At 35.7% G+C, this 144179-nt stretch overlaps 2 protein-coding genes and 1 pseudogene across 9 annotated transcripts; 1 reads left to right on the top strand and 2 right to left on the bottom strand.

The window, feature by feature from the left end:
- Window positions 1-6913: 6913 nt before the first annotated feature.
- On the top strand, window positions 6914-73909 carry LOC120082424 (putative 3,4-dihydroxy-2-butanone kinase). 8 transcript variants are annotated; one of them, XM_039037587.2, is made up of 21 exons: window positions 6959-7541; window positions 10225-10298; window positions 10388-10451; window positions 12115-12227; window positions 12309-12356; window positions 26822-26893; window positions 27107-27196; window positions 30952-31125; window positions 31318-31401; window positions 42007-42062; window positions 50081-50211; window positions 50343-50435; window positions 50566-50633; window positions 50723-50866; window positions 50942-50982; window positions 58356-58442; window positions 58790-58873; window positions 58955-59028; window positions 59120-59232; window positions 59402-59497; window positions 73455-73909. In XM_039037587.2, the coding sequence occupies exons 4-21, from the start codon at window positions 12165-12167 to the stop codon at window positions 73581-73583; spliced, it is 1647 nt and encodes a 548-aa protein (XP_038893515.1). In that variant the 5' UTR covers window positions 6959-7541; window positions 10225-10298; window positions 10388-10451; window positions 12115-12164; the 3' UTR covers window positions 73584-73909. The 8 variants fall into 8 exon arrangements, with proteins under 8 accessions (XP_090172645.1, XP_038893514.1, XP_038893515.1 ...); XM_090316520.1 differs by having other exon boundaries at window positions 7107-7253; XM_039037581.2 differs by lacking the exon at window positions 6959-7541 and adding an exon at window positions 7605-7985.
- Window positions 28428-29148, bottom strand: LOC150034742 (uncharacterized; annotated as a pseudogene).
- Window positions 73910-92208: 18299 nt separating the features above from the next.
- On the bottom strand, window positions 92209-95108 carry LOC120082426 (protein indeterminate-domain 14-like). Its single transcript, XM_039037589.2, has 3 exons — window positions 94380-95108; window positions 93894-94293; window positions 92209-93285 (listed from the first exon to the last, which is right to left on the bottom strand). The coding sequence occupies exons 1-3, from the start codon at window positions 94495-94497 to the stop codon at window positions 92448-92450; spliced, it is 1356 nt and encodes a 451-aa protein (XP_038893517.1). The 5' UTR covers window positions 94498-95108; the 3' UTR covers window positions 92209-92447.
- Window positions 95109-144179: the final 49071 nt, after the last annotated feature.

The following is a 144179-nucleotide window of genomic DNA, read 5'->3' on the forward strand; positions in this document are numbered from 1 at the left end:
GCCACTCGCACCCATGCAAATCAAAGAACGCTCTCAAAGGCAGGAGTTCCCAACTCACTCGGGATTGAGGTCATGTTACCTATAATCATCCTAGTGAAGTGAAGTCTCTGTCATGAACGACATTATATAACGAGACGTTAACACTTCGTGGTCAGGTATTATACAAACTCTTTGTATAGGACGCCCTTGCTTGCACGTCCCCACATGAATGATCAGGATCAAACCATTTGTAGCAAGTCACAACACTTGTAACTATTCTACAAAGCGGGTTGCATCCGTAGCGTTACCAGGATAAGTTTTCCCTCCTATATCCATACTACAGACCATTTTGGTTATCACTTAAGACATGATCCACTATGTCTCCACATACATGCTTAAGTTACATAATGACAACCAGGGATTTTAGTTTATTGGTTTGTGGTAAAACAAATAAAATATCCAATATTCAAAGACAATAAGTGAAGAAAATATCATATATTATACCTCACAAGCATTTGTTCAAAACTGTGTTTACAAACTACAGGACACGAAAGTTTAGGGCATCATCCCCAACAGTATAACAATAGTAATTCAAAATGAATTATAAATAGACTACTAGTGTATCAATAATATATCATGTGAGCTAAAAATGTATTTGGTGTATTAGTAGTTTATTAACAATCATTCAAGTTTTTATTTAAATTGTAACATAGATGTATCGATAGTATATTGATAGTCATTAAAAATTCAATTTATGTACATTTTAGTGTATCAATAGTATATCATTCATGATTTAAATATATTTCAAGTATTGTATTGGTATATTAGTAGTATATCAAAATTCAGTTAAAATTTAATTTGAAGTATATATATTATTAGTGCATCAATAGTTATAGTTAGACACTCATTCAAAATTCATTAAGTATAAATAAGTTTATCATTATTATATCAATGCTCATAAAAAACTAATTTCAAGTATATCATTAAACTTGGATTATTTCGTAGCAAAGTTGGTTTCCTAAATAAAATTAGAATGAACTTTTGATGGCTAAAAGATGATCAAACTGATTCTCTGAGGACGATACTCGACCAAGACCATTTTAACTATATTGTAATTTGATGCATGCAATTGTGTCACATCAATTGTTGCATTTTAAAAAATCAAATAGCAAAGTAAAACTTACCCTATTTGATGCATCTTAATTAGAGGACACGTGTGATGTACATGGTCAAAAATCTTTAAAACATAAATCTTTAAATAAATATACCTTTAATGAAATATAAATAATAAATATATTTTCTAAAAAAAATAGTAAATATCTAACACGATATTTAAATATAACAAAAGAGATGATAACTAAAACTATATACATGTATTATTTAATTAATTTATAATGAATGTGAAATGTGTTGGATGTAATTAAAAATGTTTAAAACATAGTGTCATAGAATAAAATATAGAATATGACCCTAATTGAAATACATACATTTGTCTCATACAATGGTTGAACGAATATAATTTTTGTGAATATTAGCCACGATGCTTAAAAATAATTAAAGAGATAAACAGAAGTAAGAAATTTTCATTTATCACTTTGAATGGTATTCAGTATAAATAAACTATCAATGACTTCATATTTTTTAAAAAAAAAAATTAAACAATATCATGTATTCTAAAAGATGGTGGAATTTTATATTTGGCAACCATTATTTTTTTGTTTTGATTAATAGAAATTTAAAAAAATAAACAAAAAACAAAGGGCTCCATAAAGGAAAAACAAAGGTACAAAAAGTATGAATGAATATGAAGATAAAATAGGAATAGTTGAAAGATCTAATGGCAAAAGGAAAATATAAAATTAAATAAAAAAGAAAAAGAAAAAGAAAAAGCATGAAAGTTACATATAAAAGCAATACCATGGAAGGTGTGAGTGGAAGGACAAAATAGTCATAATTGAAAAAGTTAAGGACAAATAGGGGAGTTAAAAATTAACTCCTCAACCATCCTATCTATTTTTGTTGTGTCTTCAAGAAGTTGAAGACTAGGATAAGGAACTTTATTTTTTTTCTAGACTTCCATTATCCTCTTTTTCATTCTATTTTTGTTCTCTCTATGGAAGTTTTTCATTGATGGCTTGTGGAGAGGAAGAGGGAAAGAGAAAGACTTACTCTTGGAGATATTTTCTTCACGTATGCCCTCTACAGAGATCACAAACACTACTCTGCACGAACTTCTTCCACAAACTCAAATGAACAGCAACAGGAAATTTCTCTAGATACAACCACTAAATTGCCTTGTTATTCTCTAGAATAAGAGTTAAGGAAGTGGAGTTTCCTTGTTTTGGTAAGGAAGGATATTTATTGTGAGAGAGGATTTCTATAGAGGATATATATATATATCGAAGATCTTTTCTTCACGTATTTCCTCTACAGATTCTCAAACGCTGCTCTATACAAACTTCGTCCACAAACTCAAATGAATAACAACAGGAAATTCCTCTAGACGCAACCACCAAATTGTCTTGCTATTTTGAAGTGTGGTCTCCTTGTTTTGGTAGGGAAGGATATTTAGTGTGAGAGAGGATGAGTAAGGGGAGTTATAACTGTTGGGGTTGATGCTCTAAATCTCGTAGGGTCCCGTAGTTTGTAAACACTTGTATGAACAAACACTTTGTAATTCATAATATATAATATTTTATTCACTTCAGTCTATGAAGTATGAGATATTTTAGTTGCATTAACCCCAAACCAATAAACTAAGATCCATGGTTATCATTGTAACTTAAGCATGTATGTGGAGACATACAAGTGGATCGTGCTTTAAGTGATAACCTAAATGGTCCTGTAGTATATGGATAAAGGAGGGATACCTTATCCTATTGATACTACGAGTGTGGCCCGCTTTGTAGGTGTTACAAATGTTGTAAAGTGCTACAAATGATCTGATCCCTAATCATTCATGTATTAGACATGTGTGTGGAGATATTCTATACATTATAAAACCAGACTACGAAATGTTTAGTCTCGTTATATAACATTGTTCATAATTGAGACTTTCATTTCACTAGGATGACCACAGGTAACATGACCTTAATCCTGAGTGAGTTGTGAACTCCTACCTATGGGGGCGGTCATTTGATTTGCATGGGTGAGAGTGGCCAAATCGCCGACTCGACAAGCCTACCATTTTGGGGATTCGTCTGATTGGGGAACTGGAAACTCAATTGCACAATATGGAATTCACTCATTCCCCGAAGCAGGAATAAGTAGATAAATTTCTCCCTTAAGGGTTGATTCTGAGGCTTGAATAATGTGGCGCCACACCTTCTCTTGGCCAGAGAAGGGTTTAGTCATAATAGGATTATGATCAATTGTTCATTAGAGGAACCAGTGATACTTAATGAGTTAGATGTAACTTCCGGGGCAAAATGGTAATTTGGTCCAGCTGTACTTACGAGTGATTTGTGAAGGGTCACTGTACTGTTGATTGGTTATATCCAATTGACACATAAATATATCTGTAGTGTGAAGAGTACAGCCGTCGGTCTTTAGTGGAGTACCCGACAGTTAACAGATGGTGGATAATATGATTAAAGAGTTTAGTTAGTTATTCACGTACCGTTGAAGCTTAAAGCTACAGGTCCATAACGTCCCTTTGGTAGCTCAATGAATTCAAGTTGAGAATCAGTTTTTGGTTAGTTTGAAATGTTCAAATTAACAATAGGGAATTTGATTATATATGATATAATTAAATTAATTAAATTATAGATGATAATTGATATGATGTATTTGATATATTATTATTTGATTGGATTAAATTATAGATGATATAATTGATATGATGTATTTGATACATTATTATTTGATTGGAAGAATTAATATAAATATGATTTATATTAAATGCCATAAAAAGAGAAAAAGAACTATGGTTTATGTATTGTATATGGTGCAATATTAAAACTATAGGTTATAAATAAAATATGATAAGTTAGTTATTGTATTTATTTATAGTTTATTGATTATGAGATAATTGATTTTCTTTTTCTTCAATAACCGACCTTAGTGGGTGGTTATACACGGTTTTATGGCAAATTGAGATAAAAGGAAATTCAATTTCAAAATCTCAGAGAACAACACGATTAATCAGATTACTAACAAGTGACTACACGATTAACTATCGAGTTTACTATACGATAGTATTCTTTACTGAACGATCAAGCGTCGAGTCTATGTGATAAACCTTCATCTTTTACATGATTGCATCATCGTTTACTCGATCGTTTCCTCTGTCACTCTTCTCCTTCCATCTATCCAAAATCAACTAGAGCTCACAACTCTTAGCTTCTCACACCAAGAATACCAAGGTAATCTTGTGGTGGTGTCTAGTTCTGTTCGAGGATCGAGGATCGTGTTTTACTTGTTGCTGGTGTTCGAGGGAGTTCCAGTTCTTGTTCATTGCGTTCGAGTTTGATTGAGGAAAATATGTGAAGAAAGAGTTCTTCAAAGGTATTGTCTTTCTTATTCTTTGTTTTTCATAAGAAGCATGTCGTAAGTTATCTATAATGCATAATCGTTTCTGTATGATTTTGAGTTATTTTACAATGGAGTTTGGAACGATCCATTTCCGCTCAAAGGTCCTCTAGTTTTAGAGTTCCTTCAATAACTCCCTCCACCATTACACAAAATAATTCCCTTGTGAGTTATTTTGATTTTATGTATTGATTTAAATCATATATTAAACAAAATAATATATAATCAATTTAATAAAGTTAATAATTAACATTTAATTAATTAATTGTTAAATATTATATATTTAATATCCTTTGAATCATATTCAAACACATAATCTTATATAACCTATAGTTTTAATATAAATCTCATTCATATAAATTTTAACCTATAGTTTTATACAAATCTCATTCACATAAATAATATTTGAATATTATTCAAGTATTTATCTCTTGTATTATAAAGTATAATTTTTTAGTCTCATTAAAAAAGTTAACTTTATATTATACTGTATCTATATGCATTATATTAACTGTATCTTATACAATTAATCCCGTTATTTAATTTGAACAATTCAAATTAATCTAAAACTAATTAATTCTTATTTTTACCCTTAGTGAGTTAAAAAGGGAACGTTATGGACCTACCGATCAAAAGCTCTAATGATACAAGATTAATTAATTAAAATTTTTAATTAAATTAACCAACATTCATTAACTGTAGATCACTCTATTAAAGACCTAAAATTGTACTACTCGCACTGTAGATGTGAATTTCATATTGTGTAGTTGTGTCCCCAACTTCTTGACAAATTCCCAAAATGGTAGGCTTATTGAGTTGATGAAGCTGACCACTTTCATCCATACAAATCAAAGGATCACCCTCATGGATGGGAGTTCACAACTCACTCATGATTAACGTCGAGTCACCTATGGTCATCCTATTGAAATGTTAATCTCTTCAAGTAACGGCGTCATAAAGAGACATTAATCATTTCGCGGTCCGGTCTTATATAAACTCTTTATATATGATACCTCAACTCACATATCTCCACATGAACTATTATGATGAAGTTTTTTTTTGTAATACTTTACAACTATTATTAAAATTACAAAGTGGGTCATATTCTAATCACCAGGATAAGGTATCCTACCTTATCTATGTACTACAAACCATCAGGTTATTATTTAGACATGATCCACCTGTTCGTCAATCACATACATGTTTAAGTTACATAAAATAATCTTAAATCTTTATTTATTGGATCGAGTTAACGCAAACTAAATATCGAATAAAATAGCTTCTTATTTTATCAAATCAATAATTCATGTAAAAAATTTTACAAACTACGAGACCCACAAGATTTAGGACATCAATCTCATCACAATAATCTAGTAATTTCTTGTTGTCCTTGCTCCAACCTCTTCTGTCATTCATTTAATCTTGTCGTTTTTCAAGTGTTCTATCTCTTATAGTATCATTTCTCCTGCTGACAATCTCTGCCCTTCATCTTCTTGTTCAACATCTTCAAGTAGTTCTTCCGACAAACTTCGTTTTTTTGCTCCTACTTCTCTCTTTCTCCTTTGTCCCCTTCTCTCTCTCTTCATGTCCCTTCTCGCCCAATTCCATAAAATACTTGAATATTGTTGATTCTAATTCTTGTTTTGTTGGAACAAGTTGAACAGCATAAAACTTTATGTAAACACATAAACTATTAACGATACACATAAAGAAAACTATTGAATGTTGAAGTCTATATATAATTTATAACATGTGATAATATTTATCATTATCTACTTTCAAATTTTAATAGTCCAAAATTAAACTGAAAATTTATTGAAAAACTAAATATAAATTTTTTAATCTTATAAACTAATCAAAATTGACATAACTCAATTTGTATATAGTATTTATTTGTCATCAAGGGAGCATTTGGAGCATGAATTGGTTATTATAGTTAGTGGTTACTATAGTTGGATTGCAATAGTTCGTGTTTGAGGTATAAATTTTTTAGTTTGAGTTATAATAACATGTATTTGAAATGTAAACTATTTTAGTTTGAGGAAGAAATAGTAAATAATGTAGTGAATAAAAAAAACGATGAATGTAAAATAGTAAAAACTATAACCAATAGTAAATATTGTAGTAAGAGAAGTTTTGAAATAATGTTGTCGGTAGTTAATTAGAGATTACAAAATAATATTTACTATAGTAATGAGTGATTTTAATAGTTGAAGCTTAATTGAAAGTCTAAACAGTCCCTAAGAGATCCGAATTTCAATCTTTGAGATAGTATGTGTTAGCAATTTAAAGATGGGTGTTTGAATCTCCAATTTCTTATTTTATTATTATTTATTTACTTTTTCTTTTTTGAAAAGGAATCTCGAACTCTCTTTATTGTACCGAAAAAATCATAGAAACAAAAAAGGAAAAGAAAAAGGCGGTTAATCGACTGGATGCGATTCGGGTGAAAAATCAACCCGAGAAATAAGAGCCTCGAGGTCTTTAGCTCCTAAGTTAAAAAGGTCGATAGAGCCAAGGAAACATCTGTGACTTGCTGGCATGGCCCTTCAAGGAAAGAAGCTCATCAACAAGCCCGACGGTCAGTTCTCCTGCTCGGCATTGTTCATTTACCTGATCCCTTTCTCTTTCCATCCCATCTATCGCCGATTTCGTTTGTTCGACTTTTTGATCGTCTGCTGATTCAGTATCGAGAAAGGACAATTGAAGAAGCTTCTACTTGTCTACATTTGCAGATATACTCTGTATTCCGTATTTCTGATTCATCTTTAATTATAATTGCATATCAAATACTCGCAATGAAGCAGAGAGAAAACAAAATGTGTTAACTGACCTCTAATCTACTTTACTCGTTCGTACTATTAGTTCGTAAAAACCTAAAATTCCTGATTTCCAGTCATTTTTTCTGGTTTTTTACCCCATCAACCAAGAAGGATATAACGTACCCTTCTTTTATTACCTCCACATCTGTATTCGATAAAAGCGTCAGAACGATGTTGTGGTCCTATATATGCACGCAAACGAATGAAAAAGTAAGAATGTTTGACAAATAGGTTAAAGTTCTTTTTTATTTTCCTTTCCTATTTTTTTGATTCACCTGCTTGTGAAGAGAAATATCTTTTGCTTGTAGTCTCTAGATTCAGTGTCAAACCTCTGGACGTTTTTAGATTCTCGATTTGATTAAATCAAATATTTCCCTTCTTAGAGTTGAGTTCTAGAGAGCTCTTTTGATACTCATGGCATAGATAAATAAACAGACAACATGCACTGTGTTGGAATAACTTGAATTTGCTGTCTAGTGCCTTGAAACCTAATTTGTACTCGTTAACGTGTTATTTATGATTTAGAGCCTTGTTATTTATGATTTTGGGTCTAGGGCTCAAAGAGATGCCACACACACACACAAATGTATGTAGGTATGTATGTATCCTCTCCCCTTGCTAGTGGACGTAGCAAGCACATTGTCAGGGAATCATGTAAGTCTCTGTCACGATTTTTTTTTACTGTTTGCACGTTCTTACTTCCTTTGATTGTCGAGTTCATAACACACGCCAATAGTTGGGATTTTAGCACGGTTGCCTGTGTTGATCCTATATCACCATGGAACCAAATTTTCATGAGTACCTTTTTTTCCCTATTTCCCCCCCTTCAAGATCGTTTCTTTATTTGGATTGCTTTAGTTTTCTTTCCATAGATCTTTAGCTTTACTGTAGAATCTTTTGTCGTCTTATTTTTATATCTTTGAATCTTTGTATCTTGAACATTAGTCTCTTTTCATCATTTCAATTGTCGGGTGTCGAATTTTTTGGTTTGGTCGGGGAATTTGGTCTCTTTCTCTTTTGGTTCCCATAGGCCTTTGTCCGCTAGGAAAACGAAACGAGAGTGGTGATATTTCTTCTTTCCTTGATCGAGGGTTTCAACTTTAGGCTTCGGAGAAAGGATGTTTGTGTCTAGAGTCCCACCCCCATGGAGGGCTTCTCTTGTAAGTCTTTCTTTAGGATTTTATCGGATCCCTCTCTTGTTGTTGAGTCGGTCTTTAATGTTTTATGGAGAAGATTCCAAAGAAAGTCAAGTTCTTTTCATGGCAAGTTTGGCTTGGTCGGGTGGACATGATGGAGAGGCTTTTGAGAAAGATGCTTTCCTTAAACCACCTTTTTGTTGCATCCTTTGTCGGAGGGTGGATGGATCACCTTCTTTGGGAGTGTCAGCTGCAAGATCATTTTGTAATGATTTCTTTCAGGAGTTTGATTTTGCACTTGCTCGTCGAAGATGTTCATTCAATGATTGGAGAGTTCCTCTTCCATTCGTCTTTCAAAGAGAAAGTTTGTTTTCTTTGGTTTGCGGGGGTGTGTGCTTTATTAGGTATGATCATCGGTCGGTTGACGTCGGTTTTAGGCTTAAATCGGCGTTGATCACCGACTAGTCAGTTTCTGGTGGTTCGGTTTCTATCAGTCTTGCATGAAGATGGTATGCCAAACGTCCGATCACTCTACCAGTTGGTCAATTTTGATCGGTTTTCATGATTATGGTAAGAGAATGAAAAGTATGTGAAAAAAGAGAGGAAATAGATAGGAAAATGGGAGAAGAAGAGCAAAAGATTAGAAGAGAGGAAGAAGAGAAAAGAACATGGGAGAAGAAGAAAGAAAAGCAATAGCAGACTAGGAGGGATAGAGAAAATAAAAGAAGCTAAGAAATAAGGAAGAAGAAAGAAAAAGAAGAAAAAAACGCATCTAACTTGAAAGCTTAAAAAAAGCAATAAAAGAAAGATATAGTTTTAAGATTCAATTAAAATAATATAAATATAAAACAAAGTGAAGATAATAATGACTAAAAATTATTGGAACTCACCATCATTCTCTTCCAAAAGACGTTGTAGCAGCCTTGGGAAGGCCAACAGCCAGGCAACAAGAATGCTGCAACATGTTTTGTTTTTTATTTTAAATAAAATCCATTTGGTCATATGAGGCTCTAAACTGAGATGAGGATAATGGAGTTGGTCGAAAATGGTCGAAAACTTTTACTTTCCTTGAATGGGTGGCCTACTGGTCGATTTATTGGATAACAAAACCGATTGGCGACCGACTCTCTATTAAAACTGATTGTGCTGTTGATTCAACTGGTTTTGGCCGTTCGGCTTGCTTTGCTCACCCCTAAGCTTTATTGTGGGATCTTTGGGGGGAGAGGAACAACAAAGTGTTTCGTGGTGTGTAGAAAGACCCTAATGAGGTTTGATCTCTGGTGAGGTTTCATGTTTCTCTTTGGGCTTCGGTTTCGAAGACTTCTTGTGGAAACCCTTTATCCAGGTTTTTTTTTTTTTTTTTTTTTTTTACCCTCTTCTTCTTCTTCCTTGTGGGCTTCATTTATTGTATGCCCTTGTATACATTTTTTCTCAACGAAAATAATTGTTTCTATAAAGAAAATCATTTCAATGAAAACTTCCATTACCTTTTCCAAAAGATATAAAATTTATTTTGGAGAATTATTGGATTAGTTGATGGCAGGAGAGTGGCTACATTAGATTTTGATTGGTAGTTGCAAAGGGTGTGATCCCTTAGTTTTTACTCTTTAGAGTTCATGATATGACAAGAATTGGACCAAGCCTTTTCTTTTTCTCCTTTCTCATTGTTTCTTTCTTAACCTGAATAGATGTGCTACATCTAAAAGAGCGAGGACTCATTTAACTTTTTTCTTTCTTCTTATATGGATGCATTTCAGATGTGGTGACAGAATTTATTGAGGGTTTGGTGGAAACATATCCTGGATTACAGTACTTGGATGGTTTTCCTAAGGTTAGTATGTTTGTCTACCCTATTTGATTTGGAAATAGTCTTTTGTAATACCAAGACTAATTTTGACCAATCCTTTTATGGCAATACAGGTGAAGGTTGTTTTACGAGCCGATGTTTCAAGTGCAACATATAACAAAGTCGCCATAATATCAGGTCTATAATTCTAAGAAATATTCTAATATTATGAAGTGTTCGTCGACTTTAATGTATATTGTCCTATCATGTTGCACTGGATTATGGGCTATAAAGATGACAACCTTATTGTTATGGTAAACTTGTATGGGTGTTTTCCGAATAACTTTTGATTATTCAAGTGGCCTTTTAATTCATATATCTTCATAGATACCATAGATTTGAAGCCTTACATTCTTCTGCTTCAATGTTGCTTTTGGTCACCACACTTCGTTTTTAGCTTTGTGAAGTGACTAAGTTACCACCAATAAAGGATAAATAGGGGGTTTTTGTATGGAAGACCCATTTTTAGGGGCCGAAATGAAATTTAGCCCAAGATTCAAATTTGCTAAAAAAATGGCATTCTACCTATGTCAGTTGCGTGTGAAATTACCATCTCATCCCCAGATTGTGCTCAAGGGCCTGGCGCTCAAACGAATTCTCATTTTTTCCTCTCGCTTCTCACTCTTTCCTTTTGTTCCTCATTAGACACAACTGCAACTTTTTTCTTTGACTTTTTTTCCTTTGTTCAAATTCTTCATCTCGCTTCTTGCTTCTTACTCTTTCCTTTTATTCCTCATCAGACACAGTTGCAACTTTTTTCTTCGATTTTTTTCCTTTGTTTAGATTCTTCCTCTCGCTTCTCGCTCGTTCTTTCCTCTCGCTTTTTTTTTTCTTGTTCCTCATTAGGCACAACTGTCATTTTTTTCTTCAATTTCCCCCCTTTGTTCAGATTCTTCCTCTAGCTTCTCGCTTTATCTTCTGGAATACGATAGAACGGGATGGAATTCAATTCGATTCAAAACACATAAATACTGATAACTCCATCATCGTCGGCCAAAAATGGTCCACAAGGGAAACGACGGCGGTGCCACCTTGGGACTGTGATTTCAAGCAGGAGCGAGCGAGTGGAGGCTCCCGCGGTGGGTGTTGGAGTGGAGTTTCAGGCGAGAGAGGTGGAAGATTTTGGAGATGAGGTTACGACGGAGGAGATTCTAATCGGGGCCGTGGAAGGAGGTAAATGAGAGGAAGAAGAAAAATAGAAAAAATGGGAAAAAAGGCTGCAAAAGAAAGAAGGAAGAAGGGTTGGAGAGGTAATTTCATAGGGTGTTCTTCATTCCAGCTCTGTTGCTATTTTTGCACTAATTCTATAGAAGTGTACTGGCTATTCATTTAGGTCTATGAGAAGTTCTTGTTCATAGTTGTGCTCTTTATGGGTGTAGTTATTGTTTTTAATTTTTTTTCCCACTCCCTTTGGGAGTTTGTATCATTTGAACTTGTAGTCATTTACATTATATCAATGAGATGTTTCTTGTCAAAAAAAAAAAAAAATACAACTATACTATTTTAAGCACTATGACGGAAGAAAGGAGAAAGCGAGTGCAAGAGCATGTCAGAGGAGCTTTTTGGTTCTTGCTATGCTACATTATGTTTCTTAGTATGTTGTTTTATGATTTCGTTATTGGTTTCTTCTTGTATCATTGAGCATTACTCTCTTTTCATTTTCTTAACGAAGAGCTTTGTTTCCTTTTGTAAAACAAAATTGAAACATTTGTTTAGAAGCATGGAAGTACATTTGCTTTCTCGGAATAGATCTATTTATTTTTATGATGCTAATTTCTCTATTCTGTAATTCATGATACAGGCGGTGGAAGTGGACATGAGCCTGCACATGCTGGATTTGTTGGGGAAGGAATGCTGACAGCAGCTATTTGTGGGGATGTTTTTGCCTCTCCGCCAGTTGATTCGATTTTGGCTGTATGTTTTCTTGGTTGTTTAACTGTGCGATCTAGCTTTCTGACATGTTATCATTTTGCATTTAAACTAGTTAAATTTCAGGGAATTCGAGCTGTAACTGGACCTATGGGATGTCTTCTCATCGTGAAGGTCTGAAATTTCTTATCCTTCATTAGTCTTGTAGTGTTTTTAAATTTCTCATGTTGTTGAACCCTTCTTTTTGCAAGTCCATACAGCAATGGGCCATCTCTTCTCATCTTTAGATTGTTTTGAGTAAGAATTATTGGGCTTTCTATTCCAGAAAGTATCAGCCCTTTTGCAGCAAGTGGATTCTTTAATTACTTTCAGCTGGGAAACGAGATCCGAATAGTATTTTTTATCATGATCATTGGATCACATATTTCCTTCCTTCCATTTGTTGCCTTTATTTATCAGATGAGTGGGCTGTTTCCAACATTTTCAAGGAAAACATTCTCCAGTTGCTAGTTGGTCTTTTGTTGGCATCAAACATTTTGTGGCCTATTGCTATTGTTGGGAAATGCATTTTATTAGATATTTGGTTTGAAAGGATACTGAAGAGCTTTTTAAATACTTTGTTTCCATGGGATGACTGTTTTGGTTTGCTCGTGTTAAAGCTTCGTCTTGTAAACTCCTCCAATCGAATGGCATGGAGGCTTGCTCCCTCCTCCCTAATCCATTCTTCCTATTAGTCCTATCTCGGTGAAAATTTCTTCTTTCCGGCGTATTTCTTCAGTCACCAGCGTTTCTCAGTCGTGGAAGTAGAAAGTTGTAAGATTCTTTGTTCATATTTTTGCATATGGTATGACTCTGGCCTGATGATCATATTATCCAAATCTCATCTTAGTTGGTTCGCGGAAAATTTACCAGAGCTACTTCAAGGTCCAAGTAATCTATTTTTCTCAAGAAATAGTCGCGACGGTTTAGGAGCAACAAGGTTGTCGAAATTTAGAGGTTCATCCGGTTGGACTTTAAGATGTGTTGTTTGGCCAGCATCAAGTGGTCGATTCTTCATTCACATTCCATTGGGGACTTTGCTGCAGGGTGGACACTCTTTCTTGGGAATGCTAGAAGGATTTAAGAAGAAAAGAGATTCATTTGTTCGACAGATTCCACAGACAGTTGAACAAGGCAATCACAAAATGTTTCATCTTCAAAGAACAGATACTAGTTATGCAGATATAGTGAAGGTAGAGAGTAACTTACAGTCCTCTGTTTTGCCTTCAATAAAGTATGATTATTGAGAAGAAGAAAAGCCAGCCACAGACCTCTTTTTTATTAATGGAGAAACAGAGCCAGGAATCTTTTTGGGTACAAAAAAATGCAGATTTTAAGGAAGATTTCAATAATCTTTGGATTATTTCAAGGCTGTTTGTGTTCAATGACTGGAGGGAGATTGCAAAATTACTGGAAGAGTACTTCCAAACCAAATTTATTATCACTCCGCCATTTGTTGAAAATGCTCTGATTGAAATCGATCAAGAAAATTTGGAGGAGTTGATTGAATTCCAAGGTAAATGGCAGGAATATGGTCCATTTCATTTGTTGTTCAAAAAAGGGTTGAGTTTCGGCATAGTCGGCCATTGTTAATGAAAGGATATGGAAGTTGGATCTCCATATAAAAATTTCCCTTGGATTATGTAAGAGACCTAGTTAGAGATATAATAGAGTTATTAGTAGAATATCAGTATGGTTAATAGAAGGGCAAATTAGTAAATAGTTAATAGGTTGGTTAGGTCTTTTGGTTATAAATAGAGGAAGTGGGGTGGGAGTAAGAGTATGGAGAATCTTATGTGAGGATTTCCTAATTGGGAATTTGGGAGAGTCTAGCCCTCTCGAAAGGCTAGGGTTTATCTTGTTATTTTGCTTGTGAGTTTATAGCATATTTCAATACATTTTCCTATTTTTTATAATTGAATTGTCCTTGAGTTTATTCTATATTTTTGAGTACTGTTCTTGTTAGGAGGGTTCCTAACAGATTACTGGAGTAGAAGTACTTTTGAAGCCATTGGAACTTACTTTGGAGTTTGGAAAATATTGCATCTGAAACGCTTAACTTCTTAATTGTTCTGAAGCGGAAATTCAAGTCAAGAAGAATTTATGTGGATTTATGCCTTCGACTATATAGATTAAAGACGAAAAGTGGGGTAATGTATTCTTAAATTTTGGTGATATTGAGATTATTGACCCACCTAGTTATATTTATGGAGAAGTGTTTGTTAAATATTTTATGAATCCTATTGATTTAGTTTGTTTGAATCATGTTAGGCAAGATGAAGGTCTTGACTTCAGTTCATTAAGTTCTGAAATGGATTTCCTTGCATCATCCCAGAATATTTAGACTTTTTCAAGGGATCCTTTTCATTCCCTTGTAAGGAGGACTCTCAGAAGTTGAAGTTCTCGTCGAAATCAAAACAATTGTATTCCCCTGTTTCAGAGAATTTTCTAGAGCAAAAAAAGGTTGAAGACATTGTTGGTGTTAACGTAAATCCATCTTGTGAAGCAAATAATTCAATGAGGAAAGAGAAAGAAGCTGGTGTTTTGCATTCTATAACCAATGAACTAAATCCCCAAATGATGATTAGGATGTTGAGACAGAAAAGGAGACTCATTGTATTCCTCTAAAGGAAGATCAACAGATCACTAACCCTTGTACAAATGACGATAATTGCAATGACGTTATCTCTCCAAAGAATATGGTTGGCGGCTGATTTATTAACAATGGGGGTCCTCGTACTAATTTCAACTTAACAGAAGACAATATATTAGTTGTTTCCACTTCCCGGGCCTATCTCAGTCGTTCTCTACTCCCAAGAACTACTTGAGATTATTGAAGACATTCTGTAAACATTTTTCAAGAAAGAAGAGTTCTATTTTTAAATCAGTAGCCGAAAGTGTCAACCTAGATTTATTAGAAGTATGTTGTGTTCGCGCCCAAGTTAGCAACTAAAAGATCAGTTAAACTCCCCCCTCCCCCACAAAAGTTTCAACATGCTGTGTTCAAAATTGTAGATTTAAAGGTCCAATTTTCGAGAAGCATTCCGAGCAGCTCTACAATTACTTAGAAAAATAGGCACTTGAATCAGATCAAGAGTCAACAGTGAGTGTCAGCAGTTTTGGGGCAGAGGCTCTTCAAGAAGAGTTAGAGTATGTTGATAACTTTGGGAATGGGTCTAATGCTTTGTTTTGATAGAAAGAACCACTTTCATTAAGAAAAAAAATGAAAGAATACAAGCATGAGTATAGAAAAAACAAAAGAATGCCTATGGAGTAATTACAAAAGATCTTTGTAATCGATGACCAAAAAGAAACATGATAGCGAACAAAAGACCAAATCTCACTGGGTCCCTTTCCTTCCCTCTAAAAGTCCTACCATTCCGCTCTCCCCACAAGGTCCATAAAATCGCACACACCCTTGCAAGCCAAAAAAAATGACCCTTTTCCCTCGCGGCAGATTGAGGAGGAACTCCTCGATCATACTCTTGATAGTCCTTTGTCGAGCTATAGAAAGGCAACGTCTGTAAAAATAGCTCCCAATAAAACTAGCATACTCACATTGCCAAAGGATACGATTCAGATCTTCCTCTGCCTTTCGATAAAGAAGACAAAAAAATGATCCAATAAGTGAGCGCAACTTCCTCATCAGCCAGTCCATCGTATTAGCACGACCGTGAAGAACATGCCAGGTAAAAAACCTCACTTTTCTAGGAATCTTAATCCTCCAAAGAACCGAGAAGACTGAGACACTAACCAAAAAGACCGAGACACCACCACCCTTAAATCTTCTAGAAGAAGAAGATTTAAGGGTAGATGAGGCTAGAGTTTCTAGTATTACTCCTCTGCAAACCATTGAAATCCCTTCCCATCTTGTCTCTATTGTTGAAGCTTTTGTTGATGCTCAGGTTCTTCTTGTTCAGTTTGGTTGATGCTTAGATTCTTTTAGTATTTTAATTTGTTTAGTCTATGCAACGAGTATAAAGATTATTTCATGGAATACTAGAGGTCTAGGGGATACTTCTAAAAGGTTATGCTTAAGAGCTTCCTTAAAAAATTTAATCCAGAGCTAGTTCTAATCCAAGAATCAAAGAGGGAAGGCTTTGATATGGCATTCATAAAATCTTTATGAAGTTCCAAAGAAGTTGGATGGGCTTTTGTGGAATCTTTTGGCAATTCAGGTGGAATTTCGACAATGTGGTATGGAAGTAAGATAACGGCTACTGAAATTCTCATGGGAGGATACTCTTTGTCTGTTAAATGCACGACTATTTGCAGAAAGTTTTGTTGGGTTACAAATGTCTATGGTTCAATTGATTATAAAAGAAGATTTATATGGCCAAAATTGTCCTCCCTCTTGGATTATTACTCAAAGCCATGGTGTATTGGTGGGGATTTCAATATTACTTGTTGGGCTTGTAGAAATTGGAGGAATAGAAATATTAATCTCCTTTTTCTCTTATTCAATATATGCAGATTGGGTCTTCTTATATAGAAGAAAGACCTTTTACAAATATGGAAAGAATAAAGACAATAAAGGAAAAAATAAACATAAAGACAATAAAGGAAAAAAATATTCATATACAAATATAGAAATTCCAACACTCCCCCTCAAGCTAGTTTGAAGATGTCTTCCATAGCCAGCTTGTCAATCAATCTGTCAAATTGTTTCATTGGAAGGCCTTTAGTTAGCACATCAACAATTTGCTTTGATGTAGGAAGATAAGGAATACATATTGTTCTAGCTTCGATTTTTTCTTTAATAAAATACTTATCAACCTTAATATGTTTGGTTCTATCGTGTAGAACTGGATTATGGACAATAGAAATTGCAGCTTTATTGTCACAATAAATCTGTATAGGCATAGTCAAATAAATCTTCAACTTTTCAAGTATCCTTTTGATTCATATGCTTTCATAAGTTCCATGAGCGAAGGCTCTAAACTCTACATTAGCACTACTTCTGGCCGCCACATTTTGTTTTTTTACTCCTCCAAGTAACCAAATTTCCTCCAATGAAGGAACAATAACCTGAGGTAGATCAGGCCTATCCTCTCTCCTCTCCCCTCCCCTCCCCCCCCGTCCCATCCTTCCCCTTCCGATATTCCTTGGGCAACCTTCCCTTCTTCCAACCAACATTCCTTCCACTAGAGTATACTATTCAAGTTACTCTCAATGGAAATCGAAAGCTGTAAGATAAATGGCTATCACTACTGTATTTGGACTGAGCAGAATCGTTTTTTCATTGAGGATATGGCAGCTTGTAGGGTTCTGTCCCTATCAAAAACACAACTGCTATGGATGGTAGAGGAGGCTTCTAAGCTAGCAGCAAACTTGAACAACAATTATTTCCTCAGTAAAGATAGAGGCTGCGATGGAGTCACAAGTTATCCAAGTTCAAGGATACATCAGGCTGGGTTTTGAGGTTTGTTATTTGGCCGTCAACCGGAGGTCGAAGCTTTCTTCACGTACCTGAAGGTCCAAAGCATCAAGGTTGGTTCTCTTCTTAAGAATGATTAAAAGTTTTTTTAAAAAAATTGAGGATCCTAGTCTGCTTTCAAAGAAAACTAAAGGTACAGTGTCAAGCCCTCAAGTCAAATTTGGTTCAATTTTTGCGGATGTGGTAAAAGGAAAAGAAGAGCTCAAGGGGATTATCTTAGAAACTTCTTCTAAATTGAACAGCAAACAGAGGAAGACCCCAAATACAAACCTCTCGAAACAGAGCAAGAAGGTCATCTGGGTTCAAAAGAATTCTGAAGTGCTTAAGGAAGATTTCAACAACCTATGGATTATCTCGAGATTATTTGTATTCAATGACTGGAAGGAAATATCAAAAGTTTTGAATCAGACCTTTCAATCGGAAGTCATTATTAACCCTTTATTTGCAGACAAAGCTCTCATCAAGTTAAGCCAAGGTTCTCTTGAAAAGCTGATTGATGAACCAGGCAAATGGCAATCAATCGGCCCCTTCCATTTACTCTCTGAAAAATGGAACAAACTCAAGCATGACAGACCTATGGTTATGGAAGGTTTTGGGGGATGGATTTCAATAAAAAATCTACCTTTGGATTATTGGAACAGAAACGTGTTTGAAGCCATTGGAGCCTACTTTGGAGGAATGGAAAAAATCGCTTTAGATACACTAAACCTCATCAACTGTGCTGAAGCAAGAATCAAGGTTGCTAGGAATCTATGTGGATTCATGCCAGTTACGATCGAAGTTAAAGATGAATCAAGAGGGAGTATATTCTTGAATTTGGGAGATATACAATGTTTAGATCCTCCCTCATTAGTTAAAGATGATTTATTTATACACAATTTCTCAAATCCGATTGATCTAGTCCGATTGAAGCAAGTGATGAAGGATGAAGGAGTCATGGTTAATGAGCTGGAAAATGAATGGTCATTCCTTGAAGATGAAGAGTCCAAACCAGAGTTTTCAAGAAACCCCTCTGTTTTTTTGAATAAGCAACAGATGCCTAGGAAGTTGAAAGGTCAGCCTGCATTATCAGACTTACATCTATCCAAAGAAACCGAAAAGTCCTCTTTTAAATTATTACAGAATGCAGACCAACCACCTCACAAGGATTTAATGCCTGGTTTGGTAGTGGAGAAGACACCCCTTGAAAAACCACGGAATTCGAAACATCACCCCCAAGTAGAAGCCACAATTTATTCAAAAGAAGCCGAAGAGTCACCTGTCTTAAAGTCAAAAGAAAAAGCGGCCGGTTCAAGTGCCTTTAGGCCCCTCTCTCCTAATTTGGGCAACGAAAAGTCCAGTGTAATTATGAACACTCCAACACATGTTTTTAATAAGGCAACAATTAATTTGAAGACTTTAGTCAGCCAACCTTTTGGATTTCAGCCTCCCACTATTCAGTTTATCTCTCCGGAAGTTGAAAAGACCCTGAAGAACTTGGTAGTTGATTCAGACGCATACACTGGTCGAAGCTCACACCTCCTCAAACCATTCCCCAAATACTTTGCAAGAAGAAGAAGATCCTCTGTTAAATCATGGTCTTTAATTGCAAACTCAGACCTTTTGGAAGATTGTTGCGCCAGGGTACAAATTCCATTTGCCAAGACAGAAAGGTCAGCAATTTCTTTTCCTAATTGTTCTTCTTCACTCACTCCTCAGTTGGTCAAAAATTTAGAACCTTCTTTCCCTTCCGTGCAAGGATCTCATTTTTCTGAGTCAAGAAGGCTTTCACAAGGCTTTGATGAAGTCTCAATAGTCAGTGTTAGCAGTGAAGAGTTGGATTTTGAGGAGCATGATCTCAAAATCAAGGATAATGAAGACCAAGACGAAGCTGTTATGAACTTGAGCCTTTTTTTCCAAAATGAAGAGGTACACGAGCCAGAGAATATAGCCCCCCCAACCTTTGATAACTTGCCTCAGGAGCTCAATTCCTTTTTGGAAATTTGTGATATTGTCCTCTCCTAATCAGGATTGGATTACTACCTCCTTTTCTTAGTTTCTGAACCAGAAATCTTAAATGAAGATCATCTCTTGGAACATTAGAGGCCTCGGCGATAAAACAAAAAGACTGGTTATAAAGAAACTCCTGAGAAAGATAAATCCGGATGTAGTTCTACTCCAAGAATAAAAAAAGGACAGCTTCGATCTTCCTTTCATAAAAAGTATATGGAGTTCCAAGGAGGTAGGCTGGGCATTTGTGGAATCACAAGGCAGATCAGGGGGCATCCTATCTTTGTGGGATGAAAGTAAGATTTCAGTTTTGGAGGTTATCAAGGCAGAATTCTCACTAACTCTAAAATGCAGCACCATCTGTAAGAAAGTTTGTTGGATCTCCAATGTATACGGACCAAACAGTCATAGGGAAATGAGAAATTTGTGGGCTGAATTAACATCATTAGTAGAAAATTGTGAAAGTGCTTGGTGCCTTGGCGGGGATTTTAGTTGTATCCGAAGAAGGCAAGAAAGATTTCCAATGGGAAGAGCAACTAGAGAAATCAGACAATTTAACAATTTCGTTAAAATGCAAATCTACTTGAAATTCCCATGTCAAAGGGAAGATTCTCTTGGTCACGAGAAGGAGAGACAACTTCAAGATCGCTCATCGACAGGTTCTTCATCACAAGTAATTGGGATGATCTTTTTGAAAACTCAAGAGTATCAAGGCAAGCAAGACCAATTTCTGACCACTTTCCTCTTTTATTTGAAGCTGGAGCTGTCGAATAGGGCCCCTTCCCTTTTAGATTTTGTAATAGTTGGCTACTTAATAAGGAGTGCTGCAAAATTATTGAACGATCTTTAAGTCTAGAAAATCAGCAATGGTGGGCTGGTTTTGTGTTCTTAAACAGATTAAGAAGATTGAAACAAGCCCTTAAAAGATGGCATTCGGAGAAAACCAAACAGCAAAAAGCTAATGAAGAGGCATTATTAGAAGAAATTTGAAGAAGAGATATGATAATAGAGTATCAAGAGGAACCTTCTCTTGAGGAAGATATAAGAATCTTCCTAAAAGCAGACTTAATTTCCCTTTACCAAACAGAGGAGAGAGATCTTATTCAAAAGAGAAAACTGAATTGGTTACAATTGGGATATGAAAATACAGCCTTTTTTCACCGTTTCCTTGCAGCCAAGAAAAGGAAAAACCTAATAACAGAATTAATCAATGATCAAGGGGAAGCTACAAAGACTTTCATAGAAATGGAAACCCTAATTATAGACTTTTATAGTAATCTCTACTCAAAAAGTCAAGGCTCACGATATATACCTCAGAATTTGAGCTGGCCAAGGGTCTCTTTAGATCAGAATATGGGGTTGGTTTCCAGATTTAATTTGGCAGAAATTAAGGAAGCAGTGAAGCTGTTGGGAAGAAACAAAGCTCCAGGACCGGATGGATTCACCATTGAATTTATCCTTAAATTCTGGGATCTATTAAAGGACAATCTAAAGAATATATTTGATGATTTTTACCACAATGGAAAGCTCAATTCTTGCATCAAAGAAAATTTTATTTGCCTAATCCAAAAGAAATCAGAGGCAGTTTTAGTAAAGGACTTCAGACCTATTAGCCTTTCTACTATAATCTATAAGATTATAGCCGAAGTCCTTGGAAAAAGACTCAAGAAAGTAATGCCTAGCCTTATAAGTCCAACTCAAAGTGCATTCATTGAAGGAAGACAAATCCTTGATCCGGTTCTAACAGCTAATGAGGCAGTGGAACACTATAGAAGTAAGAAGAAAAAGGGGTGAATTTTAAAGCTTGACCTTGAAAAAGCTTTTGATAGAATGGATTGGGATTTCATTGAAAAAGCCCTTAAAGAAAGGAACTTCCACCCCAAGTGGACTTCTTGGATTTTGGGTTGTATCTCCAAACCAATATTCTCCATCTTCATTAATGGAAGGCCAAAAGGAAGAATTAAAGCTACAAGGGGAATTAGACAAGGTGACCCCCTCTCTCCCTTCCTTTTTCTTTTGGTTAGTGACTTGCTTAGTGCATTGGTTGCCAGAATACAAAAAAAAGGTCTATTTGAAGGCTCTGTGGTTGGGAAATATAAGATTCAACTTTCCATTCTTTAGTTTGCTTATGATACTTTACTATTTTGTAAGTATGACGATGACATGTTAGATAATCTTAAAAGATCTATTACTTTATTTGAGTGGTGCTCAGGGCAGAAAGTTAATTGGGAAAAATCTGCCATTTGTGGGATAAATATTGAAGATTCACAGCTGAGGGCAGTAGCTTCAAGGCTGAATTGTCAACTAGCACACCTTCCTTTTTTATATTTGGGTCTCCCTCTTGGGGGGCATCCAAAGAAATTGATGTTTTGGCAGTCGGTCATTGATAAAGTTCACAAAAAACTCGACAAATGGAGAAGATACAACTTATCAAGAGGTGGAAGAGCTACCTTGTGCAATTCAGTCCTTTACAACCTCCCAACCTACTACATGTCCTCTTTTTTGATGCCTAAAAAAGTGATTTCAGCCATTGAAAGGATTATCAAAATTTTTTTTGGGAAGGCTTTAAAGGGGGTAAGCTAAATCATCTAGCTAAGTGGGAGCTTGTCTCAAAGAAACAAGTAGTTGGGGGCCTCCAAGTCCGAGCTTAAAAGCTAAAAACGTGGCTTTACTAGCCAAATGGGGCTGGAGGTTTATAAAAGAGCAACCCTCCTTGTGGAGTCAAGTTATTACAAGTATCCATGGTAGCAACCAATTTGGTTGGCACACTTTTGGCAAGGTTCATTGCAGTCTTCGAAGCTCGTGGATTAGTATTTCAAGATCTTGGTTGAATTTGAGAATTTGGCAGCTTTTAAGTTGGGAAATGGAACCAGAATTGCATTTTGGCAAGACCCTTGGATGGATTCTGTTCATCTAAAAGACAGTTTCCCTTCCCTTTTTGGCTTAACAACACTTCCCAATGGCTCTGTTTCACAATTTTGGGATTATCATACTTCCTCTTGGATACTCAATTTCTGAAGAGCCCTAAAAGATAATGAGATTCTAGAGTTCCAATCCTTACTAGCATTCTTGGTTAAGCAAAAATTATTCAATAGGGAAGACACTCGTATTTGGTCCCTTGAGAATAATGACTCTCAGTTAAATCACTAGTTAATCACCTTTTTGTGACCACCCCATTTTCAGCCAGTCTTCAAAAGTGCCTTTGGAAGTCCAACAGCCCTAGGTGAGTTAATATAACAGTTTGGATAATGCTTTTTGGAACATTAAATTGTTCCTCAGTGCTGCAAAAAAAGCTGCCTTTCTACTCTATCTCCCCCAATTGGTGTGTCCTTTGTAAATCAGCTGAAGAAGACCTTCAACACCTATTCTTTGACTGCTGTTTTGCCATCAATTGCTGGAAAAATTTCCTTAATTGTTTCAACACCTCTTGGGTCTTCGATATTTCATTTAGCAGCAATGTGCAACAATTACTTTTTGGTCCCATTCTAAAGAAATACTCCAATTTACTATGGATTAATGGGGGGTGAAAGCAGTGCCGGTTGAAATCGGGTTTGAAAGAAACCAAAGAGTGTTCAATGGGAAAGAAACTCCTTGGTTTGCTCGTTTTGAGGCGGCAAAACTCAACGCCTCTCTTTGGTGCTCCCTTTCTAAATGCTTTGAAGCCTATTCTTTGCAAGACATAAGCTTAAATTGGCAGACGTTCTTTCATATGGAAGATTAACTGAAGCTCCGATGATAGTGACAACTTTTCTTTTCTTAATGTTCTTAACTGTCCTAATTTCCTTGATGTACTATAGGTCTTGGTAGTTTAGTTCTTTGCAACTTCAATTTGGGAAGTTTTCCTTGTATTGTCTCATTAGAATACTCTTTTGTTAGCCTTTGTCGGCTTTTCTTCTTTGATGGATATGATGAGGGTGCTAAGGGGGTGTCAACCTAGTTGAGATGCCTGGGTGCGCCTACTGATACTTTGGTTTCTTGTTCGGTTCTTTGTGTAGCCTTTATTCTCAAAGTACTCATCTCTTGTACTAAATTTTACTGATTAATAAAGGTTGTTTCCTATTAAAAAAAATAACCTAAGGTAGATCTTCTATCTGTAGTACTTCCAACCCAATCTGCGTCAATATAGACTTCTATTTGGAAGTGATTATTCATTTTGAATAGAATACCTTTTCCAGGAGACCCTTTCAAATATCTCAAAATTCTGTAGGCCGCTTCAAAATGAGTCGGTCCAGGAGCATGCATAAACTGACTAACCATGCTCACAGCCAATGCAATATCATGACGTGTATGAGACAGATAGATTAGTCTACTAACAAGCCTCTGATATCGTTCCTTGTCTTTTATTTCTTCTGCTTTTGCTGCCATAAGCTTTATATTAGGTTCAATAGGAGTTTCTACAACCTTGCATCCAAGCAAGTCCGTTTCTTTAAGTAAGTCAAGGACATACTTTCTTTGGTTAACAAAGATCCCCTTTTTGATCTTGCAAATTCTATTCCTAGGAAATATTTCAACGTTTCCAAGTCCTTAATTTGAAATTCACAAGCCAACTTTTTCTTGAGATCAGCTAAGCCTGCTTCATCATCACCCGTGAGAATAATATCATCTACATAAACAATCAAAATTGAGATTTTATTATTCTCTGAATGTTTATAAAATAATGTATGATCTGCTTGACTTTGAAGAAATCCATAACTGGACATAATTTTTCCAAAATGCTCAAACCAAGCTTTTGGAAACTGTTTAAGAACATAGAGAGGTTTTTTTAATTTGCAAATTTTACTACAGCCAATCTCCTTCTCAGAACCTGGTGGTAAGCTCATAAAGTCCTCTTTCTTAAGTTCACCATTCAGAAAAGTATTTTTTACATCAAGTTGGTAAAGTGACCAATATAAATTGACTTCAAGAGACCGAAGCGCTGTAGTAGCGCTGAAGCCCTATGAAAGAACTCTAATAGAGTTAATTTTTGCAACATGGGCAAATGTTTCCTTGTAATAGAGTGAATCCTTTAGCTACTAGTCTGGCCTTGTATGTTTCAACACTACCATCAGCATGACACTTTATGGTAAACACCTATTTACACTCCACCAGTTTCTTATTCTTAGGTAATTCTACTATTTCCCAAGTTCCATTTTGTTTTAAGAGCATTCATCTCCATAACTGCTAATTTCCAATTTGGATCATCTAAAGCTTCATGTCTATTCTTTGGGACAAACAAGTCATCAATCCTGGATGTGAATGATCTATGACTATTTGACAATTTTTGATATGACATAAAGTTTGCAATAGGATGTTTGGTACAATTGCGAATACCTTTTCTAAGGGCAATGGGAACATCGAGATCAGACACTATTGAAAAGTACTTTGAGTAGTTGAAGGAGTAGGGACAGAAGAAGAATTAACATCGAGATCAGACACTATTGGAAAAGTACTTTTAGTAGTTGAAGGAGTAGGAATAGGAGTAGGGATAGAACGTAGTCTTTATGCGAACAGGGTTGGCAGTTGGGGGTTCTCACGAAAAAGATGAAAAGTTTCTTTCTTCTTTTCTTTGATACCATGTAGAAATTGGAGGAATAGAAATATTAATCTCCTTTTTCTCTTATTCAATATGTGCAGATTAGGTCTTCTTATATAGGAGAAAGACCTTTTACAAATATGGAAAGAATAAAGACAATAAACGAAAAAAAACATAAAGACAGTAGAGGAAAAAATATTCATATACAAATATAGAAATTCCAATAGAGCTCATGAACATTTTCCTATGGGAAGAGTAACTAAAGGTAGGAGGAAATTCAACAAATTTATTGAAGCATCGAATTTAATGGAAGTGCCCCTAGCTAATGGTCGCTATACTTGATCCCGTGAAGGCATCACGATCTCTCGATCACTAATTGATAGATTCTTTGTCTCTAAAGAGTGGGATGAAGTGTTTGATAATTCGAGAGTATCTAGGCGGCAAGTATGCACCTTCTTAGATCATTTTCCATTACCACTTGAGGTCAAAACAATGTTTTGGGAACCCTCGCTATTTCGTTTTTGTAATAGTTAGGCTGCTAAACAAGGAGTGTTACCGAGTTTGGATAATGATTTTTGGGTTTTTGAATTGTTCCTTGGTCATGCAATGGAAGCTTCCCTCGCATTGTTTATCTCCCACTATTTGTCCGCTTTGTTTGGCAGAAAATGAAGACATGCAACACCTATATTTTGAATTTGACTATGTTCAACAGTGTTGGTGGTGGTGGTTCTCTATTTTCAACCTTGTTTGAGTATTTGAAAGAAACCTGATTGGTCCTGAAAGAAACATGTTAAATGAATCCTGATTGGTCTGACTATGAAGTATGGCCCCAGTTGATTTGGGATAATGCGGTTATAGCTTTGCTTGCTGAAGTTTGGTTTGAAAGAAACCAAAGGGTCTTTCTCGATAAATCTTTTGCTTGGTTGGGTTGTTACGAGATTGCTCGGATGAAGCCTTCTTCTTGGTGCACTCTCTTCAAGCCTTTTGAAGATTTTTCCATTCAAGATCTATGTCTAAATTGGAGAGCTTTCATTTTTCCAGCATAATGTTGTTTTTTGTTGAGTTGTATTGTCTCTTTTTGGATTGCCTCATCTACTACATTGATAGTTTGTTTGTATTAGGATTTGATGAGGGTGCTATGAGGTGTCAACATAGTTGAGATGTCTGGGTGTACCTATTGATCCAAGTAGGGCCTTTTTGTTTCCTTGGTTCTCTACTTTATACTTTGAGCATTGGTTCTAGAGCCTTTTTGTTTCCTTGGTTCTTTATCTTTTACTTCGAGAATTAGTCTCATTTATTATATCAATGAAGAGGCTTGTTTCCGTTTAAAAGAAAAAACTTCTTCTTGTGCTCCAATCCGAGCACTTTGCTGATTATTCAGTTCAGGATTTTATCTTAATTAGAATGCTCTAATGTTTTCGTTGTAATTCAATATTGTTTGTCTATTTTTTTGCTTATTGTTCACGGATTATCGTAACTTTAAGTATTAGTCTCATTTCATTATATCAATGAAAATTTCGTTTCCTTTAGAAAAAAAAAAAAAAAAGAATGATAAAAATTATTTTTTCATCTCGTGCTCTAACTCAGTAACCTTGTTGCATAATTGTTGTTAACATTTTCTTTGCAGTTTAATGAGAAGTGCTTTGATATAAATGTTCACAGAATTATACTGGTGATCGTTTAAATTTTGGGTTGGCTGCTGAGCAAGCAAAATCGGAAGGATTTAAAGTAGAGGTAACTTTTCTTATTTTTCTTCTTGTCAATTAAGAGTGTAAAAGTAGTAATAGAATTAAAATTTACCATTTATTTTAGAAAACTTAGTAATGTAACTTTTAGTAACCATTTAAAATTTTTAGAAAACTTAGTGATGTAACTTTTAGTAACCATTTAAAATTTTTATCTTGTTCCAAAAAGAAACAAGTAACTATTTTTTGTTTAACTTGGAAGACTGTTATTGTTGGGGATGATTGTGCTTTGCCTCCACCTCGGGGTATAGCTGGTCGAAGAGGATTGGCTGGGACTGTACTTGTTCACAAGGTTGGTGCTCTCTCTCTCTCTTTGTTCATGCATGCATATTTGTGTGTGAGTGTATGTGTGACTTTTCATTTCCCATCCCTAAAAAATCACTTTGTTGCTGACTTCTTGTGTGGGTTGGGAGCTTTTGTTCCTTTTCATTTGGGTTTCGTTGTCCTTTTACTAATAGGGAAATGAGTGAGGTGGCCTCTTTTTTTTCTTTGCTTGAGGGTCACTCTTTTAGGCGTGGGAGAAAGGATGTGAGGGTGTGGAAACTAGTGTTTTTAAATGACCAAGGCGCACTAAGGCGCAATGGTCCCCTGGAGCCTAGGTGTAAGGCGCACAAAAAAACGCGGATTTTTTTCCCCATGAGGCGCACTATATATATATATATATATACATACGCAATCAAAACATAGATGGATAAAAATGGGACTTAAAGAAGAATATACAAAAAATAAAAGATAGATAAAATTTAAATGTTAGTCATTCAACACTAACTTACCTTACACAAAAAAAAAAAAAAAGAAACAACACAAAACAATCGATTAAACTCATCTTCACTAAATAGTTCCTCATCTTCATTCTCTCCATCATTCGACTTAACCCATCTGTATCTTCTTTGTCGGTCTCAGAGTCATCCAAATTAACTTGCGTGGAGGTGGGTGTGTGGAAGATGAAGATGAACATGAAGCATTAGTCTTAGACTTAGATCTTGAGGTTGTACCAACTCTAGAATAATAGGCAAGTTCTTTTGCTCTAGCAGCTCTTCAAACGTCGCCCCATGTTAAAGAATCATCGTCGAAAACAAGATCATCCTCCTCTGAATCGTCATCCATTCGTCCAATCAACCACTCATTACTATCATCAATCTCTTTTAAAAAAATGGGGTAAATGATGTCTTGAATGTTATTTCTATGCTTTAGTGCTCTATTATATTTTATGAATACTAAATCATTCAAACGACTTTGAACAAGTCTATTTCGTTTCTTGTATGAAGCTGCAAGTATACATAGCAAAAGTTTCATTGTTAACTTCAATTACGTTCACGTCCAGATGCACTACAAATAACAGTAGATAATTAGTCTGTTAAAAAACACTTTAATTACGTTCACATCCAGAGGCACTACAAGTGAGACCTACGTTTGCAATTTTGGAGTTGATTGTTCAAAATCATCCCCCATTGCACTATAGGTACAAAACTATATTAAGAACTTTCAATTCAAAATGATAATTCGATGTGTTAATCAAAGACTTAAAATTTACTTGGAGACATTTTGCCCCTCTGTCAAATTGCTAAAGACTATTCAAATAGTCTTTTAGCTTTCTTGTATTTGGTTAGCTCTCCAAATATCTTGTCTTGGATGTCCAAAGAAGCAACCAATGTACAACCCATTAAGAATTCCATCATCAGCTTGAATATTAGGATTCGAATAATAGAATTCTAGGTTTAAATAATATCCTGCTACATGCAAAGGACAATGCAATTGAAGCTCCCATCTTCGATCAATGATTGTAAAAATATCCTTGTACTTCTCTTCCTTACCATTGAAGGATTTGTTGCTTGCCTCTATCCATAGCCTCATAAATATATCCGACTTCTTCTCGCCATCCACCAACCTAAGTACTCGCACTAAAGGGCTTGATACTTTAAGGGAAAACACGATTGTATTCCAAAAAGTTGTCAACAAAATTGTTTGAACAACTTGTTTCCCTTGTTGCTCCTTGCTCCATTTGCTGCTTTTCCATTCATTTGAAGTAAAGATCTTTCTCAAATTGTTTTTTTTTTGATTATGTATACTTGATAACGTGATGCAAGCTATAGCCAAGCGAGTCTTAGCTGGTCTAACCAACTCCTTTTGGTTAGTAAACCGTCTCATCATGTCTAACAATTTAGGACGAACATAAATGAAATTGCAAATCTCCATGCTTCTCTCACTACTCCACTCCAAATCCGCACCTTCGTCTTCTCCCATTCACGTGTGGTGGTGTGGATTTCGTCTTCTCCTTAGCTGCGGTTTGCCTTCTCCAATGAGGATCTGGGAAGGACAACCCCTGGGCAATAGCCCAAAATATCATCTTGTTTGACTTGAGATCGTCCATCCTCACGTTAGAAAATCTTTATCCATAGCCTGGAGCTTCGTGTCATAAGCAAATCAAGGAAGCACCTTTGGGTATTTTGTTCTTAAGTTTGGGCATTTGTCTCCGAATATCTCCAATCGAGTCAATTTGCTTGGGTATTCTTCCAATTTGGTCAGTAGCATCTGCACTCTAGCAGTAGGGTTCATCACCAAACCAAATCCATTACTATCGCTTGGTAGCATTATCCAATTGCTAATCTCCATGCTTCTTTTCAGTGTTTTGCGAATATGTGGGATCTTGTATATATTCTCCAACATCAAGTCCAAGCAATGAGCGGCACATGGAGACCAAATTAATTGTGGTTGTTTTGCTTCTAACAACCTCCCTATTGACATAGTAAAATAAGAACATATTTAGGCTTCTTCAATATGCTAACTGGAAGCATAACTGTAAGACTGACAAATTTAAAAAAGAGTTAGTACTTTGCATTCTTACCTGCCATAACATTTGCTGAGGCATTATGAGTAACAACTTGAACAACATTGGCTTCTCCAATGCGCTCTACAAAATTGTTGAGTAAATCAAACATTTTATTTCCATCCTTCACATTAGATGAAGCATCTATAGATTCAATAAACATGGTGCCTTCAGGATTTATATAAAAAGTTAATTAATGTCCTATTTCTTCTATCTGTCCATCCATCAATTATAATCGTGCATCCAACCTTGGCCCACTCTTCTTTATAGTTCATCAACTCATTTGTAGCTTCCTCTTTCTCTCTCTCCTCCCTTTTCAACCTTCCCACCAATCCATACCCTTCGTTGCTCTGGTGACATCTTAGACCCATCTTCCATCCTCTCGACGTAGCCTCCATATTAATCAAAAGTTCTCTCATACAAGAGGGGGACTCTCTATTTATAGAGAATTAGAAGAATCCTAAAAGGATAACTAAAAAGAAACTAAAAACTAATTGGGTAACTAAAATGTAATTAATCAAGGATTAACCAAGATTAATTTGAATTTATCAAACTATCCCTCAATCATATTACATCACTTTCTTAATGAAAGCCATTGTTTTTATTAAAAAAAAAAAAAGTGCGTTATGTGTATATTTATAGATATTTCAAGTGATTTAGATTTTTGTTTGGAATGATTTCCATGCAGGTTAATGCTAGCAAGATTTAGAGTTAGTTTTCAATTCAGTTTAAATATTTCATATTTATAGATATTTCAAGTGATTTAGATTTTTGTTTGGAATGATTTCCATGCAGGTTAATGCTAGCAAGATTTAGAGTTAGTTTTCAATTCAGTTTAAATATCTTGGTTAAACAGCCTAAGCAGAGATATGAAATTTTCTACCTTTCGGCGTCTATTGTCTAAACTCACTTCCCAAGAGCAGTACCATCTACCGATGAGGAAAATACAAGCATCACTCTTAGTTTTGGGGATATTATGGCCATGGATTTCCTTGTGTATCAAGTCTGCCTAGTTGGAGGCTAACCCTCTGCCCAGTCTTCAGGAGATACTTTGCACTTTTTTGTTCCATAATTCCATTATTAATGGTGTTAGATTGTGTTAGAATCTCAATAATTATATTAAGGACTGAACATATTATTTCACTGCTTCATGAGCATACAGACAGGAACAACTACATCTTTTGCTTACGTTATTTTTCCATGGATTGTTTTGAGGAAAGGTTGCTGGAGCGGCTGCTGCTGCGGGGCTTTCTCTTTTAGATGTTGCCACAGAAGCAAAACATGCGGCTGAAATGATAGGAACGATGGGAGTTGCATTGTCCGTTTGCACACTGCCTGGCCAGGTCACATCAGATCGTCTGGGCCCAGGGAAAATGGAACTCGGTCTTGGAATTGTAGGTTATTATTTGAGTTATCACATCTTTACAACTAAAGCACTTCTTGGAGTCCTTTTTATAATCCTAAGCCTTGTGGGGATCTCTCATCTCCCCTTCTTTTGTATGAGCCACCCCGTTTACTCAATATAACAGAACTATGATTCCTTGTCTGGTGATTATTCCATTTACTTGAGTTCGCTCTTGTTTCAGCATGGTGAACCTGGTGCTGCTGTGGCTGACCTTCAGCCAGTTGACGTGATAGTATCTCATGTTCTCAAACAAATATTATCACCGGTATGCTGGTAGTTTGGTCCCAATTTTCTGAACCTTTGCACATGTTGCTTGTTAAATGCCAAGATTTTTCTTGGTGCTCGATTGTGTCTGGCTATCAAAATCTGAAGCAATCATTTGATGGTGTACACGTGTTTAAATAGGAATGAATCATGGTGTATCAAGTTGGGAGAGTTTTTGAATTTTGAATAATATATCAATTAATCCGTTAAGGAGCTAATGGTTTAGCTTGAATACTAAACCATTATAACATTCTAAACAAGCAAAAGTTACCACACAGTAACTAAATAAAAGAACTTAAAGAACCGTTGAGTTCTAAACCAATACTTAAAGAAAGGACAACAAACTGATTCTAACTAACAAGTTACATCAAATTCCCTCCATGCAAGAGAATAAAACTTGTCCTTGAGTTGAGTAGCAATGAAAAATAAGCCAGGTGCAAAACATTCGGAGATATTGGCTACGTTGAACACTGGACTAATGTGTAAATCAGAGGCAACTCTATCTTATAAGCATTATCGCCATAACTCTTCAAGTCTGAAAAAGGACCAAGCTTCTGGCACTTTAGCCTGTTGTACGTTCCAACTGGAAAACGAGCTTTCTTGAGATGAACCATGATTAAATCTCCTTCTTTCAATTCCTTGAAACATTGGCACTCATCAACTTTGGTTTTTAACATGGCAGTCATTCTCCAAATGCTCCGAAACTTCCTTGTAATACTTAGCCACACATTCGGTCATTGTCTCTGCTTCAGTACTAAGATCAACCGAAAAAGGAAGATTAGCAAGATCAATATGTGTAAAACCGACATGCAGTAATATTAATTGTTGTAGATGTTTCTATTAAGCATGAAGTTTGTCTTGTGGTACATTAGAAGTCTTGGAGATAAATCAAAATGATTGGCTCTCAAAAAGTTTCTTCAGAATCTTCATCCGGATTTGGTCTTATTTCAGACAACTAAGGAGGAGTTTGATATAATGTTTATAAAATCTTTGCGGAGCTCAAAGGAAATTGTTTGGTCCTTTGTTGAATCCCTTGGAAATTTAGGAGGAATGACGAAAGTCGGGTGATGAAAAATTCTATATTTTTTCAAGGGTTTTTGGTAGGAAAGAAAAGAAAGATTTTGATCACTGAGTCGATGACTAATCAAGGGATTTCTATCAATTCGTTTTGGGGGCATTAAAGCTGAAGTTTTGGTGTTTTTTCCTCTCTATATTTGCAACGTCTGAGATTTCAATCCATTCCTTTAACTGTTAGATGGTCTCAAGTTTCTAATACTCAAAATGATACGCTCACAACGCAGTTTTCTTCTATTTTTTTTAAACAAGAAACAATCCTCTTCATTAAGATAATGAAATGAGACTAATGCTCAAAATACAATATGACTGGTAAACTGAGGATCGGCAGACGCACCCAGACATCTCGACTAGGTTGATACCTCCTTAGAGCCATAAGAAACTAGTACAAATCCATTAGGCTCGAGGAACATGTCAGCCAAAAGTGACACAAGCAAATACAAGGGAAAGTAAAACTTACAAGAGTTCTTGAAAGATCAATACAATAATAGACCTGAATCCTTTCCAAAACAACACAATACTTTAACAACCCATAACCAAAAACAAAACAAAATAAAAAAATAGTAGATCTCGAGAATTAATGCATTTGTCTTCAAACTCCTAGCTATCCATGTGGATGAAAGCACGCCAATTCAAGCTTATATCTTGTATGGAGTATGCTGCAAAGGACTTTGAGAGAGAGCACCACAATGAAGCATTAAGCCGCGCTGACTCAGAATGAACAAACGAGTTTCCTTGTCATGCAACACTCTTTGGTTTCTTTCAAACCATAATTCAACAAGTACCGCTTGCACTGAATTATTCGACAAAAGATTTTGAATTTTCTTTAAATTTGGCCTTACTAGAATTTGCCGCACATTCTCTCCGAAGTCATCACCAAAAACCTAGCAAATATGAAAACACTCGAAGAGGGATCTCCAACAGTTACTGGCATAGATGCAATCAAAGAATAAATGTTGAAGAACCTCTCCCTCAGCTTTATAAAGCACACCAATTAAGAGATAAACTGTGAGGCAGTTTCTTTTGTAAAACAGAAGAGCAATTGAGCAGCCCAAACAGCATGATCCAAATAGTAATATTCACTCTCCGAGGACTCTTGGATTTCCATAAAGCTTTATTTAAACTATTTTCAAGAGGGGAATCCAAAGAAAGGTGCCTAACTATTGATTCAAATGAAAAAGAACCATTAGCTCAAGAGACCACGAACGAATATCTTGGCAATCCCTTACCTTCTTCTTAGAGATTGCTCAACAAATTTTGGAACTCGATAATCTCTTCTTTTAAAAGTCTTCTGAAAGTGATGAACCAAGAGGAAGTGGAATGGTTCCAATTATACTCAATAGTTTTAGAGTGAATAATGATCTTATTCAATTAATCAGGCTGAAGATACATATATATACAGACAACTAAGAAACCCTAATCTAGGAGATATAAAATTACAATAAAGGACAACTAATTATAATTACAATATAAATATATATTATCACACTTCCCCTCAAGCTGGAGCAAATATGTCAATCATGCCTAGCTTGTTGCACATATAGCTTATTCTTGTTCCGTTTACTGGTTTAGTAAGGATATCTCCCAATTATTCTCCAGTCTTCACATATCTTGTAGATATCAACCCTTGTATTTTCTCGTGAATAAAATTACAGTCAATTCAATATATTTAGTTTGTTCATGAAATACTGGGTTGGATGCAATATGGAGAGCAACTTGATTATCACACCATAGTTTAGCTGGCACAGTAACATTGAAGCCCATCTCAGACAAAAGTTGATGTATCCACACTATTTCACACACAGATTGTGCCATAGTTCTATATTCTGACTCAACACTCAAACGAGAAACTACATTCTATTTCTTACTTTTCCATGATACCAAGTTTCTTTCTACAAAAGCACGATATCCAGAGGTCGATCTTCTATCTTCTCGAGATCCAACCCAATTAGCATCTGAAAAACATACAACCCTTGTATGACCATGATCTTTATATAAGATCCCACATCCAGGTGCAACTTTTAGATAACATAGGATTTGTTCAACGGCAGCTTAATGATCCACAGTCGGGGAAAGACATAAACTGACTCACAATACTCACAAAATAACCAATGTCAAGTCGTGTCATTGTTAAATAGTTCAACTTTCCAACTAATCTTCTATATCTTTCAGGATCTTTAAACAATTCTCCTTTCTTAGCAAGTTGCAAATTTGGTATCATTGGAGTACTATATGGTTTGCCTTCTAGTTTACCTGTTTCAGACAACAAATCAAGTACGCATTTTCGTTGGGATAGTACCTTTCTTGCTTCGCATTACTTCAATACCCAAGAAATACTTCAATGGCGCCAAATCTTTGGTATGAAATTGACCCTGGAGAAAAGTCTTGAGAGAAGATATACTTGATACATCATTTCCCGTGATAACGATATCATCAGCATATACAACAAGCAAAGTAATACCATTGTCATATCGTCGATAGAAAACAGAATGATCAAACGTACTTTTCTTCATACCTAAACATTTGAGTGCTTGACCAAACTTACCAAATCATGCACACAGACTTTGTTTTAGTCCATACAAAGATTTTCGAAGGTGAGACACACCTTATCATTCTCCCCCTAAGCAACAAACCCAGATAGTTGCTCCATATAGACTTCCTCTTGAAGATCACCATGTAGAAAAACATTCTTAATGTCAAGTTGATGCAAAGGCCAATTGTGAGTAGCAACCATGGATATAAATAATCGAATGGAAGTTAATTTAGCAACAAGAGAAAATGTATCAGAATAATCAGTTCCATAGATTTGGACATAACCTTTGGCAACAAGACGAGCATTCAACCAAGCCACTATTTCATTGGGATTGACCTTTATAGCGAACACCCATTTACACCCAATAGACTTCTTTCCAGCCGGACGCGAAACGAGGTTCCAAGTACAATTATCATCCAAAGCAGTCATCTCCTCAATCGTTACACTATGCCACCCGGGATGAAATAAAGCTTCATTAACAGAGTTAGGGATAGAGGTGGAATCAAGAGATATAATAAATGAATAAGTGGGAGAAGACAACTGGTTATATGTAACAAACGGAGAAATAGGATAAGTACAAGTGCGTTTACCTTTTCGAAGGGCAATGGGAAGATCATCACTCGGTCTCGGATCAGATGTCGAAGAAGCCAGTGGTGGAGGACATGGGTCTGAAGGTGGCTGTGGAGGATGTCTGGAGTAGACTCGAGTAACCGAAGGGTTAGAAGGAAGAGACACAGAGGAAGGTGGAGGAGAGGATGATGTAGAAGATGTAATCTCATAGATAAAAAGATCTTCATCCTCCCTCTGACACGGACTCGACGGTGATGGACTAAAGGGTATATCTTTGAAAAATGTAACATTAGGAGATACGAGAAACCTGTTTAGAGTAGGACAAGAACAACGATAGCCCTTTTGAACATGTGAATAGCCTAAGAAAATGCATTTCAAAGATTTCGAATCTAATTTGATTCAATTTGGATGAATATCCCGAACAAAACGAACACAACCAAAGATCTTAGGAGCAACAGGAAACAAAGATTTAAGAGTACGATAAGGAATCTCTCCATTGAGGTTAGAGGAAGACATTTCATTAATCAAGAAGCAAGTAGTAGACAGAACATCAGCCAAAATTGCTTTGGAACATGCATTTGAAAGGATAAGACGCGGGCTGTTTAAGGAGGTGTCTGTTCTTTCTTTTCAGCAACTCCATTTTGAGATGGAGTATCTGCGCAAGAGGATTGATGAATGATGCCATGACCACATAAGTAAGATCCAAGTACATGAGAGAAATATTCACTAGCATTATCAGTTTGCAAGGTTTTGATGGAGACATTAAATTGATTTCGAATTTCGGCATGAAAAGCACAAAAATAAGACAATAACTCAGAACGATTTTTCATTAAGTATAACCAAGTCACATGAGAATAATCATCAACAAAAGTAATAAAGTAACGAAAACCTGTTTGGGACATGACTGGACAAGGACCCCAAATATCATAATGGACTAACTCAAAAGGAGCACTAGCTCGCTTATGAACTTTAGGACTAGAACTAAGACGATGAAATGTAGAAAACTGACACGAATCACAATGCAAAGACAATAAGGAACGGAATTTTGGATAAAGTTTCTTCAACACGAACAACAATGGATGACCCAAACGACAGTGGACTTCAAACAGGGATGTAACTCTAGAACATGCCACAACTTTCGGTATTTGATGGTAAAAAATGTAAAGACCCTTCGACTCATGGCTTCTACCAATAATCTTCCTCGTCATACGATCCTGAAACAAGCAATAACTAGAAAAAAATGGGACAAAACAATTAAGGTCACGAGTAAGCTGGCTAATAAAAATTAAATTAAAAGACAATTGAGACAAATGTAATATAGAGGACGAAGAAAGTGATGAAGTGAGAGAAATGGTGTCGGATCCAAGAACAGAGGAGGTTGATCCATCTACCAAAGTGACAGACGGGGATGAGACAGGAGACAAAAGCATAGAAAATAAGTTAGAATTACCTGTTATATGAACAGTGGCATCGGAGCTATAACCCATTTGATAGATGATGTAAGAAGACATTTCGTATTGCCTGTCTTGGCAATGGTGGAATAAGATTTGATGAAGAAGATGCCTGCAAGGATTTTTGGGATACTTGAAATTTAGCAAAGTCGTCGGCAGAGATGGCAACTAACTTCTCAGCCATATCATTGGTGGAAGCTATCTGAGCATGTTGAGATCGTTAAGACTTATACAACAACTTTCGACAATCACGTTTCATATGTCCTAGCTTACGACAATAGTGACGAACGATCTCCTGAGAATCTGATCTTCGATTATCATATTTAGGCTTCTGAAAATTGTTAGTCATCTCTAAAGTACCGCGAGAGTTATTATTGTTCTTACTTGTAAGAGTACTGTTAGGTTGAGAAACAGACGAATTGGATTGAGAACTCTTAATACGAAGAACACGATTGACGGCTTCGTCTAATGACGAAATTCCAGAATCAGAAAGAATCTTTGTTTTAGCCATTCCAAACTCAGGTAAAAGTCCATTAAAAAATATCATAACAATAATCTTTTCTCGCTGAGCTTGTTGAACTTTGGTATTAGAACTAAACGACAATAGTAAAGCAAGTTCAGTAGTTGTCTTCTTAAGTATCATAAAGTAACTTGTAAAAGATTCTGCTTTCTGTTCAGTTCAAAATAATCGACATTCAGACATCAAATATTCTATGAACGTGTTCTTTTCCCGAGTAGAAATTCTAAGAATTCTAAGAGTTCTTTCACAGAATCACAATGATCTATGAAACCAACAACCTCATTTTCAATAGAATTCTTAATCTGAAGATAAAGTTGAGCGTCATCACGAAGGAAAGTCTTTTTCTTTTCATCTTTTGGTGGCTCTTCAGTCACATGATCATCCATATCTGTACTAAGGAAATAAAATTGAATCGTCCGACGTCAATCATAGTAATTCGATCCATTTAACTTATGTTCAATTATCTTTGATGCTAGGAGAATTACATTAGATACTACCATATGCTTCACTTCATCCATTCTGAGCTAATAAACAGTTTGTAGATCTCACGAGCAGAAAGAACAAACTAGAATCGAAATCAAAGGTGAACCAAAAGAACAAAACAACTCCAAATTGAACAAAACAGCAAACCCTAAGCACAAAAGGGTATTTTTTTTCAAATAACTCACAACCGAGTAGATTTTAGTGGAACCAAATGCACAAAACAATCTAAAAAGATGAGTCGAGAAGAACCCAACTGACGGAACGTGGAGAAGTTGTCCCATGCGTTCCCACGCGCCAGCGCATGGCAACGGAGTATAATTAGAGTGGTGGCGCGTGAGCTTCACGCGCAGACGTTTCCGGCGATCGACAACGGTAGACTTGATCGAACGGTGATGACGCTTCTTCTGGGATAGGTGGTGTAGACAAACGGTCACTCAAACTTGATGAATCAACTCAAACCCTAACCTTGTGAGAAGCGTAAACCCTAATGTAGCCGTCGAACGAAAATTCTAAACCCTAGTCTACTCTGATACCATGTACTCAATAGTTTTAGAGAGAATAATGATCTTATTCAATTAATCAGGTTGAAGATACTCATATATATGGATAACTAAGAAACCTTAATCTAGGAGATATAAAATTACAATAAAGGACAATTAATTACAATTACAATGTAAATACATATTATAACACCAATGATCCAATACTGATCCATTTGGATTGAGGGCTTATTCTAAACAAATTCGGGAAGCTGATCGTGAAGGGGATATAGTCTATCCATTGGTCTAGCCAAAAGGCTATTCGACTTCCATTCCCTAGCTTGTAAACCGCTTGTGCTTTCACTTTCAACCATGATCTTGAAATATTTATCCAAGGACTATGGAAGCTACAACTTACCTTACCCGACGTGTGCCATTCAAATAGTCGTTTCCCATGAATGCTCTTGACAACTCGGCTCCACAAAGAAGTATTTTCACTCATAAATCGCCATCCCCATTTGGCTAATAGAGCCAAATTTCTAGTGTTTAAACCTTTTAAACCAAGACCTCCATCCTCTTGTGCTTTAGGAACGGTCTCCCATTTTGCCAAGTGACTTATCTTATCTCCTTTGTGGCCTTCCCAAAAGAAATTCTTTATAATTCTTTCTATGATCGAGAGCACTCTATCTGGCATAAAAAAAGAAGGCATGTAGTAAGTTGGTAAATTAGAAAGAACTGACTTACGAAGAGTTCTCTCGTCTTGAGAGGTTATATCTTCTACATTTGTCCAGTTTGCTATGCAATTTATCAATTATCAGCTGCCCAAACGACACTTTTTTTAGGGTAACCATTCCTATGGTAGACCAAGGTATAAAATAGGGAGGTGTTCTACTTTGCAATTTAGCCTTGAAGCTATTGTATGCAACTTATGATCTTCAACGTTGATTCCACATAGAGCAGATTTTTCCCAATTAATTTTCTGACCAGAGCACCACTAAAAAATTTCAAGAGTTTTCCTAAGATTATCAATCATTTCATCTTCATATTTTCAAAACAACAAAGTATCATTTGCAAGTTGAAGAAAGGAAACATGGACTTTATCCTTCCCCACCAAAAATCCTTCATATTTTCCTTTTTCATGAATTCTAGCAATTAAAGCACTTAGAACTTCACTAACTAAGAGGAATAGGAAAGGAGAAAGGGTGTCCCCTTGTCTAATTCCCCTAGTAGCAGGTATTCTCTCTCTTGGTCTATTGTTAATGATAATGGAGAACCTTGGGTTAGAGTTACAACCCATAATCCATGAAATCCATCAGGCATGGAAATTTTTACCATTCATGAACTCCGAATCCACTCTATCGTAAACTTTTTCTAGATCTCAAGCTTTAAAATCCAATATTTTCTCTTCTTGGATCTATAATCCTCCACAACCTCATTTGCAATTAAGATAGGGTCAAGGATTTGTCTCCCTTCTATGAATGCACTTTATAGGAGCTATTATGCTTGGCATAATCTTATTGAGTCTTTCAGCGAGTACTTCGGTTATTATCTTATATACAAGAGTGGTTAAACTAATTGGTCTAAAATACTTTACAAACACTGTATCCTCCTTTTGTAAGCAAATAAAGTTTTCCTTAACAGAGTTTAGCTTCTCATTGATGTAAAACTCCTCGAGCAAGTCCATGAAATTGTCCTTTAGTAAATTCCAGAACTTAAGAACAAATACTGAGGTATGGCCATCTGGTTCAGGGGCTTTATTCTTCCCCAGTTCTTTCATTGCCCTTTTGATCTCCGATGGACTAAAATTAACCACCAACTGATTATTTTCCTCACTTGATACTCTTGGCCAATCCAGATTGAAGGGGATAGAGTGAGCCCCCACTCTTTTTGAGTAAAGAGTGGAATAAAATCCCAAAATAATATGTTCAATTTCCTTGAAAGATTTTGTCGGAATTCCTTGGTCATTAATCAACTCTGAAATTAAGCTTCTCCTCTTTTTAGCAGCTAGGAAGCGATGGAAAAATACCATGTTTTCATCTCCCAAATTTAGACAATTTAACTTGCTTTTTTGCATGAGATTTCTTTCATCTATCCGATAGAGGTCCAATAAGTCTACTTTCAAAGATACTCTTAAAGCTTCTTCCATGGAGAAATTTTCTAGGCTTTCAGTTAGCTGATCTCTTCTTTCAATTTCTTTCGGTAGTGATTCTTCCATGATTTTCTTGTTCTTCTCATAATTTGCAAACCACTTTTTTAAGGCCAGTTTTAGCCTTCGTAATCTGGAAGAGATAATGAACCCCACCCACCCTGGTTGCCCACCTACTTCCAAGGATCTTTCAATCAGCCACCAACACCTTATTTTTTAACCAATCGTTACAAAATCTAAATGGGGTTGGACACTATTCAAAAGCCCCGACTTCGAACAAAAGAGGGAAATGATTTGATATAATTTGTGCTTGCCTAATCACTCTTGAGTTTTCAAAGATCTCTTCCAATTATTAGAAATAAAGAATCTATCAATGCGAGATCTTGAAACCACTTATTCTTCTCTAGACCACCTGAACCGACGGTTGGATAGAGGGATGTCAAGCAAATTAGATTCTTTTATGAAATTATTGAACTGTCTCATTTCTCTTGTTGCTCCTCCCATAGGAAATCTCTCCTGTCCTCAATAGATACCGTTAAAATCCCCTCCAAAACTCAGGGATCTTTACAATAGACAACTAAATATCTTTGAACAACTGGTACCAATACCATCCACATTTCACCTTATTAATAAAGAGGCTCATTTCTTTTTTTAAAAAATAAACCACATTTCATGAACCCAATTAATAGATGGAATATTCATCTTTGGGCAAATCCCTTGTAAGATCTCTAACAATATTCTTTCGATGGTATGACCCTCAATTGGTGGAAATAAATCCTTTGAAAATGTGAACCCTTATCGAAAATCTGAAAATGGAATCACCCAAATAATACTGATTGCAAACATGTACAACTGAGTAGTATCAGTAGCAAGATCAGGTTGATCCTCAGGGAAGCACCAAGATTAGTTTCACCAAGTGAATTCTCTAGTAAAAGCGAGGGGGAGGGGGGGTGATTCGAAAGAAGTGAGATTAAATAAAAGTAACTAGATGTTTTTTAGTTAAGGAAAATGGAATCACCCAAATAGTAACATTTATCCTTGAATTATGCCCATGCTTAGCCAACGCATTTAGTAATGCTAAATCAAAGTCTTAGAGCAATAAATCAATGGAAACATCTAGCTGTAATGCATATTAAACATGCAAATTAACTGCATTAAGATCTAGGGATAAAACTAAGATGCCTGACAAGCAATAAGGCCTCACAAGTCAAAACGTATGATATTCAACTAAGTCAAATAAACACTTGTATTCTTACATTTTTATCTCAAAGTTCTTTTTCCCCTAAAAAGAACGATACGACTCTATTTTACCCACATTCTTGTTCTAAAATAATTTTGTAATATTTGCAGGAAACTAACTATGTTCCAATAACACGAGGTAATAGAGTGGTGCTCATGGTTAACGGGTAGGTGGACAGATATACACATTGTTTTTAGTTTTTGTGCCTCTTACTTTTGATAAGCACTATCATGTTATTGAGAATTACCATATTGTTTGTACTTAGTATTGGAAAAATACTCTATATTATTCAGACTAGTGTTACATATATATATAGGTGGACAAAGAAACCCTAATTTAGGAGTGTACAATTACCATAGATTTGTGTATAAACAATTATATCTTTTAATTATTTTTAGATGTGTTTTCCTTTTATAATTAATTCATTAGTTAGAATGTCTCTTGTATTATATTTACCTATCATTGGATCTTTTCTAGAAATAAAAGAAAATACAATGTTTCTCCAAAAATAACATGGTACTAGAGGATCCTTGGCCAAGAGGAGGTGTGAGAAACTATCTCCCAAGTATTTTGGGTTGTATGTGACAGTGGAATGGATTGGTTCGGTAGCATGCCATTTGGCTCTTCTAGCTACGACAACCATCCATGATCTTTTTCATGGGATAATCGATTACAAGACCCATTTTCAAGGCCCTAAATGATTTTTGCCCCACATTTTAAAATTTAAGAATTTTGACCTCTTATTTGTTTTCTCTTCTTCTTCTTCTCTCTCTCTATTTAGTTTGTGTTACAGAGCAAGACTGCTTGACGGCGAGCAAGAATGCGAGGATGCGTGGTGTAATACCAAAAGTGAAATAAATTTTAAAAATGAATCTCCATTCACAATGAGAGAGGAGAATCTTATTTATAGAGGGAATTAGTTACAAGATGTTTAACTAACTACCATAACAGCTAACAATTAACTAAACTAATTGTCATAACAGCTAACAATGAACTAACTCCTATTCTTTTAGTTAGTTTTTACAAAAGGGCCCTTTTGGCCTTACACCAATCCACCCCTTCCAAAATCAAACTCGTCCTCGAGTGAGCTGAGAAGCTAAATGAAAGTGCATAATATGGCTTCAAATCAGCAATATTGAAGATGAGGTTGACATGTAGATCTTTTGGTAGCTCAATTCGATAAGCATTGGTACCATATTTTGCTAATACTTTACATGGTCCAAGCTGTATGTACTTCAATTTATTATAAGTTCTAGTAGGAATTTGGCTTTTGTGTCAATGAACCATTACAAGATCTCCTTCAAATTTTACTTCTCTTCTTGATTTATCCTTGGCTTCTTTGTATGATAAGGTTGTCTTTTCTAAGTTATCATGGACTTCCTTGTGTAGTTCTTGTACTCTCTCCACCATATTTTCAGCTTCAATACTTACATCCACAAAGGATGGTAAGTTGGCAAGTTTTGACCCTTCGAACTCGAATATATACTACTTCAAATGGGCATCATTTGGTTGATCTGTTTTTCATATTGTTGAAGGTAAACATGGCTTGTGCGAGGGCTAAGTCTCATTGTTTAAGTCTTGAGCCACTTAAACAACGTATAACATTTCCCAATGTTCTGTCGGTGACCTCCATTTGACCGTTTGTTTGTGGATGAGATGTGGTACTAAATTTCAATGCAGTGTCAAACTTCTTCCATAGAACACGCAAAAAATGGCTAAGGAACTTGACATCTCTATCCGATACAATGGATTTAGGTACTCCATGAAGTCTAACTACTTCTCTAAAAATGAGGTTACCAATGTAGACTGCATCATTCGTTTTCTTGTAAGCTAGAAAGTGAGATATCTTGTTGAAACGATCTACAACCATCATAGCTGCATCATATCTCCATTGTGTTTTAGGAAGTCGGAGTACAAAATCAACTGATAAGTCTTCCCAAATGGTTGTGGGTATAGCTAAAGGTGTGTATAAGCCTGTATTTGAGGAAGTCCCTTTGGCTTTTTGGCATATGGCACATCTTCTAACAAAATTATTAGTCTCTTCGAATTTGTGGCCAATCGAATCTCATAGAGACTAAGTTAAAAGTCTTATCCTGGCCAAAATGTCTCGTCAATCTTCCTAAGTGAGCTTCCTTTATTAGAGCTTCTTGAAGAGAGGTGTGTGGGATACATAATTGTTCACCTTTGAATAGGAAGCCATCTACAATGGGAAAATCTTTTGAATTTATGTGATTAGTGCAATTGTACCATACCTTTCCAAAGTTTACATCTTCTTCATATAATTTTGGAAGGTGGTTGAATGCAATCACTTTGGTAGATAAAATGGTTAGCAAAGAACTCTTTCGATTCAAGGCATTGACAACCTTGTTTTCTTTGTCGGTTTGATGCTTGATAACAAAATCAAATCGTTGGATCTATGAAATCCACCTTGCGTGCATTCAGCTTATGTTCTTTTGAGATTGCAAGTTTTTAATGAGAAGTGATCGGTCAACAAAAGGAACTTTTGTATAATAAGTAATGTTTTCACTGTTTTAATGCTCAGACAAGAGCATGTAGCTCTTGTTCATGGGTACTCCAAGCTTGCCTCGATGGACTGAGCTTCTCACTAAAGTATTCAACTGGGTGCCCTTGTTGAGATAAGACAGCCCCAATTCCCAAGCCACATGCGTCCATTGCTACTTCGAAAGGGTTTGAGAAATCTGGAAGTTTCAAGACAGGATTGGTACTGAGCCTTTCTTTCAGCTTTTTCCAATCTTCTTAATCCGATTGCTCAGGAGAAGCCGTTCGTGTAAGGTATTGAGTGAAGTCCCATTTTGACTAGGGAGGATGAGGAGTTGGTGCTCCCTTTTACGTTGGAGGAAATTGGGAAGGTGGTTTTTGGGAGTGATAGGGACAAGTCCCTGGGTCCGAACGGTTTTTCCGTGGACTTTTTCCAATATAATTGGGAGCTTATTAAGGGTGATCTAGATGGGGCTTTTAAAGAGTTCTTTGAGAGGCATTTTGAATCATCCTATGGTGGAGAACTTTTATGTGTCTTATACCTAAACCGGAGAATGCTTGTAGAGTTAAGGAGTTTAGGCTCATTAGTCTCATAACCAACGTCTATAAGATCCTAGCTAAGGTTCTTGTTAACCGCTTAAGAAAAGTTTTGCCCTCAATTATTTTTTAGGCACAGTTTCGTTCATGGTAGGAAGGCAGATTATTGACTTGGCTCTTATTGCTAATGAATCTAGAGCGAACAATAAAGGAGTTGTTTTTAAACTTGACTATGAAAAGGCTTATGATCATGTCGATCTGTGCTTAGGCGCATTCCCGTATATTACCTTTCCATGTTTCGTGCTCCTAGTTCGGTTTGTAAGAGCCTTGAGAAGCTTATGAAAGATTTTCTTTGGGAAGGGGTGGATGAAGGGAAGGGCTCTCATTTGGTAAGTTGGGAAATTGTTGGGCTCCCTATTAACCAGGAAGGGTTGGAGATTGGTAACTTAATGAAATAAAGCTCTTTTGGCCAAGTTGCTTTTGCCCTCGAGTCTAAATCCTTGTGGCATGGGATCATTACGAGTAAGCATGACATCCTATCCTTTTGGTTGGGCGGCGAAAGGGGCTAAAGACACACAAAAATCCGTGACAAGATATTTCGTTTGAGGTTCCCTCTTTTTCTCATTTGGTTTGCTGTATTGTGGGAGATGACAAGGACATGTATTTCTGGGAAGATCAATGGGTGGGGGATAGTCTTCTATGCTCTGATTTTCCTTACCTTTATCATTTGTCTTCTTTTAAAAATCAACTGATCTTTGATTTCTTTCTTGGTCTGGTTTGGGAACTCTTGTCTTTTTATTTTGGTTACATCGTCATTTGGTCAATAGGGAAACAATGAAGGTGCCTCTCTTCTTTCTTTATTGAAGGAGTGTACCTGCATTCAAGTGGAAAGAAATATGTGTGGCTTCATTGCATGCACTCATTGAAATTAAGGATACTGTTAGAGGAAACATCTCTCTGCAATTTTGGTTGTTAGTGATATATAATCAAATTTTCCTTTACCCACTTGCTTAAACTTTTGGGTCAATCGGTGATTTAAGATGGTATCAGAACAGATTGGTTTAGGAGATCCTGTGTTCAAGCCCCTACATTATTGTTTCTTCCCCAATCAATATTCAATTCCACTTGTTGGGTCTTTTTCTTATTCAAGTCCACAAGAGAGGGGGAACATTAGATGATATATAATTAAATTTACCTTCACCTATTAGCTTAAGCTTTTGGGTCAATTGGTGATTTAAGATGGTGTTAGAGTAGGTTGCTTCAGGATGTCCTGGGTTCAAGCCCTGCAATGTTGTTTCCTCCCAATTTAATATTGATTTCCACTTATTGGGCCTTCTACATAATTCAAGCCCACAAGTGAGGGAGAGTGTTAGTGATATATAATTAAATTTTCCATTACCCACTAACTTAAGCTTTTGGGTCAATTGGTGATTTAAGATTGGTGATATTGAAGTTTTAGATCCTCCTATTATTGTTAAAGGTGATGTATTTATCAAAGATTTTTCAAATCCACTCAATTTATTTTGTAGAATTTGTGTTTCCAAAATCCATCCAGGTTATGGCAAATGATTTCCCTTGAGAAGTATTTTTTCCTAGTAGTTGCAAGCTTGGAAGCAACACTTGAGAAGTTGGTTTGCTTTGTGGTTTGATCCTTTCACTTTTGGTTTTAAAGTGTACTTCTTTCCTTGTCTACTTAATTGTCTTCAGTTGGCTATGGCTTTAAAGTTTGTGTTCTCTAGCTTTGGGTTTCTTTCCAGGAGTTGGTTTGTTAGGTTTTAAGTTTTTGCTTTTTGGTGTTTTCTCTTCATTGTATATGAATAGTATTGTATGTTAGAGGTTAAAATTAATAAGAGAAAATGCTAAATTTTGGGTGTGAATTGTGATCAGAAAAAGCTTAGGAGGTGGATGGGTGTGATCAATTGTGAGGTTGGCTCTTTTTCTTCCTCCTACCTTGGGCTACCGCTGGGAGGTAATGAGAGATTTTCTTTGGGAAGGGGTGAATGAAGGGAAAGGCTCATTTGGTTAGTTGGGAGACTATTGGGTGCTCTGTTAACTAGGGGGTAGGAGATAGGTAATTTAAGGCTTCGAAACAAAGTTCTGTTGGCCAAGTGGCTTTGGCATTTTGCCCTTGTGTCCGAATCATTGTGGTGTATAGGATCATCATGAGTAAGCATGAAAATATCCCTTTTGATTGGGTGGCTAAAGGGGTTAAAGGCACACACCAAAATCTTTGCAAAGATATTTTGCTTGAGCTTCCCTTGTTTTCTCATTTGGTCCAATGTAATGTGGAGGATGGTAAGGGTACGTACTTTTGGGAAGATCAAAGGGTAAGGGACAGTCCTCTTTGCTCTGCTTTTCCTCACCTTTATCATTTGTCTTCCTTTTCTGTTTTCTTGTTTTGGTCCGAAGACTATTTCTTTTTCTTTCAGGTCCAGCCGTCATTTGTCCAATAGGGAAAAGATGGAGATGTCTCTCTTCTTTCTTTATTGAATGAATGCACTTTTAGGGTTGAGAGGAGGGGTGTTTGCGTTTGGAGTCCCAATCCTAATGAAGACTTCTCTTGTAAGTCTTTCTTTAGGTTTTTGTTGGATCCCTCCCCTGTTAGGGAGTCGGTTTTTGAAATGGGTTGGAGGTAAGGAAATCAGATTCTTACTTGTGATATGGTAGGATTAGAGTAAATTAGGATATCTTAATTGATTAGGATTAGGATTAGGATTAATTTCTTTTGTTTTTTAGGATGAGGATTAGTTTCTTTTATTAATTAGGATTAGGATTAGTTTGCTTTCCAATTCCTTTACAAATAGATAAATTGTCTTATTGTATTGGGAACTTTTCATTATAATAAAGACTTTGATTGGATTCTTGGAGACAATTCTTCTTTTATCTTTTAGGCTACATCAATTTGGTATCAGAGTAGCCGTCTGAGCCAACGTTGATTGTCATTGGTGGAAGACCTGGAAACTCTTGGCGACATCGATCGCTAGAGGGAGCTTCGTGAGCTGTGCTCGTTGTCGAACAGTCCCCATCTATGTAGGGGGAATCCTTTAAATTCTAAAAAGGGAAGAAGATAACAATTTTTTTCAAGATTTTGCAAGAATGGACTATTACCATCAAGGAAGATGCCGAGGAAAAAATATAGTAGTTGGTATAGGCAAGAAAGTCAAATTTACTCCCAAAAGTAGTGTTAGAATTCTGACTCAAGTGATTCAGAAGAAGAATCCTAACATAATAATTTCGCCCGTGCTCGATTTTCTCAAAGCCTATCATTATCCACATTGGAAATTTGATTATAGTGATTCTAGCGATTTCAATAAAGATCATAATGTAGTTTGGAACGGAATAGCAAGGCGACATTATCAACAAAGAGCTCGACAATCCAATCAAACCGGTTTCTCAAGAAATCGACGTAAGAATTGGGAGTTCGATGATTCAGAGTATGAATGAAATTATTATGACCAACATCAAAGAACACCCATAAATCATCCTAACACCAATAAGGAGTTCGAAACATTTTCAAGAAAAAAAAAACATCTATCAGGAAGACTTTAGAAAGGGAATGGATGAATTTTGCAGTGGTAAATTCATGAAAGGCAGAATCACAATTTTCACGATTTTTCAAGAAACCTTTAAGAACTACATTTAGTTGCTCAAGAAGATCAAGAACTTAACCAAGATTGTGAAATTGAGCAAGCAACACACAAGGTAACAGACTCAAAAGGAACATGGAACCTAGAAGAAAACCATTTGAGCAAAGAAGGAAAAATGTACGCAGTAGAAGAAAATAAAAATCATTTGAAGATGAGTCGAATAAGGATGGTACAAAAGTTGAGAATGAGCATGTGTTGGAAGAAGAAAAAATTGATATGATCGACACAGAGGTTACTCAATTCAAACTAGATGACGAGAAACAATTAATTGATGAAATCAAAGATGGAGGTGTTGAAGAAGATGAAGCCACGGTAGAAAATGTGTCCATTCAGTTAGATCAATTAACCGGGGCATACAACCAATTGTATCTACTTCCACCGCAAGAGAATGGAGCGGAAATTAACCTTGGCCACCAAGAAAGACAACGAGGGACTCAACAATACCAATGGTATGCAAGAAATGTCCAAGATTTATCAAGAATCGTTTAAGAACAACCAATATTAAGGTTAGTTGAAATTAAGAAGAGAATAGTGTAGTATTATTCTTCTTACTTATGAATCAAATACAAGGTCTCTTTATATAGGAGAAAGACCAACTACCAAAAAAGGAAAAAATATTACAAACATAAAGAATAAATGTTAATGAATCTTTCTCAACCCTATTCATTTATTCGTGTTTCGTCCGTTTTCGTCGCACATTGCTTAACATTGCGTTGCAATTTTCAACGCATCCATTTCATCCATCCCATTGCTTAGAATTTTTTTAAGAATAGTTAGATATACACATTTTCATCGCTTACTTTATAACCCAAACTCTGCATCAAGATCAAGCAAAACTCTACTGCACATTTTTAATTCCATGTCCCTGAGTTCGACACTCGGATCACACTGAGGCTTACTCTAGCTGGATTTATACTTGATTTAACTAGTGAAAACATTGCGTCTAGATTAAGAGAAATTCATATTAAAGAAGTATGGCATAAGGTATTTAATCGCATCAATCTAGAGATGCAATAGGGGGAGAGGAACAATAGAGTGTTCAGAGGTAGGAATAGGGGCTCCTATGGGCTGTGAGGTTTGGTCCCTAGTGAGATTTCATGTGTCGTTTTGTGCTTTAGTTTCAAAACTTTTTTGTAATTATTCTTTAGGTAACATCTTACTTAGTTGGAATTCCTTCCTTTAGAAGGGGTGTTTTGGTGCGCTTATCTTTTTATATGCCCTTGTATTCATTCATTTTTTCTCAATGAAAGTCATCAATTCTATAAAATGGGGGAAATAGTATTGTCTTCGATTGTTTCTCTCAGTTTCTCTCATCTCTTGATGGTTAATATATTTTTTAGCACCCGTCTCTTTTCATTTTTTCAATGGAAAGTTCTATTTCCATTTCAAAAAATAATATCTGCATATGAGTTAAAGTATTCTGTTGTGAATCCTGTGATGATGCACTTTCAAGGATTTAAGAATTTTGGTGACTTCATTTGCTCTTTTCCTTTCAATTCAGGTTAGGTGCTACCCCATTGATGGAATTAATGATTGCATCTGGGAAAGCAGTTCCCAAGTTGCAGTTGGAGCATGGGTTGGCTGTTGACAGAGTGTACAGTGGTTCATTTATGACTTCTCTTGATATGGCCGGTTTGCTACTTCCTGCATGAAAGAATGTTCTTTTTTTTCTTTTTTTTTTTTTCCCCTGGAGCAAGAAGTAAACTTTTCATTCATAGATGAAAAGGAAGAAGGTAGGTTCTCTGAAACTGTATGCCTGTCAGGTTTTTCAATAACCATCATGAAGTCCGATCAAACAGTTTTGCAACGGTTGGATGCTGCAACCAAGGCTCCCTGTTGGCCCATTGGTGCTGATGGTCCGTGTCAAATGTGGAATATATTTTGCTTCTATACTTAGATGTTTTTCTGTTCTAATGTTTCTCTGGTTAGATATTTTTTTTCTAGAATGGGATAAATATTTGAATGAGATATTGTCTTTTACTGTAGGCAGCCACCCACCTTCCAAAATACCTGTTCCAATACCACCACCTGCTCTTGCTACAAAGAACGGTGAGGTATGGCTATAAAACCACTAATTAAACTGAGATATATAAATGTTTTAGAAAGTTGCCACACTTCATATCTATTTGTACTATTTAATTAGACATTAGGTGGACCCCTGCAACTAAATCAACAAGGCATTATTCTAGAGGCTGCAATTGAGGCAGCTGCCAAAGCAGTGATCAATCTCAAGGACGCATTAAATGAATGGGATAGCAAAGTGGGTGATGGTGATTGTGGGTCAACGGTTGGTACTACTGTAATCTATATCTTATTCATTTATGAATAATACTCGTGTTCATTCTTTCAATTTTTCCAACAGATGTTCAAGGGTGCAGCAACTATTCTTGAGGATATGAAATGGTAAGTATGCTTGCAGTTAAATGGTCAAATGTGTCTTATGCTTCTTCTCTGCAAGGGAAGCTCCTTAGGTTATGAGATTTTCCAGACTTACCTCACCTGTTTCCTTGTCGTTTTCTTCATTTTCGCACTTAGGATCATGAGTTTGATCTGTTATGCCTCCTTTGCAATGCTGATGATTTTGCATGAGTACTTGCAAATTTTTGATTTCAAACACGACGTCTTCCTCAATACCTTGCAATTGACTGCAATTAGACCTTCAAACTTGTTCCAATCAGGTTGTCCATGGGTATCGTTTTCTCATGCCTCTGCAACACCTTCATCTTCAACATCTCTATCTTTGTTGATCTATTGTTCCTCATCCAATGCAAACTTCTTCCTCGCACGTCCTGCCATCTATATTTGACTCGTTTTCTTCATAATGTTGCATTTTTTCGTTGCCTCCAAATGTTGGCTGCAACTCTTTGAATATTTCTTGCACCATACATGGGAAATAGTATTCTCCAAAACCTCTGCTTTGGATTGATATAGGTTCACATCTGTTACACTTCCAGCGCCTTAATCCATCGCCAATTGAATATCCATAAGGTGTTTTCAACCTTTGATAAAATCTAGATGAGTGACGTTGTGACGTTGAAATTCTTCTTCTTAATCACTTGGATCAGAATTCCAACACTATTTTTTTATGTTTTGGCTTTCTTGCCTATACCAACCACCGTATTTTTTTTTTTTTTTTTTTAAAAAGGAAACGAGTGCCTTTATTAATAAATTAGTGAGACAAAAGCTTAAGGTACTAGAGGATTATACAATAAGCATTAAGACTAAGGATCAGCGGACACACTGGACATCTCAATCAGGTTGACACCCCCATAGCGCCCTCATCATATCCAACAAACAAACACAAAAAGGACAAATTTGCGGCTAATATTCAACCCTTACATCAGAAGCGTCTTAACTAGGAAGCATAGATACTTCTAATTGTGCAGAGAATCAGTATCAGATACGGATACGTCCAGATATGGTATAGATACGTGTCTGATACGCGATTTCAAGTATCTGATTAATTTTGTTTTTATTTTTAATTTTCAGATATGCGTATCTGCTTCCAGATATATGTAGGGGATATGTGGGTTAATTTTTTTTTTTTTTTTCCAAATTTAAGGCCAACTATTTAAAAAACCCAACCCTCAACCCATTTTATTTTAGTGCATGTTTAGGAGTGATTTTAAAATCACCAAAAATCACTCGAAAACACACTTTTAATTACACAAAATTAATTTAGTTTTCAAATTTACACTTTTAAATGCAATTTTCATATCAGCAAAATTAGTTTTGAAGGATTAAACATGTTTCAAGGTGATTTTGAAAATGACAAAAGTGATTTCAACCATTTTAAAATCACTTCCAAACATGAAAATCCACTTAAATTGAGCAATCTAAAACAAAATAAATTAAAAATGATAAAAACATAAAAAATAAAAAAAAATTCGAAACGTAATTAAATCTTCATTCTTCCCTTCTCTCTCACTATTTAAATCATGATTCACACCCCTTCATCCTTAACTCATTCTTCAATCTTCATCTTCTACTTCTTTCCTATCGTCTACTCTAGACACTCAACAATCACTCAACGTTATCGAATTTTTTTCAAGTTTTCACTCTCTTCTTGAATTTAATCTAACTTAAAATAAGTATTATAGCAATTAATTAGACATTATATATGTATACATATATATATATATATATATGTATGTATGTATGTATGTATGTATATGTATATAATGTATCTTCAACGTATCCGTATTTTAGTTTTTTAGAAATTAACGTATCGCCGTATCGTATTGTATCCGTTTCATGTATCTGTGTCTGTGCTTCTTAGCGTCTTAACAAGTCCAAACCATTCAAGAACTAGAACAAAGGAAAACAAAGAAGTAAAAAGAAAACCAAAAAGGAGAAGCTGAAACAAAGGACACAGAGTCCGCGATTAAGCTGAAAAGATAAATGCTCGCCAATTCAGATTGAACTCTTGGATGCTGTAACTTTCAAAACGCTTAGAAAGGGTGCACCAAGATGAAGTGTTGCGCCAGGCGATTTCAAAACGATCCAACCATCCAAGGAATTTTTCATTGAACACCCTTTGATTCCTCTCAAACCATAATTCAGCCAGAATCGCCTTTACCGCATTAAACCAAAGTAAACGGAAGGATTTATTGAAGCACGTCCCACCTAAGAGTTGCTGCACATTTCCTTGAAAATCTTCGCTAAACATACAAGATAGATCGAAGATGGAAAACAAATTCCTCAAACACCTAACTGAATAAGGGCACGAAAAGAAAAGATGATGGGGATCTTCACCGTGTTGATGGCACAACAGGGAAAGACAGCTTGAAGGCAATTTGTGCTGAATAATTGATGCGGCATTCAAGTGACCAATCAACATAATCCAAATGAGAATGTTCACTCTTCATGGACTATTTGTCTTCCAAAGGGTTGTATACAACAATTTGTCCATAGGGGAAGATGGAGAGAGATGAGTTGTTAGAGACTTAACTGAAAATTTTCCATTGTCTACTAAAGACCATGACCTTTTTACAAAGGCATTAGATACTCTCCTTGTGGCAAGTTTGCCGACCAATTCCTCAAAGTCAAGCACTTCTTCTTCCTTTAACATGCAACGAAAAATAATTGACCAAGAGGTCAAGGAAGCATCCCAATGATCAGCTACGGATCCTTTTGGAAGTAAGGCAATTCTGAAGTGTCTTGGAAACATAATATGAAAAGGACCTCCGCTTCCCATAGATCTAACCAAAATGCAATTGAAAACCATTTCCCAACTTGAATTTAGCCAGAGCCTCCACTTTTAGCCAAGTTTTGGAAATACTTACCCAAGGGCTTCTCAGACTCCTACCATCTTTACTGGCCGTGTGCCAATTGAAAGAGTCTTTGCTATGAATGCTTCTAACCACCTTACACTAAAGCGAATCTTCTTCTTCGATATATCTCCACCCTCATTTAGCTAGAAGAGCTAAAATTTTTTCCTTGAATCCACCCAAGCTGAGATCTCCATCTACCAAGGATCTTTGAGTTGTTTCCCATTTCACCAAATGATTTATCTTGCTACCATTATGGCCCTCCCAAAAGAAGTTTCTTAGAATCCTTTCCAAGGTTGAAATGACACCTTTGGGCATTAGAAAAGTTGACATATAATGGGTGGGAAAATTATATAGAATTGATTTGCATAAGGTAGCTCTTCCTCCCCTTGAAAGATTAAACCTTTTCCATTTATCTAATTTTGCATGAACTTTATCTACCACCGGTTGCCAAAAAGAGGTTTGCTTTGGATACCCTATCAACGGTAAGCCAAGATAAATTAAGGGGAGATGTTTAGCCTGACAATTCTGGCTTGCAGCAGTGGTTAACAACTTGATCTCATCCACATTAATACCACATAAGGCCGATTTATCCCAATTTACTTTCTGACCAGAACACCATTCAAATAACTCAACTATTTACTTTAGCTTGGCAAGCATAATGCTGTCATACTTGCAAAATAATAAAGTATCATCCGCGAACTGGAGTATGGACGTGTATCTATTCTTTTCCCACCATAAAGCCTTCAATTAAACTGGAATGATAGAGTCTGTCCACTAAAGCGCTCAACACTTCACTAACAAGGAGGAATAGAAAAGGTGATAGGGGGTCACCCTGCCGTATTCCCCTTGTAGCTACCACTCTCCCCCTTGGTCTTCCATGAATGAATATTGAATATCTAGGGTTCTTGATGCAACCCATTATCCACACAATCCATCTTTGTTCAAACTTCTTATTTCTCATAACTTTTTCTATGAAATCCCAATCAACGCGGTCAAAAGCTTTCTCTAGATCTAACTTGAGAATCCACCCCTTCTTCTTTTTGGCCTGATAATCCTCCACCACTTCATTTGCTATAAGAATTGGGTCCAATATTTGTCTTCCTTCAATAAGAGCACTTTGGGACGGAGTAATGATAGTAGACATCATGTTTTTTAGCTCTCGGCAAGCATCTTGGCAATGACCTTATAAGTCAAAGTAGTTAAATTGATTGGCCCGAAGTCCTTCATAGCAACAACAATTTCCCTTTTTTTGTATTAAGCAAATGAAGTTTTCTTGTACACATGCATTTATTCTTCCATTTTTGTAGAATTCCTCAAATATGGATTGGAACCTCAACTTTACTAAGTCCCAATATTTCAATAGAAATTCAACCCTGAATCCATAGGGCCCAGGAGCTTTGCATTCTCCAAGATTCTTGATGGCTGCCTTGATTTGTGACTTTGAAAATTTGGCTGTAAGCAACAAATTCTGGTTAGAGGTGATACAAGGCCAATCAAAATTCAAAGGAATGTGTCTTCGACCTGAGCTTCTAAGGTATAAATTTTCATGAAAATCCAGACTTAATCTTTCAATTTCTCTAAATGTTTTAGTTGGCACACCATGATCGTTTACCAACTCAGTAATTAAATTTCTTCTTCTCCTTGTTGGAAGGAATCTGTGAAAGAAGCTCGTGTTTTCATCTCATGATCTTAACCAATTCAACTTACTTTTCTGAATTAAGTTAATTTCCTTTCACCTATAAAATGGCATTAGTTCAGCCTTCAAAGAGGATCTAATTCCATTTTCTGTGTTTGAAAGAAGAACCGATTCAGCAAGACATCCCATTTTTCAATTTCTTTTAACAATCCCTCTTCTTTTCTTTTTTGTTTCTTCTCAAAGTCAGCATACCATGCCTTAGTTGTTGTTTTCACCCTTCTCAATTTAACACTAAGAACAAAACCAGCCCACCCATCAGAATCGCAACTCATCCATGCTCTTTCAATGATTTTACCACATTCCTCGTTAAGCAGCCAACTACTACAAAATCTAAAAGGGGAGGGGCCTAAACTGAAAGAACCAGCTTCAATTAATAGAGGAAAATGATCGGAAAATATTCGGGCTTTCCTATTAACTCTCAAGCTGTCGAACTCCTCATCCCAAACTTTATTAATGAAAAACCGGTCAATTAAAGATCTTGCAATAAAATTTCCTTCTTCGGACCAAGTGAACCTGCCATTGCAAAGAGGGACTTCCAAGAGCTTAGCTTGATCTATAAAATCATTAAACCTCCTCATATTTTCAGTGTTTTTGCCAATTGGGAATCGCTCGTGAGCCCATCTTGTGACATTGAAGTCTCCACCGATGCACCAAGCTTCAATACAATAATCTGAAAGGGAAAGGAGCTCGGGCCAAACAAATTCCCTCTCCTTATAATCATTAGGTCCATACACATTTGTGATCCAACATGTCCTTTTACACAAAGTAATACACTTAACTGATAATGAATACCCACCTTTCAATGTTTCAACTACTGTTATCTTACTCATATCTCACATTGTCAATATACAACCTGACGTGCCAAAAGATTCCACAAATTCCCAGCCTATATCCTTGGACCTCCATATGGATTTGATAGAACTTACATCAAAATCTTCTTTCTTTGACTCTTGAATTAACACAAAAGCAGGATTATGCTTTTTCAAGAATCTTTTGAGAGCCAATCTCTTATTTGCATCTTTTAATCCTCCCGTGTTCCATGATACAATTTTCATTATTATTCGGTCAAGTTATAGAACTTTGCATCCGCTGTCAACAATCCAAGACAAGTCTACAATCGGGGACAAATGATTTCAAATGAGCTGGAATTTCGATGGACTGAACTAATGAGGGGCTAACATAAGCTTTTTTATCATCTATCTTTTCTTCCTCTGTCTGAAACAAGGCATTGAGGTCTGTTTCTAATGGCTCCATTTGTCTCGGCTCCTCAAAACCATCGTTTTTATCAAGACGATCAGCTTCTTCACTGCTTATGCTAAAAGGAGGTTCAAATATTGCCTCACCCTTACTTTTTGAAGTAAAGACTGGAGATTCGAGTTGGGCAAAGAAAAAACAGAGTGGTTAAATTGTGGAAGATGAGAGATCCGGATTTTGCTCTAATATTAGCTTAGCTCTGGATGTTTTCTTCTTAAAAAACTCCTTCGAACGCTTTCTTCTAATGAAATGCTTAGGGAATGACTTGAAAAGGTATGAGGAGCGTCTTACGTTTGAATGACATTTAGCCCTTACACGGGTCGCTCCAGTCACTGACTTGATGAAGGAGGAGATAACTGAGGAAGAAGTCGATTGGGAAGAAAAGGAGCTGCTTGAACTCTTTCCAGAGGACGTTTTGCTAGGTATTGAAATGGCAATTGAAAGAGGTGCCAACGACTCTGATGAAACAGGGGATAATGGTTTGCTATGGGAGGAGCTTGGATCGGCTGGAGTGGGGCCAAGTGCCGATTGGACTCCCTTGTTGGGTATGTCATCCGATTTGGGCTGCAAGAGGCCTAAATTTTCATTTACCATGTCATTAAATCTTGAATTCTGATTGGACATCAAATATGACTCGGCCATTATCTTCTCTTTTCTCTTACCAACCACCATATCTTTTAGATGATATAATCAAATTCCCCTTCATCCACAAGCTTAAGCTTTTGGGTCAATCGGTGATTTAAGATGGTATCAGAGAAAGTGATCCAAGGATGTTCTGTGTTCAAGCTCTTGCAACGTTGGTTCCTTTCCAATTAAAATTCATTTCCACTTGTTGGGTCTTCTTCATAATTCAAGCCCACAAGTGAAGGGGAATGTTAGATGATTTAATCAAATTCGCCTTCACCCACAAGCTTAAGCTTTTGGGTCAATCGGTGATTTAAAAGCATCTTTTCTTGCCCATAGTTTGTAGTTGGTAAATTTCCATTTCTTGCAAAATCTTGTCAAAATCTTCAAAATTTTCAAGTTTCTTCTCCTCTTGCGATTAGTGTCATCATGTGTGTTGTTCGCAATGAGTTAGTGTTATCAAGAGTTACTCGGCCTTTCACTAGTGGCAATCGATGTTGGCCTAGACAACCATTCTGATACCAAATTGATATAGCGAAAATGACCCAAAGAGAATTCCTCTCAAGAAGTCTAAAACTCCAAACTTTATTAATGATTCAAATTGTGAAATACATAGGAAAAGCCATCTATTTATATGGATTATTACAAATTGGGGGTAAAAGGGAATTAACCAAGTAATTCACCCAAATTAACCCTAATCCTTCCCACATCAAGGAATATTCCATCCTTTGATGCCTAACTTAGTAGTCTCTCACCACTCCCAATATTTTCAAAGCAGCGTGAAAAGATCTAGGGAACATAAGCTTCCAAGGCTTTCTGAAATCCAATTATTTGCCCCCAAAAGCTAATCTAGTGCCCCTTTTCCCAAGGCTACCTTAGGGGCTTGTACGGTGTGATCTACATCCAGGGGTTGAAGTGGCACTCTTCAGCTTGGACAGGTTTAGCCACAAGGAAGAAAATTGTAGAATGGGCCGTCATCGGCAGACAGAAGACTGTGAGTGTGAGGATCCACCCAGGTAACCTTTCAGTTCTTCAAAAACTCATGCTGACTGCCACCTTAGGGCATGCCTGTAGGGCCATCAACTCCCAAGTAGGTTCAAGTTTGTCTATAATTGTGAATAATTTATAATTTCATTTGTTTGCCATCACCTCTTGTTTACTCATGTGAATTGCCATTTGGATTCTGCTATTATCTGCTTTGCTTTCACGTACAATTAAAATTTTTACATACACTACTCTCCATTCCTTTAAACTTTATCTCAGTAACAAAATATTTGTTTGTAGATTCGGGTGATTTTCGTTCCAAACTAAGATTATATCATATTATCATCATTCTCACCACGTAGTTGTTACCCACTCTCAGCTATCCACTGAACGATGCTGCTGAGACAGTTAATGAAATTGGATCATCCATTAGAAGGGTTATGGGTGGAACTAGTGGGATCATGTAGTTACTTACCCTGCCTTTCTCAGTTTTATGGGTCTTCATCATTAGTTTAACATCCATTACATTTTTTTGTTCAAACAGATATACTATATTTTGTAAGGCAGCGTATACAAATTTGAAATCAGCCAGCCTAGATGACATCACCCCACAAAACTGTAAGATATCTTCACCTAGCAGTAGTCAGATTATCTTTTGGACTAATGTGCCTTTTATTTATTTGTTTGTTTTTATTTTATTTTTTATCAGGGGCCGAAGCATTAGAAGCTTCCATAGCTGCAGTTAGTAAGTATGGCGGGGCTACTGCTGGTTACCGAACATTACTTGATGCCCTCATTCCAGCATCTGAAGTTCTTAGGAAGGTAAAAATAATAATATCTTTCTGTAAGTTTTGTGTGACTGCTTCTAATTATTAAACATTAGCTGATGCCTGAATCCAACATAAAAAGTTCTTTTAAAGGTAAAAACAAATGATGCAACCCTCATAATCTTGTCTTATGATTTACCATACATTTCTACTTGGATATACAGAAGTTAGATGCTGGTGAAAATCCGATCACCGCTTTTATTCACTCATCTGAAGCAGCATTGGCTGGGGCTGAAGCAACGACAAAAATGCAGGCTCTGGTATCATCTCATTGCATTTAATTATCTGATTAGCTTTCTATATATTATAAGGGAATCATTTTGGACATTGAGTAGCGCTCCAACTGGCGATGGCATATAATCGATTCTTGTCCTTGAATCTTACCAAGCTAAAGCCTGAGACTTGGTCTCTTGTTGGGTTGTTCAAACCTCTTTTAGTTTTGTTCTGCTAAGATACCTACCATTTGCAATTTGCAAAGGAGAGGTTGGGCAGTTCAAACTCACCACAAGCTGTTACCTGTGTGGCTCTCTTTTTTGCATTTTGACACCCTCGAACTCATGATGATGCCACCTTGAACAAAGGTAGTTAATATATAGAGTTACACAATAAGTGCAAAGCATTAAAACAATGGGCTAGTAGACGCCATGGTTGTTTTTTGTTTCTTTTTTGGATAGCAAGAAAACAAAAAATAAAAAGGATACGTTTATGATAGAAGCAAAGAGATAAAACACCATTTTTTTAAAAAAAAAATTCAGATATTTCTTACAAAGACAGAATGGGAAGAATGGTCATGAAGCCTGTTGAATCAGAAAAAGTAAACTACTATTGGCTTACTGAACTAGAAATAGATAAGAGTTTGACAAGGATGTTGCTTTGGTAGGTACTGTACTGGTTGTTTGCTATTTAATGACGTAAACTATAACTTGAAACAGAAGAAAGCAGACAATGAGGTTATAATTCTTGCAGGACAAGGAAGTATGATATAGACGAGGACATCGAGAGACAAGTAATAAAAGGAAGTAGAACCAGACTCTACCAGAGTGAAGAGAAACTGAGAAGGAAATAATAAGAGCTAGAGAAAAATGAATGAGGGGGAGAGGCAGTAATGATAACTTGCAAGACCAGAAGAAAAATATCAACGCTAATAAAATTGTGGGGGTAAAAAATTTGGGAATAAAATTATTCTTCTTTTTCTTATTCATTATGTGCAATTAAGGTCTTTTTATATAAGAGAAAGACCATTTATAAAAAGGATAAGAATAAAAGGCAATAGTGGAAAAATATTTGACACTTAGTTTTTACACAATTATTCATATAGATTCCAACACTCTCCCTCAAACTGGTTCAAAGCTGTCTTCCATAACCAACTTGTCAATCAATCTATCAAATTGTTGTCTTGGCAAGCTTTTTGTCAGTACATCAACAATTTGCTCTGATGTAGGAAGATAAGGCATATATATTGTTTCCGCTTCAATCTTCTCCTTAATCAAATATTTATCAACCTCAAATGTTTTGTTCTATCATGTAGAACTGGATTATGGGCAATAGAGATTGCAACTTTATCGTCATAATAAATCCGTATATTGTCTTCAAAGAAATCTTCAATTCTTCGAATATTCTTTTGATCCATATATCCTCACAAATTCCATGAGCTAAAGCTCTAAATTCTGCTTCATCAGTACTTTTGGCTACTACATTCTGTTTTTTACTTCTCCAAGTAACCAAATTTCCTCCAACAAAGGAACAATAACCAGAGGTAGATCTTCAGTCTGTAGTATTTCTTGCCTAGTCTGCATCAGTATAAACTTCTATTTGAAAGTGATTTTGCTTTTTGAATAAGATACCTTTTCCAAGAGACTCTTTCAAATACCTCAAAATTCTGTAGGCGGCTTCAAAATGAGTTGGTTTAGGAGCATGCATAAACTGACTCACCATGCTCATGATATATGCAATATCAGGAAATAATTAATCTTCCAACAAGTCTCTAATAGCATTCCTTGCCCTTTATTTCTTCAACCTTTGCTACATGTACCTTTAGATTAGGTTCAATAGGGGTTTTTTTTGCAACCTTGCAACCAAGTAAGCCAATTTCTTTTAAGTAAGTAAAAAACATACTTCCTTTGATTAATTGGTGTAAACCAAAGACTGATTTTTATTGGAAATGAAAAACTCTCTCTCCAAGGGGGGAAGGTTATATCTATTTATAGGAAAAGTTTATTGCAAGCCGTTATCAAAACAACTAACAATCTGTCCAACTAATAATTAACAAGCTGTCTAACTAAACTTTAAAACAGAAATTGTAAACAACTAACAATTATCAGCTTTAGCAAACTAGCTGTACATCATATTCCACCCCCCTAGGACTGAACTCGTCCTCAAGGACTTCTATTCTGCCAAGCATAAGTCATCTGGAACAAAGTATGGCTTCAGGTCTATGATGTTGAAAACAGGGTTTATGTGTAAGTCATTTGGTAGTTTTATTCTGTTATTGTTTGATCCATATTTTTCTAGTACTTTGAATGGCCCCATTTGTCTGTCTTTCAACTTGTCCTAGGTTCCCGTAGTTAACATTGTCTTTCGAAATGGATTATTACTATATCTCCTATTTGGAATTCAACTACTCTTCCTGACTTGTCTCTTGCTTCTTTATATGATGAAGTACTTTTTTGCAAGTGATCATGTACTTTATGTAATTTCTCTATTCTTTTGGTCATATTTTTAGCTTCAATGCCAACGTCTACACAAGTAGGTAGATTTGCAAGATCAAATGTTAATCAAGGGGTTGAAGTATATACTATCTTGAATGGGCATTTTCCGTTGATCTATTCTTCATATCGTTGAAAGCGAATTCAACTTGTATGAGGGACATATCCCACTGTTTTGGTCTTTGAACCACTCGAGTACCAGATTAAATTTCCCAAAGTTCTATTAATGACCTCCATCTGGCCGTAAGTTTGAGGATGGGATGTGGTACTAAATTTTATAGTAGTGTTGAACTTCTTTCATAAGGTATGCCAAAAATGGCTAAGGAATTTCACATCTCAGTCGGAGACAAATGATTTGGGAACTCCATGAAGTCGGACTACCTCTCGGAAGAAGATGTTGGCTATATACACTGCATCACTCGTCTTACAAGCAAGGAAGTGGGCAATTTCATTAAAACAGTCTATTATGACCATGACGACATCAAATCCTCTTTGTGTTTCAAGTAACCCGAGCACAAAGTCAATGGATAAGTCTTCCCAAATAGTTGTAGGTATAGGCAAAGGAGTATATAGGCTAGTGTTTGAGCTAGTGCCTTTAGCCCTTTGGAAAATAGGATATTTTCTCACAAAATCATCCGTAATACATAGTTGCTCTCCTTTAAATAGGAATCCATCCACAATGTGAAAGTCTTAAGTGTGTAAAAAGTTAGTACATTTGTAAAAATTTCTAAAAAAATCCTCATCTTCTTCCTATAATTCTGTGAGGTGGGAAAAGGCCGTCACTTTTGTGGCTAAAACAATGAGTAATAGTAACTCGGTTACCGAGTTTCAAAAAAACAGAGGTCACCAGAGTTTTGGATTAAAAAAAACAATGAAGTCCTCAAGGAAGATTTCAGGAAATTATGGGTAGTAACTCGGTTATTTGAATTCAACAATTGGTATGAAGTCTCAAAGGAAGTAATGCTTTGGGCCAATTCTAAAGTTTTGATCAATCCTCTCTCAGCAGAATCAGCTTTGATAAAGCTAGAAAAAGGGAATTTGGAAGAATTAGTTGTAAAACAAGGAGAGTGGCGGAGGATAGGACAACTTCATTTGAAATTTGAAAGGTGGAATACTACCTTACATAGTCGTCCAAGGTCAAGTAAAGGTTATGGGGGTTGGATATCCATTAAAAATCTGCCATTAGAATTCTGGTGCAAGCAAATTTTTGAAGCTATCGGCTCATATTTTGGAGGATTAGAAGCCATTGCTTTAGAAACACTAAATTTTCTTAATGTGACTGAAGCTAGAATTCAAGTAAAGAAGAACTTTTGTGGATTTTTGCCGGCTACCATCGAAATTTCAGATGAAAACAGGGGGAGTATTTTCTTACATTTTGGTGATATTGAATTTTTGGATCCTCCAGATAAGGTTAAGAAGTTTTTTAATGAAAAAGACCTTTCAAATTCGGTAGATATAGCTCGTATGAATCAAGTTTTGTTTGATGAAGGTCTTTTGAATTCAAATAAGTACGAAGATTGGTCCTTCTTAAACTCAGCAGTCAATAATTCGAATTTCTCTAGAAATCCCCTGTTTTCAAAAGCTTTGATGACGCCAGCAGAGGAAAATATTAACAGTCTTTCGGATAAGGAAGATCAGGAGTCTTCTCAGCCAAAAAATTTGTTTCAAGAGTCTTTTTAGATGGAAGAAAATGTGGTAATACCGTTGGAATGTGGACCTTGGTTTATAGTTCTCAGTGTTCAACTTCTTGATTCCTCAAACAACTTGAAGGTCTCCCATCATCTTGTAGTGATGAATGCACTCCACGAGTAGTTGTCCCCCAAACAACAAGCTTCACAGTCCCATATTGTACTCAATCTTCAGAAGCTCCCCCACAGTAAGTTATGCTAGCCTTGGCTCTGATACCACGTGTTGAAGAAATTGGCAGAAAAGGAAGAGAGACAAATCTCTTTGAAAGAAAGAAACTTTTATTAAAAATGTACAAAAATGGAAGAAACTTTTATTTAAAAATGTATAAAAATAGACAGTTTTGAGAGAATACTTTTTCACTTTCTCTAAACACATACTCACTTTTTCACTCTAGGTTTCTCTCTAAATGATGTAGCCTAAGTAACCTGTAGGAGTAATACTCCAAGAACTAAGCTTGTGAATCTTTTATTAAAATGATGATGTGTTTGATACAAAAGGGAAAACTCCTATTTATAGAGTTTATTATAAGTTAGAGGGAGGGGGGAAGGGTAAAAAAGGAATTAACCTATAATTATCCAATTAACCCCATTCTTCCTACATCACCGACTCTCTCGCTTTTCTTGGCTCACATATGGTGTCACATCTCCTATTTATAGGCATGAGATTCTTGGAGTTCAAATAAAATGATCTCTCTAGGTTGTTTTTGGATTCTATTAATATTCAAGATATTTCTTGGATTATTCTTATATAGAGGAATTCTTAAAATTCCTTGAACCTAAAGAAAGTTTAAGACACTTCTTGATCTTTATTTTTGTGGTATTTATTTACAATTTACATATATCAACATAATTCTAGAAAATCTTAATTTACACATTCATGTCATTTTGTAAATACTTCAAAAACTTTCTATATTAGTTAGTGTTGCTTTATATTTTACCATCCAATGCCCAAATGTGGGAATCATCATTAGCCTCCACTTTCTTCCCAACCAATAATTGAAGAAGCTAACCAAACTCGAGAATATCATAATCTTTCAATAATCTTTTGAATGAAATATCCCATGACAAAGTTCCAATATCCCAATGGTAAAAAACTGACCCCTTGGGCAGCAAAGCAATTCTATAAAGTTGATGAAAATGCAAGTATAGTGCACAATTATCAGTCCAAAGATCTTTCCAAAAAGAAATTTTTTTACCATTACGCAACTTAGAAACAACCAAAGCTTCCCCTTGCAGCCAAGCTTTAGAAATACTGATCCATGGACTTCGAAGGCACATGCCAAACTTTCCGACTGTGTACCAAGAAAATGGGTCCTTACCGTGTATGCCTTTGACCACTCTATGCCATAAGGAATCAAACTCATGATGAAATCTCCACCCCCGTTTTGCCAAAAGTGCCAAATTTCGATTCCTTAAGCCACCAAATGAGACCACCAACCTTAAGAGATTTTTTTTTCTTGAAATAGGAAACAAACCTCTTCATTAAGATAATGAAATGACACAATGCAGAGTGAGTGATAGTACAATGAAGAGACAAGACTAAAACGAACGGATCAGCAAGTGCACCCGGACATCTCAACTAGGTTGACACTTCCTTAGCACTCTCATTACATCCAATAAAATAAGAACTAACCAATAACAAAGTTTCAAAAACAGCTTGGAACCAGTATAATGCCAGACTAAAACAAAACAGAAGTTTGGAACTAATACAATGACAAAATAGCAGCTTAGTACAACCAACAAAAATACTAAACAAGATCAACTAATTTTAAATTACGAATGAGGGAAGATGGAGGCTTCCAATTTAGACTGATTTCTTAGATGGAGAAATCTTCGAAAGCTTTGGAGAGGGAACACCACGAGGAAGCATTAAGCCGAGCCATCTCAAAACGTATCGTCCAAGGGAAAACTTTATTATGAAAAACTCTTGATTTCTTTCAAACCACAGTTCAGCTAACAAAGCTTTTACGACGTTAGTCTAAATCAATCTTGGTTTTTCTTTAAACTTAGGGCCGATCAACAGTTGGAAAACATGATCCTTGAAAACATTACCAAAATTCCATCTAAGGTTGAAACAATCAAACAAATGGTGCCAACAATTTTCAGCATAACCGCAATTGAAATGCAAATGTTGTAGATCTTCTGAATCTGCCAAGCAAAGAGGACAAACTTGTGGAGATAGATTGTGAGAGGTGAGCTTCATTTGCATTACAGTTGCACAATTGAGAAGTCAATTTAGTATTATCCAAACCGTGATATTAATCCTCTAGGAGCTTTTAGTTTTCCACAATGCATTTTCCAATCGTATCCCAAATGGGGAAGCCGTGGAAAGATGTGTGACAAGAGATTTTACCGAGAATGTTCAATTCGCTTTTAACTCCCAGTTACGTTTATCAAGATTTGTCGTGATTGATTTTGCTGCTATAAGCCAATGAGAATTTGGAAATCATCTATTTCTTCCTCTTGAGTAATCTATGAAAATTAATAAACCAAGAGGCGAGTTGGGAGTCCCAAAATTCATGGACAACACCATTCGGATTCAAGGAAATTCTGTATAGTCTTTTAGAGGAATTTTATCCACCCAAGAGTCATGCCAGATTGGAGTTCTTCTACCATTACCAATTTTGTATATAGCCCGTGCTTCAACTTTTAACCAAGTCCTTGATATACTAATCCAAGGACTACAAAGGCTGCAAGTAACTTTTCCATTGGTATGCCACCCAAACAAGTTTTTGCCATGGATACTTGTTACAACTTTGCTCCGTAGGGAGTTCTCTTCATTGATAAGTTTCCACCACCACTTAGTTAAAAAGGTTAAATTCTTAATTTTAGGCCTCCAATATCGAGACCACCATCTTCTTGTGTTCGGTAACTAAATCCTATTTGATTAAGTGATTTAATTTGCCCCCTAAATGGCTTTTCAGAAGAAATTCCTCATTAATTACTCAACAATTAGTCATCTTTTCCGGCATAAAAAATTGGACATGTAGTAAGTAGGGATATGCAAAAGGACGGACTTACATAGGGTGGTACGACCTTCTTTGGAGAGTCCATATCTCTTCCATTTATCCAACTTGCCTTAGATTTTTTATCAATCATCAGTTGCCAAAAGGCGACTTGTTTGGGATAACCCCCTAAAGGTAGGGCAAGATACATAAAAGGTGAGCAGCCTTGCAATTCAACCTGGACGCCCTTGTATACAGCTTGCTTTCGTCAATGTTAATGCCGCATAAAGCAAATTTTATCAATAATTGGCTTACAGATGTAACTTTCTTGAGATATCCACCCAAACGAAAATCAAGGTAGAGAAAGGAAGCGAATCAACCTTACAATGCATGCAAGATGTGGACAACAGCTTGTCTTCATCAAGATTTAAACCACACAATGCTGATTTTTCTCGGTTTACCTTCTAATCCGAACATCATTCAAAGAGCTCAGTAATCTTAAGGAATGCATCCACCATCTTGTCATCATACATGCAAAAAATAAGTGTCATCTGCGACTTGAAGGATAGGATCATGTACCTTCCCACTACAAAGCCCTTGAAGATTCCCTTCTCAAATATTGAAATTTTATGTTAGGAAAGGCATATAGATTTTTAGAAATTTATATTTCTTATGCACCCTTTATCGTAGGATGCACTTCAAAATTGTAATAAATCAATATTATGAACAATCCTTAGACAAACATACAACCAGCTATTTAGATTTTATGTTTTTCCCTAAATCTTTAGATGTTCCATCGTCTTCACCATTTATTAACTCTGATGCTAAATCATTTATTAGTATAAGGAGTAAGGAATTGGAAATTGATCAGAAAATTTGTGAGAATGATCATCTTGAACAATCCTTGGCTCTTTCATGAAATCCAAATTTGATAGAAATTTCATTCAAAAAGTGATCCTTAAACAAACATACAACCAGCTATTTATAGTTTGAAACTAGACGACAAGGTTATAACAAATAACCTTCCTATAATAAAGGACTTACGACTTAAAACAGAAAATAGTTTTGTAACTTAAAAAAATGTATTTTCTCACTTATTTCTCTTGGGAGGAAATGTTTTCTTAAATAGAAGAAGCACCTTATTACAAATAAGGAAAAAAAATAAAATACAGTAAGCAAATATAGTACAATAAATACAATGAAGATATTATAAAAAAAAAAGTAATAATAATCAACACTCCCCCTCAAGCTGGTTTGAAGATATCATTAATGGCCAACTTGTCAATCAAATTGTTGAATTGCCACTTTGGAAGACCTTTAGTTAACATATCTACAATTGTTCTGTTGTTGGAAGATAGGGAATACATATTATTCCTGCATCAATCTTCTCTTTTATGAAGTGTTTATCAACTTCAATATGTTTCGTTCTATCATAAAAGACTGGATTGTAGGTAATGGAAATTGCTGACTTGTTATCATAATAAATATGCATGGGCATCGTTTGAGAAAATTTTAATTCTTCCAATAGTCTTTCTATCTATATGCCCTCCCAAATACCATGAGCTAATGCCCTAAATTCTGCTTCAACACTACTCCTTGCAACCACACTTTGTTTTTTACTTTGCTAAGTAATTAGATTTCCTCCAATGAAGAACCAATAATTTAAAGTGAATCTTCCATCAGTCGTGTTGCCTGCCCAATTAGCATTAGTGTAAACTTCAACATGGAGGTGATCATGCTTCTTAAACAATATGCCTTTTTCTGGAGTACCTTTCAAATATTTGAAGATTTTATAAATTGCTTCAAAGTGAACTGATCCGGGAGCATGCATGAATTGGCTTACCATACTGACTGCAAAAGTGATATCAGGATGTGTGTGGGAGAGGTATATGAGTCTCTGCACAAATCTCTGGTACTTTTCTTTTTCTTTTACCTCTTGTTCAGTTACAACTATCAATTTTAAATTCTGCTTCTACTATCTTGCAACCGAGTAAACCTGTCTCGTTCAGTAGATCAAGAATCTACTTTTGGTTGACAAGAATGCTACTTTTGGACCTGACAAACTCCATGCTTAGAAAATACTGTAAGGTTCCCAGGTCCTTGATTTGGAAATTATTAGCAAGTTTTTTCTTCAAGATATTCAATCTTGTCTCATCAGTACCTGTAAGTATGATATCATCAACATACATCATGAAAACAATCTTGCTATTTCTAGTATGTTTATAGAACATAGTATGATCAGCTTGACTTTGACTGAATCCATAGCTCGTGACTGCCTTTCCAAAACGTTCAAACCATGCTCTAGGAGACTATTTAAGGCCGTATAATAATTTCTTTAACTTGCACACTTTGTTAACCCTGAGATCCACCTTAGAACCAGGTGGAAAGTTCATAAATACCTCTTTTTCAAGATTCCATTGAGAAAGATACTCTTAACATCAAGTTGATAAAGATGCCAATCAAAATTAACTGCAACAAACAACAAAATTCTGATAGAATTAATTTTAGTAATTGAAGCAAATGTTTCTTGATAATCAATTCTATAGGTTTGAGTGAACCACTTTACAATGAACACCCATTTGCATCCCATTGTTTTCTTATCTTTTGGTAGTTCAACTATGTCCCACGTGCAATTCTGTTTCAATGCATTCATCTCTTCAATCACTATTAATTTCCAATTTAAATCATTTAGGGTCTCCTGTATATTCCTTGGAACAAATATGTTGGTTATTTTTTTATGTGAAAGTCTTATGACAATTAAACAATCTATGACAAGGAAGAAAGTTTGCAATGGGATATTTGGTACATTTACGGGTATCTTTCCTATGAGCAAGTGGAATATCAAGATCAGAGACATCAAGTAAAGGATTATGAGGAGATGAAGAACTAAGAGGAATAGGTGTCTAATACTTGGATCTTCATAATCATTCATCAGAGCATTAGTTTGGTTCTGATCTCGATCCTTTTGAGTCAAGTTTCTTCTAGTATAAACTTGAAGTTTAGGATTTTGACTTGTTGAGTCAGTTTGTTGTGTTTCTCTCCCTGAAGAACTTTCCATACTTGGCATCAAAGGACTAGAACTCATAATTTCAAAACCAATGATATTTGGGAGATGTGAAGTATCCCAAAAATTATCTTCAAGGTTAGATGTCTCCCTCTGAAGAGGAACAAAACATTTGTAAGCCTTCTTATGAGAGGCATAGCCTACAAAAATGCATTTAACGACTTGATGATCAAATTTAGTTTGAGAAAAGGTAGAAGTATGAACATAAGCAGTACACCCAAATAATTTTACTGGTAAATCAGAGAACAAACGAACAGTAGGAAAAAGCTCTTTGAAGTGATTTAGAGGAGTTATAAAATTCAAAACCTTAGACGATATTTGATTTGGGTATGTAGCTGTAAGGATTGCATCACCCCACAAATATTTTGGAACACGTATAGAAAACATAAGAGCACAAGCAACTTCAAGTAAGTGTCTATTTTTTCTCTCAGCAATGCCCTTTTGTTGAGGAGTGTTGCGACATGTAGTTTGATGAAAAATACTCTTATCTTGAAAAAAATTGGTTAATTATTCGTTGAAATATTCAGTGAAATTATCAGAATGAAAGAATGCAAATTAATTTGATATTGAGTCTCAATCATATTGTAAAACCATAACTTTTGACTTTTTTGTTAACGAATAAAGTCAAATTAAACGAATGTGAGCATCTATAAAGGTAACAAAACACACTTAGCACTATGAGTTAAAATTTTAGACGAACTCAAAACATTAGTATGAATTAAGGAAAAATGTGATGAAACATTGTAAGGTTTAGGCAACTAAGTGAATCGATGATGTTTGACAAAAATGGAACTTTCACATTGAAGAAATTTGGATGTTCTAATCTACGATGTCAAAGCATTATAGTTTCTTTAACAGAAGGAGAACATATATTATTCAAGTCCTGAACTTCTTTATGACTAGCCGAAACTTCACAAAGTGATAAAGACTATCAATCAACCTAGCACGTCCAATCGTCTCCCTCAAGTTCGGATCCTAAAAGATACAATGGGAGTCAAAGAAGGTAACACAACATTTAGCATCCTTTGAGATTTTACTAACAGATAATAAATTACATGCTAATTCGGGAACATGAAGGACATAATGTAAAGTAGTGGTTTTCCTGCAATATATGTGAAGCTACCATCGACAATACAAATTTTTTCATTAGAGTACAAGAGAGTAAGATTAAAATAAACACGAAAAACTAGTCATATGGTCAGAAGCTCTGGAAACTATAAGGAGAAGAATTAAGGCAAGAGAGAGCTTGGGGACAATTACTTGATTGTGCCAAGGAAACACTAGGATTACCAGATGAAGAATTAGTCTTTAGTAGCTTTAGAATTTGGTCAATTTGCTCTTTATTGAACGGGCTAGATTCAACAACAATGATAGTAGAGTTATGGAAATTACGCTCGCCTGGCTTCAAACATTATCAAGTTTTCCATGAAGTTTCCAAACAAGTTTTACATGTATGACGAAGCTTATTACAATAGTCACACAAGACATGAGATTTTTCATGCATTTTGTGAGACTGATTAGAAGCCTTCATTTCAGTACTTTCAATTGCCAACGCAAAACTTTCGACTAAATGTACATGTATTTTTCCAACCATAACATTTCTGCGGCTTTCTTCCATGTGAACTTTAGAAAAAATATCATTAATAGTTGGAAGAGTAGTTTTTCTAAGGATTCTGTTTCTTACCTCATCAAACTTCAACATTGAGGCCAACAAGAAATTTATAAATATGGTCATCCTCTATAGTTTTCTTGTAGTGCTTTTGATCCTTTGTAGACTTCCATTTATACATATCGAAGAGGACGGGGTCTTGCCAAATCCTTTTTAAGGAATAAAAATATTGCGTAATTGAGTTACTTCCCTGTCGTATATCACCCAATTTAAGGTTCAACTCAAGCACTTGTGACTGATTACCTAGATCGGAATACATCTGAGTCATACTATCCCATAATTCCTTGGTAGTAGAGTAACACATATAGTTACAACTTATGTCTTCAATCATGGAATTTACGAGCCAAGTCATAATCTTGGAATTTTCAACATCACACCATCATTTGGATTTGGGGCGGTTTTCTCTCTCGTATTGTAGCCATTTTTTCCTTGTCTACGAATATACAACCACATTTTGTGACCAACGAAGAAAGTTATCTCCATTAAGTCAGATGGTGTTTATTTGGATAGTGGGGCTATTGGAACGGATATGATTGTCGACATTAGCCATAGATGACTTAGTACCTGACATAGCTGAAGCAACAAAGGTCAAAAAGAGGAGAGAAAATAGATCTAAAAAGAAAAAATGGACAAATCAAACTTGTCAATGGCAGAAAATGGCGGTAGATAGTAGCAAATGGTGGCGATCAAAGGCAGAAAATGGCGGTAGATGCTTCAAATAGGGACAACTGGCAATGACCACTCACAAACAACCATCGATAACCAAAAAAATAGTGAGCAATGACCAACAAATGCAAAAAATTTAAAAAATCGTAAATTTTTCGACGAGATGTGATCGATGGTGGCGAGCGATCAGAAATGAAACGACAGGTAGTGATGATGCACAAGGCTGCGATAGAGGGTAAGAATTTTAGGGTTTCTAAAAATAGGATTTTTAGGGTTTCAAACAATGGACTGCTTTGATACCATGAAAAAAATATATTTTCTCACTTATTTCTCTGATGAGAAAAGTGTTTTAGGAAAGAGTTCCTTAAATGGGTAAGAATCATTACAGGGTTTCTAAAAATAGGATTTTTAGGGTTTCAAACAATGGACTGCTTTGATACCATGAAAAAAATATATTTTCTCACTTATTTCTCTGATGAGAAAAGTGTTTTAGGAAAGAGTTCCTTAAATGGAAAAAACACCTCATTACAAATAAGAAAAAAAATAAAATACAATAAGAAAATATAACACTAAATATAACAGAGATATTAACAAAAAAAAAAAAAAAAAGGAAATAATCAACCATTACTAATAACTAAAGTACAAAAACTCAAGAACTAAATACATTTGCCCAAGAATATAATTTAACTAGCCCAAGAATAGCAAAAATCGCACAAGATGTACACTATTTTAGCTTCCCCTCTAAAATCAATAAACCAAGGGAGATTAGAAGATAAAAGATGTGTGTACGCTATTTCAAATGGGGACTTCCTTGTTGATTTATTCTCAAAATGATTGAATGCTTTTAGATGATATGATATTAAATTTGCTTTCACCTAACAGCTTAAGCTTTTGGGTCAAGTGATAATTTAAGATAGATATCATAACAGGTGGTCCAAAGAGATCATGTGTTCAAACCCTTTCAATGTTATTTCCTCTCTAATTAATATTGATTTCACTTGTGGGGTCTTTTTCATATTTCAAGCCCACAAGTGAGAGAGAGTGTTAGATGATATGATATTAAATTTAGCTTCACCCGTCAACTTAAGTGAGAGAGAGTGTTAGATGATATGATATTAAATTTAGCTTCACTCATCAATTTAAGTGAGAGGGAGTGTTAGATAATATGTTATTAAATCTAGCTTGATCCATCAACTTAAGTGAGGGGGTGTTAAATGTAACTTTTGGGTCAATTGATGATTGCCAAGGTAGAAAAAGGGAAAGTTTTCATGTGAAATTCAATAAAATATCTACATTGACGAGAACTTGAAAAATAAAAACAGATTCCAGCTACTTGTAATTTTATTGTTAAGCAGATATCCTTGGATATATTTTCTAAGAAGGGTATTTGATTGAAATGACGGATATCATCTCTAGCGTGTTTCGTAGACAATTGTAGATCTTTTCTTCCATGCTTACGAGTTTCGGATGGCTTGTACAGGCTGGCCGTTCGTCATATGTACTTGGGGAAATCCTCGCAGCAGTTCCAGATCCGGGTGCAATGGCCGCAGCAGCATGGTATAGAGCTGCGGCTTTGGCGGTCATGGACAGATGCCAGGCTGCTTCATGAGCAAATACATCATGTTTTGATATCTGCATCTTTTAACCTGCAGATTTGACTGTTGTAATTATATATATATATATATATATATATATATATATATATATATATATACACACACGCATATATATATATATATATATTAGGGCTTTCCGCTTATGCATTTTTTAAAACTTTTTTTAAATTATTTTTTAATATTATTTTTGCATAATGCTGAGAAAGCAAATTCATCTGGGGAGAGAGATTATCGTAAATCATCTACTCCAGAAAAATCAGGTGCTTGAACATGTTGAATGTATTTTGAACTTATAAAACTTTTATCAGGTTGCTTAGAGCATTCTCTCTATAATTTTAATTTAAAATTTTAAAATAATATTTAATCGTCCAAAAGTCAAAATAATGCATAAGTTTTTACTATCAACTTCGAAGTCATGCATGATATAACGTCGTAAATTAAATAACATAATTCACGTTGAGCATACATTTCAAAGTTCAAAATTGTAAGAAACTTATGCTAGGTTTTTAAAATAGTAAAAATAAAAATGATTGAATTCTATTTACCCCTCTGGGTTAAATTGCTTAACTCTTTATTTTATTCTACTTTTCTATTTATCCCTCCTAAATTTTTTTCTTCAATTAGCTCTTTTATCTAAAATTTCTTCCCCATTCTTTGTATCTCACTAAAATTCTCTTTTAAACGTTTCTTTAGAATACCTTTCTCATATGAATGGTTTATTCATCCACTCGTTCACAGTTTATTTTAGTATCTTGTGGCCTCATGCTGTCGTGAGAAGTCTTAATATTGATATAAATTTGTTTCACCAAAATTTAAATTTAAACTAGAATGGATAAAATTTTAAATTTGAAGATAATGATGCTATCTTCTCATTAACAAAAATAAGTTTTTAAATTCTCAAGCTTTATTCTCTCTTGTAAAAGAAACCATTTATAATTATTTTACAAACTCTTACCATTTTAGCAAATTATAAGTTTTATATTCGTGAAACCAATTGAGAATTATGTTCATACGATTTATTTGGATATTTGAGATTTCAAAAAACTTGTGCACATATGCAACTGTTTACCATTGAAAGTGGTTAATGTTTTCTTGGTTTAGCATAATTGAATTTCAAGGAATTTATGTTTATGTAAGACTTTAGGTATAGTGACTTATTTGTATTATTAGAGCTCATGAAAGGTAAATGTCTAGAAACCTTAGTCGTTTGGCAAAAGTTTAAAGTTATTTAGTACGAAATCAAGTATTTATGAATTTTAGAAATGGTTCGCTTTTTCAATTGAGAATTCATGGATACATAACAGAAGGAAATTGAAAGTAAACATAGGCTATTTTATCATTATAAGTATATTAATGTAAGTTGGAGAGAGAATGAACAAAAGGGAATAGTTGACCTATGCTTGACTCCATAGAAAACCGTGGTTAATTATTCATAAATCATCATAGAGGGAAATTGAAGTTTGGTGTTAAATTAAGTGATGGAATTCTTTAATTGGTGATTCAAAATTCTTATACCTTGGTTAAATTATTATTTTGCCAATTGGTGATCGAAATGTGACGCGACCGAAAAATCCTCGCCTCAATAGTATGATGGGTGATTGTTCTGTTACAAGTTTTTATTATTTAGCCAAGTATAATGGAATTGTAAGGAAATCTATTACTATTGGAGAAGTCAAGGGATTTCCAAAAATTGAAATTTTCATAAATCAATGTTTTTTGAATAAAAATTTAGTTGAACCAAAGCACCAAACTCGACCACTAGGGCTCGGCAGTGAAAAGGAACTATCTCATTCTCCGGTTGTAAAGTGTATGCATGGATGGGGGTAAAAAGAGCTACTTTTGCTGTGATCAGTTAGGACACCTAGGAATTGACTAGGTATGGTTCCTTGCAGTGGATGTGTGAAAGCTAATGCCCCTATGTAAAATGATGCAAGTTTAGGGCCCTTTTGTTGTTAAAAAGAGAGAGAGATAAGGCACCTTAGTGGGCATATTACTTTCTTGAGTGTGGTGATGCTTGATGATTGATGTTTAAGCTAGATTAGGGGGAAAACTGATGAAGCTTAATTAAATCTTAAGTCAGTTGTTGAGTTTTGAATTAAAGGAGGAGTCACACACACAGAGGATAAAAAGTTTTGGCTTTAGAAACCCTCAATGATTAGGATGTGTCTGAATTCTTCCATGGATGAGTGTTGCATATGTTAAGAAGTTGATGAAACCGGAATATAAGAATGCATGCCTTGAACCTTTTTCATTTCAGTATTCATTATTTCTTCTACTTTGTGTTTCTTTCTTTTCTTTGCTCGGGACTAGCAAAGTTTTAAGTTGGGGTGGTGAAAAGCATCTAAAAAATGCTTTTATTACCTTCAAATTTAGAACTAATATTGCTAGTTTTGTTTAGTTTGAGGTGGTTTATTGAGTAATTTCAGGAAACTAAGCATCACGAGCAATTTGTGCGAAAATGATAAAAAAGCCTGGGGCAAAACTCCAATTTGAGCAATTACGGGTTGGCTATGGAATCAGGAAGAAACCAAGAACCAAAGATCAAGAAAAGAGGCAAACTTGGAAGGCAATTCGGGGGAGCCAACATTGGAAGAACGGCTCAACACTGCTCCTTGACGCTGTAAACTCGAGACCAAAATAAGGCAGCGTTGCAACTCTATGACTTTGACGTACGGATGGCATGACGCCAATATTACAACGCTCGTTTGCAGCATTGCAACTTTGTGAGCATATTATTGTTGGGTTTTATGTCCTAAAACTTGTGGTTTGTTAACAATAAACTCATTCTATAAATCAATAAAGTTGTTATTGAAGTTTGATTCAATAAAGTTTTATTGATATATGAATTGCTTATTTCATTTTAGAAATAAATCCAAAAAATTAAAAGATTCATGACTATTACATGCGTACTTGAACTTTATGTGGAGACATAAGAGTGGATCAGGTTCAAGTAAATAGTCTAAATGATCTATAGTATGTGAATAAGGTTGGGCTCCTTATTCTGGTAATACTATCGGATGCGACCCATTCTGTAGTTGTTACAAGGAGTTGTAAAGTGCTACAGACGAAGTGATCCTAATTCGTACATGTAGTAACATGAGGAGTGGGGCGTCATGCGCAATAGGTTTGCGCAAGATCGAACCAAGAAACAAGTCATTCTTACTTTATAACGCTGTTTATTGTTTAAGACTGACTATTTCACAATGATGATCTAGGTAACTTGATCTTAATCATGAGCTAACTATGAACTCCTATTTATTTGGGAATATCCTTAGATTTGTATAGGTGAGGGTTGACTCAACAGCACCGGCTCAATAGGCCTCCCATTTCAGAGGTAAGACCGGGTAGATAGCTGAGGACATAGGGTGCAAGATGGAATTCTCTTCTACCCGCTTCTAGGGATAGTAGAGAGGTTGTTCCCTTAAGTGTTGACTCCGGGTCTTGAAGAAGGGGCCCCACCCTCTCATTGGCTCGAGAGAGACTCGATTTGATGATCGAATCACAAACCAATTGTTCATTAGAGGATCAGTGAAACTTAAGGAAGAAGAGGTAATCTTGGGGGTAAAACAACTTTTTTACCCAGCCGTTATTACGAATTGTGAAAGGTTAACTTACTAATCATGGTTATATCAAGTGGACACAATATATCTACAGTGAGGGGAGTGCAACTACGGGCTTTAGTGGAGTGACCCAATAGTTAATGATGTAAAGAGTTTAGCCAATTAATCTCGAATTGTTGGAGCCCACAAACGGATTATCCTTAGAGTAGCGTGATGAGTTGATTTAAAATCTTATATGTGCATAAAGTATGCCATGTAGATTTAAAATCCCACCATAGGAAGCATGTAATATGCATTGAAAGTATGTTATAATGTGTTATAATATATGGGCTGCATGTATAGGGTTTCAAATTTTTTATTATAAATGTTATATTAAATGTTGAATGCCTTTGATGTATATTATGGATGTTTAACATGTCTAAAATTTTGTAAGTTGTTATAAAATTGGGTTAGATATTTAAAATCCATAACAAAGATAAGTTCCATGCTGATGGAGGTTAACCACCTGTTTTAATAGTTAAAATAGGTCAATATCTTGTAAGATATGGTTACAAACTCAACCAGTATATAATCCTGTCTAAGGCTGGGGGTATTTAAGTTGAGAGTCTACGGAATACCTCCTACCTGGGGATTATAGTCGAATAATTGAGCATTGTTAACTAGTTTTATGAGTAATACATGAGCGGTATGAGGTTTTAAAACTAGTTTATCACCTAGACATCGTAGGTTAACTCCAAATATAAATGTTATACTTGGATAAACACATAAACATAGGTTGTTTAATTAGCCGGAACATTCCTAAGTAAATATATACTTAAACAAATGTTAGGACACTTTAGTGGGAGTTTAATAACATATATGATATGTTATTAGAACACTTCAGTGGGAATTTAAGAATGCTTATGTGAGAGATTAATAACATATACGATATGTTATTTTTAGCTCTCACGTCCTTAAGAGTTCACAATCGAGATTCATGTTTCGCTTCGTTTCACCCAGGGAGTGACCTCCATTTGGAAAGTGTTTACGTGAATCAAGCTCATGGAGAATAGGGGAAGTTGTTCACAGAAATTCAAAAATGATGTTTTGATTTTCATTATCACGTCCTCAGAGTTTCACACCATGAGTTTTATGCGACACTTCGTGTCACCCTGGGAGTGATCTCCATTTGGAAAGTATTTGCATGAGTCAAGATCAAGGTGAATGAGGGGACATTGTTTAATGTAAAATCAAATATCCGATATATTGATTTCAACTCTCACGTCCCTAGAAAGTTCACACCGTGAGATTTATATGATGCTTTGTGTCACCCTGAGAGTGACCTTCATTCGAAAAGTATTTGTATGGGTCAAGATCAAAGTGAATGGGGAAAGTAGATCATAGTAAGTAGGTGAAGGATATGTGTCAACGTGTCCTACGGTCCCTTCCAATTGTTTGGAGCGTGAGATTTATATGTTCCTCCTGCTTGTCATCTTTAAGTCGGCCTTGCTAGTCATTTAACAACGGTTATCCTTTCGAAGGGTTGTAACATAGGATTTGGAATAACTCAAACTCCAGAAATGGATAGGATTTCTTAGGTCGTTTTCTAACTTTGACTCTCCAATTCGGTAGCATCGTTGGGGCCGATCTCTAAGGTCTGAAAATGGAGGGTTATACTTACAGAATTACTAAAGTGTTATTAAGTTCTAACAAAAAACGGTAGCTAAATGACTATCGGAACATTATTCTGGAGATAATATTTAGTTAAGATTGTCTTGCTTTAGTGAAGGAGTATTTGACTGTCCCTCGGTAGCACTTATTCTGACTCACTATAGTATCGTTGCAAAAATAATGAATTTTGGGTACATTATTACTTTGCTAAAACATGATTGGGTTTAAAAGTAATTCACTGATAAAATTTGTTTATATTTTCAGAATGACGAGTTCTTTAGTACAACTATTGGCTTCTGATAAACTTACGAGGATAACTATGCTACGTAGAAATCAAATTTAAATACAATACTGGTGCATTCCTATCTCAAATGCAAACCAAAATGTTTGGGATGCATACGACATATGGATCAGGGCTAACGAGAAAGCCCGTGCCTATATTCTTGCTAGCATATCTGATATATTGACCAAGAAACATGAGAGCATGAGTATTGTTAGGGAGATTATGGAATCTCTTCATGGGATGTTTGGACAACCGTCCTCCCTGAGGCATGATGCAATCAAATATGTTTACAACTGCCTTATGAAAGAAATGGCCTCTGTTAGAGAACATGTCTTGGACATGATGGTCCATTTCAACATGACAGAAGTAAACGGTGTTGTCGTTGATGAGAAGAGTCAAGTTGGTTTTATTCTTGAATCTCTTCCAAAGAGTTTCTTACATTTTTGTAGGAACGCACTGATGAATAAAATAGAGCATAACTTGACTATGCTTCTCAATGAGCTTTAGGCTTACCAGACCATGATGAGAGCAAAAAGACTGGAAGTAGAAGTAAATGTTACTACTGCAGAAAAAAGAGGATCGTCCTCTAAAAGGCCTGATATTCCTTCTTCTTCAAATCAGTAAAGAACAACAAAGGGAAAGGGAAAAAGAAACCTATTGGTAGAATGGGCAAGGAAAATGCTGCAGATAAAGGAAAATGTTTCCACTGCAGCAAAGAAGAACATTAGAAGAGAAACTGCCCACAATACCTTGCGGAGAAAATAACAGAGAAAGCAAGACAAGGAAACTAGTTCCTTGTAAACTCCAAGTTTTAAACAGGGGAGAAATTCTCAAAACAACCAGTGAGAGATGCAGTTGCTGTTGGAAGATAAACTTGTTTACTTTTGTTATTGTAATGAAAGTTATTTTATCTTCTATAATGAACAAATTTTATAAACTTTTTGTTATAAATGAAATGTTCATTAGCAAGAATTGTATCTGTTCTACAATATAGAAACTTCTATTAGAACCAACCAACTTAAAAGCCATTTGCAAATATTTAAATCTTAAAAAATGACTAGAAAACAATAAAGGCAAATAGTTATTTAACCTAAGTAATAAGTTTAGAATACTTGAAGAATTCAAGGTGTATAAAACTTGTTAAGTAAAATAAATCTGAAATACTTTGATTGGATCAAAGTAGGGAAAATAGAGAGTTTGATATTTCTAGGGTTATTTTGATAGATGAAATCAAGTGAAAACTCTCTACACCTAGTTGCCTTAATTGTTTTGAGCATCATTCAAAATTTAAGATTTTTTTTTTGAAACTCCATATAAGATATGGAGAGCTTATAAAAGCTGTTTATGAGATGTAAAAGATGTTTACATAATTCATAAATCTAGAGAAAAGATCGATACATGTGTTAGTGTCGAACCCTTAAGTATTAAAATATTGTTAAAAAAGGTATGCCTATTTGTAAGCAACCCAAAAGTAGTATACTTTTCCTGTAAAAGAAAATCATGTGTTTGTATTGACAAATGCTAAATTTTTCCTAGAAAAGTATACGATATCACCATGTATTAATTAGTTTCCATAAAAAGTAAAGTGCATATCAATGCAGAGTTATTGATTAAAGCTGACATTATAACAAAAGTTGTTTGGACAAGTTAGATGCATCTTACTCAAAGAGTTAAGGGTATCTCGATGTAGTGGGAGGAATATATGACAGCCTAACCATTATTTGGTTTTAGTGGAAACTCAAGTCACCAAATCTCGGTGACGGTATCGAGAAACAAAGAGTTATGAAAATAAGATGCATTCCCTATATAGTTTAATGAGAAATCCATAGTATACTAAAGGATTTATAGCAATCCTCTCGGCTAAAGTGTTTGAGGATCACCTAGTGTGACTAGGATTACGGGTTGAATAACCTAGGACAAGTGGGAGAATACCCCATGGGTATGTGATATCTAAAAGAAAAACCATGGGTATGTGACACCCTAGTTTATTGTATTTCTCTGTAAAAATAAAAAACTCAGCATTATATATTCATATGTATGTTACCACTGGAGTTTTAGTCCAAGTGGGAGTTGTAAACAATAAACTCATTCTGTAAATCAATAAAGTTGTTATTGATGTTTGATTCAATAAAGTTGTGTTGAATATATGAATTGCTTATTTCGTTTTAGAAATAAATCCAAAAAACTAAAAGATCCATAACTATTACATGAGTACTTGAACTTTATGTGGAGACATAAGAGTGGATTAGGTTCGATTAAATAATCTAAATGATCTATAGTATATGAATAGGGTTGGGTGCCTTATTCTGGTAACACTATCGGATGTGGTCCACTCTGTAGTTGTTACAAGAAGTTGTAAAGTGCTACAGACGAAGTGATCCTGATTCGTACATGTAGTGACATGAGGAGTGAGGGCGTCCTGTGCAATGAGTTTGTGCAACATCAGACCAAGAAATAAGACACTCTTACTTTATAACGTTGTTTACTATTTAAGATTGACTATTTCACAACGATGACCTAGGTAACTTGACCTTAATCTGAGCTAACTATGAACTCCTATTTATTTGGGATTATCCTTAGATTTGCATAGGTGAGGATTGGCTCAATAGCGTCGCCTCAATAAGCCTCCCATTTCAGAGGTAAGACCGGGTAGATAGTTGGGGGACATAGAGTGCAAGAAGAATTTATTCCTACCCACTTTCAAGGATAGTAAAGAGGTTGTTCCCTTAAGATCTGACTCCAGGTCTTGAACAAGAGGCCCCACCCTCTCATTGGCCCGAGAGAGACTTAGTTTGATGATCGGACCATAAACCAATTGTTCATTAGAGGATCAGTGAGACTTAAGGAACAAGAGGTAATCTCGGGGGTAAAATAGTCTTTTGACCCAGCCATTATTACGAACAACTCGTGAAAGGTTATCTTACTAATCATGGTTATATCGAGTGGACACGATATATCTACAGTGAGGATAATGTAATTACGGGCTTTAATGGAGTGACCCAGTAGTTAACGAATGAGAGTTAATTCAGTATAAAGAGCTTATCCAATTAATCTTGGATCGTTGGAGCCCATGATCTGTAGGTCTACTAAGTCCCCCTACTAGCTTATAAATGGATTAGACTAGAGTAGCATGGTAAGTTGATTTGAAATGTTCATATTAGAATTAAGGGAATTAGTAATTATATATTATATAATTATACGTTTAATTTTGGAATGAAACAAAATTGGAGAATCAATTAATATTTAAATATGATTTAAATATTAAGTTCATGAATAGGGTTTCAAGAAGGTAGAATTGGTATTAAATTAATTTAATATTCTATATTAAATTAATATAATTAATTAAAATTTTTAACTAATTATTAATTATTAATTTTATTAGAAAAATTAATAAAACTTCAGTTTTTTAATTAAAAACTAAAAATCTTTTTTTCATTTTGAAAATATTTTTCAAAATGAAAAAGATGGAAAGAAAAATGAAAAACTAGAAGTGGGTTTTTCCCACTTTTGGAACCAAGCACCTTACTCATATTTTCACTTCAATTCCAGCTCAATAATCAAGGTGGAGTTGGAATTCACGCAGAAGGTTTGTTGCTTGAATGTCATGCAATATAAACTTTAGTTCTAAGTGGAAATGAGGCATGCAAAAGATTGCAATTTTACTGAGAATTTGTGTTTGAAGAAGTATTCTTCACACTGTGTAAAACTAGTAACCTTCTCTCCCATTCCCTTTGATTCAAGCTTGTTTTGAGTCTCACAACTCAATCTAAGGCTCCAAGAGAATAGTAGGGAAGACCTTGTGGTGGTTCACAACCAAAGGAAAAGAAGATTGTAGCTGAAGATTGTGATTCAAGAGGTACTTCAAAGGTTAGTGTTGAAACTCTGTTTTTAGTTTATGAGCATGCTGAATTTGAAGCCAAAATTAATTAATTAGAATGCTTAATGATTCTATTTTTCTTTCGCTACTTGCTTACTTAATCCAACAATTATAAATAACAGTGTTGTGCCGCCAAGTTTGAGGAGAGAAAAAAAGAGGAGAAAAAGTGAGCCGACTTTGATAGATTTTACCTAATTCTAGTCCGTACAAGAGCCGAAACAGAGAAATTTTGATTATTTTTGGTTGAAGGCTCGAGATTTCGATTGAGAGTTGATCTAAGAGTGTTTCTAAATTGATCAGGATAGGAAGATTAATCGTGATCGTGCAGTTTTGTTGATGAACAATCTGATATTCATAGCGAGAGTCAAGAAGATCGTGATTGAGATTCAAACCTATTGGGGGGAGATTATTCTTCTTTGTTAATTTGTTTTTCGCCATAATGATTGTTTGTTTGTTGAATATTGTTATCAAAATCATGCGTGGCTAAACACTTTTATTATAGGGTGTTTGTAGATTTAGGGATGTTACTTTGAGTATTTGAATTTACAATTGATTGATTTTGTAGGATTTCTAAATTATTTGTGCTTAATGCTTTTAATTAATTGGCCATTAATTGAATGAACTTAAGTTAATTAGATGTCTCGAGAGAGAATTTAATTCGCTGGACCCAATAATTTAGATTATTATTCGAAATTGCATGAGAGTGAATTTAGAATAATAAGAGTGCGATTGAAGGGTCTTAATGTTGTAACTATTCAAGCGATAGAAGAGATTCAAGTCGATGGGTAGTTATTAGGATGGTTTGAGCTTGAGAGAGGATTTCCTGATTTTAGAACTTCTAGCCTCAGTCTATCAATTGCAATCAATTGCATGTCATATTCATTGTATTCCCTAAATGAAACAACACCCTTGAATTGTTTTGCTCTGAATTGTTCTTGTGTGTAACTGAATTTTTGTTATTAATAGCTATAGATAAAAATTATCCTTTGGTCATCTGGATAAAATTGATGAAGAATTGTGATAGCTAAGTTAGAAATTTTTTGCTCACGCCGGTCCCTGAGGATAATACCCTATTTGTGTTTTATTACTTCGATTGCGTGCGCTTGCGCATATCGTTAGCAAGCGCTGGATAAGGGCAAATGAAAATACTCGAGCGTATATCTTGGCAAGACTTTCTGAATTCTTAGCCAAGAAGCATGGGCCCATGATCACTACTCATTAGATCATGGAGTCCCTATGGGAATGTTTGGACAACCGTCCACACAACTTAGGCACGATGCTCTTAAAAACATCTTCAATGCCTGTATCTAAGAAGGGCCATCTGTTAGATAACATATTTTCAACATGATGGTCTTCTTCAATGTGGCGAAGATGAATGGGTCGGTCATTGATGAGGCCAGTCAGGTTAGCTTCATCCTAGAATATTTACCTGAAAGTTTCCTGCAGTTCTGTAGCAATGCTATTATGAATAGGATTGACTACAACCTGATAACTTTGTTCAATGAGCTACAGACTTTTCAATCCTTGATGAAAAGTAAAGAACAAAAGGGTGAGACAAATGTTGCCTCGTCCTCTAAGAAGTTCTACAGAAGATCTTCCTTTTAAACTAAGTCTGTGCCTTCTTCTTCCAACACCAAAAAGTGGAAGAAGAAGAAGAAAGGTGGAAAGGGGAAAGCTAACCCACCAGCTACTATCCAGAAGCGCAAGAAAACCAAGGCTGTAAAGGGAATCAGTTTTTATTGTAACCATGCGGGAGACTAGAAAAGGAATTGTCCCAAATACTTGGCAGAAGAGAAGAAGGCCAAACAAGGTAAATATGATTTACTTGTTTTGCAGACTTGTTTAGTGGAGAATGATGATTCTGTCTGGATAATAGATTAAGGTGCCATTAACCATGTTTATTCTTCATTTCAGGGAATTTATTCCTGGCGGGAATTGAAGGCTAGGAAGATGACGATGTGTGTTAAAACTAGGCACGTCGTCTCAGCTATGGCAGTGGGAGGGCTTTAACTCTGCTTACAAAAATCTTATATTTTATTAGATAATGTATATGTGGTTCTAGGCTTGAAAAGGAATTTGATTTCTGTAAAATATCTTCTTGAACAACATTACTCTCTAAATTTTCAAGTAAATAAAGTGTTTGTTTACAAGAATAGAGTGCATATTTGTTGTGCTAATCTTGAAGATAATTTATATGTGCTAAGACTGTTAGCAACTAAAGACTTCCTAAATACTGAATTGTTTAAAACTGTGATAACCCAAACTAAAAGACTTAGAATTTCTCTTAAAAAAAAATTTCATCTTTGGCACTTGAGATTAGGACACATAAATCTCAATAGGATTGAGAGACGGGTCAAGAATGGACTTTTAAGCGAGTTAGAAGAAAATTCTTTACTTGTGTGTGAGTCATGCCTTGAAGAAAAAATGACTAAAAGATCTTTTACTGAAAAAGGTCACAAGGCCAAAGAACCCTTAGAACTTGTATATTCAGACCTCTGTGGCCGATGAATGTAAGGCAAGAGAAGGGTTTGAATATTTCATCACTTTTACTACTGACTATTCTAGATATGGGTATGTTTATTTAATGCAATGCAAGTCTAAAGTCCTTGAAAAGTTCAAGGAGTACAAGGTTGAAGTTGAAAATGCATTAAATAAGACCATTAAAACATTTCGATCTAATCAAGGAGGAGAGTATTTGGATATAAAATTTAGAGATTTTTTGATAGAACATGGAATTATATCCCAACTCTTAGTACCTGGTACACCTCAGTAGAATGATGTATCAGAAAGAAGAAATCAAACCCTATTGAACATGGTTTGGTCGATGATGAGTTACGCTTCCGTACCGGGCTTGTTTTTGTTGGGGTTGATGCCCTAAATCTCGTAAGGTTCTGTAGTTTGTAATTGTATTGTACAAACATTTTATTTAATTAATAAAATATGAGATATTTTATTTGACATTTAATAGCATTAAATCCACAAACCACTAAACTAACATCCAAGATTATCATATATAGCTTAAATATGTCTGTAGAGACATACGAGTGGATCATGTTTAAATGATAACCTATATGGTCGGTAGTAGATGGATAAGGTTGGATACCTTATCCTGGTGACACTATGAATACGACCCGCTTTGTAGATGTTACAATTGTTGTAAAGTGCTACAAATGATCTGATCCTGGTTGTTCATGTGGAGACATGTGAACGAAAGTATTCTATATAAAGGAGTTTGTATAAGACCGAACCATGAAATGACTTGTTTCATTATATAACATTGTTCATAATTGATACTTACGTATCACAAGGATGACCATAGGTGACATGATCTGAATCCTAAGTGAGTTGTGGACTCTTGCCTATGAAGGTGGACCTTTAATTTGTATGGGTAAGAGTGACCAGATTGCCGACTCAATAAGCCTACCATTTTGAGGATTCGTCTGATTAGGGAGTTGGGAATACAAGTACATAAGACGAAACTCATTCCTTCCTCGACGTCAGGGTAAGTAGATAAATTGCTCCCTTAAGGGTTGATTCTGAGGCTTGAAAAATATGGCGCCACACCCTTTCCTAGCCCGAGAGGGGTTTGGTCATAGTTCGACTATGATTCATTATTCATTAGAGGGATTAGTAGTATTTAAGGAGTTAGATGTAATGACAGGGGCAAAATGGTAATTTTGGCCTAATTGTACTTACGAGCAATTTGTAAAGGGTCATCGTACTGTTGACTGGTTATATCCAATGGACATATAAATATATATGTCATGCAAATAGTGCAGCTGTCGATCGTTAGTGAAGTGGCCGACAATTAATGGATATTGAATAATTTAATTAAAAGAGTTTAATTAATTATTCAAGTACCATTGGAGCTTTAAGCTACAAGTCCATGAGTTCCCTTCTATAGCTCAACAAGAATTTAATGAGAATCAATTTTGGATTATTTTGAATTGTTCAAATTAATTGAGAGAATTAATTATATATGATGTAATTAATTTAATTTAATTATATATGATATAACTACTATAATATATTTGATACACTATAATATGAAGTTTATTTGAGAGGAAATAAATATTTGAATATGATTCAAATATTAATTATATGAATTTGATTCATATAATTTAATTTAATATAAATGGGTTTATATTAAATACCATTAATGAGAGATTTAAAACTATAGGTTATATTGTATATGATAGATATATATATAATTAAAACTAATTTAATTATTATTATTAATTAATTTTAATTTTGAATTTTAAAGGGAGGGAAATAACTTTGTTCCCCTTAATTCTCTCATGATATCACGATCTCAAGGGGTGGTTTTGGTGGAGAGGATACATATCTTCTTCTTCCTTTTGAGTTTTATAGAAAACCAAGAAAAAAAAAAATCTTTGAGAATTTTTTTCTATGCATCTCAATCTCTTTTCCTCTTTATCTCTTTCCCTCTCCCAAAGTTTCAAAAGTCCACATAACTCCTTGGATTCTCTTCCTAGAGAATACAGAGGAAACACTTTTGGTGGTGACCATTTGGATTTGTTCGTGACATTTTGAAGAAGATGATACACGAGAAGATCATATCTTCAAGTGTTAATTCTTTCTATCTTCTATTTTAATTTTAGCATGCTATAAAATTTGATTGTATGCATAGATTTTCTGTTTATTCTGTAAAATTCGTTGTTCAGTAAAAAATTAGAATTTGGGACCAATCCTCACTTCCGCACTGAACCTTCACTAGTTCCAGCAGTTTTGGGGTTATGTAGTAAAGACTGGAGCTTATATTCTGAACATTGTTCCGTCCAAAAGTGTTATTGGAACACCTTTGAAATTATGGAATGATCATAAAGGTAGTTTATGCCATTTCAAGATCTCGAGTGTTCCAGCATATGTGCTTGAGGAAAATCCTAAGAAACTAAAACCTTGTTCAAAATTGTACCTATTTGTAGGTTATCCTAAAGGAACGAGATGTGGTTACTTCTATGATCTAAGGATAATAAGGTGTTTGTATCGACAAATGCTACATTTTTAGAAGAGGACCACATTAGGGAGTATAAACTCGATAATAAGATTGTGTTGAGTGAACTTTCCAACGAAACTATTGAACCTTCAACAAGAGTTGTTGAAGAACTCAATACTTCAACAAGAGTTTCTGAAATTGGATCATCTAGTAGGTCAAATCCACCTCAAGTGTTGAAGAAGCCTCAACGTAGTAGGAGGGTTGCGAACTCACCTGTTCGTTATATGGGTTTAACAGAAACCCTAACTATGGTAGCTGACGAAGATGTTGAGGATCCATTGTCTTACAAAAAGGCAATAGAGGATGTTGACAAAGATGAGTGGATCAAAGCTATGGATCTCAAAATGGATTCTATGTACTTCAATTTTGTTTGAGATCTTGTAGATTAACCTGATGATGTTAAACCTATTGGTTGCAAGTGGATCTACAAGAGAAAACGGGGTACTGATGGGAAGGTGCAAACCTTCAAAACTAGACTTGTGGCAAAGGGTTATACCCAAATTGAGGGAGTCGGCTATGAGGAGACTTTCTCACCTGTTGTCATGTTGAAGTCTATTCGGATCCCTATTGTCCATTTCCTCATATTATGACTGAGATTTGACAAATGGACGTCAAAACAACCTTTCTAAATGGAAATCTTGGGGAGACCATTTATATGGAGCAGCCTAAGGGATTCATAACCAATGTCAAGAGCAAAAAGTTTGCAAGCTTAATCGGTCCATTTATGGATTGAAGCAAGCTTCTTCATCCTGGAATATAAGATTTGATAGTGTGATCAAATCTTATGGCTTTTATCAAAACGTTGATGAGCCTTGCTAATTCTTGCATCTTTTCATAGGTTTTTGCTGACTCTCTCACAATAATATCATCAACAATTTAGTAGCTTTTCTAGTGTTGTATGTAGATGATATCCTACTCATTAAGAATGATATAGGTCTACTGATTGAAATTAAGAATTGGCTAGCGACCCAATTCCAAATGAAAGATTTGGAAGAGACATACTTTGTTATGGACATTCAAATCTCATTACAAGAAATCATAATTTTTCTGACGCTTGAAATCGTTAGAAAATGGTGGAAAATGTGTTTCGGGAGATCCTCTCCCGACGACGTATTGATCATCAGAAGTTTGGTCGGGAGAAATCCGTTGGGAGAAGAACTTCTGACGCCAAAAAAGGACCTTTGGGAGTTGTTCCACAACTCTCGACGCCAAATACAAGGCGTCGGGAGTTATAGGAACTCCTAATGGGTAATATACGTCGTCGAGAGTTCCTATAACTCCCGACGGTCTCTTCCACTCGTCGGGAGTTATAGGAACTCCTAACGACCCTTGATTTCGTCGGGAGTTACAGGAACTCTTGACGGTACCTTCTGCAGAGTTCATGTAACTCCCAACAGTCCCTTCCTTGCAACGAGAGTTCCTGTAAGCCATCGAAAGTTCAATTTCAACGATTGAATATTGACTTTTAAAATTATTTAATTCGTAATTTTTTTTAATTTGATTTGAATAACCTATAAAACATCATTAACCAATTCAATCAAATTCACATAAGAAATAAAACAAACAACGAAGTCCATACTATTCTTTATTACCTAAAATAGAAAAAAGTTACAAAATAGTTTATAAAATAAATATGTCTTCAGAAATAAATGAAAAAAAAAGATGAAAACAACGTCAAGAAATATGTCTTCAGAAATACACAAAGGAAAGACATGAAGACAACGTTTGGAACACAACATCTTCAACAATCGTGCAACAAACATAGCATGACTAGCAGCAGTTTCCTCATTTGCAACCTCGATGATGATGTCATCAGCCAAGCATAGCATGATCGTCGAATGAGCCTTCTCCTCAAGAGTCTGTCATTCTTCATCATCCGCGACAACCTTCTTCGATTTACCAGTTAGCGACACCCACAACTTCTGCTGCTTTAGCAGAGATCAGATTTTAATTTGTCATAAATTGAAACTATTTCTCCTAGTGAATTTGTCAGTTTTTATGTTCATGTCAGACTTCTTTAATTGTTGAACAAATGTGGAATTTCGAAAAACCTTAACGAAGCTCTAATACTAGTTTGTTACGAAATCAACAATTAAAAAATACAAAAGAACTTAAAAGAATAGGGAATCGATACACAAATTTATGTGATTCATTAATAGTTTGTTAGCTACATTCACGAGATAGAGGAAGAACAATATTTTTAGAGAGAATATTTTCTGAATACAAAGACTCCATTAGGGTTAGAGAGTTTATATAGTTCATTTCTCTAAATCCTAGGGTCATAATCATAAATAATTATAAATAATTAAATATGCTAAATATGAGACTCCGGTACTTAATTGTTCGAAACGTCAGTTAACAAATTTAAAACATTCCAACACATCTATTGAAATGTGTAAGAATATAATTTAAATTAATTTCTCCACATTATTATTAGAATGATGGTATTGAAGAATAGGAATCGTTAGAATTTAACAGCACAAAATTAAATGATACAAAATGATGATATATGGGAAGCATGAGATAAGTAACCCTACGAGCCGGTGCTACTGCTACTGCTACATTGATGTTGAGGAGCGTAGAGTAGGACCCAGGGTTGACCAAAACTTTGACCCAATTTTATAAAGGTAATATTTTGGAAGGAAATGTAATTGTTTAGATTGTGCCTGCCTAGAAACAAGAAAATGGATGAAAAGGTCACGGGGCTTTCAGTGAATAAATTATACATGCAAAAAGCTCCTCTGGGTTAGAGAACTTTTGTCAAAGTTGATAAAGTTTCAGAAAGTTCAAATTAAGGCCATGGATGCCTTGTGTCTGCAGATCAATATAATTTATTTATTTCAACCAAAGAAAACAAAAAAATTGTTATATAATTAGTTCATGAGATCGAGGACTAATAAACATGAACATATGACATCCAAAAAGACATACCGAATAACACATAGTTGGAGAATTTGTTTGTTAAACCATCACAAAACAGAAATTTGAAAATAAATTATTCATGTTTTTCAGAATTTGAAAATTTCAAATTATTCATGTTTTTAGATATATGTTTAGTAGCAGATTCATAAATTAAATTCTAATTTAAATAAATTTTCAAAATGTGATTAAAAATATATTTAATTATTCACTAAATACTAGATTGAATATAAATCATTACTAATTAATTTTCGAACATATTTTACGTTAAAGTTTTTGTATAATCATTATTTTGTAATACATTACATATTTTAAATTTAACAAAAATAATTGAGTTTATAACTTGAGATAGTCACATAGTAATTGTTTTTATCGATTTTAATATAAATTTACACTTTAAAATTTTAAATTCAAAATCTAGATACACGAATTTGTCCGATTTAGGTTACAAAATCTAGAAATAGTTTTCAAAAATATAATCTAGATTATCAATGAAGTACATATTTACTGAACTTAATGAATATAAAAATATAAAACATGAGTTTCCTACGGAAGAGATCCTAAGTAATCTAGAGAAAAGAAAAAGAATGTTTTATTTATGCCTAAACAGCGACAAGCCAGCATGACACGATAGTCTTTGGAATGAAAATAAAATGGTTTTTTTTTTTTTTTTTTGGGACAAGGGTTTAATTTGGAGTATGAAGAAGAAGAAGGGAAAAAAAGGGCGCTGATTCAGATGTGGGTTTGGAGAGAGAAAGTGGTGATTATGAATATGAATGGTGTCTGCTAGTTGAGTTGAGAGGGACGACTGAAGGCTGATTATGCCATCAACAACCCCTTTACCACAGTGGCACTGAAAAACATGCTGCCTGTGCCTGTGCCTGTGCCTGTGCCTGGGATCCCATTCACATTTACTCACTCACTCACTCCATGCCCTACACATATTCACATTCCTCTCTCCTCTTTCTCCCTCCTTTTTCTTATTTACTTTTTACTGACGTAATGTAATAATATTCAGTTTTAAATATTGGTCAGTGCCGCTCTTAATTGCTGAAGAGAAGAAGGAAAAAAGGAAAAAAAGAGTCATATCATATCCTTCATCAGTCCAGTGATATGACCAACACACAACGCCTCTGCACCTGCACCTGCATATATACTCCAAACACTAAATCCAAAATCCCACATATTTCACTGCCTTACCCTTCTCTCATTTCAATATATATACCCTAGCTTCGCTATGCCCTCAATTTCATCAACTTCTTCACTTCGTTCTAACCAAAACAAACACACAAAATGGCTTACTGTCACATTCTATATTCAACTCTCCAATTATAATTAATTACCAAAAGGGTACAACACTCCATCCCTCCACCTACAACCACACCACTCTTTCTGTATATTTATTGACTAGTAGAAGCATTATAAAATAATACTAAAGGATGATTATTTATCACCGATCGTGACAAATTAAAGAAAGAAACAATTAAAAATCATATCCCATATAATATAATATATATGATATATGAGAAGGGTCGTTGGGTACGGGTAGGGTTAATTGTTGGGCGGTTTAGGTATAATGGTTGGTTGATCTTTCTCTACTTCACCTTCGGTTGTAATGACGGAGGAGACATAACTGAATGCTACGGAGTAATTGTCATGATCGGTGGCTGCACTTGTCGTCGTAGTAGTTGTTGTTGTCGTCGTTGTTGTCGGTTTAGTTTTGGCTTGAAACTGCTTCTGGCAAGCTTGACAAGTGATTTCAAGAATGGTTGAATTTATCTGTTTGATTGCTGCTTGTTTAAGAGCTGTGGCCTTATCTAACTCCGCTTGTGCCTGTTGCCTCATCCGCTTTGCATTCCCGAATTCTTCCTCTGCAATTTCTATTTGCCGCTTTGCCTGTTGTCTCGCTTCCTCCGCATATGCCTTCTCCACCATTGCCACCCTTAGCTCCTCCCGAGCTTCTTCTCTAACATCCCCAGCCCCGCCCCGGACCCCACCTTTCTTCTGATCCATCTTTTTCTTGTCCCCAAAATCAAACGACCCGATGGAGAGCTGGAGTTTGGTTGAAGAACCTTTATTATTGCCCCGCCCTTCTACACCATTTGATGCAGTTGACAGTTTTAGGTCTAAATTGTGATCGTTATTAGAGACAGTGTTGTTGTTGGAGTCGTCCGTGGGGGCTAAGAAGATGGCATCCACGGGCTTTAATGTGGGTGGCGCTACGAGAGCAGGCCAATTATTGGGAGCGGCGCTGCTGAAGTTAGTGTCACTGGATGGGCTTGGACTGGAAGCCGTTCTGGACAAACATGCGGGCTGGATGGTTTGGGATTCTTGCCTGATCAGATGCCCCATATTGCAAGCATCTTGGTGCTCTATAAAGCTCTCCACCCTATTATTACCAGTATCACCTCAACTAATTCAACCAACTATCTAATATAATCAACATCCCAACTATTTATTTATGCATCCAATTGACTTTAATTAAGGACAGAGCAAAAAAACTTACTAACTAATTAATTAATTGTATATATAAGCAGAAGTGATCAAATAGGTGCGTATAGCGATATCATGATATTAATTAATTAATTAAACTAAGTCTAATGATGGGGGAAATGCAGGAAAGCGGTTGAAAGCTAAGGTAATGATTATACTTGTGACTGAATTGTGGCAAACGTTGACATGAAATTAAAATAATGTTAAAACGGAAGCTGCGGGGTTTGGGGGCCAAAAAGAGAGGATTTCAAATTACAAACAAGGAACTGGAAGGGTGATCTTCGGGAAATGTGTCAAACAAAGGTAGCAATATGGGATTTCCATTTCTTTTTAGGTAAAAAATAGTGGGTCTTTGATTTTTATTTTGATTTTGATTAGCATTGATAGTATTTAGGAGAAAGAGAAGAAGATGGAGGATGAAATAGGGAAAGGGAGTGGGTTGTATTAATATAAGTAAGGTGAGACTTGAGAGAGTAGTAGTGAAGAGTTAGAGTTTGAGAGTACCTGGAGAAAACACGGCCGCAATCGCAAGAGTGACCTCGGGTGCCACAGGTTTTGAGATGGGCCTTGTAATCGGACTGAACGGCGTAGCCCTTGGAGCATTTTTCACAAACCCACTGTTTGTGGTTGCTATGCTTCCTTCGGAAGTGCTTCTTGATGCCAACGAGGTCACCGAGGGCATGGCAAGGGTCGTGGTGCAGGCAGGTGGGTTCCGGGCACACGAAAACCCTCTTCCGCACAACAGGAGTCTCCCTCTTCAGCAGCTTCCAAGGGACCTTATGCCGCCGCCTGTGCATCTGCAGGTTCTGGTCTCTCTGGAACCCTTGGTTGCAGATCTCGCACACATACCGGTCCGATTCTAGCAGTGTTTTTGGGGACAGAGACACCACCTCTGCATCCGGATCTGCAGTGCACAGCACACACATTATATTATAATTCTCACTAATTTTAATTCCTTAAACCTAAATCAAACATTATATTATGCTCTACCTGGGGTGCCTGCAGGCCTTCTTTTCCTCTTGTTGTTGTTGTTATTTCCATTTTCTAAGCAAGAGTAAGGTTCCGAAGGAAGAACGGGGGAGGCCGAGGTGGCCATATTGCCTATCATCGAATTTTTTCAAGAAACCAACTAATTTGTTTCTCTTTTCTCTTTTCTTTTCTTAGTTTTCTCTGAAAATATGAATGAACGAAGGTTTGGTTGTGGGGAGAGGGAGAGTATAGGTCTGAGGGCCTGAGGGGGAAGATAGATAGATAGATAGATATTAGAGGGGGAAGGGGTGGAAGAGAGAGAAGGAAAAGGAGGAAGGTATTACTTTCGGTTACCTCAGCTTTCTTTTATAAATATCTTTTTTTTAAAAAAAAAAAAAAGAAAAAACTATCGGCTTTTGTTTTTTTAATATTTAATTATTTGAAGGGGAGGGGGAGGGGGTACCGGCTTTCTCTCGTTGTTTTCTTCTAATAATCCTCATCTTCAGCAGGTGATATTGTGAAATGTCCTTAAGATGAGAAATAGCAGCTAGCTAGCTCTCTCTAGCTAAATGAAAGAAGAGAGAGAGAAAAACTGGGAACTTGATCCCACAGGCAGCCATGGGCTCCATAAGGGAAAGACATCCCCACAAAGAAACAAAAACAGAAAATTTATTACAAGGGGCGTAAAATGATGGTTGTGCATGATCATAATACACACTGCCAAACTCCAAAACAATACACGTACGCTACCCCTTTCTTCCACCCCCATTATATTCCCTTTCCCTTCCCAACAATATAATATAATATAGTAACATCTCTCTCTCTCTATCTCTATCTCTAGACAAAAAAAAAAAAAAAAAAGAAAAGAAAAAAACGAAAAACGAACAAAAAGATTTTAGAAAGAAATAAAAAAAGAAATTAGAATGATATTATTAGCATTTTGACCGAAATGCCCTCTGAGGGTTTACTGCCTACCACAGAAAGGAGTCTCTGAATAGGATTTAATTAAATGTGTGGAAAGAAGCAGCTTTTATAAAGTTGATACTGAAGATGTAAAGTCACCTTCCAAGGACATGATAGTGAATGAAATCATAATTCCCTGTGGAAGATGCTCCCTCTTCCCCTCCTTCGCTTTTTTCCTAAACTTTCTGCATCACCCCCTCACCCCCCCTTCTTTCCTTTCCGGCCGGATTTATTAATATTTTATATGCTTCCATCTCTCTATACCCTTTTTTTCCTTTTCATATTTATTAATATTTTATATACACCTACATTTCCCTTTCTTCAAATTAATTAAATTTTGCCTTCCTATCTCTTTCTCTTCTCACCATCATTATTTATTTTCCACGGCTACTTAATTCATTGTTCATCAACAAAATTTCTCCAAACATTCTTCCTTTTTAATTTATTTTATTTTATTTTATATACTATTTTAATGTGTACATCCCACGTGATTAACTCTTGCAAAAAGAAGCTTTTCCAATTCCCGACTTTATAATTACTTTTTCTACAATAAACATCCAGCCTGCCACATCGCTGCCCTGGCATACCAATTACAATCTGTAATTTCAACTAATTAACTAAAATTCAAGATCAGCACTTTTATTAATTGATCACCAAGAGAATTTGAGATTGAAGGTCGTATATGGGTTTGATCATACGTAATCTCGAGATTAAATTAATTAGGTTAGTAGGATATTGAATATGAGAAATTACCATAATAATGAAATAAGGTGACAAAAAAAAAAAAAGAGAGTAAGAGAGAGAGAGATGGTCCAGTCCAGTGTGTACAGAGTTAAATTTTGATTCAAAACGGGGAAAGCTGTAATGATTTGAAATATTGCATGGTCAAAGCTCCAATCCTTTGTAACAAAGACTCCGCAGAGGAGCTTGTTAATTAAAACCCCATATGCAAAAATTGTAAGTAGTTAATAATAATTCAAAATAACAGCATACATATCAGCAACTTTGTGGCTGAAGATTTTGAGGTAACTGGAAGGGCATGCGCGGAGTGGTTTGTGTTAGATAATCTATCAAATCAATATGGGATTAAGTTACCTAATTGTGTTATTAGTATTAGAATGAAGATTTTGATGGTGGATAAATTTGTCAAGTAATTTTTTTTTATTAAAAACAAAAAAAGGAATCTTATAACAAAACTTTAAGTGGAAAAAAAGTGTCCTGTGGGTTTGGTGGCTGCCGGAAGAAGAAAGAAGAGAAAGTGGGACCCAAGGCCATAGGCTAATAGAGAGGAGAGGAGAGGAGAGGAGAGGAGAGGAGAGGAGAGGAGAGGGGCGTTTTTGTATAAGCAAACCTTAAACCTAACATAAATAATATTCACCCACTTAGCCTCTCTCTGGAGTCTGGATCATGCATCAACCATTTATATCTCAATCTCAATCTCTCTCTCGCTTTCTGTAGATTAGATTAATTAATTAACAAGGAACCTAGCCAAAAAAATTAATTAAAAAGAATAATCTCAAAGTAAAACACATGAAGGAGAGAGAGACAAAAGGGATTAATACAAAAAAATAAGTAATTTGATTATTAATTAGATATGGGAAGCATAGCATATATGCATTAATTAAGAAAAGGAGAAAAGGGAAAAGGGAGAAAAGGGGTGGAAGTTGTAGTTTATAATGAAACATGATTAGATTCGGGATCAGTAAGAGAAGTTTGGGGAAGATGATTACAGACGACTCACACATTATATTCTCTTTTCGTCCATGCGATCGATGCCGGACAGAATCACTCTCCCCATTTTCTCTCTACTTTTATTAATTAATATTAATATTCCATTGTCCAGTACTTTACTTCCACCTTTTTCATTTAATTAATTAACATTAATTATAACTCATCCATGGAGGATTTAAGCTACATGCTCTCGAGGATCCCACCCCATTCTATAAATTGAATTAATTGTTCATACTGTGTTACAAAATGCTAATTAAGAATGATATAAATGGAAGAGTACTATTGGACTTGAAGAAATTACATTACAAATAAAAACCGTCGAATTATAAAAACCTTGATCCATAATAAATATAAAAAATTTAGATATTTGATACTTAAAATAAGTCTAACAATTAACAATTATAAAATATCAAGTAAATTATAGTTTAACACTTTTTGCCAGTCAATTGACACTGAATTATAAGTAATATTGATACTTGACTGAAAAAAAAATGTCAAGTAATACAATTTTTATAGTAATGCAAATTAAGAGAATGATAGAGAGGAAGAAGAAACCCATGTTGGACCATCCTAACACAGAAGACACTCCTTGGTAACCCCAACACCTGAACCGTTGTAATTCACACGTAGTAAATTGCGAATCAAAGTAAAAAAACAACACATAGGAATCTTTTCTTTTAAAATATTAATTATTAATAGTAAAAAGAAAAAAAGTGAGATATATTCACATTATCCATGTCAGCCTCAGTGAATGATTTTGTGAAAGGAAGGCAGGTAAGATAAATTTGTACGTATACTCATATAGGTAGCTAGGGACAAGAGATTATTAAACGGTCTAGATTTGACGTTTTAATTAAGAAATGTCCCTCTTTGAGAGTACTGGAAAATACGAACAAGAGAGAGAGAGTATACGATAGCCGGGTATGAATGTTGGGTGAATAATGGGGTGTGCGCTGCAGCCTGCAGTCAGTCCAGACGCGGATGCCTTTCGATTTTCGTTTGGCGCTATTCCTTCCATGCCCTTCCTTGGTTGCCCAATTTCAACTTTCATTTACTATTTTTAATTTAAATCTTTAATATTAATCTTATCATTAGTAGTAGTACCAGTACGGCACTCCCCCACACGTGCCGCTTCTCCAGTCATACGTGCCTTCTCTCCATTTTAGCCAAGGCCGTGGGGCCTCTGTGTTCGGGAACGAGTGGTGGGCCGTGTGTTGTCACAATCATGGGCTTCCACACTCCCTTAGTGGGTTGGGCCGAACCTTCTCTCCCTCTCCTAATTACCTCCTTGTCTTTTTCCCCTCCTCTTTCATTGCCTTTCTCTTTGTCTACTTTCTTATACTCTCTATTATCTTTTGTTTATTTTTATATGTTTGTTATCTTTTCCTATATTATTCCAACCACTATTTTAGCCTCTTTCTATTTTCTTCTCCTTGCACCTTTTCTATTTTCCCAATTGTTACCACATGTGTATATACTCTCATTTAATCCATTAATTTATATATATATATAGATAGATAACCCCTCTTCGAGATCAAGTTATTTGAAAATAACCCAAATATTAATTTAACCTCCCTTCAAAGTTGTTAAATTCTTAGTTGAATGAAAAGGACGTTTAGATAGATAATTTTGATTGAGGAATGAATGAATGGCGAATGAATGAATATAAGGAGGTGGAGGGGACAATGTTACATGGGTGCTCAATCCCATGTTTGCTTTTTCATGTCCTCTTTCCTTTGGGATTACACTCTCTCATAATCTCTTACATTTGTTTCCATATGTTTTTCCAGCTTTCAATCCAGTCCCTTTCTTAACTAAACTCATTTTCCAATCATACTAATAACACTGTATCTTAATACTTTTCTCCTCTCTCTATCTCTTTCTTTTAACTTATTTTTCATAAACATTTCATCCAACAAGTCCAAACTTATTTTCATTTCAGACGAAAATAAAAATGTCACTCAAGTCAAGTCACATTTATTTTTTGACCATGGTCTAATCCATTGGATTTGGAATATATATACATAGATATAGAAAAAATATCAAATTATTTATAAAAATAACAAAAAAAAATACTAATAGACTTTTATTAACGTTAATGATAAATTTTTTTATTTTCCATAAATAGTTTTTTTTTTTTTTTTAATTTTTGAAAATCTCACTTATCCTCTCAATTATCTAAAATAATAAAATTAATTAGAAAGAAAAAAAAATCTCTATCACCTTTAACCATAGGACAAAAACTCACAGCCGCTATCCAATGGGCCATTAGGGGTCCCAACGGCGGAGAAATTTTAATTTTTTTAGTTATATGAAAAGATATCATGAGAAGAAAGAAGCAACACGAGATTCTTTCAATTGAGTAGCGATGGAATTATATATTGTATTCATATTCATGGATGAATATTTTGATGGGGCATAGAAGATTTAATGAAACTAAAAGAAAGCAGAGATTTAATTAGTGAATAAGAGACGAATAATATATGAATTAAGGAAGAAAAGCGCGTTTTAATTATTTTGGAAATGATGATACATATGTCTGATGCAATCAGCAAGTGAAGGGTTGACCATTCAAAATGGGGTGCACACAATATAATTAGGGGAGGGCAGCTGGTCATGAGTCATTAAATTCGTTTGCATTATGGGAACAAAAACCAAGAAATTAATTAAGTGCAAATTATTGCATTAAGCCACTGGTGGAGTGGAGAATCTAGCAACCAAACTTCAGTCACAAGGCTGCTCTTTTCACAATCTCAACTTTTTGTTTTCCTTACCAATATTCCTTTAGCTCAAAACAAGATAAAAACCCTAAAGCTGACTGGCCAAATTTGATTCCTTCAGAAAAATCAAATTTTCCTATCTTTACTTTATGTAAAATTAACAACAAAAAAAAAAAAAAAAAAAAAAAGAGAGATAATTATTGAGCAATAACAAACAGAAAAACTAAAATGACTAATTGCATATAATGCAATTGGAACAAACTTATAGTGATTATGATGCTAATATTGAGAAAATGAAAATATTAGATGTAGAATAAATAGATGGAGGCTAAACTTTGAAGTTCCACTCCATATCTTCTCATTCATAGTAATTTGAATGAAGGATCAGAGTTGTCCTTCAATAAGTAAGTAGATGAAGATAAATGTTTGGAATTCCTCCAAATTAAAATTAAATAATGATGATGATAATAATAATAAGCAGAAGAAAAGCAACAAAATTTAAGAGAGAATATATTTGGAATTGAAGAAGGAATTGAGGTAGCTATATATGGAAACATCAAATCATGAGAGACAGGAATATAAAGAAAAGAAAATTAATAAGTTGATATATAAGTTGTCTTGTCTGATTGGGGCCATTATAGTGAAGTGGGACGTTAGAATAATTAATAATACAAGAGCTAGGTACATATGAAATAAGATGGATGGGTATAGTTTTAGGCTTTGGAAGTTAGTGGTTGATTGATGAAGCTAGGAATTAAGGGTAAATATATATATATATATATATATATTATTACTAGAGTGTGACACGATGGATATATATGGACAGAATATATGCATGGGAGAGAAGAAGAGATTATATAAATATATGTATGTATATGTATATGTTGAAAAAAATGTCAAGGATATAATGAAATGTGTGTGAAGTAATAGTGGGAATTTTGGAAGAGACAAATACATATTGGTTGATGATTTGTGTATTAAGGACAAGGTTGAGGATGGAAGGGTGTGGGATGTCGGGTTTGGGCTTGTAGTTGTTGTCTCCTGCATCATATGATTATTGAATTTATATTAAGCAACTGTTTATCCCACTGTGTCTCCATGTTTTCATGTTTCCTTCCCCTTCTCTTCTCTTTTCTCTTTCTTTCTCCTCCCCTTTCATATTTCTTCCTTTTTAATCTTCAACTAATTGTTTGCAAACCAATATATAACTTCTTTATTATATTAATTATGTACAACTTCCATTCCGAGCTTGGCCTTTTTACTATTAGCCTCTAGCTCTAAAAAGTTGTAAAAATAATTGCTTTTTGTTTTTAATGACTGATCATTTATGTATAAATAAGGTGGAGTAATTAGAATGTTTGTATGGAAAGTGTCACATACATATTGATTGCAATTGCCCAACAATATATTTGGTACTTTCTTTTCTCCTAAGTTGTAAGTTTGTAATATTGTATATGTCTTGATTTGTTTTGTTGTGTTTCGTATAGTGAAAGATAATAATTAAGTAAGATAAGAAGATGTTTATTTTTATTTTAATTTAAAAAGTCTGTACGTAGCTAGGGGGATAGGGGGATGGCAATGGCCGTCTTTTAAATTTGAAGTTTGATCTGTGTGGGTTTCTTTTTGATGGTTTTTGGTTGTAAATGTGTAGCGTTTTGGTTGGAAGATAAGGTTTTAGTGTCCATGTGCTTCTCTATCGCCTTCAATCCCCATGCCTTTTGCGCTTCGCTCTTTCTGATCTCTCACTTGTGTTCTGGCCTGTGGGTCATACATTATATCTCACATGCAAGACAAAACACACACACCCCCGCCCTTGCCCCTTGTAAATATATATATATATATATATAAATAACTAAGAACTGTTAGTTTATAAAGTCCACGTGTCCTGGGGTGATGGCGATAACATGGACCTTCCATGCAACCGAGTCAGTGCCCAAAAGCATTCCCTTCCAACTAAAGTAAAAAGAAACAAAAAGCGATATGTCCACAGAGAAAAGAAAGGCAACAGAAAAAACAAGTTAGTGAGTGCCACTGCCACTGTGGCTGTGGTAAACAAAAAACATGTCATGCAGTACCTTCCATGGGTGAAGAATAAAGATATATATATATATATATATATACATCTCATATATAGAGAGAGAGAAAGAGTTACTAGAAATTGTATTAATGACTGGTGATCGGCTATGGTATTAGGGGATGAATTCAATTTATTGTACTGTACAGCACACAGCACACGACATTTTTCTTTTGTAAATTGAGTTTCATAAATTCACAATGCAATCAAATATAATGCTATTATATTGCTATGATGTAATATGATATATTGTATTGTATTTAGGGAGATGAAAGAAAGAAAGAAAGAAAGAAAGAAAGAAAGAAAGTTGGGCCAACAAAGGCTTAATCATGAACTTGGGTTGCAGCAGAGGGCCCATGGGGGTTTGGGCATCTGATCTTTTATTATTATTATTATTATTTATGTTAAAAAGTTGAGAGGGATGAGTAGTGATGACTCAAGAAACAGACCATGTGAGTGGGGAAGACTCATCTTTTAAATCCAAAAAGAGAATTTTCCCACTCAACCCTAAAAGTCAAAGTATCAAATTCACCCCTTTTTCCTAAAATAACCCTTCTTCCACAACCTCCAATCAGACATTACCTCTCTACCCCTATTATCTCTCTTTTCCAATACAATATTATATACACCAACTACTCCCTAACTATTTATCATCGATTATTATTTTTACTCACACTACATAATCTTAATATCTTAAACCTATCTCCATCCTAAATACTATGCCCAAACTTTTCTTAAAAAAATAAAAATCCTATGCCCAAACAAAATTATTATGGTATGTGTGGATAAACAAATTTATAGATAAGAAAGAATCACCTGACCTACACATATTCCAACAATTAAATTTCTTTTATTGATAAGATAAAATGACTCAGAATGAGGTGATCTAGGTGAAATAACCCGAGATGGAGTAACTATCAGCAAGAAGTGACTAGAATGATCAGACGTGATGAAATAATCGACAATAGGTGACCTAGAGGAGGTGGTTCACGATGAAGCGATCGAAAAAAGGTGCTCGAAATGAGGTAGCCCAAGGCAATAGGGATGAGATGCATATAAAGGAGAAAGACCTATACACTAGTGTGATAGTGTCTTCAGCCAGTAGGTAAAGGCAAATTTAATTATATATCACTAACACTTCCTCTCACTTTTATGAGCTTGAAATATGGAGAATGTCCAACAAGTAGAAATCAGTATTAATTAGTGAGGAAATAACACTGCAAGGGCTTGAACACATGATACCATCTTAAGTCATTAATTGACCCAAAAGTTTAAATTAATGGGTGAAGGCGAACAAAAGCTTAAGTTAGTGGATGAAGGCGAATTTAATTATGTCATCTAACACTCCCTCTCACTTGTGTGCTTGAATTATGAAGAAGATCCAGCAAGTGGAAATGAATTTTAATTGGAGAGAAAACAACATTGTAGGAGCTTGAACATAAAATATCCCTGAACCACCTGCTCTGATACCATCTTAAATCATTGATTGATCCAAAAACTTAAGCTAGTGGATAAAAGAAAATTCAATTATATATCACTAACAACTATTGCCTTCATTTTAATGAAAACTTTGATGGAAGAAGATGTAGATTTGAAACAAAGTTAAATTTGAAGTATAAAAACGGATCTTTTAAAACTTTTAAAGTATAATCGAAACATATTCCAAAGTTTAAGAGAAATTTCTACAATTTAACTTAATTAACTGATGTTTCTATTTTCTCTCTCTTTTTTTAATTCAACAATATGTGAGGTAAATTTTGAACCTTTTAAATAGTTATAGATAAAATATCTTAATCAATTGAGTTATGTAATTAACGGTCACTCTCATGTATCTAATCTGATAGTCCAATATAATAGATAATTTCTAATAGTAGATTATAACACGTGTTTTAATATGAGAAGTGGCCTCAATTAAATATTAAAAGACATTCATTTCCATAATTTTTTATTGTTTAAATTCCATTTTGATATTTGAAAATTGTATATTCTAATCTTCAAAATTTCAAACCTTGTTCCATTTTAATTTCTAGCTTTTTAAGATATTAACCTCATTTAAAAAATTAATCATTTTAGTTCTTAAATTTGTCTTCTTTTTTGACAAATTAATTGATATCATAGTCCTGAATATATATATATTAAAATATTAATATAAACATGATTTCAAGCTCAATAGGTTAAAAGAAGGAACATTGAACAAAGTGATTATTTTTATGATGAAATAATGTAGTAAGGACCAAAATGGGGTTAATGGGAGAAATGCGGTGGTTTTTAAAGTTAATTAGGAAAAAATGGTTGATTTCAGATTATTTAGAAAAAATGGGTTAAATTTTTCTCCTGGTTAGAATACGTCTCTTCAAGAGATGTATTCTACAATTTTAAAAAAAAATAAAAAAATTGACTAATCAGAATTAAATGTGTATCTTGAAGAGACGTATTTAGCTAAAAAAAAAGAAAAAGAAAAAGAAAAAAGCGGTGATGAATTCGTCTATTGAACATATGCATTCAATATAAAAAGGAAAAATTGATAAAGACCGGACTCTTTTTCTAAATGAACTTTTAATTCTTTTAACATAAAATTAACAATATATTTTTTTAAATTCTTTTAACATAAAATTAATCATCTCATTAGCCTCAGTAATGATAATAATATATTGCTCATTTTAATTTGATTTACACAATAATCTTACTTTGATTAAGAATTTTTATTATTTGATTAATTTGATATACTCCATGTTAATTTCTTATAAAATAATGTTCGATTCTTTTAATTCCAAAACAATTGTTAATGTATTTTATATATAAAAAAAATAATAATGTTCAATGTTTATGACGTATGTATTTTGTTCCAAAAATAACTTTTCTATATATATACATTTTTTTAAAAAAATGATTATAGTTAGTATTTATGAAATTTGTACCTCGTTCCAAAAATAATCTTAAAACATTTAAAAGCTCCAGTAATACCTTTAAACCAACCTATATATATATTTCAAAGTTACCTTCACCATCATTTTCATTTTCTTTTTTTCTTTTTTAAATGGTTAGAAATTTATGTAAAAATATGGATATTAACTTTCAAAAATTACGTTAATAATTCTCAAGATTCTTTAGGATGTTGAGGTGTTTGGGAGTAATATGCATTTTTTATACATGAATTTGATTATAAATACAATGTTCTTATTCACGACCAGAAGAATATCCTATATTACACCTAAATCGATCTTGTTGAGTCACATAGTATCTACGATCAACACGGCCTTTTACACTTGATGATTAGTCATCCTCTATAAAATGTATTCCTTGTTGGGTTGTATATCCTCAAACACGTAATTTGCAATTTTTAAATATATTCTATTTGCAATAAAGTTGTTATTGAGGTTTATTCAATAAAATTGTTATTGAACATATAAATTGCACTTTTAAAGCCTAAATCCAATAAACTAAACGAACCCCTGGCGATAGCATGCATACTTAAACTTTATATAGAGACATAAACGATGGTCAACTTTAAGTATATAGCCAAAAACAGTCTATAAGTATAAGGATAAGGTTGGGTACCTTATATTGGAGACACTATGGATGCCACTTGCTTTGTATTTGATACAAACGACGTGATCCCGAAATCATTCATGTGGAGACATACAAGTGGAGGCATCCTATGCAAAAGATGTTTACATAAAACCGGACCACGAGATAGTCAATTTTCTTTATAACGCCGTTGACTGTTAAAATTGATTATTTCAATCGATGACTTAAGGTAACTTCATCTTAATCTTGAGCTAATTACGAAATCTTGTTTATTCGAGATTATCCTTTAATCTGCATGGGTGAGAATGGTTCAACATCGTCGCTTAATAAGCCTCCCATTTTAGGGGTAAGATCAGGTAGATAGCTGAAAACATAGTCTTGTAAGATGGAATTTCCTCCTACCCGCTTTAGAAATAGTAGATAGGTTGTTCCCTTAAGTACTGACTCCTAGTTTTGAACAAGGGGCCCCACCCTCTCTATGATTGAGAGAAACTAAATTTATTGGTAGGATCATAAACCAATTGTTCATTAGTGGATCAGTAGAGACTTAAAGAGTAAGATGTATTACAGGAGTAAAATAGTAATTTTGACCCAAGTGTAAATACAAACAATCTGTGAATGATCGACTAATTGATCATGGTTAAATCGAGTGGACAGAAATATATCTACAGTGAGGAGAGTGCAACTATTGGGTTTTAGTGGAGTGTCCCGATAGTTAATGAATGTTGGTTAATTCAGTTAAAAGAGTTTAACTAATTAACCTCGGATCATTAGAGCTCATGATCTGTAGGTCCATTAGGTTTCTCTACTAGCTCGTAAATGGATTACACCTTAGAATATTGTGTTGAGAGAGTTTGAGTTGTTCAAATTTGGATTAAAGGGTTGAAATATTATATACGATATAATTAATGTTTAATTATCGAATTAAACAAATTTGAAGAGTTGAAAATATTTAATTATGTTAATTTAATATTTGATATTAAATTAATTTTAATTAATTAAATTATTTATTTATTTATTTATTTATTAAAAATTAAATTTGTGGAAATTTGAATTTGTGAAATTCAAATATAAAATTAATTTTTATTAATTTGATTTTGTTTAATTAAATTTTTAAATAAATAAATAATTGGAAAGTGAAAATATCCCAATTTTCCAATTTGATCCAACTAAACAAAGTTATTAGTGCAAAATTATGTTTCAATATGTGGTGTTTTTAATTTGTATGTTATCTTTCTATAAAATTGTAAGTTTTAATTAGATTAAAATCTCATGCAAATTCACAAATTGAAGGGTTTTTTTTTTTTTTTTTTCTGCCATTCTTCTGAAATTTCTGCACATCTCACTCTCTATCTCCAAAATCATCCAAAATCCCTATTTAATTCAGATTCCACCCTCCAATCTAAGGCCAAAAAGATAGTAAAGAAGTCCTTGTGGTGGTCCCCAACCAGTTTGTGAGTTGATAACATCAGTAGATTGGAGCAATTTGGGATTTCTTCAAAGGTTGTCTTTCTAAACCCTAATTTCTAGAAAAATGGACATGCATGTTTAATCACTAAAATTGATATAGTTAGAGTGCTTAGGATCCAAATTACTTCCGTATGTTAAATGCCAATATCATCATCCCTCGTCATGATGTCAATATGTCACATATTGATCATGTGCATCTTGACGAACATGTGAAGTTTGCCTTTCTTTCTATTTAGCGTACTGAGGGTTGTTAGAAAAAAAATCAAATGTTGAGGGGGATGACATCAATGAATTGAAGGATTTGAATCCTCGTCGGAAGCGACTGATTGCCTTCATGTTAGTGAATCCATTGTTGGAAAGAGATCAAAAACAGAGAAAATACAGAACAAAGATAAACGGCTAAACATGCTATCGAAAAATTATAGAAAGGAGGGAAAGAAAGGTTTACTAACCCTTGATGAAAATTCCTTCTTCACGTTTTCCTCTCCCAAAAGGTCACGAACACTACTCTTCCTCACGAACACAACTCTTCCTCATGAACACAGCAAGAACAAACCTCCTCTTGGACACCACCACCAAAGCTTTCTTTGCTATTCTGAAGGTAAGATATCAAAGAGTTATGAGCTCTTTTAATTTTGGTGAGGGAATTTAAGTTTCTTTTTGGAGAGAGTTCTTGTTGGCAGAGAGTGAATTGCAGAGTAAAAAACATGTGTTGTATCATCTCTTTAACTTCCTGCAATATATTATGAAAGAGAGAAGGGAGAAGTTATTCAAAATAACTCTTTCATTTGCACAATGGGAGTTATTTCTTGATTTAAATGCATTAAAATAAATTTTAATATAATTAAATTTAATTATATATTAAATCATATTTAATATAAAGGTTACATATTTGAATCATATTCAAATAATACTCTCTCAATAACATATAGTTTTAATATGAACCATATTCACATTGATTTTAAACTATAGTTTTATATGAATCTCATTCATATAATTAATATTTGAATCCTATTCAAATATTTATCTCTCTCATCAAATGTTATAATAAAATATATCCATATATTATATTAATTGCATCTCATACAATCAATTATCTTAACTAATTTGAACAATTCAAATTAATCCAAAAATTAATTGATTCTTATTTAACCCTTATTAAGCTAGCAAGGAGACCTTATGGATCTAAAGATTAGAAGTTTCGATGATACAAAATTAATTAATTAAACTCTTTAATTAAATTACTCAACATTTATTAACCGCCGATCACTCCACTAAAGACCAACAATTACACTCTTAGCACTGTAGATATATCTATGTGCCCATGGATATAACCAATCAATAGTAAATTGATCCTTCATAAATTGCTCGTAACTACAGCTATGTTACACCTGTAGTAACATCTAACTTCTTAAGTACCATTGATCCCTCTAATGAACAATTATTTATAGTCCAACTATAAATTAAACCCCTCTTTGGCCAGTGAGAGGGTGAGGCACCTCATTGTTCAAGACCCACAATTAGCCCTTAAGGGAGCAATTCATCTACTTACCCTATGACTGGGAAGGAGTGGATTCCATCTTGTATAGCTGTGTTCCCAGCTCTCTATTCGAACAAATCCCTAAAATGGTAGACATATTGAGTCAGCAAATCTGGTCAGTATCATCCATACATATCAAAGAACCACCCTTATATGTAGGAGTTCACAACTCACTCAGGATTAAAGTCAAGTTACCTATGACCATCCTAGTGAAATGTAAATCTCTTCCAGTAATGGTGTTATAAAGAGAGACTAATCATTTCGTGCTCTGGTCTTATACAAACTCTTTGTACAGAATACCCCAACTCATATGTCTCCACATGAACGATCAAAATCAGATCATTTGTAACACTTTACAACAATTGTAACAATTACAAAGTGGATCATATCCATTGTGTCACCAGGATTAGGTACCCAGCCTTATCCATATACTACAGACCATTCAGGTTATTACTTAAATATGATCCACTTGTATGTCAACCACATACATGTTAAGTTACATTATATAACATTTGAACTCAGTTTATTAGTTTTGGGTTAATGCAAACTAAATGTGAAATAAAATAACACTTTAGGGGATCAACCCAACAATCTCCCACTTGTCCTAAAGCTAATGGGGTGTACAAATACAAAGTATAAGAAGAAAGTACAGTACACAAAACAATAAACTAGGGCATACACTACACGTTAAGTAATATCTCTCACTTGCCTTAGACTAGATGATGCATGTCTCGTATGTCACACCCCCTCCCAGATTACCCTCTAATTCGAAAGAGAATGTGACGACAGCAGTTACCAACCCTTTGTGACACTTACTACCTAACTGATCCTAAACCTACTTAGAAAATTCTAGAAATATTACTTAACATTCAATAAGCTTTTAGAACTTTAAACAACTTATACAACAGAGTTCCACCATAATCCATATATACAGTGGTCCCAACACCTAATACTACCCTAACATATATGTACAGACATTTACAAGTAAACACCTAAACTTCTCTTTAAGAATTTTGTCCTTGAGTGGCAGAGTAGAGTGCAGTTAAACTCTAGGAATTGACCACTACTTGGGGAAGAGAAAACATTAAAAACGAGTAAGCTACTAGCCCAGTGACTGACTAATAATCATCAACATCATGCTTTGAATTGAAAACTGCCAAGCAAACTCATACTCAAGACTTTTCTTAACACATAACATACATACCTGAAAACATTGCTTAACTTAACCCTTTAGTTGAGAGAGAACTTTTTTGCTTAATCTCTTAATGTCAAACCTTAGTTGGTGTGGAGTGTTCTAAACACAACCAACGTCAACTATACCTTCATGCACGTGGTAATAACTAAGTACCATCATACCCTAGGTACTAAGCGCAAATACCTTCTCCTAATCCATTCGTATCAACTTTAACATATTCATCATAAACGCATTTATTGGAAACATATATACTTGAAAGCATAGTAACATGAACATGAGTTTAACATCTTAATCATATAATCATAAACTTCTAACGTATGCTTTGTGTAAATAAAGCACATAAATACTTAAACATGCTTTGTGAACTTCCTTTTAGCTAACATGCGTTAATAGCTTTTAAACTTAGTTTGCTTGGGAAACATTCTTTAAAATAAACTAGCACGAGTCTGAACTTTATGAGTTACTAAAATATTGAGAAAACATTTTAGTTTGTCAACCACGGCCTTGGGCATTCTTCCTGGGATTGATAGGCTTTTCCTATTAGCGTTAACCTTGTGAGAATGAATAACATATTTAGCTAATGCCATTGGTTTCCTTGTGAGACTCTCACTCATAAAGAAGCTTAACATTTATTCTTGAAGCATCACAATTTAGCTTCAACGCATACCTCCTTTATGTGTTCAATACTTAGAAAAATTCTTGGTTGCTAAGGCTAGCCATGCTACAAACTAGCATCACTCATGCGCCGATGCATGCCTTATGCGCTCACTAAGCCACACACCAACACACCCTTAAATGCAACCTTGTCCTCTCGACCTAACACTCACACCGCACACCCTTGCGGACAGCCCATCGCACGCCTTGCACCCAGCCCATAGCCTAACGCATCCCCTGGCACACAACTTAGCTCTTCGTGCGCGTCCATTAGCACCACTCCTGGTCGTTCAAGCTACTTGCTTATTCATCTTAAGCAGCTGCTTGTTTATTCAAACCAAAAATTCCATATTTATTTTTGAGCTTGAATAACTTATTTTTCAGATCTTATTTTGGAAACATTCCTTCTACAACCTTGTTTAAAATGGTCTTAACTTGCATACTTTAAAATTTGAGCTCTAAATTCCTCTTGATTTGGCTAGAAGCCTTTAATCTTCACCACTGATCCAAATTCCTGAGAACCTGACCTTCTTGAAGTTTTCTTCAAATTTGAACTTGAATCCTTAGAAGTTTCCTTCCGGCCCTAGAGCTTCAAATACACTATTCAGGCTTTCAATTAGCTCTGAAATCTCTTCATTAGCGTAAGTAAAACGTTCAAATCAAGCTTTGGAACTGAGGCTTCCTTTTTATACCAAAATCGACATGCCTTTCTTTTAATCTCAGGCTGCCAACTTGCCCACTAAGTGGGTTTAACTTCCCTAATCTTTCCAGCTGGTCGATTAAAGGTGTTGATTAAGCTAAGAACTCATTTTTAATCACCAATGCAAGGCCTTATTCTTCAATACTTATCAACACATGGCAACACTTAGTGCACCCACCAACTAGCCAGCACACGCCTTGGTGCATTCTGTGCCCATCACTTGGGCTAGTGGCCATCGCATGGTTCTGCTTGCCTTCACCATACATCCGACCAATGCATGCTAACATTTCCTCATGCTATCGCCTAGCATGGTGGCTAGCGCATGACCTTCTCCTTGACACTTGCAGTTAACTACCTTCCATTGTGTGCACCATCGCCTCTTCAATTATCGCATGGGCCATTGACAAATTCCAAAGCCTCACTGAACCAATGTGCTCAGCAGCCCCAATGCCTAGGTGCCTTGCTATGCTACACCCATCTTTGTACATCTAAGCTCCCACGGTTGGCTAACGCATCGCCCATGCCAACACATAGCATCCTCTCATCCTACACTTTTTCGTTCACTCCATGCCTTATGCCCATCATGTGCTCAACTAACCTCCATTAAACATGGTTTTCGCACACCTCAACAACCTTCAACGCATGGGCTTCCAACATATGACACATCTAGCTTCCACACTTAGCCAAATTTTCCTTACAAAATGTCATCAATGCTTTGCTACCCCAGAGCTTTAATTCTCAATACTTAAAACTTTTCTTTCTTTTCAAACATCCTCAAGCTTTTCCCTACAAACGTAATATTAACTTTTACTTAAACTTATTTAACACACTAATTAACATACTTAAGTAGGGAATATAGGGTCAGGGTTTATATCGTAGATGCAGACTCTTCAGGTGACCCTCAAACACTTTAGCTGTGAGAGCCTTTGTAAATGAATCAACAACATTGTACTTCGAAGCGATCTTTGTGACAATCACGTCCCCTCGATGCAATATCTCCCGGATAAGATGATATTTGCGCTCAAGGTGTTTCCCTTTCTTGTGGCTCCTAGGCTCTCTAGAATTAGCCACAACACCACTATTATCACAATAAATAGTGATGGACTTTAATATGTTAGGAACAACTTCTAGTTATATCAAGAATTTTTTGAGCCATATAGCCTCCTTGGCAACTTCACAAGCCGCTACATACTCTACCTCTATGGTAAAGTTAGCAATGCAACCTTGCTTTGTGCTTCTCTATACTACAACTTTTCTATTAAAAACGAACACTGATCCTGATGTGGATTTCCTAGAATCCGTATCAATCTAAAAACCAGAGTCAATATATTCTGTAAGGATAAAATCCTTAGCTCCATACACAATCAAGTAATCCCTCGTTCTTCGAAGATACTTAAGGATGGTTTTAGCTGATGTCCAGTGATCTAATCCTGGATTGAACTGATATCTACTGACAATCTTTACTGTACATCAAATATTAGGTCTTGTACATAACATTGCATGCATAACATTGCTAACATCCGATGCATAGAGAATCCGTATCATTTTCTCAATCTCTTGAGGAGTCTTAGGACAATGTTCCTTGGACAATACAATTCCATGCCGAAAGGTAATAAACCCCTCTTGGAATTACGCATCGAATATTTGATAAGCATCTTGTCAATGTAAGATGCCTGAGACAAGGCCAGCGTTTTGTTCTTGCAATCCCTAATGATTTGGATTCTTAGAACAAACTGCGCCTCTCCCATATCTTTCATTTGGAATTTGGCGGTGAACCACTATTTGACATCTTTCAGTAGACCTACGTTATTCCTAATGAGTAGGATATCGTTCACATATAACACTAAGAAATCTACTAAACTTTTGATGATTTTCTTATAGACACAAGGCTCATCAACATTTTGGTTAAAATCATAATATTTGATCGCATATCAAATCTTATATTCCAAGATCGAGAAGACTATTTCAATCCATAAATAGGCTGATTAAGCTTGCAAACCAATTGCTTTTGCCCTTGTTTAATGAACCCCTATAGTTGCTGCATATAGATGGTCTCCTCAAGATTATCATCCGAAAAGGCAGTCTCGACATCCATTTCCTCTCATAGTCATAATATATTGGCAGTGGATAAGAGAATCCAAATAGACTTAAGCATGGCACCATGTGAGAAAGTTTATGTTGGGATTGATGTCCTAATTCTCCCGGAGTCTCGTAGTTTGTAAACTGTATACACATTGTTATGAATAAAATAAGAGTTATTTTATTTGGCATTTACTCATATCCAATAAACAAAGCTCCATGGTTATTGTATGTAAGCTTAAGCATGTATATGAGATATACAAATGGATTATGCCTTAAGTGATAACCTAAATAGGTCTGTAGTATAAGGATTAAGGAGGGATACCCGATCCTGGTGACACTACAGATACAACCCGCTTTGTAGAGGTTTGCAAGTGTTGTGAACTACTACAGATGGTAAATCCTGACCACTCATGTAGAGACATGCGAGCGGGAATGTCCTATATAAAGAGTTTTTATAAGACCAGAGCACGAGATGACTAGTCTCTGTATATACCGCCATTGATACTTGAGACTTACATCTCACCTAAACAACCATAGGTGACATGACCTCAATCCTGAGTGCTTTGGAAACTTCTGCCTTTGAGGGCGATCCATTGATTAGTATGGGTGAGAGTGGCCAGATTGCCAGCTCAACATGCCTACCTTTTTGGGAACTTGTCTGATTTAGGAGCTGGGAACTCAATTACACAAGATGGAATTCACTCCTTCTCCGAAGCAGGGGTAAGTAGATATATTGCTCCCTTAAAGGCTGATTCCGGGTCTTGAACATAGTGGCCACAATTTCTTTTTGGAAGAGAGGACTCGGTCATAGTAGGACTATGACTTATGTTCATTAGAGGGATCGGTGGTACTTAGGGAGTTAGATGTAACTATACGGGCATAACGGTTATTGGTTCAGTTGTACTTATGAGTGATCTGTGAAGGGTTATTTTACTGTTGATTGGTTGATATGGACACATAATATATCTGTAATAAGGAGAGTTTAGTTGTCAGTCTTTAGTGGAATGCCTGGTAGTTAATGGATGGTGGATCCCGTGACTAAAGAATTTAGTCAGTTGTTCACGTACCGTTGGAGCTTTAAGCTACAGGTTGATAAGGTCCCCTTGGTAGCTCAATGGATTCAAGTTGAGAATGAATTCTTGGTGTTGATTTGAAATGTTCAAATTGACAAGAGGAAATTCGATTATATATGATATGATTGGGGTGATGTATGAGATACATCAAGTGGAAGATTTATGTAAATGAGATTTACATTAAGTACCATGAAATAGAAAAAAGAACAATGGTTTATATATTTCATGAGATAAAATATTAAAACTATAGGTCATAAATATAATATGGTAAGTTGGTTATCATATATATTTATAATAATATTAATTATTGGATAATTATATCTTTTTCTCTAGTAACCAATTGAGTGGGAGGTTATTGGTGGTTTCATAGTAACCGTGAGATGAAAAGAAAATTGTCTTCCTAAATTTAGTAGATTTGAGATTTTCCATTCTCGGAAAGAAAACTCACAAATGGTTGTCAAGTAAATAGGATTCACTAAACGATAGCTAAAGAGAGACTAAACGATCATGGAGTGACACTACATGATAGTTCACTCAGCTGGTTGTTTTTTAAATGATCGCAGGGCTTTTGCTGTACGATAGCTTGCCATCTTCTAAAAGATTGGGCATCGTCTATAGGATAGACTTTTGTTATCTCCCACTTGCTTAATTGTTTACTCGATTGTGATTCCTCTGGTCTCTTCCACTAATCAAATCCACACAGAGCCCACACTTCGGATTCTCACACTGAGAATACCAATGTAGCCATTGTGGTGGTGTCTTATTCAACTCAACTGAGGTCGAGGTTTTTGGGTGTTCATGTGGTGGTTGCTGTGATCATGTTGTGTTGTAGTCGCTGTGTTCGAGCATTTATGAGTTGCAGTCTTGGAGTTTGAACGAGCGTTCGTGATCAAGGGAGTGTGAAGCATGAGTCTTCAAAGGTATGATACTTTATCCCTTGATCTTATTGTAAAGCATGTTGTAATTTCGTATTGTGCATGACCTGTAAGTTTTCGTTTCTTGATTGTAATTTGTATGTTCAAATACGAATGAAATTTGGAACGATCATTCCGTTGCTCATGAAAATTCTCATCCTGATTTCCTTCAAGTGGTATCAGAGCTAGGTTGTTCTGATATTCCAAATTTCACTTATGTTTTGAACTTCTTGTATAGTCATGGTGGATTTTCTGCATTTGTGTTTAATTTTTAAATGCGTTTGTGGATGGTGTTGATGAATGTTTACGGGTTAATTGCCTCTATTTAAAGCTTTCTTTAAATTACAGAGTGTTAACTTGTAAAGGCCACTGTGTTTTTGGGCATAATTAACATGAAATCAAGTATGTAATTCAAAGTGTTTGAGTTTGTCGAGTCGTTCGTGATGAAGTTTCAAAGCATGGAGATGCGATTCTAAGTGAAGAAGAAGACCAAGAGTTGGTCGTGTCATGTAGGCTCAGGTAAACGATCGATAGGATTTGGCTAAACGATAGTGTTTATGGAAGTTAAAGGTAGAGAGTCTGGTAGCAATTCCTTGCTGACCAGGCTTTTACACTATAATCTCTATTCGGTTCTAACAATGTTCCCACTTCCGCAGGCATCGGCCCTCTCTCTATCCTTAAAGCTTCCGACGCTCTCCCAAGTTTACTGGAACGAACTATCGGCATAACCTTCCTTCTCGTGTCCGCCTTAAAACGAAAGAAAACTATGAACAAGGGTGTGCGAACTTGTGGAACAAAGAATAGTGAATTTGTGAACCCCTTCTCTGAAGGTTACCTCTGGTATTTATAGACATCCAAGGCGAACGACGACTTCTCTCTCATGATTGTATAGATGGGACGCCTTTAATTCCTGACTGATGCGCCGAATATTTGTCACCAAAAAGCTGAATGTACTTTGTGATCATTATCGATTGTCATCTTAATTCAGATTTGACTGTCATCAGCTTTTTGTCCCATCGCGATTAATTGGCCTCTCACCTAGATACGCCCACCAAGTTGCGCTGACCAAGTTGCGGTGATCCTTCTCGGACGAATGTTTGCGAGCACAATCATCGCAAAGCCTTGCGGTGAGGTTGCGCTCGACCGATGATTTCCTATGACACAATTCTTGCATTGCATCAACGCATATTCTGCACAAAAAAATACAAAAATCAACTGTTCTAATGCGATGAACACATGCGACTGCAATATTATGAAATTGATACTTAATGGACGCAAATTAACATATTTCATCAACGCAATCCAACATTGTTTAAGAACTTAGCACTATGATAAGGTGCATTTCTGCCCGTTATCACACCACCAAATTTAAACAATGTTTGTCCTCAAGCATAAGCTAAAGATTCCTTTAGCAAGTCAACCGCAAAGTTCTTTTCCTAGATTTCTCAAGGATACTTCGTTCAAATCCTATATGCTAAAATTTTCTTAAGTCTTATTCAAGTCTCTTCTTAAAATATTTCTAAGACCTAGGACTGTAAGCTTAATCTTCAAAAGGACTTTACTAATTTCCAGAACATCACATGATTTATTTCAAAAAGAAAATTTTCCACCTGGGAATCAAATGATTTTATCCTTGCATATTTCTTGTCATTGTTATTTTTTTTCTGACCTTGCGCTAATCCAAGTGCTTTGCCTTCGTTTTGGCTTGCCCCCATGGGTGTCATGCGGACATCCAACTACGAGCAATGCACTCTTTTTCAGACTAAACGCATACCTACTTGGCAGCAAAGTTGCGGTCATTTATTTATGCGTTGATCCTGGTGACTTATTTTCGTTTTGGCTTGCCCCCATGTGTGTCATGCGGACATCCAACTACGGGTAAGTTCCTTTCACAACTTAACTCGTATCAACATGGGTTTCCCATTGCGTTCATAGTGGAGTTATTATTCTCAATTTTTTTTTAGAAATAGAAAGGTCGAAAATAAATACCTCACCCCCAAATTTAAAATGCGACAATGTCCTCATTGCCAAAAGATTGAAATGAGTCATGCGATGTTCGTAGAATGCTTTGTAAAGAGAGTTTAAAAGAAAGTTAGCAAACCCCTAACTTCTAGAAATATTTTGTGAGGTGACTATCTTAAAGTTAAGATGACTCTAGTATATATGAAAGAAATAGAAGCATATTTTTCATTATTGAAATCATACTTGGCAAAGAAACAACATGCAGTAACTTGCTAAATTTATCTATGTCAAATGACTGTGGTAATCAAAGAGGATGTGGTGATAAAACTTTTAAAACTAACATGCGATGCGATAGCGCAAAATTTGAAATAAAGATAAGGAAGAATACACCCCAAATTTGTGTTGCCGCCTGCATTGTGTATTGGCACATTCATCTTTGCAGCGATCTATCTTCTTTCGATTGCAGTGACAGAGTGAGATAATTTGCTGCTTCAAGTAACATCTCTGCAATCCTGTGCCTTAATCATTATAAACAAACAAAGAGAAGGTCAAATGATTTAAAACAAAACAATAATTTTTTTTTTTTTTTAGAATAAGAACAGTGTAGATAGATAGTCAGTAAAGCAAAGTAATTGCGATAATAGATAATAACGAGTAAGATAAAAGTTCATGAAGTATTTGATGCTTGGAAAAGGATATTCAAAAGGATTGCGTCCCCGATGAGGTTGAATCATATAATACTCAGGGACCACTTATTCCAGGCTAGTTTGTTCACGTCCATGGTGGCTTTTCTCTCTTTTCTTTGTCCTCTAGGATCTTTACTGCCTTAATCCAGAGTTTTTTCCCATGAATGCTCATTACAATTTTCCTCTTACGCACATCAATTTGAGCGCGATCGGTTGAAAGGAATGGTCGTCCCAATATGATGGGTGCATCTTCGTCCGCTTTATGATCCAAAATGAGGAAGTCTACCGGCAAGATGAATTTATCGATTGAAATTGTGGCATTTTTCAACTCTCCTTCAGGGTGTATTCGGGATCTGGTAGCGAGCAAGAGAGTTTCCTTTGTGGGCGTAAGTGTGCCAGCATTCAATTTTTTGAAGATTGATAGCGGCATTATGTTTATACTTGCCCCAAGATCGCATAGTGCTTGGCCACTGTAGGTCCCTCCGATAGAGCATGGGATCGTGAAGATTCCTGGATCGCCCTTTTTAGGTGGGATCATAGCATTTTGCACTGCAACCACTATTGCGATCTTTCCTTCCTCATTTTGTTCCTCTTTCAGTCTTTGCAAAGTTACTGGTGGTTGGACTTCTTTTGTCTCAAGATCTAGAGGCTTAAGGGTGGACGCAACTTTAGGGTCTATTTTCTCGGGCTTCTCCAAACTATAGGTCAACGGGTCCTCGGTTGTCCCCGCATTTAAGTTGGTCGCAATGTGTTTCTCCCCTACTTCCGCAATCATGTTGTCGCTTAGCAAGGAGACTGCTAACCATTGTTCCTTCTCGTTACCCCCAGCATTGCGAGGGAGCTCAGTTGAGCTCGGCAACGCTCCTTACGGTCTGTTTTTCAGCTCGCTCACAATTTGTCCCATTTGGATTTCAAGATTTCTAATGGATGTAGCTTGGTTTTAAGGCACTGATTCGTTTTTCTCAATGTATTGCTTCAGCAAGCTCTCTAAGGACGAAGATTGCGGTGGTTATGAGCTGCTAGCTTGGCTGTGCGCTGGACCGTTGTTCTACAGGAAAAATCCCAGTGGCCCTCCTTTTTGTGCTACAGGTTGAAAACTTTGCTGTTGATTTTTCCACGCAAAATTTGGGTGGTTTCACCACTCGGGTTATATGTATTGGAATAGAGATTATCTCTCATGAAGCATACCGCCTGCGGGTTTGTTGGGCATTCCTCCATCGGGTGAGCATCTCCATAAATGACACAACTTGCGATCGTTTGAGTAATTGCGCTGACCTGCCCTTTCTTCACTCCCGTATTATTAATTACGATGCCTTGTATCAGACTCATCATCGCAGTCATTTGATTTTCCAGGGATTCGATGGACCCATTGTTTGCGTCATTTTCTTTGATTCTTAATCTCTGATCGCTTTCCCTCCAATCCTCATGATTTTTGGAAATGCGATCAAGTATACTCTTTGCCTCTTCATATGTTTTGTCGAGCAGACCACCAGCAGCTGCCGCTCGGATGAATCCTCTGCCAATATCTTGGTCTTTTGGAGAGAAGATATCCTTGACCGTATTGGCTGCGGTCTGCGAAGAAGGATTCAATCCTTGGTAGAAAATCTCCATTTGCAGGCAGTCTGGTAAGCCATTGTGTGGACAGTCTCTTACCAGCCACTTAAACCTCGCCCAAGCATCGTTGAGCGATTCTTCATCTTCTTGTTCAAAATTTGTTATTAATTTCCTTCTCCAAACGTTCTCAGTTGGTGGGAAATACTTCTTCATAAAATTTTCCACCACCTGTTCCCACGAAGTTATCTCTCCCGGTTCGAGAGAATATGCCCATTTCCTTGCCTAATCACACAAAGAAAATGGAAACAGAGTTATCGAACTTCCTCGGTAGAGATATTCGGGAACACAAAAGTGTTGCAGATCTCTATGAAGCTCCGGAGGTAGGCGTGCGAGTCTTCGTCATGCCTTCCTCCAAACTGCCCAGCAGCCTGGATCATCTGCAACATTACCAGTTTCATTTCAAACCTTGATCCATCTAATGTTGGCCTCATGATTCCTAGAGAGAAATCATAGAGGTTAGGTGACGCATAGTTCTAGATGGGTCTATTGCGATCATCCGCCAGAAGGATGGGGTTGGCCATTATGTTATTCGCATTAGCGGCCCTTGCTTCCGGTTGCTCCACCATTCTTGGTGTTCTCTCTTGTTGTTGGCGGTTGTCTCTTAGTCTTCCTCTAAATGTTCTCTCAATCTCTGGGTCGTAATTCACCAGAGATTGAAAGTTTGCAAAGAAATAAAAAAAAAATACCGTTAGCATTCTATTTTGCTGAAGACCCTGGCAACGACACCAAAAACTTAATGCTTATTTTTATTGAAGTGGAAATGTGGATGATATGCGTTGATGAAATTGCATTGTGCACTCAAGTTTCCTCAGCAGAATCCAAGTGTAACTTCCTCTGAGTTTCCTGGTAAGTCCAAGGTCGAACATAGGGACTTGTGAAAACAGATTGCGTTGGTAATTTTTAGGAAAACTTTACGGTAACCAAATAAATAAATTGTTGTTTGTGGTTGATTGCGTTAATGAGAAAATAAAAAAATGCGATGGATTTGAGAAAAGTCAGTTGTGTGATAGATGCACTGAGTATGCGATGAACGGGTTGAGAAGATCTTTAGCTAGCGTTACTTTGGGAATACGTCAAACTATGCGATCATGTTATCACCATGCACAACAAGTCATTTTCCAATGCAAATGTGATGCTCCTAAGTCTAGGACACATATGTTGAATGCAAAAGTGTCTATAGAGTTTATCCCTAAGTCTCTACACTTGTCCTATGCGATGATGCAAAATGCATAAAAGCAAGGTGACCGCATACAATCTATCTTATCTCTAGGATGCATGCGATGCGTTGATAACAAATAGTGTTCATTTGTAAGCTCCTATCTCTTGATTATGCATTCTAATCTGACTCTCCTGAGCCTAGATTCTAAACTGACCTTCCCAAGTCTAGATCCTATCCTTAGACTACCCTCCCGAGTATCTCTAATGGACGAATGAAGCATACATAATACAAGATAATCGCATAGCATGAAGATTCCCTAGTTGTGCTAGCTAAATGTTTCTCAACCCATTCAACTAATTTAGCTATTCATGCGTAAATAATAGAGAGTGAACAGATGTAGAGAAATAGATTCCATTTCGATAAATTAGTGGAGTATAAAATGACAATGGAAGTTAAAGGTAGAGAGCCTGATAGCAATTCCTTGTTGATCGAGGCTTTTCCACTGTAATCTCTATTCAGTTCTAAAGATGTTCCCACTTTCGCAGGCATCGGCCCTCTCTCTATCCTTGAAGCTTTTGACGCTCTCCCAAGCTTACCAAAACGATCTATCGGCACAACCTTCCCTCTCATATCCGCCTTAAAACGAAAGAAAACTATGAACAAGGGCGTGCGAACTTGTGGAACAAAGAATAGTGAACTGGTGAACCCTTTCTCTGAAGGCTGCCTATGGTATTTATAGACATCCAAGGTGAACGACGACTTCTCTCTCATGATTGTACAGATGGGACAGCTTTAATTCCTGACTGATGCGCCGAATATTTGTCACCGAAAAGCTGATGTACTTTATGATCGTTATCGGTTGTCAACTTAATTCGGATTCGACTGTCATCAGCTTTTTGTCCCATCGCGATTAATTGGCCTCTCACCCAGATGCGCCCACGAAGTTGTTTGACATAGTTGCAGTGATCCTTCTCGAGCGAATGTTTGCGAGCACAATCATCGCAAAGCCTTGCGGTGAAGTTGCGATCGACCGATGATTTCCTATGATCACAATTCTTGCATTTCGTCAACGCATATTTTGCACAAAAAATACAAAAATCAGCTGTTCTAATGCGATGAACGCATGCGATCGCAATATTATGAAATTGATGCTTAATGGACACAAATTAACATATTCCATCAACGAAATCCAACATTGTTTATGAACTTACCACTATGATAACTTGCATTTCTGCCCGTTATCAGGGAGTTGGGAACTCAGCTACACAAGACGGAATTCACTTCTTCCCCGAAGCAAGGGTAAGTAGATTGATTGCTCCCTTAAGGCCTGATTCTGGGGCTTGAACAATGTGGCACCACACACTTTCTCATGATCCGAGAAGTGTTCACTCATAGTAGGACTATAATGTATTGTTCATGAGAGGAATCATTGGTACTTAAGGAGTTAGATGTAACTATAGGGGCAAAACAGTAAATTGGCCCAGTTGTACTTATGAGCGATCTGTGATTGTTATCGTATTGTTGATTGGTTATATCCAATGGATACAGAAATATATATGTAGTGAGAAGAGTGCAGCTGTCAGTCTTTAGTGGAATGCCTGGAAGTTAACGGATGGTGGATATCATGATTAAAGAGTTTAGTCAGTTATTCACATATCGATGGAGCTTCAAGCTACAAGTCCATAAGGTCCCCTTGGTAGCTCAATGGATTCAAGTTGAGAATCAGTTTTTGAGTTAGTTTGAAGTGTTAAAATTAACAAGAGGGAATTTGATTATATATGATATAATTAAATTGGTTCAATTATATGTAGTATAATTGATTTGATGTATTAGATACATTAATTGGAGGAATTAATATAAAGATGATTTATATTAAATAAAGGAGAAACGAACTATGGTTTCAATATTACATATGATTTTATATTAAAACTATAGGTTATAAATATAATATGATAAATTAGTTATTATATTTATTTATAATAAAAACAATTATGAGATATTTATTAGTTGGTTATTTTCTTTTCTCCATTAACCGTGCAAGTGGGAGATTATTTTTAGTTTTAATAACTGAAGAATAAAATGAAAAGATTTTTCATTTTTTCAGAATCACATTATTGCATACCAACCGATCGAGTGAAAAGAGAGAGCTATACGATAGCCCTTTGAAAGAGTGAACGACGAACAAGTTAGCTACACTACTACCTCGTTTACTAAACGATCAAGTACCCTTTGTCTATACGATAGACTTTCGATTTCTCCCACTTACTCGACCATGTAACTCAACCAATATACATCCTCCTTCCCTCTACCGAATTCACACAAAACCCACACCTCCTAGATTCTCACTCCGAGAATACCAAGGTAGCCTTCTGGTGGTGTCTACGTACTATTCGAGGGACGAGTGTTGTTTGTTCTTGATCGAGGAGATTGCTAAGGCGTGACGTTCATGTTGGTGAACGATTTTGCTGTTACATCGAGGGAATGAGAAGAATAGTTCTTCAAGGGTAAGTTCTCTTTATCCTTAGAATTTTTCTTTATAGCATGTTGTAATTTACTCTAAGATGCATAACTATGGTTGTATGTTTGTAAATGTTTTATTCTTTCACAACGGGCTTGAAAAGATCTTGCTTTCGCTTATTGGTTCTCTTGAATAAGAGATCCTTCAAGTAGATGGGTGAAGGATATGTGTCAACATATCCTACGGTCTCTTTTGTTGTCTTGAACTGTGACATTCCTATATTGGCCTGCTTGTCGTCTTTAAGTCGGCCTTGCTAGTCATTTAACGGCTATCCCTTCGGGGGGTTTTAACATAGGATTTGGAACAACTCAAACTCCAAAAATAGATAAGATTTCTAAAGTCGGTTTCAACTTTGACTTTCCAACTTCAGGAGTATCATTAGGATTAGACTTCTGAGGTCTGAAAATAGAGGCTTACACTTACAGAATTACTAAAGAGTTAGTAATTTCTGACCAAAAACGATAGCTAAATGATTATCAGAATATGAGTTATTCTGAAAATAGTGTTTAGTCAAGAATGTCTTGCAATAGTGACGTTGCAAAAATAATCTTGAGTATATTATTACTTTGCTAAAACTTAATTGGGTTTAAAAGCAATTCACTTATAAAATTTGTTTATATTTTTTTCAGAATGACAAGTGCATTAGTACAATTGTTAACGTCTGATAAACTACTTGGGGATAATTATGCGACTTTGAAATCAAATCTAAATACTATACTGGTGATAGATGATTTACGGTTTGTCTTAACAAAGGATTGTCCTCCCATTTCAAGCTCTAACGCAAATCGAACTGTTCGGGATGCGTACGATAGATGGATCAGGGCGAATGATAAAGCCCGTGCTTATATCCTTGCCAGCATATCTGATGTCTTGGCAAAGAAACATAAGGATATAGGTATTGCCAAAGAGATTATGGAATCTCTATGAGGGATGTTCGGAAAACCGTCCTTCTAACTAAGGTATAATGTTATTAAATACGCTTACAATTGCAGCATGAAAGAAGGGGCCACTGTTCGTGAACATGTCCTGAACATGATGGTCAACTTCAATGTGGCAAAAATAAATGGTGTTGTCATTGACTAGAGAAGTTAAGTCAGTTTTATTCTAGAATCTCTTCCGAAGAGTTTTCTGCAGTTCTACACGAACGCGTTAATGAATAAAATTGAATACAGTTTGACTACTCTTCTGAATGAGCTACAGGCTTACCAAAAAATGATGAGAGCTAAAGGTCTGGAACCAGAAGTGCACGTTACTACCGCTAAGAAGAGAGGAACATCCTCCAAAAAGCCTGATGTTGCTTCCTCTTCACAGAGTAAGAGTATTCCTGTTAAGAAGAGCAAAGGGAAAGGGAAGAAGAAAACTGCTGGGAGACAAGGCAACGCTAACGCTGCAGACAAAGAAAAGTGTTTCCACTACAACGAGGAAGGGCACTGGAAGAGGAACTAACCTTAGTACCTTGCTGAGAAGAAAGCAGAGAAAGCAAAATAGGCAAACTAGTTCTTGGAGATTGCTTGTTGTCCTCACCATGACCAATGGGAGATGTTGCTGTCTAAAGATAATCTTATCTGCTTTTGTTATCTTGTAAAGAACAAATTGTATATATTTTTATTGTAAATGAAATGTTGATTTTTGAAAATTATGTTTGTTCTATTGCATAGCAACTTCTGTTAAGAACCAACCTAGTTAAAAGCTATTTACAAATATTCAGATATTTAAAACGACTAGAAATTCGATTAAGATCACCTTCTATTATTTGTTTCCATAAAAACTTGAATAAATCAATGAAGAGTTATTGAATTAACACTGTAAACAAGAGTGTTTTAGACAGGTCAGATGCATCTTACTCAAAGAGTTGAGAGTACCTCGATATAGTGGGAGGAAAATATGACTTCCTGGTCATTATCCCAGGCTACTCAATCCGCTGCTTTATTTTTGGTACCAAATGGGGCACTCGATTCAGACCGAACATTTTGTCAGGCCTGAAAAAATATTATTCTTTCAAATATACAAAAGTAGTCGAAGACCAATCAATCGAATATTGATAAATACGTAATCTATAAATACGTAATCTATCGAACACTACATGAAAATGAAAATGGTTGTTCTGCTCATAGGCGTCATAGGATGGGATCGAAGAGGAAAGCCCTTCTCCGGTATAGTAGCTTCTCTTGTATTCGAACTGTGTTCATAAACTTCTGCCAGAGAATAAGATGCATTCTCCATATAGTTTAATAAGAAGTCTATTGTACACTAACATGTTTACAACAATTCTCTCAGCTAAAATGTTTGAGAATCACCTAGTAAGATTAGGAATACCAGGTTAATAACCTAGGGCAACTGGGTGAAAATCAGGTATGGGATACTGTATCATAAACCATGAGTATATGATGCCTTAGTTTATTGTATTTCTCTGTAAAACTCAGAAACTCAATTTTATATATTCGTATATATAAGTTATCACTAGAGTTTTAGTCCAAGTGGGAGTTTTTTGGGTTTTATGTCCTAAAACTCGTGGTTTGTAAACAATAAAACTTATTTTTGAAAATTCAATAAGTTGTTATTGAATATATGTATTGTTTATTTCGTTTTAGAAATAAATCCAATAAACTAAAAAATCCATGACTATTACATGAGTACTTGAACTTTATGTGGAGTGATGACTTGAACTTGTTGAATGTAATGTGCATGCTAATGATATGCTACAAGCTCATGTTGCCATAAACTTGTAACGCAAAATGTAATCTTATGTTATGTTGCTACTCATGCACATTTTATGCGATACTACTTCTAGATATATGCATTATTAATGGAATGCTTGTAGTATGCTATGCGTTGTCACAAGTTTCCTTACGCTGAAACCAAGTATAATTCCAACACAAGTTTCTCGGAGTGATCCGAGGTCGAACACAGGGATTGTTATCATTAATGTGTTACATTTGTGATATATGCGACCGGTGTTTTTACAATTAATAAAGATTGTTTTTATACAGGTATCTAAAGTTGCGGTAAAGTAAAATTGTGTAGATAAACTAAAGTTGCGTTAATAACATAAAAGTGCATAAAAGTAAACCTAAGCTATTATGATACAAGATATAGGATACTGATACATGATACTGAGTTTGAGACTGACTGTGAAGTTTATACAAAGGATCGTGGTATGCGGTAACAAGTATTTATGTATGAAACAGAAATAGAAAAGATAACTAATATAAACACATCGCAAGTTATTAATTGCATTAAAGACATAACTACGGTTCTGCTTTCCCTTGGCGTACACCTCTCGATGATCAGCCGTGTTCCCACATCTCTGTGGTGAAACAAGGATGAACGTAATGAACGCAAGGTTCCTTCCATCTCTGTAAGTACTTCTCGCTTTAGTTAATGCATTCTTCTAACCTTCTCTCGACAGGAGAAATGGCATCTTCATTTATGCTCTCACAGGTGAAGATTCCGTCTAGCATGCTTTAGCTAAACATATTTATTTCCTTAGCACGAATTACTTTCCTTGCTTAATTCTTACTAATTACAAGGGGATTAAGAAAACATCATGGAGAAAGCGATTTACGAATGAACAAAAATAGACAGAAAGATGGAGATGGAAATGATCATGACATTCAATACTAAGATTTAGCATCTGATACATGGTGTGAATGATAGACTAAGAAGATGAATACAATTGATGATAAAGAGATAGAAATAAATACAGAAGAGTGCCAATGTCTTGATAGATCTGGACGGTGGATTTTGCTTGCCAACGTATGGAATGGATGAAGAGAAGAGCTTCCCTCTCAGGCTTGCTCATCCGGTAGAAGTGACTTGGTACAAAGCTTCAACGGTGGGGATTGAAAGGATTTTCCCTGAGCCTCACTTCTCGACCTTGTCTCTTAAATCTTCGGGATCTTCTCTGATCAGGCTCTTCAGACCAGTCTCTCTCTTAATATACAAATATAAAAATATGCTTGTATCAAGTATATCTTCTTAGTGGAATGGCCGGAGCTATTTATAGGCTCAGCTTTGACTCACTGACTTGTGGATCCCACTGTATTATTAAGGCAGTTCCGGAAATGGTGGAGTGAATATTCCTTCCATTATTCAATCAATCCCTTCAGAAATGCACTACGGTCAGCTGTACACGCGTCAGAATCCTCCGCAATTGCGTTGCTCTTTACATCTTCGATCGTTTGCCCGCATGCAATGTTGTTTTTTATTACCGCATGCGGTTGAGATTGCGTTGATCGCTTAGCTCTTGATCGATTGTCGCATGCATTGTCATTGCATTGATCGTCTATTCATTCCTGAATGATGGGCGCAATGCGACGTACATGCATTGTTCTTTTTATCTTGAGCCATGAACACATACGGTGACTTGATTTCCTGCAAAATAGACTTGAAATATTCTTTTCTACCATCGCAATGGTGTCAGTGGATGTATTGACGACAATTTATAATTCTTGCAGTTCTTAGCTAATTTTTATACAATTCACGCAACTTTCCTTTCTTTTGGCCGCAATATCTAAATAAAATAGTATAAATAACTTGTATTTCTACAAGTTATCACACCCCCAAATTTAGATATATGCTAAGCATATTTTCTACTAAGGCAATATTGCTCAATTCCCATCCTAAATTTTGCGTCGATTGATTGCTCCGAATGCTCCACCTAGGCACATTAATTAACATCGCAATTTCTTTCTATCCTTGAAAGTTCATAACAAAGCCCTACTTTATTCTTCTATACTACAATTTATTCTAATAAATGCTTTTCTAGTTTTTAAAAAGAATGTTTACCTCTTCTTGTCAAAACAAATTGATGTGTCTGGATGCGGTGGTCAAACTTTGCGTCATTTATTAGAGACTGTTGATCATTGTGACACCCTTCGTTTTGGCTTGTTCCCACGGGTATCATGTGAACATCCAACTATGGTTGTATGCCAATCTCAACTTTAACTCATGAATTTCAAAGGAGTTGTCTCTTGTTTCTTTTATTTTTCTTTCTCATTTTTCTCTTTTCATATTGCGTTGTTCTTGGAAACTCACCTTCGTTTTGGCTTGCTCCCACGGGTGTCATGCGAACATCCAACTACGAGTAGACTCCTTTAACAACTTAACTCTTATCAGGTTGGGATTGTTTTTTAGGTTTCCTTTGCGCTGACATTGGAGTTTATATGAATTTTTTTTTTTTTTTGAAATAATGAACGCATTTTTCTTAATGATCGCATCACTTGATCTCATCTGCTCAGACCTTCCCCACCCCCAAATTTAGAGATGCGCAAGGTCCTCATTGCGTTGTTTGGACAGAATAGACAAACACTTAGACAAAATTTCAAAAAGAAGGTTTGAGCAGAATTTTGAAGGATAAAAGGTAAAGTATTGCTATAGCTACGAATTAACTAAGTATTAGTCAGAAAATACAAAGTGTGGAAATGTTCTAAGTGTATGCATATTATACATCATGGAAGCGCAATGAATAACGTAAACAAAAGATCAAGAATATTGCAAAATTGACAAAGGATGATAAAGAAGAGGCTAAGGCATATGGATAGAATTATTACTTAGTTGTATTGAAAATTAACTAAGTATACAATGAATTACAAGTAACGCAATACAAAAATTTTTGCATGTACAAAGAATCAAAGAATTTAGATAAACCTAGAAAAATAATGAATTGCAGTTATCTTTCAAATTTGATTCAGACGAGTGCACGATTAAAAATTACACCGCGCTTCCATTAACGCAAATATATTTTTGCTGAGGATGGGCAACACCGTATGTATTCCCGCAACACACCCCTTAACTCAACGCGTTTCTAGAGGACAGGCGCACAATATTTCTATCAGCGCAATACTACCTCAACATATTGCATTTTTGCTAAGGACGGGCTAAGAACACATACGAGCGCAACACACCCCTCAACGCGATGCATTTGGGTGTAATGGATGCAAAATGTACCTGTTATCATGGAATGTACCCATCACGTTACATACCAATTTTTATTTTATCTTTTTAATTCATCAACAATGCAAGTCAAAAAGACTTTACAATGTTCAACGTTTCATCCAGTCATTCACTAAAATTTTAAGAACATCGCTACTAATGCATACGAATTAAAAGAATTAGCATGACATGGAAAGAAACTAATGAATTAAATTGAAGGAAAATACAAAAAGCATTAAAGGCTATTCTAATAAGTAGTAAATAACGCAATTTAGAAAGCAGTAAAGAAAGCAATTAAACATAGAGATAAGGATGTTGGTTGGAAGAAGTTTTCAGAATTACCACAATAGCATCCCCCGCAAGAGGTTAATCCTGCTTGCAAAAGTCAATGGCATCCATGCGTCGATCCACATCGCCCCCGTAGTAAGGCTTAATCCGTTGACCATTGACTTTAAATGCGTTGTTTCCGTCTTCAGTTGTCAATTCCACTACACCGTGGAGAAAGATAGTCTTGATTCGGAATGGCCCAGACCAAGGGGACTTCAACTTCCCTGGAAACAATTGCAACCGTATGTTAAACAATAGTACCTATTGACCTTCGACGAATGTTCCATTGTTTATGCGGTCGTCATGCTACTTCTTAGTTCTCTCCTTATAGATCTTAGCATTTTCGTAGGCGTCCCTTCGTCATTCGACCAGCTGGTTCAGTTGCAATTTCCAGACTTTCCCCGCCCTTGCTAGATCAAAGTTCAGTTTTTTGCATGCCCACATCGCCTTGTGTTCCAACTCGAGAGGCAGATGACAAGCTTTTCCGAAGACCAGGGCATATGGGGACATGCCAATTAGAGTTTTGTAGGCAGTCCTATATGCCCACAACACTTCGTCGAGCTTGGGTGACTAATCCTTCCTGAAGGTACTGGCTACCTTCTCCAAGATAGTTTTGATCTCTCGGTTAGAAATCTCTGCCTGCCCATTAGTCTATGGGTGATAAGCGATTGCAACTCTATGGCTGACGTTAAATTTAGTCAACAAGTTGGTGATTATGCGATTGATGAAATGTGAGCCTTCATCGCTAATTAAGGCCCGTGGCGTTCCATATCGAGCAAAGATATTCTTCTTGAGAAATTTCACCACTGTGGCCGCATCATTTTTGGCATATGTGATGGCCTCAACCCACTTCGATATGTAATCAACCGCGACTAGGATGTAGTGATGAACTTCTAATGGTGGAAATGGGCCCATAAAGTCGATTCCCCATACATCAAATAATTCGACCTTCAAGATTGACATCAAAGTCATTTCATTTCTTTTAGACATATTCCCCATTCTCTGTCATCTATTGCACTGAACAACATGGGCATGGGCATCCTTAAACAGTGTTGGCCAGAAATAGCCACTCTGTAGGACTTTTATGGCAGTCCGCTACCCCCCAAAATGTCCTTCATAAGGGGACTCATGATAAAGTTCCAGAATGTGCTTGACTTCATGCTCAGGAACCCATCGACGTAAAATGTGATCAGGTCCAAGTCGATATAGGAATGGGTCGTCCCATAAATAAAATTTGACGTCATGTCTCAGCTTCTTCTTCTGCTGGTAAGTATAGTCCTATGGTACTTGGCCGCAAACGATGAAGTTCACAATGTCCACATACCAGGGAACATTAATGCCTACTGACATCAACAACACATCGGAGAATTTTTCTTCAATATCTCTTTCTTTCTCCTGAACCTCGCAATTTTCCAATCTTGACAGATGATCAGCAACTTGGTTCTCGGTGCCCTTCCGGTCCTTGATTTCTAGGTCAAACTCTTGCAGGAGCAACACCCACCGTATCAGTCTCGGTTTCGCATCCTTCTTTGTCATCAGATATTTGATCACAGAGTCATTAGTATACACCACAACGTTTGTTCCGATTAAATACTGTCGGAATTTCTCCAGTGCAAATACCACTACGAGCATTTCCTTTTCTGTGGTTGTATAATTCTCTTGCGCATCATTCAACTTTTTACTCGCATAGTAGATAGGATGCAAAACCTTGTCCTTGCGCTGACTCAAAACTGCGCTCACAGCATACCCGCTAGCATCACACATCAACACAAATGGTTGTGTCCAATCAGGCGCAATCAGAATCGGTGCGATGATGAGCGCATTCTTCAGTGTTTGGAATGCTTCAGTGCACGCATCATCAAAAACATACTCACGGTCAGCTTCAAGGAGTGCACTTAGGGGCCTTGCGATCTGGGAGAAGTTGCGAATAAATCTTCGATAGAACCCAGCATGTCCCAGAAACCTCCTAAGTGTTTTCATGTTTACTGGTAGAGGTAGCTTAAAAATTGCTTCGATTTTCACCTGATCAACTTCCAATCCTGCCTTCAATATTTTCTGACCCAGTACAATTCCTTCTTCAACCATAAAGTGGCATTTTTCTCAGTTTAGAACAAGATTAGTTTCCACACATCTCTTCAAGACTTTCTCAAGGTTAGATAAACAGGAGTCATAATTATTGCCGAAAACTAAAATATCATCCATGAATACCTCGACTGACTCCTCCAAGTAATCTGAAAATATTTCCATCATACATTGTTGGAAAGTACCTGGCGCATTGTAGAGTCCAAACGGCATGCGACGGAATGCGAACGTACCAAATGGGCACGTGAAGGTTATCTTATCTTGATCCTCCAGTGCAATAGCAATTTGATTGTACCCTGAGTAGCCGTCAAGAAAACAGAAGAATTCATTCCCAGCAAGTCTGACTAACATCTGATCAATAAACGAGAGTGGGAAGTGGTCCTTTTTAGTGGCAAAATTTAACTTGCGATAATCCATACAGATTCTCCACCCCGTAGTTGTACTTATGGGAATTAATTCATTCTTGTCGTTGGTGATGTCTGTCATCCCCCCTTTCTTTGGAACGCATTGCACTGGGCTCACCCAGCTGCTATCAGATATCGGGTAGATGACGCCTGCATCCAGCCACTTCATAATTTCTTTCTTCACAACCTTCCTCATGGTAGGGTCCAAGCGACGTTGCCTTTCTATTGATCCCGTTTTTCCTTCTTCCAGACGAATATTGTGAATGCAATACAAGGGACTGATTCCTCGAATGTCTGCCAAGGTCTATCCTAAAGCCTTTGCGTTGTTCTTCAGGATCTGGATAAGTGCATCTTCCTTCTTCTTACTCAGCGAGGTAGATATGATAATAGGTAACGTGTTATTACCTCCTAAGTAAGCATACTTGAGGTGCACAGGCAATGGCTTCAACTCTAACATGGGTGGTTCTTCCAAGGATGGCTTAGTGCGTTGCGATGATCGTTCAAATAACTTGAGTGGTTCAAATTTGATTCAACTTGTATTGCGGTGCAATTCTCCTCCCACATTGTGTTGATTCCAAATTCTTCTTCCTCCAACTCTTCTCGGGGTTCATGCCAATTTTCTTCCCACAATTCCTCAACATATTGGTAATTCTCCATATCACTTGGGTATTTCAACGCATTGAGAACGTTGAACTTCACTTGCTGATCGTCAACCCTAATGATGAGTTCTCCTTTTTGTACATCGATCAGTGCTCGCCTTGTTGTAAGAAATGGGTGACCCAAGATGATAAGCACTTCTCTATCATTCATAATCTAATATGATAAAGTCCGCAGGGAAGATAAACTTATCTACTTGGACGAGTACATCCTCTATTTTGCCCTCAAGATGCGTTATCAATCTATCGGCCAACTGTAATGTGATCGTGGTTGGTCTTGCGTTGTCGATATTTAGCTTCTTGAAGATCGACAAGGGCATTAGATTTATGCTCGCCCCTAAATCGCATAGCGCATTTCCGACCTTCTTCCCTTCTATTGAGCAAGGCAATGTAAAACTCCCAGGATCTTTCATTTGGTGGGAATGTTGTTTTGAAACAGCGCACTGCATTCATATGTTAATGCAACTATTTCATTCTCCCTGATCTTTCTTTTGTTAGCAAGTATATCCTTAAGGAATTTTACATAGCTCGACATCTGTTCCAGAGCTTCTATTAAAGGAATATTGATGTGTAGTTGTCGAAGAACGTCCAGGGACCTCTGAAATTGCGTACTATCATCTTTCTTCTTCAGCCTGTACGGGAAAGGTGGAGGATCCCGCCGTACTTCTTGTTTAGTTGGTTGTTCATTGAGGTCCTATGCTTGTTGTATTGTAGTGACTGGAGGTTGCGTTAATTTAGAATTCAAGTCTTAATGAGATTCATTTCTTGTAGATGTACTTACTTCTAAACTGGTAATTTTGCCATTACTGGTTGATTGGTCATCATTGACGGTTAAATCCACTGGTCTTGTTATTAAATCTGGTACTAGTGGCACAGGGGTTGTTGTTTTACCACTTCTCAATATCACTGCTTGACATTGCTTTTTACCTCATGGCCCCGATGCTCCTGAATTGTGAAGCAGCATACCAGGTGCTTTATTCTTCAACTCAATCGCAAGCTGTTCAATCTGCTCTTTCAAATCTCTAAGGGAGGCAGCTTGCAACCATCTAATTGCCTCGCTCTTTTCGATATAATGCTTCAATGACGTCTCTAGAGACGAGGTACTGCAAGAGGTATCAGATAAGAACAGTTGGTCATAGGGTGGTATACTTTGAGAATCACCTAGGGTATGGCCCCGATTAATGAAGACCGGAGGGTTCCCTCGCTTCCCTTGATAACTGTTTTGATGAAAACTATGGCTCCCCTGGTTGTGATTCCCGTCCCAACTTAAAGTTGGGTGATTCTGCTAAACAGGGTTGTAAGTGTTGCCAAACTGTTCATTGTAGATAGAGTATACGGGCTGTTGATTTCATGGCCAGTTTTCCATTGAATGTCCCTCTCCACATTAAACGCAATTCATTACGACCACGTGTGTCAAGCATTAACTTGCGCTGAACCTTGAGAGAGATGTGTTTGTTGATTAGCCATAGTCTGAAGAAGCAAGGTCATTATGGTCATCTGGTCTACCAGTATGCTCATTGCATCAATTGGCACAACGGCACATTCTGCTCTTTCTTGCTCCAAACCTTTGTCCTCAAGCCCAGTATCTAACAATTCATCTGAATTTCGCGAAATGTTATCTAACCATTCAAGAAAAACTGGATCTTGCGCTGGTTGGTTCACCTCGTGATTCCTTACGGGTGCCTCATTATTAACTACCATATTTCTTCTCAACTTAAGTTGGCTCCGATGTGCTCTTGCGCGAAAAATATACCGAATCTCTGGGTCAGCTTAGAATTTCTGGATCACTCCAGTACTCATAAACCGTCAGACTGCTCTCTGAGATAAATAGTTAGTACAAAGAGATCTGTCCTGTAAAATATCACAAACGTATTCAACACTAACCGTTACCAATCCCCGACCACAGTTTCACAACCCACCACAGACCACCCTCTTAGCCTAGAAAAGGGCGTGATTGCAGCAGTTATCAACCCTTTGGCTGACACTTACTGCCTAATAATTCTTGCGGAATAACTCTGATACCAAAATATAACTTATATATAGCAGAATGTCTTTAAGCCAAAATTTATTAATTCAGAAACATAATATATTTAGAGTCATTACAACACTAGATTCACAAGTCCCAAAACCCAAAAACCTTAGTCCCTATATGAGCAATAGTAACATGTGTACAATATTAACAGTAACCACTTAAACTGACGGGTTACAAATCTCTTATTCCTTTAGTGGCAGGGCAGATGCAGAGCTATCTTCAGAGGATTTGACCACTAGCTGTGGGGGGGGAAGAAAATATTTGAAAAACGGGGTGAGCTTGCGCCCAGTGAATGACTTAAGAAAGATAATTGATTCTCATGCAAAATCTCAATAAAGAGTTTAACTGAAATATAAGCTTCTACAGTACTTGTACTGCAGTATAAACATTTTGCAAGCATAAAACATATAAAGCTGTTTTAATCATAAAACAGTAAAACTATTTCTCAATTGAGAATAACCCTTACTATGGATAAAACAATCCCAACACCAACTGCTAGTCAAGAAAGAACCCTTTTACTCAATCTCTAACTCTAACTACCTACATGCACGTGGCCATACTAAGTACCTCCATACCTTAGGTACTTCTGTTCAGATACCTTCTCAAATGTCCTTCAGTATCTGGTTGGTTTGGTACCTTCTCAAACGTCCTTCAGTACCAATAAATACCTTCTCAAATGTCCTTCAGTATCTAGTTGGGCGGATACCTTCTCGAATGTCCTTTGGTATCGCGTTTTAAGTAAAACTAGTCATAAATGACTTTCTCTTTAAAGCATGTAAAGTATAACACATATAAATCGCTTTTTAACAATTTCTCATACATGCATACGTTTAAAACATAACTCATGGTTTGCTTGGAAATTACTTGTAAAACTAGCTGGCATGAGAATAATCTTTTTTAAAACATGCTTTCTATAACACGTTGTAATCAAACATTTTAAGAAAATGTTTTAGTCAAAACGTTTTAGCCACTCAACTTGATTGCTTAGGAGTTTTTCACTCTAGTAGCTCCCTTTTCTACCTCGGGCTCCCTTTTTACCCCCTAGAATCTAGATACAAATTACAACTTAGATTGCTCATAATTCTGGACCTTATTTTGAAATACTTCCTTCTAAAAAATATTCAGAAAGCTTACCCTAAAATATGAGCTTAGAACTCCTCGTGGTTTCGCCGGAATCACAGAATCTTCAAGACTGGCCCAAACTGATCCGACAGCCTGACCCTTCTGTCTTCTTCTAAGTTTCCAACCCAATCCCTTCGAGCTTTTCCTTTGACAGCCCTACCCTAAAAACTAGACTCTCAGAGCTTTCAAGTGGCTTTAGAATCACTCCAAACGCATGAGTAAATTGGGAGAACTCCTTGTCCCAAATTGATGCATCCTCTTCAGATCTCACTGTCCAATGCGTCCTCTATGACTAACGCATGGATTTGGCTCCAACGCAGGGTTTGCTCCACTCTCCCACTCTTTTTACGGTATTTCTGAATTTTGATTTAAAAATGAAGTCTCATGGCTCTATTTATAGGCATCCAAACCTTCTCCGGAGTTGACACCACCTACTTAGCTGCATGGCCAAGTGTCTTCTTCTCACCTCATCAACTCAATGTTGTGATCATCGCAAGCTAAGTGTCTTCTTCCCACGTTGCCAACGCATGGGCCTCCAATCTGATACCACCACCTTAAATTCTTAAGGCTTAAGGCTTTCCTCCCAATAAGACACATGGTTTTGATGATGTTATCCTAATGATTTCATCCTTGTATGCGTCAAGTCTTGGTTGCTCAACGCCTAGTCCATAAGCAACGCATAGCAAGCCAATTCACTATCATGACAATTCAACTTAGCCATCGCAAGGAGCTAACCATCACCAATGCATAGGGTGACCGTCCATTCTTGACGCATGGCTCACTTGCACGGCTTGCTTGGCATGGGCGCATGGTGCTGGCCACCAACGCATAGGCACGCTGCATAGGCTGGCCGCTCGACGCATTGGCACGCTTGGCCGCATGGGCTGCGTGCGGCGCCTTAATGCTTGGCCGAGTGCTTAGGCGCATGGGCGTGCTACTTCGACGCATGGACGTGCAACGTGTGCTGACCATCGCTCGCTCGCTCGGCTACATGGGCACATGGCATGGGTTGCACGCTTGGCTGCATGGCAGGGCACCTCGACGCACGACATGACTGCTCGGTAGGATGCTCACCGATGGGCGCTCGACGCATGGCAAGGGCGTCTGGTCAAGGTTGCTCGACGCATTACAAGGGCGCTGGCCGAGGCTACTCGACGCATTGCAAGGGCGCTGGCTAAGGCTGCTTGATGCATTGCATTGGCGTTGGCCGAGGCTGCTCGACGCATGCCACCCTCCAGCCCTCGTGCCATCCCATTGCCTCACTTCCATTTTCCTTCCTTTACCAACGCATCCAACACATCCATCATCCAACGTATCCAATGCATCCATCATCCAACGCATCCAATGCATCCATCATCCAACACATCCCACACAAAATTCTATACTTTGCCAAATTTTTCCAAATTTTCCCCAAAAGTCAACCTTCTAAATTTCCTCTTTTCTTCTAATTTCCATTCTTTTCTCTACCATTCCACACTAGTTTCCACATCAACCTACTCATCACACTAATCTCAACAGGGAACATACTCAAGTAGAGAAATTAGGATTCGGGGTTCACAAACGACGCCATAAACTTGATGACTTGAACTTGATAAATGTAATGTGCATGCATAATGATGTGCTAAAAGCTCATGTTGTCATAAACTTGTAATGCAAAATATAATCTTATGTTGTGTTGCTGCTCATGCACATTTTATGCGATACTACTTCTAGATATATGCGTTATTAATGGAATACTTGTAGTATACTATGCGTTGTCACAAGTATCCTTACGCTGAAACCAAGTATAATTCCAACACAAGTTTCTCGGAGTGATCCGAGGTCGAACACAGGGATTGTTGTCATTAATGTGTTACATTTGTGATATATGCGACCGGTGTTTTTACAATTAATAAAGATTGTTTTTATATAGGTATCTAAAGTTGCGGTAAAGTAAAATTGTGTAGATAAACTAAAGTTGCGTTAATAACATAAAATTGCATAAAAGTAAACCTAAGCTATTATGATACAAGATACAGGATACTGATACATGATACTGAGTTTGAGACTGACTGTAAAGTTTATACAAAGGGTCGTGGTATGCGGTGGTAAGTCTTTATGTTTGAAACAGAAATTGAAAGGATAACTAATATAAACATCGCAAGTTATTAATTGTGTTAAAGACATAACTACGGTTCTACTTTCCCTTGGCGTACACCTCTCGGTGATCGGCCGTGTTCCCACATCTCTGTGGTGAAACAGGGATGAACATAATGAACGCAAGGTTGCTTCCATCTCTGGAAGTACTTCTCGCTTTAGTTAACGCATTCTTCTAACCTTCTCTCGACAGGAGGAATGGCATCTTCATTTCTACTTTCACAGGTGAAGATGCTGTCTAGCATGCTTTAGCTAAACATATTTATTACCAGGGGATTAAGAAAACATCATGGAGAAAGTGATTTACGGATGAACGGAAATAGACAAAAAGATGGAGATGGAAATGATCATGACATTCAATACTAAGATTTAGCATCTGGTACATGGTGTGAATGATAGACTATGAAGATGAATATAATTGATGATAAAGAGATAGAAAAAAATACTAAAGAGTACCAACTTCTTGACATAGATCTGGATGGTGGATTTTGCTTGCCAGCATATGGAATAGATGAAGAGAAGAGTTTCCCTCTTAGACTTTCTCGTCTGGTAGAAGTGACCTTGGTACAGAGCTTCAACAGCGGGGATTGAAAGGATTTGCCCTGAGACTCACTTCTCTGCCTTGTCTCTTAAATCTTTCGGGATCTTCTCCGATCAGGCTCTTCAGACCAGTCTCTCTCTCAATATACAAATATCAAAATATGCCCGTATCAAGTATATCTTCTCAGTGGAATGGCCGGAGCTATTTATAGGCTCAGCTTTGACTCACTGACTTGTGGACGCCACTGTATTGTTAAGGCAGTTCTGGAAATGGTTGAGTGAGTATTCCTTCTGTTACGCAATCAATCCCTTCAGAAATGCACAACCGTCAGCTGTACACGGGTCATAATCCTCCGCAATTGCATTGCTCTTTGCATCTTCGATTGTTTGCCCGCATGCGGTGTTGTTTTTTATTACCGCATGCGATTGAGATTGCGTTGATCGTTTAGCTCTTGATCGATTGTCGCATGCGCTATCATTGTGTTGATTGTCTATTCATTCCTGAACGATGGGCGCAATGCGACGTAGATGCGTTTTTATTTTTATCTTGAACCATGAACGCATACGGTGACTTGATTTCCTGCAAAACAGACTTGAAATATTCTTTTCTACCATCACAATGGTGTCAGTGGGTGTATTGATGACAATTTATAATTCTTGCAGTTCTTAGCTAATTTCTATATAATTGACGCAACTTTCCTTTCTTTTGGCCGCAATATCTAAATAAAACAGTATAAATAACTTGTATTTCTACAAGTTATCATGAAGACATAAAAATGGATCAGGTTCGAAAAAATAGTCAAAATGATCTATAATATATAAATGAGGTTGGGTGTCTTATTCTGGTAACACTATTGGATGTGGCCCACTCTGTAGTTGTTACAAAGAGTTGTAAAATGCTACAAACGATGTGATCCTAATTCGTATATGTTATGACATGAAGAGTGGGAGCGTTCCGTACAATGGATTTGTACAAGATCGGACTACGAAATCAGTCACTCTTACTTTATAATGTTGTTTACTATTTAAGACAAACTATTTCAAAGCGATGACCAAGGTAACTTGACCTTAATCTTGCGCTAACTATGAACTCATATTTATTCAGGATTATCCTTAGATTTTCATAGGTGAGGGTTGGCTCAACAGTGCCGACTCAATAAACCTAGGGGTAAGACCGAGTAGATAACTGGGGACATAGGGTGCAAGATGAAATTCACTCCTACTCGCTTTCAGGGATAGTAGAGAGGTTGTTCCCTTAAGTGCTGACTCCGGGTCTTGAACAAAGGAGCCCTACCCTCTCATTGATCCGAGAGAGATTTGATTTGTTGACCAGATCATAAACCAATTGTTCATTAGAGGATCAAGAGGTAATCTCGGAGGTAATCTCAGCAGTAAAACAAACATTTGACCCAGTCGTTATTACGAACAACCTGTGAAGGGTTAACTTACCAATCATGGTTATATCGAGTGGACATAATATATCTACTGTGAGGGGAGTGCAACTATGGGCTTTAGTGGAGTGACCCGTTAGTTAATGAATGGAATTTGAAACATTCAAATTAGAATTAAGAGAATTAGTAATTATATGAGATATAATTACGTGTTTAATTTTAAAATTAAACGGAATTAGAGAATTAATTGATATTTAAATATGATTTAAATATTAAATTCATGAAGGTGGAATTTGTGTAAAATTAATTTAATATTTAGTATTTAATTAATTAAAATCAATTAAATTGTTTAATTAATTATTTATTATTAATTTTATTAGAAAATTAATTTGTAAAATTAATAATGTTTTCAATTTTGAAATCATTTTGTAAAATTTAAAAATGGAAATATAGATTTTTCCATTAACACCTTCAACTAGCTCACACTAAAACCTACCTCAGTAAGCATGCAGGTTTCTCCTTTGCATGGATGTCCTACAATAAATAGAGAAGATTGAAGTGTTTCTCAAAATTCCCTTCATTCAAACTTATTTTGAAACTTATTTTGAGTCTCACAATTCAATCTAAACTGGTTCACAATGAGAGAATCGTGATTCAAGGTGTTCTTCAAAGGTATGCCATAAAACTCACTTTGTATTTTACCAAAATTAGAATTTATTGATCTTTGTTGTTTCCACTGAACATATACTCCTATAACAACACTGGCAGCAGTCGTGCGATGAGGGCTAGCGCGAGAAAGAACTAAATGGGGTTGAGGCCGGTGTGAACGTTGTGAACGGCGGATGAGAAAGACCAACAACCACAAATCTAACGTAGAGAAATCGATCGACGATCAGCTGTTACTGAATGGTGGTTGGAGAAGTCACATGGCTGGAGCCGAGCGAACGAACTGCTAGGCTACATCGCGGATGTCCTGTGGCTTCGTGTGCAGCTGGCGTGGACGGCGCGCGGTTGGATGAAACTCAGAAAGGGGATCTGTCGGCGTGGTCACGAAGGGGAGAAGAGGGGAAAAGAAATCTTCTCCTTTTTTTCTTTTTTCTTTGCACATTTAACGAGGCCACCCAAACTTACTTATAACCAATCCTCTTAACCCTAATCAAACCCTAATTCCCCAATAAAAAATCAATATATTTTTTTTTCTTTTTTTTCTTTTCCTAAATATATATATATATATATATATATATAATTTTTTTTCTTTTTTTTTCCTAAATATATATAATAAATCTTTACGTACATATTTTCTCTAACCTCTTTTCTATCTCATCAATTCTCTCCCTTTTTTTTCCCTCTCAAATTCCAATTAGAAATTAAACCTCAAAAATATTTTATTAAACAAGGAAGTCTTTTCCCCTTCTCCAAATAAATTTCAATTTCCACTAATTGAAATAAACATTAGTTGAATTAAACTCAATCTTTTCAAAGTAAACAATTGAACCTTAAAAGATTCAACATACATCCCAAACAATAAGAAATAATTAAATTAAAATTTACCTCAAGACTTTGAGACACTACAATTAATTTATCTTTTTATAAATAAAATGTAAAACTTTTTTAAATACATTTACACTATATGGGTTATTGCTTCTCTTAGGCTTGTTTAATAACCATTTTATTTTTTTGTTTTTGCTTTTGGAAATTAAACTTATGGACGCAACTTTCACATCCAAATTTCTTCTTTGTGATCTACTTTTCACCAATGGTTTAAAAAACTAAGCCAAATTTTTATAACTAAAAAAAATGGCTTTCAAAAATTTGTTTTTATTTTTAGAATTTTGCTAAAAATTCAACCATTATAATGAAGAATGATGCAAATCGTTGTAAAAAATGTGAATGAAATAGGCATAATTTTCAAAAAAAAAAAAAAAAAAAACTAAAAATCAAATGGTTACTAAACGGGACTTAATTATTGTGAAAAATTTGACAATTTTATTTATGGAATGCAATTTAATGAAAGGATTCCTAAAATTAATCTAAGAAATAATTGCAACAGACTTTAGTTGATAGGAATTTTTACAGTATGTACTTGATTAATAGATGAATAAGTGATTAGTTGATCAAAGGGGTCCAAATTACTAACAATTTCATGAACCTAGAAATCTAAATTCCATTGTTTCTTTTCTTAGCTCAACCTTTTCTCGCACTAAGCATCCAATTCAAATTCCTCTGTATTTAAACAAGAAAACATGACATTATATGTTTTCATCATAAAAAATTAGAAACCTTATTAACAATTCTAGTTTTTAATGTTAACAAATTTTTACAATTAATTAGAAATTTATTTTTAGAAAATAACAAATTGGCAAAGTTATAGTAGTTTTTATACAAAAAATCGTTTTCTTATTTAAAAAATAACATTTTGACCAAAAACAACGGTTAATAACGTTTGTTTTTTAAAAGAAATAAAATTATAAATTAAAACTGTTATGAATTTTCAAAATTAAAATGAATCACACTTGAACAAAACTATTAACGTATTTTTTTTTAAAAAAAAAACATTGTAAACGAATTTACATATTTACTTTATTTAAAAGAACAATACAAAAACTTATCACTAAAATTGTTTTTTAAAAATAGCATTGAAATATTAAGAAAACAAAGAAAAATGAAAGAAAGAAAGAGAGACGGGGATGCACGCGCGCACATCCGAGAAAAAAAAAAATTAAATCATGACAGGATGAAAAATATTAAAATAATAATAATACACTCCAATATTAGATCAATGTTGTAATTATTTCTTTAAAAATATCTAATATTAGAACAATGTAAACGGTAATAAACGTAATTTCAAATAAAAGTAAATAATTAAATACATAACGTTTGCAAATAATATCTACTGTAATAATAATAATAATAAGTACAAAATCATGTTAAACTTAATTTTCCATTAAATAACAAAAGTAAATTAACTTACCAAAAGAAAAATGTTATACTGAAATTGTTGACAAACTAATTAAGATAATCAAAATAGATGATTAATATGAAGAAGATGGAAGAAATGATTTGAAATAATGAAATAATAAAAAATAGAGTAATAATATGAATAAGATGAGTTAGATGGAAGATGGTAAAAATTGATGTGCTTGTTGTAATGACCCGACTTCCTAGGATTTATACTAGGTCGTTACCACATGCAAGCATAAATCTCAAAATGACTCTCTCATAAATTTTAATTAAAATCAAAAGAATTTTATTAAATTAATAGCTGTTGTAAAATCTAAATAACTAAAAAAAAAAAAAATTATTAGGGTCCCTAAGTTCAAAATAAATTTTATGAAGTTTTATGAAGTTCGATAAATAAAAATTTCAAACAATGAAACTCTAAGTTCAAATATCAAGATTGGAATTTAAAACATTAAAACATGAGTGAAAGCATCTCTCTGGTCCCAATGACACGGTCACGGAGTCCTTTTGTTATTCACCGGTATGTCCTTGCTCTTACCTAAAAATATAATATAAGAAATGATGAGTATAAAATACTCAATAAGTAAACCCACTACCGGGGTTAAACTAAGCATTTATGTCCAATGAATGTAACATTCTAGTGGGACATGCAAAAACCTTTACTTATAGATGGCCATCTAATGAATAATTTAGCCTGACCTACCATTGATAAGATGTACTCACAAACCTCTGGCGAAATCCTGAAGGAGATCACTAACCTCGGGTGAACCCCGAAGGAGATACTAACCTCTGGTGAATCACATAGGAAACACAAACCTCTAATGAAATCTCGAAGCAGATCACTAACCTTTGTTGAAATCCCAAAGGAGATCACTAATCTCTCGTGAAATCCCAAAAAAGATCACTAACCTCTAATGAATATAGAAGGAAACACAAACCTCTAGTGATATCTCGAAGGAGATCATAAATCTTTGGTAGATCCCAAAGGAAACACAAACCTCTGGTGAAATCCCGAACAGATCACAAACCTCTGGTGGGTATATGACCACAAGTAGGGGCGACTATCACTAACATGAATATCATGTATCATAAAATAGAGTCCCACATATGAATCATAACATAAAACTCATACATTCTCATACATGTCAAATAAAATCTAGATCATGCTCATACATTCTTGTAAAATATCTTATAAAACAAGATCATGCTCATACTCATCACATGCTTCAAATAGGACAATCATATATTTATATTTCCTCTCTAATCAGGTATCATGATTCATATAGTCTTAGAACCATCAAAATTATCCTTAAGTTTATCGTCCAGCACGAAGGTGATTCCAGTAGTAAGATTATTTACCTTAAACGTGAGCTAGATAAAACTCTGCCAACAATCTACCTCCCTTATCTAACTTCTAGGAATGCTTGTTGGAAAAAAAAAAGTTGTTTTTCTCAAATAACTAAATATCTTTAGAAGTTTCTAAGAGGAATTTCTTCACCACAAAAAGAAGAGCGGGGCCGCTAAAAAAAGTGAAAGTAACAAGGATTTTCTCTCTAATTGACATCCCTTTGGAATGAAGTGAATGGTTTGGAATGAAGTGTATGGTTATATTTATAGAAAAAAAAATAATTCTAATCCTAAATTATTTGGCAT

Source organism: Benincasa hispida, chromosome 8, assembly GCF_027475165.1.
Source record: "Benincasa hispida cultivar pf3 chromosome 8, pf3_genome.v1.1, whole genome shotgun sequence".
NCBI classification, from domain to species: Eukaryota; Viridiplantae; Streptophyta; class Magnoliopsida; order Cucurbitales; family Cucurbitaceae; genus Benincasa; species Benincasa hispida.

What these genes read in the sequence shown, in the direction of transcription:
- LOC120082426 (XM_039037589.2), bottom strand. Translation starts at nt 94,497, where the DNA reads ATGATAGGCAATATGGCCACCTCGGCCTCCCCCGTTCTTCCTTCGGAA. An exon ending in AAGGCCTGCAGGCACCCCAG is followed by an intron (nt 94,294 to 94,379) that starts GTAGAGCATAAT and finishes TGTGCACTGCAG; the next exon opens with ATCCGGATGCAGAGGTGGTG. An exon ending in TGCGGCCGTGTTTTCTCCAG is followed by an intron (nt 93,286 to 93,893) that starts GTACTCTCAAAC and finishes TGGTAATAATAG; the next exon opens with GGTGGAGAGCTTTATAGAGC.
- LOC120082424 (XM_039037581.2), top strand. Translation starts at nt 7,916, where the DNA reads ATGTATGTAGGTATGTATGTATCCTCTCCCCTTGCTAGTGGACGTAGC. An exon ending in GGACTGTACTTGTTCACAAG is followed by an intron (nt 27,197 to 30,951) that starts GTTGGTGCTCTC and finishes TTTTGAGGAAAG; the next exon opens with GTTGCTGGAGCGGCTGCTGC. An exon ending in CGACAAAAATGCAGGCTCTG is followed by an intron (nt 59,498 to 73,454) that starts GTATCATCTCAT and finishes TGGCTTGTACAG; the next exon opens with GCTGGCCGTTCGTCATATGT.